The sequence below is a fragment of the Pelophylax lessonae genome (assembly GCF_965119305.1).
Source record: "Pelophylax lessonae genome assembly, chromosome: 12".
Lineage (NCBI taxonomy): Eukaryota > Metazoa > Chordata > Amphibia > Anura > Ranidae > Pelophylax > Pelophylax lessonae.
In genome coordinates this window covers 96,163,579-96,298,949 of record NC_138779.1, presented here as the reverse complement: position 1 = coordinate 96,298,949, position 135,371 = coordinate 96,163,579, and the positions used below count along the sequence as shown (strand labels likewise).

General features: G+C 44.6%; 2 protein-coding genes across 2 annotated transcripts; one reads left to right on the top strand and one right to left on the bottom strand.

Annotated features, from left to right (window-relative positions):
• Window positions 1-43,279: 43,279 nt before the first annotated feature.
• PPP1R15A (protein phosphatase 1 regulatory subunit 15A) lies at window positions 43,280-51,870 on the top strand. The gene is made up of 3 exons (XM_082274396.1): window positions 43,280-43,541; window positions 48,098-49,286; window positions 51,478-51,870. Exons 2-3 carry the CDS (start codon window positions 48,114-48,116, stop codon window positions 51,694-51,696), a joined length of 1,392 nt encoding a protein of 463 aa, XP_082130522.1. The 5' UTR covers window positions 43,280-43,541; window positions 48,098-48,113; the 3' UTR covers window positions 51,697-51,870.
• A 19,396-nt stretch (window positions 51,871-71,266) lies between these two features.
• On the bottom strand, window positions 71,267-132,920 carry NUCB1 (nucleobindin 1). The gene is made up of 13 exons (XM_082273826.1): window positions 132,789-132,920; window positions 111,815-111,932; window positions 109,302-109,409; window positions 107,587-107,719; window positions 102,402-102,505; window positions 100,556-100,741; window positions 97,213-97,303; window positions 90,479-90,537; window positions 86,023-86,115; window positions 84,496-84,585; window positions 77,595-77,765; window positions 74,103-74,247; window positions 71,267-72,045 (listed from the first exon to the last, which is right to left on the bottom strand). Exons 2-13 carry the CDS (start codon window positions 111,926-111,928, stop codon window positions 71,927-71,929), a joined length of 1,413 nt encoding a protein of 470 aa, XP_082129952.1. The 5' UTR covers window positions 111,929-111,932; window positions 132,789-132,920; the 3' UTR covers window positions 71,267-71,926.
• Window positions 132,921-135,371: the final 2,451 nt, after the last annotated feature.

The following is a 135,371-nucleotide window of genomic DNA, read 5'->3' as shown; positions in this document are numbered from 1 at the left end:
CATTGTACATCTGTGACTCGTGTTGGAACTGGAACTCACTATATATGACCTGATTATCTGCAAGGTAGATGAAACCAATAGATCAATAATGCTTACGTGTAGAGGCACTTTAAAGTGAAAAGGAAAGTATAACCTGTAGAAATGGTTGACTTTTTCAATGTATCTGGAAAAGCAAACATTATGCCTTCATTTAAACAGTACCTAAAGATAAAGTTGATATACAGTGCCTTGAAAAAGTATTCATACCCCCCTGAAATTTTCCACATTTTGTCATGTTACAACCAAAAACAAAAATGTATTTATTTTTTTTAAAGGTTTTTTTTTATAGTTTAACATAAAAAAACAGAGCAAAACAATTGCCATCTAAACCAAAGTGATGGTGTTAATGTTGGCTGCACAAAGCACTGTCATAGGGTAGTACATGTTATACAATCCATAAAATATCCCATCCCAACCGATAGTCGGGTTAGGCAGGATCAGCTGCACAGTATATCTGGGCAATAAGTATCAGCAAATAGCAAAATAAATAGAAAAGGTAATACAACATAACTACCACACATACAACCATAACCCATACACACATAGTGCTCTCTTCAGGTCCAGCTAGAGGACATATATATGACCAATTTAGATTGAGAAGAGACCAGATCTGCCATTTGGAAGACCAAATTGTCTTGCCAAGGTTGCCATATTTTAGTACATTTTTTGGAACAGGGACGTCCCATGTAAATAAGTTTATACAAAGATAGTGCCTGGTTTATCAAGCTGTAAATATATGACAATGTGGGTGGATCCATCCAATGACACAAAAGCGCCTTTTTGGCATAGAAAAATATTAAACAAAACATATTACGGTTACAGGTAAGTGGAACATAATTATCTAGTAGCCCAAGTAGACAAACCTTTGGAGTTTTTGGAGCTTGCAGATCAAAATTAGTTAGCAGCATATTAAATAATTCAGCCCAGAAAGAAGATATTCGGAAATGGGACCAAAACATATGTAAAACATTAGAAGACACTTCCCCCACATCGTGGACAGCAGGCTTAACGTAAATTTAGGATTTTATTTGATAGTCCAACACAAAGTGGCACATAATTGTGAAGTGGAAGGAAAATTATAAACTTTTTACAAATAAATATGTGAAAAGTGTGGCGTGCATTTGTATTCTTTGTAGAACCACCTTTCACTTTAATTACAGCTGACAGTCTTTTTGGGTATGTCTCTACCAGCTTTGCACATCTAGAGAATTACATTTTTGCCCATTCTTCTTTGAAAAATAGCTCAAGCTCTGTCAGATTGGATGGAGAGCGTCTGTGAACAACAATTTTGCCAGTGCCACAGATTCTCAATTTGATTTAGGTCTGTACTTTGACTGGGCCATTCTAACACATGAATATGTTTTGATCTAAACCATTCCATTGTAGCTCTGGCTGTATGTTTAGGGTTGTTGTCCTGCTGGAAGATAAACCTCCGTCCCAGTCTCAAGTCTTTTGCAGACTCTAACAGGTTTTCTTCTAAGATTGCCCTGTACAGGGGCGTAACTACAGGGGTTGCAGGGGTTGCAATTGCTACCGGGCCCCATGCTCCAGGGGGCCCGGTAGCAAACCAGTGGGTGAACTTCCAGGATCTCAAAGGTCACACTTGCGACCGGGCCCTGGCATTGCACCACTGTGGGGAGGCCCCAAGATTGCAGGAAGGGGGCCCACTGCAGAACTTGTGAAAGGATCATGCTGCGGGACCATAATAAAAGGCCATGCAACGGGAGTAAAGAGCCCCAGGATTAGTGGGAAGAGCCCCGGGCTTGAAGGGAAGGGCCCCGGCCAGGGGTCCGGGGGGCCCTTCATGGTTTCTTGCATCGGGGCCCTGAAGGTTCTAGTTACGCCTCTGGCCCTGTATTTGGCTCCATCCATCTTCCCATCAACTCTGACTAGCTTCCCTGTCCCTGCTGAAGAAATGCATCCCCACAACATCATGCTGCCACCACCATGTTTCACGGTAGGGATGGTGGGCTCAGGGTCATGTGCAGTGTTAGTTTTCCTCCACACAGTGTTTTGCTTTTAGGCCAGAAAGTTCAATTTTGGTCTCATTTGACCAGAGCTCCTTCTTCCACATGTTTGCTGTGTCCCCCACATGGCTTCTCACAAACTGCAGACAAACTGGACTTTTTATAGCTTTCTATCAACAATGTAGTTCTTCTTGCCACTCTTCCATAAAGGCCAGATTTGTGGTGTGCACGACTAATAGCTGTCTTGTGGACAGATTCTCCCACCTGAGCTGTGGATCTCTGCAGCTCCTCCAAAGTTACCATGGGCCTCTTGGCTGCTTCTCTGATGAATACTCTCCTTGCCCGGCCTGTCAGTTTAGGTGGACGGCCATGTCTTGGTAGGTTTGCAGTTGTGCCATACTTCTTCCATTTGTGGATAATGGATGGAACGTTGCTCCATGAGATGTTCAAAGCTTGGGATATTTTTTTACAACCTAACCCTGCTTTAAACTTCTCCACAGCTTTATCACTGATCTGTCTGGTGTGTTCCTTGGCCTTCATGATGCTGTTTGTTAACTAAGGTTCTTTAACAAACTTCTGAGGGCTTCACAGAACAGCTGTATTTATACTGGGATTCAATTACACACAGGTGGACTCTATTTACTAATTAGGTGGCAGTTGGTTCCGCATGATTTTAGTTAGGAGTATCAGAGTAAAGGGGGGCTGAATACAAATGTAGCCACACTTTTTAGATATTTATTTATAAAAAAAACTTTGAAAACCATTTATCATTTTTCTTCCACTTCACAATTATGTTTCACGTTGTGTTGGTCTATCACAATAAGATCCCAATACAAATACACGTTCAACTTTTGCGCAAAACAATCAGTATACGCTTATTGGAATTTTTGTTACCAAAAATATGTAGCAGAATACATATTGGCCTAAATTGATGAAGAAATTTGATTTTTTTTTGCATGTTTTTTATTGGATGTGTTTTGTAGTAGAAAGTAAATTGTCAGCCTTTTTTTGTTTAAAGTGAAAAAACTAAAAAACGCAGAAATTATCAAATACCACCAATTCTATTCATAGGGAAAAAAGAACGTACATTTTATTTAGGTACAGCGTCGCACAACCGCGCAGCTGTATGTTAACCACTTGCCGACCGCCGCACGACTATCTACGTCGGCGGTCAGCCCCTCACAGGCAAACTAACGTAGGGCTACGTTGCTTGCTTGTGAGGGTCTAGGGAGCGAGCGCGCGCCCCCGGGGGCGCGCTCCCGCTCCCGCGTGGTCACGGACCCCCCCGCGCGTGTGACCAGCGGACCCGATGTCCGCCGGTCACTCGGCGATCGGCGGGGGAGAGGGAGAATGTCAGGCAGCTTGTGTAAACAAACTGCCTGTCATTGTCCTCGCTGCAAAGACACTGATAAAACGGATCTGGTATGTAGATCCGTTGATCAGTGTCCTTACAGCTAGAGCCACAGCCAATCACAGTAGAAACCACGCCCCTAGGGACACACACAGCCCCTCCCTTCCAAATAAAGTTAACCCCTTCACTACCAGTGTATTTTTACAGTAACAGTGCATATGTATAGCACTGATTACTGTAGAAATGTCACTGGTAACCCCAAAAGTGTCAAAAATGTCAGTCAAGGGTCCGATCTGTCCGCCGCAATGTCGCAGTACCGCAAAAAAAATCGCAGATCGCCGCCATTACGCGTTAAAAAAAAAAACAACAAAAATGACAAAAATCTTTCCCTTTGTTAGTAAACGCGATAACTTTTGCGCAAACCAATCAAAATACGCTTTTTGCGATTTTTTTTACCAAACATAGGTAGCATAAAACAAATTGGCCGAAAATTTTTAAAAATTTTGATTTTTACATTTTTTTTGGGGGGAATTTCATATAAAAAAATGTGAAAAATATTGCTATTTTTGCAAAATTGACGCTCTTTTTTTGTTTATAGCGCGTGATCAAAAAATCGCACAGGTGATCAAATACCACCAAAATAAAGGTCTGTTTGCGGGAAAAAAAGGACGTCAAATTCGTTTAGGTACAGCGTCGCACGACCGCGCAATTGTGCGTTAAATTCACGCAGTGCCGAATCGCAAAATACCCCCTGGTCGGAATGGGGGTAAAATCTTCCGGGGCTTAAGTGGTTAAAGTAATGCAGTGCCATATCACAAAAAATGGCCTGGTCATGAAGGGGGTAAATCTTACAGAGGTCAAGTGGTTAATCATACACCTGACTCTAATTCTTCAGTGTGTACAAGTGTACAAAGTGTACAAAGTGTGCAAGTGTATGAATTTGGGTCACGTGACGCTGTGATTGCAGGCAGCAGACAGTGATTCACCAAAATTGGAAGTGAGGACCCGGAAAACCAGCAGAGATTGATTGGTGGATCTATCTGGTGATCCAGGAAGGTAGATCACTGCAGTGGAAGAGATCAGTTCCTTGAGCTCTCTGGTGATTAAGCTTGTTTTGACCAAGTGGTCTTTCCGTAAGGGCTCTTTCACACGGTCCGCCTCCGCAGGCGGATCCGTGTTGCTCAGCGGGGATCGATCCGCGATCCCCGCTGAGCCGGCGGATGACAGCTCCATCTCCGCTTGCAGAGCGGAGAGGGAGGTGTCTCAGCCCCCGCTGCTCTCTATGGAGGATCGGAGGAGAGCGGACCGCTTGTCCGCTCTCATCAGATCCACTCCGCTCCGATTACTGAACGGATGGAAAAATAGGGTTTCGATCCGTCCAGATTTCAGCACAGGATCGGATGCGGATGGCAGCGGGTGTCAGCGGAGGTGTCTCCGCTGACACCCGCTGCCCCATAGAGCTGCATGGAGGATCCGATCAGATCCGCCTAAAAAACTGACAGGCGGATCTGATCGGACCGCCCGTGTGAAAGAGCCCTTAGGGGAGCAGTGATTTCTGTCCTATCTTTACAATTTTCTCAAGGATTGTTACATATCGCTGGATGAATGATTACAAACAACATTTTGCGGATTGAATATAATGCATGTGAACTTTTGAGCACATTTTTTTTTGGTATTTTGTTTTTTTTTTTCTCCTTTTTTTAACGTTTTTCTATCTTTTTTTTATTGTATGTCACACCACCCTTATTGAATGTTTCATCATATTATGGGGGATTGCACAATTGAGTATTTATGTGAACTTATTTTTTAAGCACATATAGGGTTTGTTTATGAACAAACGCACTGTTGCTTTTGTTTTATATTGCTGTATTGTAGTGTAAGAGGTCACTATTACAACAGCTGCCGTTGTTCTACTTTTTTACTATTCTTCTTTTTCTGCTTTTTGGTCATCAGGACTGAGATTAAAATTACTTTTATTATTTTCTGCACATGGCAGCACATAAGTATTCACACTTTTCACAAGTGTATGAATTGTTGCTGGTTTGAAGCCAAAGGGTAGATACATCAAATACTGATTTGATTTAGATTTTTCTCCTGTTCGTTCACTTTGCATTTTGTAAATTGATAAAAAAAAAAAGAAAAAATAATTAAAATATATATTTTTTGAAAGCATTCTTACTTTACAGCATTTCTTCACACCTGCCCAAAACCTTTGCCTGGTGTTGTACAGTAAGTTTATTGGAAACTGGTTAACTGCTTTTTGGAGTTGCATTTTGTGCTGCATTAGTGACCAGTGGCAGTGTAAATTAAACCCTTGATGCTGCTTTTTAAAGGGGTTATTAAACAGTGGCACTGGCCAATATTGCAGCATGAAGAGATTGCTGGTTAGGGTTAAGAGGTTTAGAGGCTACCAATGAAAGGGAGTTTAAATAGCATAAAATCACTGACCAACTATGCAGGGGTTATTATTGCATAAACTGGCACCAATGATGGGGTTATAATTGCATAAACTGGCACCAATGAATGGGGTTATTATTGCGTACACTGGCACCAATGAATGGGGTTATCATTGTGTACACTGGCACTAATTACAGGGGTTATTATTGCATAAACTGACACTGATGCTGGGAGTTTTGTATTGTGGAAACTGACACCAATGCTGGGGGTTTCTATTGCATAAATTAACACTGATGCTGAGGGTTATTACAGCGAAAACTGGTACTGAAGATGGGGGTTGTTATTGCTGCTACTGACACCAATGTGAGAGTTATTATTGTGTAAAATGACACCAATGCTGGGGGTTATTATTGCGTAAACTGACACTGATGCTGAGGATTATTATTGCGTAAACCTGCACTGATGCTGGTGGTTATTCTTGCTGTTACTGACATCGGTGATGGGGATAATTATTGCATAAACTGGCACTGATGCTGGGGGTTGTTAGTGCATAAACTGGCATGTCTGCTGGGGGTTAATATTGCTGCTACTGACACCAATGCTGCATGTTATTTTTGCATTTACTGACACCAATGCTAGGGGATATTATTATGGAAATCGACACCAATGCTGGTGAATATTATTGGAGAAATTGGTATCAAAGATGGGATTTATTGAACTGAATTTTGGAAACAGGTATTGGGGGAAAATGTAGAATTCTAGTTGCTGCCTGTATACTGAAAATGTAATACTTTGCAGTTTACCAGTTTTAGATGTGATGCCAGCATTAGCTTTCTTGTTTCATTCTTTTTTCCCTTGTTTTAAACCTGGTGACCTGGCCAGTAAATCTTTTATTTTTCATCTTCCTTTAACAAACCAACTTGTCCAGCAAACGTGGCAGTTAGGGGGTTGAGACAACAAAATTACCAATGACATGGGGGTTTACAATGGTCAGCTTTTATTCATTTATGTAGAACATTCATCCCAGTGCTGTAACTAATTAAAAAGTGTTAGCTGGAGTTCAGCTTTAATTTGTTAGCCAAGTGCATCTAAATCTGCTAGACTAACACTACCCTCTCCCCAGATTGATAGTGCTGCTGTTCAGAGGTGGCTACATTGCTCCTCTATTCCAGATTGGAGCCACCGATGATAGGAAATGTGTTATTGGCCAGATCACCTGGTAAAAATAAAGGAAAAAAAGAAAATGAAAGCAGTCACCACATCTAAGAACTGATAAGTTACAACATATTACATTTTTGTTATTGGGTTTACTACCGCTTTAAACTCTTTACTTCATTGATCTGGAGCTAACATGCAAGTAATAGTTAATCTGCATACTTGTTCCAGACTAGTAACTCAGAAAGCAATGATGCTTTGTATCAGCACTGAAGGCCAGGCAACTAGCATTTTTGCGAGGGAGAGATCAGCAATGACAGAACACATTTTTTACTGAGCATATGTTTGCTGTGAGGGTAAGGTTCCAGCTATCACGGCATGTAAACAGAAAAGCATATCACTCTGTCAATAGAAACAACATTCCACACCTACTAAGGAAAATGCAATAACACTATTTAGTCAAACAACATTTTTTTCTGTGTAACTCTTTGCTCTATAAATGTTTGCAGTAGGTACAGCTGCATCCCTGACTCTGACCACGTAACACTGATAACAGTTGTATTAACCTGTACATAGGGGTAGACTTTGGACCTGAACTGGAGAACACAAACTCCACCCACAAACACTGCAGAGTTATAAAAACAAGGCATTGCCCATAGTGTCTATTCTCTAAGGAAAGATTTCCGCCTTAATGCCATTGATCACTTTTAAGAGGGCGTTTGATGGGCAGTAAGGAGGTGGTATATCGCCTCCTCACCCCCCGTTTTAATCCCTAAAAGCTTGTTCAGTTGCATTGCATGTGGTTGTGGCATAGCCCCATTCACTTGGAAGGGTCACATTCAGCGGGCAGTTCGGCACCATGAATGCGACAAAGAAGGGGCACAATTAGGTGGTGGTAAAACACAGCTCAACCAGCTCTCAAAATTTCCACTCGGCTGCTTGCATTCGGCGAGTTTAAAAAGATTGAGGGCGAGTGTGGGGCTGCCTCGGAGGGGGGAGAACGCTGCCGGCAAGCAGGGTTAAATGGGAGCCGTTCTTCAAGCGATCGGCCAGGGGAAGAGAGAGGGCAGCAAGAGGAGAGCTGCCAGTTATCACAAAGAGCGGGGATCGCACTCTGTGACAGCTTTGATTTGAATCGCCCCGGTGTTCCCGGTGCTCGCAGTCACACAAAGTCCTGCTTCCTGGATCAGCCCCTATTAAAGACAGAGCACTGGTCCAATGCCTGGACATGTGATGTTTGTCATAGGAGCCGATCCAGGAGGGGGGAGTTTGTATGACTGTAAACGCCGGGAACACTGGCGATTCAAATCAAAGCTGTCACAGCGGGCGATCCCTGCTCTGAGTGATGATCCGGCCGGCTCTCCTCTTTCTCTCCTTTCTCTTCCCCTGCACTAGTCAAGCTGCACTGATGGGCACTGGTGAGGCTGCACTGATGGGCATTGATAAGCTGCACTTATAATGCTACACTTATGGGCACTGATAGGCTGCCTTCATGGGCACTGATAGACTACATTCATGGGCACTGATAAAGTTGTTGTTAATATTTATTTTTGTAACTTAATTCTGCATAAAACATTTAACAGTGTCATGTCATGAGATAATTTATGAGGGCGTGTTTAGGGATGGAATTAGGGGCAGGCCAGGGTAGGGGTTGGGTGGGGCAAATGGTGGCGAGTAACCCTTAAGGCCTGGCTAGTAGAAATTTTGAGCCCTGGCTCAACCATGTGTTTTTACTGCCCCCCAACTGCAAGTAATTAAGCCCTTAGTGTGTCTGTTGATTTTTCTTACCTTTGGCTGACTCAATTAGCAGTTGTTTATATTTTAAATCAATAGCATTCGGTCAGGAAGCAGCTGACATTTTCCCTGAATAGGTTTCAGAAAAAAAGCTGTTGGCTTATTGTTTAATATAGGTGTAGCACTACCCCTGCATGGGCTGCTGGTAACTGGCTCCCCTATTCCTGCACAACCAGGCAACACGCTTTTTCCACTTGCATCCGTACACAAGAAATCAGTCCCTGGGCTTGTTTTTTGTCATTCTTATTAGGGATAACAACGTGGATGGGGTAGAGGGGTTATGGGATGCCCAACTAGACTTAAAACAACAATTTTGGGAAACTTCCTTCCTCTGGACAAAGTAAAGATCCTGGAATGTTCTCCTTCCTAAACACCCTCAGTAATTTAGGATCAGTATCAAAAGTTCCTTGAGGACTAGAAGCTTTCGGCTCCCTTTTGCAAATTAGCACAAAAAGTTGCAAACAGCATGCAGGGGTATCTCCTTTCTGCTGTAAGACTTCTCCAAGCTTCATTGCCTGCAGGTACTGTCAGCCCTCCTGGCTGCTTCTCTACCAGCCCACCTGGCTGCTCTTAAGATCTCCCAGAACAAGGCATAAAAGAGTTAAGCACAGCGTTTGCTATATGTGGCAGTCTCTCCCCTTGTGAATCCCTGGGTGTGCTGATGTACTCACTCTATTCTCCTTGCTACCTTCTGCTCTTAGGCAAGATTCCTTCTCAAACTAGACACTGAAAGGATTCTTCCAAGCCAACCTGAGCCCAGCCTAGAGGCAAAGCCCCTCTATACCTCTATACCTAGGGGACCTGCCACCTCAGCACTCCATCTTCCACTCCTCCCCTGCTGGCTAGGCACTCTGCCAGGACATTTTGCCAGGGGATTGGTCACACTCCCCTAAGTATGTAGATCAGGACCTCCTGGCCTCCGCCCACAAACTTCCAGAAACTTCTTCAGGCTTCTAGATCCAGGAGGGAGGTACCAGAGATCTGCATCCGTAGAACCATCCAGCCAGACCTGCAGTGACATGACCCAAGTTCAGACTCACATTGCTTACTATGAGTCCTAAGCATAAATGTACCTACTAGCACTAGTAGCAAGCTAGCTCACCCCCCTTAAAAACAGCCATGTCCCAATTGGCGGAAAAATAATACAAATTTGGCTCCTGCGCAGAGGAGCAAGGGCATCTCATAGGAAAAGCAGTAGGGGAAAAGGGAACAAACTTGGAAAGAGCTATGTACAAATAAATATGCAATAGAAAAAATAGAGTATGTACATTTTGACGTATATATACAGCAGCAAATATATAGATGCACAGCAAGCTAACTACAGCTCCCTGCAGCTAGCAAACATCAACCAAGGAAACATATGTACTAGCAATATAAAAATTACCAATAGGCATTTCCCAAATGGAGCAGCTCCCCCTAAACGGAAGCCCTCCCAGCAGAAACTTTCAATTTCCAGAAGCAAATACTTGAAAAAGTCGAACACTTGAGCAGGAGGAAAGCCGTCCACGATGAACCTGCAGAAAACAGGGAGGAAAAACAACCCTCACACTAACTAAACTATCTATACATTCTGCCAACAGGGGTTTTAGGATCCTGCACACAGAAAGAACAACATTTTTTTTTTTTACAGCAAGTATCTGAAGAAGTGTAACGCTCCTGCGTTTCATGTATGGTGTGGATTTTCAGCTGCAGAAATATTCCACTTCAGTAGTCATGTAAGAGAGATGCTGAGATACCATTCCCAACCTCAATGACTCATCATGTGTGGAAGGTCTTAATTCAGCTAGTAAATACACACACTCAACAAGCTGGTTCCTAGAGTGACTTTATGTATGTAGTAACACAGTGATGAAGATTTAAGAGACAGGTTGAGTGGAGGTGGTAGGTGACAGACACTTGAAGGTAAGACAGTAGCAGATGGATGCAGGTAGGTTTAGCAATCATGTATGGTAGCAGATGACAGAGTAGCAGGTGGACATACAAGAGTGATCAACCCAGTGCAGGAATAAGTAACAGTAGTCTTAAGAGCTAGCAATCTAGATATGCAGATGTGATAAATAGTCTTTACTATGCAGAGCTAGATAGTGTAAGCTTAGTATAAGTTTATAGAGGGTTCCCCTGCGGGGTACTTAGCACTAATAGCAATACAGCCGAAGGTTGGTTCAGGAGGAGCGGATGATCCAGAAGCGGGATGCAGGGATCAGCGCAGCGAGGTTCCGTCAGCGAGGTATGCTTGCAAGCACGAAAGCTTCAAGCCAAGTTAGCATCCAGGTAAGGGTGTTTGAACGAACACATGTGAGTGAGAACCGGCGCTTTAAATAGCCATCTAGTCCGGCGCTGAGTGATGACAGCTTCAGTCTTAAAGGTGTATGCGCACCTTTCCAAAAGAGAATGGTGGGGCGCATACACTTGTGAAAAGAGTAATTTAGGGTACCAAAGGTACCGGAACATTACAATACCCCCCCTTTAAGGCCGGCTCCTGAAGGCCTCTGGAGCTGGTTTGTCTGGGTATCTCGCATGAAAATTGCGGATTAATCTAGGGGCATGTATTTCAGAGGTGTTTAGCCAGGTGTCGTCTTGGGGCCCATAGTTCTTCCATCTAACCAAGTACTGAAGTCTTCTTCTGTAGATACGAGAATCCAGAATCTCTTTTATCTCGTATTCTTCTCCACCTTCAACTTGTACAGGAGGCGGAGGTGGAATATTAGGCCTTATTCCTTGGTCCGGAACATGGGGCTTCAGTAGCGACACATGGAAAATGGGATGGATTTTTAGGTCTATTGGCAATGTAAGCTGTACTGCAGCTTTTCCAATAAGTTTTTTGATTGGGAAAGGTCCCAAGAACAGAGGTCCAAGCTTTTTGCTAGGGATCTTCAGTCTTAAATTTTTTGTTGAGAGCCAAACGAGGTCCCCGATAGTGTACTGTGGAGAAGGTCTTCTGCGAAGATCATAGTACTTCTTTTGTTGACTGTGAGCGTGTGCAATGGTAGTATTTAATAAACCCAGAGAATCCTTTATTTGGGTAAGATAGTCTGAGGCTACTGGGTTGTTTGAAGGAAGGATGCGTGGTGGAAGAATAGAGGGATGAAACCCATAGTTCAAGTAGAACGGACTCTGCTTGGTTGTACTGTGGGTTGCGTTGTTGTAGGCAAATTCTGCCAGAGGGAGAAGATCCACCCAATCATCCTGTTGGTAAGAAGTGTAACAATGTAAATACTGCTCGATGCATTGGTTGACTCTTTCAGTCTGTCTGTTGGTCTGCGGATGGTAAGGAGAAGTGAGCTTCCGCTCGATCCGTAGTATGTGACATAGTTCTTGCCAGAACTTAGAAATAAATTGGGATCCACGGTCAGACAGGAGAGTTTTTGGGATACCATGTAATCTAAAGACATGTTTCATCAGGAGTTCTGCCGTTTGTTTGGACGAAGGTAGTCTGCGAATAGCAATGAAATGTGCCATCTTTGTCAGATGGTCCACTGACACCAAGATGGTATTAAATCCTTTGGAAAGAGGCAATTCTACGATGAAGTCCAAGGACAAAACTTCCCATGGAGTTTGGGGTATTGGTAGACTGCATAGTAGACCGGATGGTCTCGTAGTGTCAATTTTGGACCTGGAACAGACATTGCATGAAGAGACAAATTTTTGTATAGATGTTTTCATGTCAGGCCACCAGAATTGCCGGGAAATCAAATTAAGAGTCTTTGTCATACCCTTATGTCCTGCCATAGGCACATCATGAGATAATTCCAAGATCTTGGTGCGTAGGGTAGGTGGTATGTAAAGTTTGTCGTTGTAGTAGAGGAAGCCTTCTGCATCAGTATTTAGTTGTGGTGAGGGTGAATCCAAACTTATACCATGCAAAACCTCTTCCTTCAAGGAACGGACAACTCCAATAATGCGTTTGTGAGGTATTATAGGAACGGAAGGGATTTCAAAGTAGTTTTCTTCAGTTAGTCGTGATAGTGCATTCGCCTTTTTGTTCTTATCTGCAGGTGTGTAAGTCACTAGGAAGTTAAACCTTAGAAAGAATAGTGACCATCGTACCTGTCGGTGCGAGAGAGTTTTGCTAGTCTGAAGATATTGGAGGTTTTTATGCTCCGTGTATATTATTATTGGTAATTGGGTGCCTTCGAGTAAATGTCGCCAATTCTCCAGAGCCAATTTTATAGCAAGCAGTTCCTTTTCACCCACGGGGTAATTTATCTCGGGACTGCTTAGGGATTTAGAAAAAAAGGCGACTGGATGAAGTGGTGAAGTGTGGGTTGGTCGTTGAGAGAGTATTGCTCCTACTGCCATGTTTGACGCATCTACCTCCAGAATGTATTGGAGGGATGGGTCTGGATGGCGTAATATGGGAGCGGAAGTAAACCTTGTCTTTAACAAGTGAAAAGCTTTATTGGCTTCTTCTGACCATTTGAATGTTTTTTTTATGCTAGTGAGCTGTGTGAGGGGTCTCACAATAGCAGAAAAGTTTTTAATGAACTTCCTGTAGAAATTTGAAAATCCCAGGAATCGCTGTAGCGCCTTGCGTGTGGTTGGTGTAGGCCAATCCTGAATGCAGGATATCTTACTCATGTCCATCTTGATTCCTGTTTTGGATATGATGTAGCCTAGAAAGAGTACCTCATCTTTATGAAACAAGCATTTCTTCAGTTTCACATAAAGGTTATGTGCAAGCAATCTCGATAGTACAAGTCTTACATGTCTTATGTGTTCAGACAGGGATCGTGAATATATAAGTATATCGTCCAGATATACCACAACACAGACATCTAGTAAGTCTTTAAAAATATCGTTTATAAATCGTTGGAAAACTGCAGGGGCGTTGCATAGCCCGAATGGCATCACAAGATATTCGAACAATCCGTATCTGGTTCTGAATGCAGTCTTCCACTCGTCTCCATCACGGATTCGAATGAAATTGTATGCTCCTTTCAGGTCCAATTTTGAAAAATAGGTAGCTCCACGCACCTGCTCAATGAGCTCAGGGATAAGCGGTAGAGGATAGCGATCTTTTATTGTGATAGCATTCAATTTCCTGTAGTCGATGATAGGTCTGAGACTTGAGTCCTTATTGCGAAAAAAAAAGAGTCCTGCTGCTGTGGAAGAAGTGGAAGGTCTAATAAAACCTTTTTCCAAATTCTCATCCAAATAGGTTTTGAGATGGGAAAGTTCATCCTGTGAAAGAGGATAAACATGACCGAACGGCAATTTGCTATTTGGGAGTAGATCAATGCTACAATCATAGTCTCGATGGGGAGGTAGTGCTTGAGCATTTTTCTCAAGAAAAACCTCAGAAAGATCCTGATAACATAGTGGTGCAATCTCATCTGTCACCATAGACAGAATCTTCCCGGAAGACGGGAGGTTACAGGTATCCTCGCAATAGCAAGAGAGGAAGGCCAAGGACCGTTCCTTCCAATCTATGGTTGGTTGGTGTGTGTGTAACCAGGGAAGTCCCAACACAATGGGAAAGTGGGGTGAAGATATTAAATCGAAGTTAGTAGTCTCCCTATGAGACTCGTTAATAGTGACTAGAAGTGCTTGTGTCTGATCGGTGATTGGACCAGAGGATAACGGAACACCGGTAATAAGACTTACTGAGACAGGTTTAAGTTTAGAAATAATAGGAATTTTATTTGAAGCAGCAAAACATATATCAATATAATTTCCACAAGATCCTGTGTCAATCATGGCCTTAGTAGTAATCCAGTTCTGGTCCCACTGTAATGTCAAACAAACAAAAATGTAAGTGTTAGTGAATGAAGTTGTCAATCCCCCTAGGAGGACATGTGAACACTCACCCTTCTTTTTGTTGACTAGGGGACAGACATTTATCTTGTGATCCGGGGATGCACAGTACAAGCAGAGATTTTCATATCGTCTTTTGGCTTTTTCCATAGTTGATAGCGGTGGGCGTATGGTTCCTACCTCCATAGGAACGGGGTTAACGGCCGGAATCCGAGAGGAAACGGATAATGGCATTCCCATTTTCTCAGCCTTTCTTTCTCGTAGTCTTCTATCTATGGTAATACTGAGTTGTATTAATGCTTCCAGGGTTTTTGGTAGATCCGCTCGAGCGAGTTCGTCCTTAACGGCTTCTGATAGGCCAAGCCTAAATTGAGTTTTCAGAGATGCATCATTCCATTCTGAATCAAGGGTCCATCTCTTGAATTCCGCGACAAAGTCTTCTACAGGCCTCCCTCCTTGTTTCAAGGATCTTAATTGAAGATCGGCAGTACTCTGCCTATTGGGGTCATCATATAGGCTAGTGAGTTCTGCTAGGAACAAGGCATAGGAGTTGAGAAGCTGATCGTTTTTCTCAAAAAGAGAGTCTGCCCAGGCTCGAGGATCGCCTGTTAGGTAAGAAATAATAGTACAAACCTTAATGTGATCAGTAAGGTAGGTACGAGGTTTTAGCAAAAAAAAGTAACTCACATGCGTTTTTAAATTCGTGAAATTTTTTGCGATCGCCTGTAAATACCAAAGGGGGATTTATCTTGGGTTCAGGGGACTGAGCAGAGGTAAGTTGTGTCAGTCTAATTACCTGCTGCGACAGAGCCTGATTGTCTTCTTTTAATTCAGCAAGTGCGTGTATTAACGCAGTTACTTGCTGTTTTAATTGTGTCACCTGAGTGGTTATTTCTGCTGAATCCATTTGTGGGTTCGTTCAATCTGTAACGCTCCTGCGTTTCATGTATGGTGTGGATTTTCAGCTGCAGAAATATTCCACTTCAGTAGTCATGTAAGAGAGATGCTGAGATACCATTCCCAACCTCAATGACTCATCATGTGTGGAAGGTCTTAATTCAGCTAGTAAATACACACACTCAACAAGCTGGTTCCTAGAGTGACTTTATGTATGTAGTAACACAGTGATGAAGATTTAAGAGACAGGTTGAGTGGAGGTGGTAGGTGACAGACACTTGAAGGTAAGACAGTAGCAGATGGATGCAGGTAGGTTTAGCAATCATGTATGGTAGCAGATGACAGAGTAGCAGGTGGACATACAAGAGTGATCAACCCAGTGCAGGAATAAGTAGCAGTAGTCTTAAGAGCTAGCAATCTAGATATGCAGATGTGATAAATAGTCTTTACTATGCAGAGCTAGATAGTGTAAGCTTAGTATACGTTTATAGAGGGTTCTCCTGCGGGGTACTTAGCACTAATAGCAATACAGCCGAAGGTTGGTTCAGGAGGAGCGGATGATCCAGAAGCGGGATGCAGGGATCAGCGCAGCGAGGTTCCGTCAGCGAGGTATGTTCGCAAGCACGAAAGCTTCAAGCCAAGTTAGCATCCAGGTAAGGGTGTTTGAACGAACACATGTGAGTGAGAACCGGCGCTTTAAATAGCCATCTAGTCCGGCGCTGAGTGATGACAGCTTCAGTCTTAAAGGTGTATGCGCACCTTTCCAAAAGAGAATGGTGGGGCGCATACACTTGTGAAAAGAGTAATTTAGGGTACCAAAGGTACCGGAACATTACAAGAAGGAGTCCTTCCATAACATCAGTCTCTTAAGCAGCATCTTAGGCCTTACTACCAAGTCTTCTCCCTGGATCACAGATCTGAAAGGGCTGGGTGGCACTGGTCCAGCCTAGTCCATTCACAAACACAGGGGTAGTAGGTTACCAAAACAACAGCTGCCTTCCCTCTCTCTTCAGACTGGAATCCAGCGTCAGCCTCTTTCTTACCAACACATCTTGGGATTTGGCAGTCTGATGATCTTTCAGAACACATGTCTGTGGTGATCCACAGTTTCTATGCCATGTTCTGGGCTTGTGTCCTGCCCCAGGATTTGACGGTCCCGCCTGGACCTGATGTTGGACATGGTCTAGTTGCTGTCCATCTGTGCATAGTAATGGTTGCTCCACTTCTGCTGCCCATTCTGCCTGTTCAGGGGTAACAGTCTTCTTCACCCGTTCTGCCTCCCCCTGAGGTGGTCCTGCGTGTAGATTTCCAGCTACCTGAGCGTCCCCCCAGTCCCATTCTTCCTCTTACTTACTCCCTGGGAACCACTTAGTCTCTGCTTCTAGAGGCCCAAACTCTGCCTCTTGTCTGGGAGACCCCCAGTTATTTTCACAATTAATGTCACTGCCCACTGACTTACCTGAGGACAAGCTTCACGATCTGGCTCCTTTCAGGTGGGGCTGACAGGGTGTACAGGTACAGTCAGCTTTTCTAGGATGTCTGCATGTTCCTGCTGGGCAGCACTGGTGGGCACCTACCCTTGAACAATGCCCCCTGCCGAGCTGCATGCTGCGGCAGACTCCCAACTTTTGCCATGGGTGTCGATCGTCTTCAATGGGCAGTCTCTGTCCTGGGACTCAACCCCACTCTCTGGCTTCACAGGGGAATCTCTGTCCTGGGGCTCAACCCTGCTTTTTGCATTCATCCTCCTCTTTCCGACTAACTGGGACATCTCCTTTATCAGCTGTTCTGTGCATAGGCCTGATTGAAGATTCACACTGTACGTGCCAGCTCGCTGGGTGTCAGCCTCGTCAGCGGTTCCCCACAGTGCACACACTTGATCCATGCACTGACCATGGCGATGGGCCTCCTGCAGCCAGGACATATCAGACACACCCTCTCTGTCCCTTTAGTTAGCCCGAGGGTGAACCCCCCTTATTGCTCTAGATGTACTCTGTTATGCACAAGAGTCATCTCCTGCATTTCAGGCAGCCAAGACAACATTGAGTATATGGGTGCACCGTCCTCCATTTTGCTCCTCTTTCCCACTCGCTAGGAGTACTGGGTTTCCTCTAGTATGCAGACACACTGGCGCCAGAACCACTGTTCTGCCAGACTTCTCCTGGCTTTAACTATTGCATAGCCACATGGAAATGTGCCAACTAAGATGCAGATTTTATAAGCGTTGAACATAAGAATAGTTTTGTGACATTGCCAGGACTTGTCTGGACATGACACTTGATCCCAACCAGGTAGCAAAAGTAATAAACTTATTGGCGGCAGATCGCGGTGGTCACTATGGTCAATGGTGTACACAGAAACGTAATTAGCACTAAAAGCAGGACAATCAGTAACCCTAGCCACTGTTGGACAGCTTGATGACACTTGAACTGTGGATAAGTGAAGGCCCGGCATGGTTGCTATGGGCAAAAACATAGAAATGGCCCTTTTAGCAGAATAAAACAATTCTGATTGATGGAACCATGAAACTGGGGGGCATGGCAGGGGATGTGTCCTTTGCTTACACACTTTGTGCTACAGGATGTCTGTTTTCCCCATCTAAGAAAGTTGGGCGGTATGCTTTATCATATTGTTGTGATGTGATGTATGTACTGTCTATCTATCAAAAAGCAAACTTTGTGTTTATTTTAGTAAAAATTTAGATTTTCTGATTACAACAGATTTACTATCTTAAGCACACTTGCAGTGTTTTCTGGATGGCATAAACACTTCACTAACTGATTATGTATAGTTGGGTCAGCAAATGTAAAAGCTCGGCCTTGTCATTATATTTATTGTCTGTTGCTGTTTACTTACTCAAAATCCTCAAAAGATCTCATTTCGCGTCTGTATGTAATATAATACCTCTGGATTGTTCCCCTCCCATCTGCACTTAGTGGCCATTAAAAACCTTAGTATTAATGTTCTCCATGACTAGGTAACTGCATTATCTAGCAGGGAATTCATGTCTCTGGGGTATAGCTGTCGGAATACACAATGGAGCCCTAGCTAGACAAATGCAATTCACTTCAATCTACTGCAATACAGTCAAATGATGCAAACGCAGAGTAACAATTGTTTAAATGTTGGAAAGAAATAGCCTTTCAGGTGTGACATATGTACAGTCCCAAAACACCAAAGAGAACAATGCAATAGAGTGAAAATACATTCAAATCTGTACCAATTCTCACACAAGTTTTTGTATATCAAAACATTTTATTTTGAGGATAGAAAATCATTTCCAAGTGTTCACGATTTCCCCCCAAAAAATTGCTTGATTCCCCCATCAACACAGTTAGTATTAATGGGGGAATCCCTCCTGAGGAGCTACTGTATTGTGTTTATTGCTAGCAGCTATAGCCACTGGCAATAGTCGTATCCTAAAAATCGGACATGCTGGTTGTACCCATGTCAACTTGGGCACAATCAGCCTGCCCATACATGATTGAATCTTGGCCAGTCCCTGCTGAACTGGGCAAGATTCGAACCGTCTGTGGCCAGCTTGAGAAGATGGTTTAGGGGGAAGTGGAAGTTCAAAGGATTGTTGGACAATTAGTACATGCAGTGTTTTTTGTTTTTTTTTTAAGACTGTTTTATTGGTTTTGCAGATAGTAAACAAACCACACATTTAGGCATAGCTCCCAACTGTCCCTGATTTCGAGGGACTGTCCCTGATTTAAAACAAAGTCTCTCTGTCCCTCTTTCCTCCTCGTGTGTGTGCGGTTTGGTCTGATCTATATATATGTATATAAATGCACTATTTATTTTTCAAAAAGTGTTTCCCACTGCTAAACTATTTATCCAATTTCTAAATTGCTGCATTAGTAAATTTCAAAAGCAGGTATAAAGTAATAGTAGGGGTAAAAAAAAAAAGCACTTGTGGTTTTAACTAATCATTTTTTTTTAACAGGGGCATGGCAGGGTGTTTCCTACGCCTACATACTTTTGCTAAAAGATGTCCTTCGTTCCCAATTCAAAAAGTTGGGCGGTATGATTTAGGGACCGGGGCCCCGGGAGGGCATGTGGATGAAAGCAACTTTTAAAAATTGGTGGAAGTCCGCTTTATGAGAGAGCATTAATTATGATACCTGTCTATACTGCAACAGCCAGCTTTCAACTGTTTAGTTTTTTTGCAGCTAAAAATAATCTGGTAGTTTTTTGGCACAGTTCAGTATAAAAAGTAAGTTCACAAAAAAGTTTCCCTGTACACCCACTGATCATTAAGGGCTTATTCACAAGGGGCTTATCTATGTATATCACATGCAAAAGCCGTGTTTAACCACATGGGGATATACAGGTGCTCCGTGCATCCCCGTGCAGCTAGTCCCATTGAGCAGCTGCACAGACACAGCCACTGCTCCCAATTTGACATCATTGTGGGTAAAGGTCCAAGGCCCCAAACGCAGACAGTTTTGCAATGGGAGGGATAGACTGATGATGTCATGCTCTCAGGCTCGGCCAATCAGAGAAAGCTTTGTATTCATTCACAGATTACAAAGCTGCCTATGAATGACTGAGCGCCGCTCAGCCAGGCTCTGTTTTGTTGCGAGTGTGAGACGAGAAGTCTTTGTCTCACAGCTGAACCCAGCACTGAGTACTGTATGTGGCTGAAGTTACATGCAGTACATACAGTGCTTAGAGACACTGCAGCACTTAGTGAAGGAAATAGTTCATTTGGACCAGCTTGGTCCAAACAAACTATTCAAAGTGACAGGAAACATGGACATCAGCTTTAATGTCACTTAAAGCGGTTGTAAAGGGTGAAAGTAAAATACCTTCTGTGTGCAGCCCCAAAATGCTTACCGGAGCCCCATCTCATTCCAGCCATGTGCACCAAAGCATCGGCTCCCCTGGATCTCTCCATCCTAATTGGCTGAGACACAGCCATTGGCTCCTGCTGTTGTCAATCACAGGCAGTGAGGAGGGAGCAGGGGGCTGGTCTATGTGGACAAGTGGCTTTCTATGGGGAGCACTCGGCAAAAATGAGGGGCCAGGAGCACCGGTGGGGGACCCTAGAGAAGGAGGATTGGTGCTGCTCAGCAGGTAAGTATGACATGTTTGTTAATTTTCTTTTTAAATAAACACAAGCCTTTAATATTCCTTTAACTGTATCTTCAGTTTATTTTTTTTTAAAAATCTTAAAAAACACACACACAGCATTTTTAGCCGTGGCCATCTTGAGGAAGGGCAGATGATTCGTGTAGCATTTACTTCCTGGAGTCCATCTGCCCTTAGCTCATGCATGCAAACAGGAGGGTGTGCTTAGCTGGGAAAGCCCTTCTTTCAAATAAAAAAAAAAAAAAGGCCTATGAAGATACTTAGGATGTATGGGATAATTTTGGCTTAGTCCAGAAACTAGAAAGCAACTGAAGAAACGTAACAAAAAAAAGTTTAACACAAGTAAATATAATATACTTTCCTATCTATTTAATAATGCCAGCAGTAAAAGGATTAAAAACATGCCTCCCAAATTTCAGAGATGGAGGACACACCTCCTGCCATTCCCCCATTAAAGGAAAATTGACCAAAAAAATGATTGCTTAAACCCAAAAGTGCTTTTTTACCACTACTATTCCTTTATACTGGCTTTTGAAATTTACAAATGCAGCAATTTAGATATTGGTTGAAAGGTTTAGCACCTGGGAAATACTTTTTGATAGATAAATAGTGCATTTTATATACAACTATATTGATCAGACCAAAATAAGGAACAAATGAGGAGGAAAAAGGGACAGAGGGACTTTGTTCTGAATGAGGGACAGTCCCTCAAAATCAAAATCAGGGACAGTTGGGAGCTACAGTATGTTAAACTAGTTCATGTTGATTGAGAAAGTGAAGTTCTGCTTGACCAATGTAGAATAGATGTCACCCCCAAACTCTTAGGCTGCTTAAAGCCAAAGGCTCCACCCCCATGCCATAAACCTTTCCCTTTACCTAAATAATTGAGACCACACCGTGCTTGGAGTTAATTGGCCACAGCAGCCATTTTATTAACCCTTTTACCTTAAAATTAACATAAGGAGAAAAAACATTCCTTACAAACATAAAACAATCAGTCATTAGGCCTGTTGGTCTTTGAGGCTCCTCCAAATAATTCCAAATCCTGCACTGCGGGACCTGTGCCCTGATAGGCCTCCAGCCGCGTCACCGGCTCGGAGACAAACCACTCCCCGCAGTGCCACCATTTTGAATTCCATTTAAACTGACATTAAATGGAATGCACCATAGGGACCCATACCAACGATGAGTCCCAACCATACCCTTATCCTAAACTGTTCACCTCCCCCGCCAGCAAAGACCAACAAAACGCCCAGCTGCCATGACAATATACAATTCCCCCAGAAAGGACAGAAAGCACAAAAGACATGAATCAAAATCAACCATAACAGTCCCAGAAATTAGGGAGGGTGGGTGGGAAGCTTCTTCTTCCTTCGTCCGTTGAACTTCCACTGACCTCCAATCTGAGGGGCCACCCCTCCTAACTGTACCTCAACCCCTCCCAAACCTGATACACCAATCCCTGAATACCCCCCAACTCAAAACAATTTAATTTAACTCACACCTGCCCTGTCTCCCCTCTTCACATGGTCATGTCTGCCCTGCGCTATTTTTTTTTTTTTTTTTTCGCTTCGGGCCTTGCTTGACCAATGTAGAATAGATGTCACCCCCAAACTCTTAGGCTGCTTAAAGCCAAAGGCTCCACCCCCATGCCATAAACCTTTCCCTTTACCTAAATAATTGAGACCACACCGTGCTTGGAGTTAATTGGCCACAGCAGCCATTTTATTAACCCTTTTACCTTAAAATTAACATAAGGAGAAAAAACATTCCTTACAAACATAAAACAATCAGTCATTAGGCCTGTTGGTCTTTGAGGCTCCTCCAAATAATTCCAAATCCTGCACTGCGGGACCTGTGCCCTGATAGGCCTCCAGCCGCGTCACCGGCTCGGAGACAAACCACTCCCCGCAGTGCCACCATTTTGAATTCCATTTAAACTGACATTAAATGGAATGCACCATAGGGACCCATACCAACGATGAGTCCCAACCATACCCTTATCCTAAACTGTTCACCTCCCCCGCCAGCAAAGACCAACAAAACGCCACCAGCACCCAAGGGTGACACCTTACCCTTGCGTGCCCCTCCAAACCCTCAAGGCTCGCTGGATCCCATCCTGTAATCCCAGGGCCCATAAATCTATACCCACCGCATTGAGGTGGACTCCATCATCCCGCAGATACCGCCATGTGTCCACTTCCAACTCCAGGTGGCGAACCACCAACCCCCCATTCCGACACACAAAGCGCCCCACTTCCTTGTTCAACTTAATCCGAGCCTTATTAAGGCGCGCGACCGACCTGGCCATGCGCCAGGACGTGCGGGCCACCATATCCGACCAAACTACAAGCAGCGCCGGAAAAGCCGTGCGCAGCCTAAGGAAATCCAACTTTATGTCCCTGATCAAGGCCCGCGCGGACCTGGCCCCCAAATCGTTGCCCCCGGCATGCAGCACCAAAACATCTGGCTGCCTGTCCAACCGGGCGAAACGATGCACTTCGGGAAGGACCCTGCCCCAAGTAAGCCCCGGCACCCCCAGCCACCTGACACAAGCCTCGTGCCGAGAAAAACTAAGTTGTCTACCATTAGGACGCACATCAGCTCTCCGGGCCCCCCAGAAAACATACGAGTGTCCCACGATCCAAACAAGGCAGGGTTCCAAACCTACAAGAAAAGGGGACAAAAGGAAAAGAAAACCAACCAATAATCAGATAACCAGCCGGGCCCACACCCCCCCAGCGACAAAAAACCACCCCCCGTACATACCCTACACCAACAGCTGTGGACGAACGTACAACAAGAACCTCCTAGACTCCCAGCGCCCAATGCGTTTGACCGCATCGTCGTTCAATCCCCAGCGTGCAGCCTCAGTGGCCGCCCCGATCCGAAAGGAATGAGATGCAAACCTACTGGCATCCAAACCCAAAGAGCCCACACACCTTCTGAACACCGATCCAAATTGAAAACGAGATAACGACGACCCGTCCGCATGCATTAAAAATGAACCGGGCCGCGAAGGGCGGATTGCCCAGTAATCCCGAACCGCCCCTACCGGGCACAGCGGTGAAGACGGCACCGCGAACAACCGGACACGGACCCCCTTGCCACCCTGGTCCGTTTTGGACCGTCGAAGGAGGATAGTAACCCCCTCCCGACCGACAGAGACATCCTGACCCAATAGGCCCCCCGGCACCGTCCGGGAGGAGCTGACCAATTCCCCAATCCGGAAAGCCCCGAAAAAAGCGAGAGAAAAGGCCGCCTTAAACAACACCACCTCGTAACTCGAGGCGCAGTGCTCCCCCAATTGCCGGCAGACGTCCTGCAAAAGAGCGAAGGACACCGGGCGCCTAGTGTCCCTCCTCCGATAAGCCCTGGAATAGCCCCGTAACGCTTGTCTCACCACGAAGTCCTTCGTGTAATCCTGACAACCCAGAAATTTAAACAGAAAGGCCAAGCCGGACAACTTGCGAGCCACAGCGGAAGCCGACGCGCCCCTCTCAAAATGATCAGAGACAAAAGAAAGTAACACCCACCTGACCTCCGGACCCAGAGGATCCACCGATGCCACCCGCAACACCTCCAGCCACTCCAACCATACCTTGCAATAAGCCGACCACGTGGACTCGCTCACCGACTTCCTGATCCATCCAGCGAGGACCCCAAGGCAATCCCCCATAGCCACTCCGGACACGTGACTCCGCGTTGCTCCGCTGCCGGTGCCAACTCCCGGAACCTGTCCCACTGAAAACGAGACAGCGCGTCAGCAATATCATTCTTAACCCCCGGAATGTGCACAGCGTACAGGAAAACATTCAACCGTATACACCGCAAAACCAAATACCTGAGGAGGCGCACCACCGGCTGAGACGAAGCCGACGCGCGGTTGATCACCTGAACCACCCCGAGATTGTCGCAATGGAGGCGAACCTTCAGGTTCCTGAACTCCGCCCCCCAAATCTCCAGGGCCACCACCACCGGGAACAGTTCCAGCAACACCAAGTTGCTGACCAGCCCCGCTGCCTGCCATGCCCCCGACCAAGGGGCGGCGCTCCACGCCCCCCGGTGAAAAGCCCCGTACCCCGCCGAACCAGCAGCATCGGTAAACAGTTCCAAATCAAAGTTGCTGATCGGCCCGGCCATCCACAAGGATCTACCATTGTATGTGGCCAAAAACCGTGCCACAGACGCAAGTCATCCCTGTGTTCCCTGTTGAGCCTGACGAAGTGAGTGGGCAACTTCACCCCCGAAGTCGCCGCCGACAGCCGTCGGCAGAAAACCCGGCCCATGGGCATAATGCGGCAGGCAAAATTCAATTTACCCAGCAACGACTGCAAGCTGCGCAACTGAATCTTGCGCAAACCCAGCACCCCTTCAATTTCAGCTCTCAAAGCCCCCAATTTATCCTCCGGTAGGCGACACTCCATGGCCTCCGAATCCACGACAATGCCCAGGAAGCTGAGCACCGTGGTCGGGCCTTCCGTCTTGTCGGGGGCCAACGGAATGCCGAAGCTCCCGGCCACATGCTGCAACGTGGCAAGCAGGATCGCGCACCCGTTGGAAGAGGGCGGGCCCACACACAGAAAGTCGTCCAAATAGTGGATCACCGAATTCACCCCGGAAACCTCCCGAACCACCCACTCCACAAAGGAACTGAAGGTCTCAAACAGCGCGCACGATATGGAGCAGCCCATAGGAAGGCAGCGATCCACATAATACGCCCCTTGCCACCGGCAGCCCAGCAATCGAAAACTGTCCGGGTGAACCGGGAGCAACCTGAACGCCGCCTCAATGTCCGATTTGGCCATCAAGGCCCCCCGCCCATAATGTCGCACCCAGGCCACCGCGGCGTCAAAGGAAATGTAAGACACCGTACAGGCATCCGGGTCGATGGCGTCATTCACAGACCCACCCTTTGGGAAGGAGAGGTGGTGAATGAGGCGAAACTTGTTGGGTTCCTTCTTGGGAACCACCCCCAACGGCGAAACCACCAAGTCACGCACCGGCACCTCCGAAAACGGGCCCGCCATGCGACCGAGAGCCACTTCCTTGTGCAACTTATCCGACACCACCAAAGGGTGGCGCAATGCCGAGCGCAAATTCCTCGCCACCGGCGGCACCGAGGCCAAAGAGCAAGGGATACGAAAACCCACCGCAAAACCCTCCCCCAGAAGTCGGGCAGCCGCCCTATCGGGGTACCTATCTAGAAAAGGCCGCAGCCTTTCCACCCTCACCGGCGTCGTCCCCTTTGTGCGAAGGCTCTCCGGACCGCCCTTTTCCGGACTTAAAACACCGAGCCAAGGAATGGGAACCTCCGCAACCGGAGCAATCATGTTTGAAGCGACATGTGCCACCGAACTTACAGGAACCCTCATTAAATTGCCAGCAGAAACCCCTCCTCTTTGCGGCCGGCTGTCCCGGGGTCGCAGAACCACCGGCCCCCCCTGGAAAAAACTGATTCGGAGCCTTCGCAGACGACATGAGCCGCATCCACAGGCTGATGTCCTTGTGGTCCCACCGCAAGGACGGCCTAACCGCCTTCCGCTGCCGGAACTGTTCGTCGTACCGCAGCCAGGCCGACCCCCCGTAAACCCGATAGGCTTCCCCTACAGCGTCCATGTAGCAGAACAGGGCCGAGCAGTTTTCCGGCGCCTTTTCCCCTATGACGCCCGCCAGAATGGCAAAGGCCTGCAGCCAATTGGCGAAGGTCCGAGGGATAAGCCGATAGCGTCGCGCCTCCTCGTCCTCCTTCTTGCGCTCCTCCGGTTTAACCCTGTCCAGGTGAAACTTCTCGAGGGGCAACAGCGTGAAGATTTCCACGTACTCACCCTTCCAGATCTTCTCCCGGACTTCCTGCTTCAAATGTGCCCCCAATGGGCCCTCAAAACAAACATATACCTCACCTTTCGCTGAATCGTCCAGGCGAACAGCGTCCGCCTTCCCCTCCTTCGCCGTCCCGGTCTTGTCCCCCGCCGCCCCGGCCGTCACTGCCACCACTGCCGGCGCACCAACAACCTGGGGAGGGGCCCCAGCCCCCCCCGCAACTAGCCCCGTGGAAGACGGCCCCGCCAGCCCCGGGGCCCCCCCCGGCTCCGTGCCCGAGCCCCCCGCCGGAGGCACCCAAGCCGCCGCTGGAGACAAGCGGCCCCCATCCCCCGGGGGCAAACGCCCCAAGAGGTCCCGTAGATCCAGGAGGAAGCCCCTCAAACCCCCATCATCACCCCCTTCCGGGGTCCCCGCCCCCACTGGCCGGGACACCCCCACCCCCCGAGCCCCTCCAGCACTCCCACCCCCCACATCAAACAAGCCCCGCAAATCAGACAAAGCCAGAGAAGGAATTGTGACCTCACCTGTCTGCCCAGGGGGGGCGCCCCCAGCCGCCGATCCAGCCTCCCTCGTCGCCGACCGACCACCGACATCCTCTTCCACATCCGATCCGGACACCTCGCCTTCCGAACGATCGTCCCCGGGCACCGCCGACATCCGTCCACCAGGTGTCGCACTCCCGCCATCTGCAGAGCCGAGCGACAGGCGTCCACGCCCCCGTACTCCAGCTCCGCCCGACGGAGACCTCTGTGAACCAGCCGAACTTCCGATGACCCGGCCACGTGACTTGCCCCGCCGCGTCATCTCTCTGCGCCCAGCCGAGGCCGACTCCGAGTCCCGCCGATCACTGCTGCCACCGGCCGCCATGAAGCCGCTCCCACGCCGAGGCACCCCTCCGACCGGAGCATCGCCAGTAGGGGAGCCCGCCAGTCCAGCAGCACCCCGGCGAGAGGGACGGGGAGAGACCGAAGGCCGCCTCCCCCCACTACCCCCAGAGCTCCGTCCATGCAGAGGATTCCTCCCAGAGGCGCGCACGGCCGCAGCAGGAGTACGCTTAGCCGGCGGCCCTGAAGGGTCCCTGGCGGGGCTCCTAGGATGACGCTGAGCTCGAGGGGAAGGGTCCGGTGAAAAACGCTCCGGCGGCCGTGACCGCCGAGCCCGTGGGACCGCAAGCCCCTCCGAATCCTGTGCAGAGTCCTGAACCCCCATCAACGTGGAGACCTGGGACCGGAGCCACTCAGTCCCCTTCACCGCAGCAGCGGCCTTGATTTGCTCCAGCAAAACGTCCAAATCCGCCATCACAGACCAGGGAAGCTGAGGTGAGATGCTCTGCAGTGAAAAAAGGTGGGTGACCAAGCTTCTTCTTCCTTCGTCCGTTGAACTTCCACTGACCTCCAATCTGAGGGGCCACCCCTCCTAACTGTACCTCAACCCCTCCCAAACCTGATACACCAATCCCTGAATACCCCCCAACTCAAAACAATTTAATTTAACTCACACCTGCCCTGTCTCCCCTCTTCACATGGTCATGTCTGCCCTGCGCTATTTTTTTTTTTTTTTTTTCGCTTCGGGCCTTGCTTTATTTCCTGAGTTCACCACAACAGTAATCTCTAGATCATGGATCTTTAAAACTAAAGCCCTCCAGCTGTTGTGGAACTACATGTCCCATGAGACATTGTAAAACTCTGACATTCACAGACATGACCAGGCATGATGGGCATGGTAGTTCCTGAACAACTGGAGGGCCATAGTTTGGAGACCCCTGATCTAGATGCTGGAAAAGTATTTCCCCACTTAAACTATTCCTGTAGGTAGGAGAACAAAACACTGTTATGGGTATGGAAGACTTGGCTTCAGTCATGGCAGATACAGACAATGTTTATTCTGGTGCAGAACAGGAACAGAACATTTTCTAATAAAGTTTTGTACATTGGGTGCTAAGGAGCCTTGGCAAAAAGGAACACGCTCCAAGCACTCCTTTTGGCACTGCAAACTGAATCACTTGGGTGCTTTTACCACTGGATGAACACAGTCACACTATACTTGAAGAAATCTATATACACTATATATACTGTGGTGGCTGGTCATACGGGGCGCCCCCCCCCCCTATCCATGCATCCAGCCCCTAATCTACATGTGGGGCGCCAGATGCATGGAGTTCAATGGGGCGTTTTTGTTTTTTTTTTAGCCACGTGATTAGAGCCAGAGGTTAAAAAAAGGGTAGGTTCGGGGCGCAGAGCAGTGCGCCCCAAGCACACCCATTTGTGTGACAATAGCGAATGAAAATTCGCTATTGTCACACGGATCCTCCTCCTTGTCAATCAGGAAGCGGGTTTTGAGACCCGTTTCCCGATTGGCCAAAATGAGAAGCCATGCCATTGGGCATGGAGGAGGAGGGAGGAGACGCAGAAGATGGGGAAGAAGCTGAAGGGTGAGTCAGCAGGGGGGGTCCTGTCTGTCCTCTCTGTCCTCTCCTCTCCTGTCTCCCCTGTCTCCCTGTGATCGGGGGGGGGGGGGGGGGTGGTATGGTGTGCGGCCTGGTGTGGTCTGGGGGGGTATGGTGCAGTCGGTCTGCCGCCCCTTCCCTTGGCCCTTGGTGCACCAGCCGCCACTGTATATATATATATATATATATATATATATGATGTGGTTTGCTAACTATATTCTGACTGCATTTACCAGCATGCCAGTACTTATAACTATATATTATAATACTCTGTGATTAAGTCACATGCAAGAGAGAAAGAGAAAAAGTCCCTGGCCTGTATGTTGTTGAACTCTTTTGACTCTTTTTATATTCTTTTGACAGGTCCTCTTTACTCCTGTATAGCCTATGCCTTGGTTCCTGCTAGTCTCTAGAATGCGGAACTTCTTGTCAGCTAAATAACTCTATAACTTCTGAACTACCGGATTTGTTACCTGACACTCTGCACAGCAATGTCTGTATACACATGCCGTCTAAGAACAATTCACTGAACAGCTATCTCAGTAAACTTTGTCACATTTTTTTTTTTTTTTTGAGCACGTGAAGCTGGATTATGACAGTCCACGTGCCAGTACTTTTGTAAAAAAGTGGACCCATTCCAAAGTCAAGTGTTCATTACTACATCAATAGTGTTACGTTTAAAGAGTTTGCATGTTCTCCCTGTGCCTGCCTGAGTTTCCTTCAAGTCCTCCAGTTTCCTCCCACATTCCAAAGACATGCTGGTAGTTTAATTGGCTCCTCTCTAAATTGGCCCTAGTAGGTGTACTTTACATATAAATTAAGGTGACCAGATTTTTAAAATGAAATCCGGGGACATAGTTTTTTTTTTTTTTTTTTTGGCAAATGGCACAGGACTGCATAATATACAGAGCACTGGGCACAGGACTGCATAATATACAGAGCACTGGGCACAGGACTGCATAATACAGAGAACACTGAGCGCAGGACTGCATAATACACAGAGTACCGGGTACAGAACTGCATAATACACAGAGTGCTGGGCACAGGACTGCATAATATACATAGCACTGGGCACAGGACTGCATAATACACAGAACACTGGCAACAGGACTGCATACTACACAGAGTACTGGGTACAGAACTGCATAATACTGAGAGCGCTGGGTACAGAACTGCACAATACACAGAGCGCTGGGCACAGGACTGCATTATTCACAGAGCGCTGGGCACAGGACTACATAATACACAAAGTGCTGGGCACAGGGCAACATAAAACACAGAGCACTGGGCACAGGACAACATAATCCACAGAGCGCTGGGCACAGGACAACATAATACACAGAGTGCTGGGCACAGGACAACATAATACACAGAGCGCTGGGCACAGGACTGCATAATACACAGAGCGCTGGGCACAGGACTGCATAATACACAGAGCACTGGGCACAGGACTGCATAATACACAGAGCGCTGGGTACAGGACTGCATAATACACAGAGCACTGGGCACAGGACTACATAATACACAGAGCGCTGGGTACAGGACTGCATAATACACAGAGCGCTGGGCACAGGACTGCATAATACACAGAGCGCTGGGTACAGGACTACATAATACACGGAGCTCTGGGCACACCAGGCTGTTTCTCAGCCAGCCTGTCTACGTTAATCTGGCCCCGAATCCAGTGACAAAACAAGAGACAGACTTGGTCCTCAGTCCGGGGACTGTCCCCAGAAACTGGGGATGTCTGGTCACCCTAATATAAATGTGAATCAGGGACCTTAGATTGTAAGCTTCATGAGTGCAGGGACTGATGTGAATGTACAGATTGCTCATCAGCCAATCACATGGCAGCAACTCAATGAATTTAGGCATCTAGACGTGGTGAAGACAACCTCCTGAAGTTCAAACAGGGCATCAGAATGGGGAAGAAAGGGGATTTAGGTGATGTTGCATGGTTGTTGGTGCCAGGTAGACTCATCTGGGTATTTCAAAAATTGCTGATCTACTGGGATTTTCAGGCACAACCATCTCTAGGGTTTACATCTGTGATCAGCTGTGTCCGAAATGCATTTAGTGATAAAGTGCATTTAGATGCCTTTACATGCATTTAGGCATGTTCAGCATTTTTTCTACTCTTCAGCTCCTCCTCTGAAGTGCCTGTGATGTTTTTTTTTTTCTACTGTTAAATGCTCCTCTTCTATGCTGTAAACACCTACAGTATGTGTACATGGACACATTAGGCTTACATAGAGGGGCTTTTACAGGCTGAAAAACAAACAGCAAACACCTGAAAATCAGCGTTTTTTAGGCTCAGTGTGCCTGAGCGCTCAATGTGTACGTGTGATTGGTGTGGTTGGTGTGCATGTGATTAGTTCAATGAAAAAGGTCAGTAAAATAACATTGCACATTGCTGTATAGAGTAGACATTGTCCTCAGACAAGCCAGAATGGTGTTGTGTATAAAGCCCCGTACACACACGCAGATCGTCGTCATACAAATGTTCGTCTTTTCTCCCCGGGATGTCGGTGTCTGTTGAAAAGTGCAAAGACAGCACAAGGACAGCACAAGAATTTTGTCCGCAGACTTCAGCTGACTGCAGAAGTGATGTCATGTAATGGTTAACTTTCCCTGTGTTTTTTATTTTCTGAGCATGCCCAGTCTTGCAAATCTGCGGTCTGTCGGCTGATTTCTGTACTGACAGGCAAACAATCGTCCGTTCTGGTGTCTGCAGACAAAAATTTTCATGTTTGCAAGAAAGACTCTTGTCCGCGGATTGTGTGCAGACATCTGTCGGAGGCACCATACTAACACGCATACAATCGGCAGATCTTTCGTCCGCCGACGTTTGTATGACGACGATCTGCGTGTGTGTACGGGGCTTAAGGAGGAAAGAGTGCTAGGGTTCTGTCTGCGCTCACCCGCCCCTGCACACCTATCAAATAGAATTAGTGGATGGCCATTAAAATGAAAAAAAAAAGCTGAAGTGCTCAACACGCTTAGCCTTTAGGTGCGTTAAGATGCGTTTAGCAGCGTCAAGCATTTTTTCTGCTAAAACTCTGCTGCTACTGGATGCGCTGGCAGTGGATTTTTTTTTTTTTTTCTGCCTCTAAACTCTTGTGCCACTAAATGCTGCTATAAGCTTATGTGTGCATGGACACAGTTGTGCAATCAGCAGGCCTGTCTTAACCAAAACCAGGCCTAAATTGCTAACACACACAGTGACCTGGCGTCGCCTTCCTACATAATATATATATATGTAGTGTGACAAGTTGGGGAATTTGTAGCTCATTGGTAGGGCCAAACAGTGAGTTTACGCCACGCTCGAAATATGTTTCTGGGCTATTTGTGCCCATTTTTTTTTAACCACTTGCTGATATACTGCGGAAGGCTGGCTTGGCTGCGCGAATCACCATACCCATACATCGCTCCTTGGGAGGGGAAGCTGATCTGCGGGGCCGGCAGCCGCGATTGCCGTTGGGCACCCGCGATCACTCCCCAAGAAGACAGAACTGTGGTCTGCCGTTGTAAACACGGCAGACTGTTGTTCTGTCAGTTATCCTCACAGGGCTCCTGTGTTCCTCCTATTTAGGAACACAGGTCCCTGTGCTGATCGAATAAGCCTATCCCCCTCACAGTTAGAAAACACCCCCTAGGCTCACATTTAATACTTTGATCGCCCCTGGGTTAACCCTGACAGTGTCATTATTACAGTAACAGTGCCTATTTTTAGCACCTATTACTGTAGTAATGTCACTGGTCCCCCCAAAAGTGTCAAAAATGTCAGCTAGGGGTCCAATCTGTCCGCCGCAATGTTGCAGTCCCGCTATAAATTGCCACCACTACTAGTAAAAATAAAAATAAAGAAATAAATAAAAATGACATAAATCTTTTCTCTAGTTTGTAGACGTGATAACTTTTGCGCAAACCAATCAAAATACGCTTATTGGGATTTTTTTTACCAAAAATTTGAAGCAGAATACAATTTGTTCTAAAATGATGAAAAAATTTGATTTTTACATTTTTTTTTTGGGAATGATATATAGCGGAAAGTGAAAAATATTGTTTTTTTTTTACAGAACAGTTTTTTTGTTTAAAGCGCAAAAAATAAAAATCACACAGGTGATCAAATGCCACCAAAAGAAAGCTCTATTTGTGGGGAAAAAAAGGACATTAATTGTATTTGTTAAAGTGTCACACGACTGCGCAATTGTCCGTTAAAATAACGTAGCGCAAAATCGCAAAAAATGGTCATTGAGGGGGTAAAACCATCCGGTCCAGAAGTTAAAACAAAGCAAAAAGTTCACACTTGAATAGTTTCCCACACAGGGAGTTCTCACCATCAATACAACAAAACATAGAATGCAGCCTTGTTGCTCTCTTTGCAGCTTCACTGCTCAGGCCTCCTGCCTTGGTCCTCCAGGCCGTCAAGCACACAGTCCCAGTGCTTGTGCACCAAACACTGTACCTTTTGTCAGCTTGACTGTTTCTCCTGCAGTTCTGAGCTGCTACATTGTCACAGGCTCGGGCCTTTGTCTGTCCTGACCTGGACAGTTTGATGCGATGTGCATCTCACAGCTCCCTTTACACACTGATCCCCTTGGGAGGGTTGGGGCCACTGACCTCTAACTCTGGCTCTAACATGAATGCAGCACACACCTGCATCTTTAGTGTGCTTGCTTCCCAGAAAACCTGGTCCAGACCCCCATTTTATACCCTGCCACAATATGTGTATATTAAAAGTCCACCTCCTTTTTCTTCCACCTCAATTTGAGTCCATAAAAAAATATTAAAACGTGCACCAGTGAATATTCTAAAACTGTGGTTTTCAACTCCTGTCCTCAGGACCCAATAACAGGCCAGGTTTGCAAGATACCTGAAATACATCACAGGTAATATCATTTGCTGTTCAGTGGATTGCAGTATTCTAGTCTGCATCTCCCCAAGGTAATACTTAAAATCTGGCCTGTTAGTGGGTTCTGAGGACAGGAGTTGAGAACCACTGTTCTAAAGGAATCACAACCACGAGTGCTTCTTCCCCCTTCCAAACAGACTGCTGACCTATTGAAAATTATATCAATATGTGTTTTGCCCTTTTCCCCTTAAGGTTAGACTTTGGCTTCAAATACCTATCCAAGGTGGTCGACTTCCGGTTCCTGTCAGCGTAATGACGTCATCTGGACACGCACTTAACGCGTTTCGTCGTGCAAACATGACTGCTTCAGAAGGCTTCTTCTGAAGGATCAGTGAATGGCAAGTTTCTCACGAAAGCAAAAAACGTTATGTAAGTTTTATGTTTTCAAAGTTACCTTTTTATTGTTGTATATTTCTAAATTTTCTTCAAACATTCCTTAATTTTAATGGGGTCTTTCTTGGATATATCATTAAAGAATAAAAGTGTGCTGCACTCTGGTGATCTTTGATCTCTTCCATGTTTTGTTTTGTTTTTTTTCCCATAAGAAACTTTATAAGTTCTTCCCCAAAATCATTAATCAAGATACAGGAATGGCAGTAGGAGCTTTTACATTGTCTAGGGTAGTTTTTCACTCCCACTTGATACATTTTGGCCTATTACAGGAGGATGTGCTTTTGTAGGATTTTGTGTTTTCTTTCTTCTTCAGGCGCTTTAAAGCTGGATATATACGTTCAGTTTTTTTTGTTCAACCAGCAGGTTGAACATAAAAAAAACGGACTAATCCCTGAATCCACACAAACGATGTGGGATGCAGGGATCTCTCCCACTAAGCTACTGTATTCTGACAGAGGGACTCCCTGCCTGCCAGAATGCACAAGATCAGCCCAGCCCTGCAGCCATTGGCCTAGAACAGTGATGGCGAGCCTTGACACTCCAGATGTTTTGGAACTACATTTCCCATGATGCTCATGTACTCTGTAGTGTAGTTGAGCATCATGGGAAATGTAGTTACAAAACATCTGGGGTGCCAAGGTTCGCCATCACTGGCCTAGAAGGACTTCGGAACATTGGAGAGGAGGTAAGTATAGGGCAATTTGTTCCGCTTTAAATTATTTTAGCTGTTGCTCGATGGTTTTGTGCTTGCCAGTTTCTGACTCTCCCTTTTGTCTTTTTTTCAGGCCCCCCATTTCTAGTTCAGCTGCTGCTGGGAAAAACTGTCATCTACCTATTGGTTCTGAACTTCTCAGTAGAATACCTCTCAGCCAATCATGGTTCAGCTGGATCTTCAATCAAGTAGAGCTGTCCACACTCCCCCCCCAGGGGCAGCTATTTTTTATAGGTGATATTATAACTAGGGTTCAACCGATTAACGGCAAGGCCGATATATATCGAGGGCCGATATTGACTTTTGCCGATATATATGTATCGGCCCCGGAACTGGCCGATATTGCCGATATTCCAAATATTGCTCATGTAAGGGTAAAATTATGTCACATAGCATAATTCCGTTTACAAATGTTATTGAATATGCCACTCACATATGTACAAATTAAAGATATGAGCAATTAAGTGATGTCATGACTGGCGCCAGATTAAAAAAAATGACAGCATTCAAAACAGCCAAACTTGGCGTTTTGAATGCTTTTAGGTGCAGAGGAGGGGTTTGGGGTCTTTTAGACCCCCAAATCCCTCCACAAGAGTACCTGTCAAGAGATAAAAATAAAAATATATTTTTTTTTAATGTACGAATATATCGGCCCATATCGGCTGATACCGATATGCATTGGCTAAAATATCGGTATCGGCAACGAAAAATCAATATCAGTCGATCACTTATTATAACCCACATTTGTGGGTGGACAGTGTGCTTAACCACTTGCCTACAGTGCACTTTCACCCCCTTCCTGCCCAGACCGATTTTCAGCTTTCAGCGCTCTCACATTTTGACTGAGAATTACTCAGTCATGCAACACTGTACCCATACAAAAATTGTGTCCTTTTTTTCACACAAATAGAGCTTTCTTTTGATGGTATTTGATCAATACTGGGTTTTTTATTTTTTGTGCTATAAATAAAAAAAGACTGAAAATATTGTGAAAAAACGCATTTTTCTTTGTTTCTGTCATAAAATTTTGCAAATTAGTAATTTTTCTTCACAAATTTTGGCCAAAATTTATACTGCTACTTATCTTTGGTAAAAATAACCCAAGTAAGTGTATATTATTTGGTCTTTGTGAAAGTTATAGAGTCCACAAGCTATGGTGCGAATCATTGAAAATTGATCACACTTGATCACACCTGATGTACTGAAGGCCTATCTCATTTCTTGAGACACTAAAAAGTCAGGAAAGTACAAATACCCCCCAAATGACCCCTTTTTGGAAAGTAGACATTCCAAGGTATTTAATAAGGGGCATGGTGAGTTTTTTGAAGTTGTAATTTTTTCCCACAATGCTTTGCAAAATGAAGATTTTTATTTTTTTTTTTTATTTTTTTTTACAAATTGCCGTATTAACAGGTTATTTCTCTCACACAGCACATGTATACTTGCAACTACACCCCAAAACACATTCTACTACTCCTCCTGAGTATGGCGATACCACATGTGTGAGACTTTTTCACAGCCTGGCCACATACAGAGGCCTAACATTCAAGTAGCCCCGTCCGGCATTCTAGGAGCACAAATTACACATATAATTTCCTGACAACCTATCGCACTTTTGAAGGCCCTGGAGCACCAGGACAATGGAAACCCCCATAAAATGACCCCATTTTAGAAAGCAAACAGCCCAACGTATAATTTTTGAGGCATAATGAGTCTTTTGAATATGTCATTTTTTTCCACAAGTTTTTGGAAAATGTGGAAAGAAAATGAAAACATTTTTTTTTACACAAAGCTGTCCATTTATGCAATATTTCTAACACATAGCAAAAATTGCACCCCAAAATACATTCTGCTATTCCTCCTGAGTATGGCGATACCACATGTGTAACACTTTTTCACAGCCTGGCCACATACATAGGCCTAACATCCAAGTAGCGCTTTACACAAAGTTGTCCATTTATCCACTTTAAGACTGGGCCTATTTTTGACACTTGGTGTTTACAAGCTAAAATCATTTTTTTTTGCTAGAAAACTACTTGGAACCCCCAAACATTATATATTTTTTTTTAGCAGAGACCCTAGAGAATAAAATGGAGATCGTTGCAATATTTTTTATCACACCATATTTGCGCAGCAGTCTTCCAAATGCGGTTTTTTTGAAAAAAAATTCACTTTTTTGAACTAAAACATAAGAAAACAGTAAATTTAGCACAACTTTTTCCATAATGTGAAAGATAATGTTACGCCGAGTAATTAGATACCCAACATGTCATGCTTCAAAATTGCGCATGCTCACAGAATGGCGCCAAACATTGGTACTTAAAAATCCCCATAGGCAACATTTTAAAAATTTCTGCAGGTTACTAGCTTAGAGTTATAGAGGAGGTCTAGGGCTCAAATTATTGCTCTCGCTCTAACGATCGCGGCGATACCTCACATGTATGGTTTGAACACCGTTTACATATGTGGGCGGGACTTGCGTATGCGTTTGCTTCTGCGCGCGAGCTAACGGGGACAGGGCGCTTTAATTTTTTTTTTTTTTTTTTTTTCCTATTTATTTTATTTATTATTTTTTTATTTTTACACAGTTTAAAAAAAAAAATGTTTTGATCATTTTTATTCCTATTACAAGGAATGTAAACATCCCTTGTAATAGAAATAGCCATGACAGGTCCTCTTTATTGTGAGATCTGGGGTCAAAAAGACCTCACACCTCACAACTACACTAAAAAAGCAAAAAAAAAAAAAAAATTGTTGAAAGAGGAAAAAAAAAAAAGCAAAAAAAAAAAGCGGCCCTTTAAACCGGTTGCTAGGCAACGACTTTTGACGTAGCTCCGGTCCTCCAAGACCATAGAGTTGAGTGAGGGCCATCTTGCCCTCACTCGACTTCCTGTCTCTGAGGATCCGGGACCGGATAGTTTTCCCCGCTGCCGGCGGGTCCGGTAAGCTGGGAAAACGTCTGGGACGCGGCAGGAGGGGGGGGGGCACCTCTTCCCCTGCACCGTAAGGGTAATTCCGCGGTGAATCCGCCACTGGGACCACCCTTATCTGAAAGCCGACCGCCCGTCGTTTCAAAAAATACCGGGGTTATGGGGGCTATCTGCTGCCATAACCCCAGTATTTAGCTTTTAATGGCCAACGCATATAGTCGTTAGGCGGTCAGTAAGTGATTGCATGTATATGGCAAACAGGTGACGATGACTGATGGGGTGACAGGTGACGATGACTGATGGGGTGACAGGTGACGATGACTGATGGGGTGACAGGTGATGATGATTGATGAGGTGAATGGTGATGATGATTGATGAGGTGACAGGTGACGATGATTGATGAGGTGACAAGTGACGATGATTGATGGGGTGACAGATGACAATCACTGACGGGGTGACATGTGACGATGATTGATGGGGTGACAAGTGACGATCACTGATGGGGTGTCAAGTGACGATGATTGATAGGGTGACAGGTGACGATGACTGATGGGGTGACAGGTGACGATGACTGATGGGGTGACAGGTGACGGTGATTGATGGGGTGACAGGTGACGGGCGATGGTCACTGATGGGTGACAGGTGACGGGCGATGGTGCACGGCGGTACTGATGGCAGTCTCTGGTGACCGGTGAACTTTAGGCTATGTTCACATGTGAGCGTAGCGATCACGGGCAGAATCACTGCGATTCTGCCCGTGATCCAGAAATCATTGCAAATCGCGGGACGCCTGTGCGTTGCCCGTGATTTGCAATAGCACCCCAAACGCTGTGCGATGTTGCAGCGATTTCCGCCTGCCGAATCGAGGTAACATCACGCAAACAGCGCATGACGCCCCAAAGAGACTCTTGTACCTTTTTTGGGCGTCATGCGATGTTTGCGCAATGTTACCGTGATTCGGCAGGCGGAAATGGCGGCAACATCGCACAGCGTTTGGGGTGCTATTGCAAATCACGGGCAGCGCACAGGCGTCCCGCCATTTGCAATGATTTCTGGATCGCGGGCAGAATCGCGGTTATTCTGCCTGCGATCGCTACTCTCACATGTGAACGTTATGGGTGTCAATTTCTGGGCACTGATGAGGTGACTGTTGGGTGACAGGGGACATTGGGGGGGGGGGGGGGCTGAGGACTGTGTGTGGGGACCTTTATTAGTGTGATTTTTACTTTTTACAGGGGTACAGAGCAGTAACTCAATGTTTCTAGCTCTTCTCCCCTCATACTGGAAACTGTATGAGGGGAGAAGAGCTAGTAACACTGAGTTACTGCTCTTTGTTTACATTTTGTGATCGGCTGTGAATGGATTCACAGCCGATCACATAGTAAACACTGTCAGTGACTGTTTACTACCGCCGGTGACAGCTGTGTTCCTACGGAACACAGTGCCACCGACATGACCGCGCTGCGCGCTCCCGATCGCGCATGCGCGGTCATCTCCCGGGCGCCTCCATTGTGATCGGCTGTGTCATTGGAACACAGCCGATCACGTGGGAAACAGCCATGCCTATTGGCTGTTTCCCCCTGTCGGTGATCGGCTGTGTCCCGGGGAAACGCCGACACCGGCAGTGCACGGCGGCGCGCCCGCGATCGCGCGCCTGCCCTGCTTGAATGGGCGGACGTCATATGACGGCCGCCCAGGATAATAGCCGCACCGTCCCGCCGTCATATGACGGCGGGCGGGCGGTAAGTGGTTAAAGAGGTTGTAAACCCCACATATTTTTTTTTCAACCTGCAAGAGAAACACATAATGAGCTAGTATGCATCGCATACTAGCTCATTATGAAATACTTACCTTAGAACGAGCCCCCGCCGTGCCGCCCGCTTACCTCTATGAAGGGCGACATATCCAGTCGCCCGTCTTCTGGGATTCCGGCCATCTGATTGGCCGGAGCCGCAGTGACGTCACTCCCGCGCACACGGGCCTCTGAAGGAACGGCACCAGCGGCCGTTCCTTCAGAGCGCATGCGCCAGTGACGTCACTGGATGCATGTAAGGTAAATATCCCCTAAACGGTGCATGTTTAGGAGATATTTACAGTACCTATAGGTAAGCCTTATCATAGGCTTACCTATAGGTAAAAGTGTCAGAGGAGGGTTTACTTCCTCTTTAAGTAGAGATCCTAGACTAATTCAGTTATAGTGGAACTTTATTATACCAACATGATGCAAGATTTTTATTGCAGAAGTGACATACTATGCCTCTTCTGCATTAAAGTTTCTTACCTGCCTGACCGCCCCTGTATGCAAACTGATTATGCGCAGCTCAGTGTGCGACTTCAGAAGTGCCGAGATAAATGAACTCTCGCGCATACAGTACACTGGAGTGATGTCAACTCGACCCAACCAATGAACGGTCGGTACTTGGAAGCTGAATGGCTGAAGATGTCAGCAGCCGGTGGGGAGCTCTTGGACACCTCAGCACTGGATTGAAGGTAACCATAGTTGCGCTTTGGAGCATAAGGCCACATCACCTAAGCGTTTTCTGCACAGCACGTCTTTTGCCTAGGCCTTTTCACTAAGTCTGGCCAATTTTTGCTACAGGGCCACAAGGCCTAGCCAATGCACCTACACTGGCAGTATTTAATTTGTTTTTCTCCCATGTTTTGTCACTTTGCATGTTTGTCTGTGCTTCTTTCACCTGGATGGAGGGTGTGGGTCCCTGAGGTCTAGGGGAGGATGTGTGGCCTTCAGTTTCCTTCCTCCCTGAATTGGGGGGTCTCTCTTCAAGAGAGCCCCTCACCTAGTACTCTTTGGTTGGCTTCAACTAATCATGGGGAGAGGGGTCAGCCAGGCCTTTTGGCTAGGTGGACCAAGTTGAGCCTTGCCCATGTCAGGAGCAGACATCCCAAGGCTCACAGACACCCACAAGTGCCATGCGATCTCCTGGCTGCTGCCGGAGACTTAGGATGTCTGAAGTCAGTGACAGAGCTGCTGCTTCCTGTATAGTTCTGACTGTCACAGGCGGAGTGATATGAAATGCACTCCGCCTATGACAGGAGCCATACAGGAAGCAGCAGCTCTGCTCTCTACTGCAGCCGCTGCTTCCACACATCACCCACCTGTCAGGCAATTACTGTATAAGGATTCTTCTGTCAGAGGGTGCACTTCCTTTAGTTTATTTTAGAGGTGACAAGGTTATTTTAAAATGTGTTTATGTTACAGTAAAGAATCTATGTGCCAGCTACAATGTTTATCAAATTTCTGGTCTTATATTTTTATTTTTCAACCCCGTCCCATCACCCATATAAATTAACATTTTCTCACATGTTCCTTGTGCCAAGGGGTGATACTTAAAACCTTTTTAAATTTGCAGCTAAGTAATCCTCATTAAGCAGTCCTGTGCCCAGCGCTCTGTGTGTTTTGCAGTCATGTACCCAGTGATCTGTGTATTAAGCAGTCCTGTGTTCAGCGCTCTCTGTGTTATGTAGTCCTGTGCCCAGTGCTCTGTGTATTATATAGTCCTGTGCCCAGCATTCTGTGTATTAAGCAGTCCTGTGTCCAGCGCTCTCTGTGTTATGTAGTCCTGTGCCCAGTGCTCTGTGTATTATATAGTCCTGTGCCCAGCATTCTGTGTATTATGCAGTCCTGTGCCCAGCGCTCTGTGTACTAGCAGTCCTGTGCCCAGCGCACTGCGTATTATGCAGTCCTGTGCCCAGCGTTCTGTGTATTATGCAGTCCTGTGCCCAGCGCTCTGTGTGTTATGCACTCCTGTGCCCAGCGCTCTGTGTGTTATGCAGTCCTGTGCCCAGCGCTCTGTGTATTATGCAGTCCTGTGCCCAGCGCTCTGTGTATTATGCAGTTCTGTACCCAGCGCTCTGTGTATTAAGCAGTACTGTGCCCAGCACTCTGTGTGTTATGCAGTCCTGTGCCCAGCACTCTGTGTGTTATGCAGTCCTGTGCCCAGAGCTCTGTGTGTTATGCAGTTCTGTACCCAACGCTCTGTGTATTATGCAGTCTTGTGCCCAGCGCTCTGTGTATTATGCACTCCTGTGCCCATCGCTCTGTGTATTATGCAGTCCTGTGCCCAGAGCTGTGTGTTATGCAGTCTTGTGCCCAGCGCTCTGTGTATTATGCATTCCTGTGCCCAGCGCTCTGTGTATTATGTAGTCCTGTGCCCAGCGCTCTGTGTATTATGTAGTCCTGTGCCCAGCGCTCTGTGTATTATGCAGTTCTGTACCCAGAGCTCTGTGTGTTATGCAGTCCTGTGCCCAACGCTCTGTGTATTAAGCAGTCCTGTGCCCAGCGCTCTGTGTATTATGCAGTCCTGTGCCCAGCGCTCTGTGTGTTATGCAGTCCTGTGCCCAGCGCTCTGTGTATTATGCAGTCCTGTGCCCAGTGCTCTGTGTATTATGCAGTCCTGTGCCCAGCGCTCTGTGTGTTATGCAGTCCTGTGCCCAGCGCTCTGTGTATTATGCAGTCCTGTGCCCAGCGCTCTGTGTATTATGCAGTCCTGTACCCAGCACTCTGTGTATTAAGCAATCCTGTGCCCAGCGCTCTGTGTATTATGCAGTTCTGTACCCAGAGCTCTGTGTGTTATGCAGTCCTGTGCCCAGCGCTCAGTGTATTATGCAGTCCTGTGCCCAGCACTCTGTGTGTTATGCAGTCCTGTGCCCAATGCTCTGTGTATTATGCAGTTCTGTACCCAGAGCTCTGTGTATTATGCAGTCCTGTGCCCAGCACTCTGTGTGTTATGCAGTCCTGTGCCCAGCGCTCTGTGTGTTATGCAGTCCTGTGCCCAGCACTCTGTGTGTTATGCAGTCCTGTGCCCAGCACTCTGTGTGTTATGCAGTCCTGTGCCCAATGCTCTGTGTGTTATGCAGTTCTGTACCCAGAGCTCTGTGTATTATGCAGTCCTGTGCCCAGCACTCTGTGTGTTATGCAGTCCTGTGCCCAGTGCTCTGTGTGTTATGCAGTCCTGTGCCCAGTTCTCTGTGTATTATGCAGTCCTGTGCCCAGCACTCTGTGTGTTATGCAGTCCTGTGCCCAGCGCTCTGTGTATTATGCAGTCCTGTGCCCAGCGCTCTGTGTATTATGCAGTCCTGTGCCCAGTGCTCTGTGTATTATGCAGTCCTGTGCCCAGAGCTCTGTGTATTATGCAATCCTGTGCCCAGAGCTCTGTGTATTATGCAGTTCTGTGCCATTTGCCAATAAAAAAAAAAAGATATGTCCCCGGATTTCAATTTAAAAATCTGGTCACCTTAGTTTATAGGAAATGTTTGGTGACACCTGTATTGTGAAAATAAAACTTCAGTGTTATCCCAGGGAATACCATTTCCTTTCCCCCCTCCCCCTCCGCACACAATGCACTATCTGTAACCATGGAAATTTCCTGTCATTTCCAGCTGCACTCTCGTTACGTCACGATTCTCAGCATCAGCGTGTGATCTCTCCCGGCCTGCCCCGCCCTTCGTCCCTCCCTGATTCTATTTTCAGAGCCAACGTCTGGAACGTCACGTACTTTCCGTCAAACCACGCCTCCTTTCTCTATTCGAGCATTCCAGACTGACGTCATTACGGCGGAGCCTTTATATACACCGCAGGCGAACGTTCTCCATTTTTCCACCTTACAACAGACACAGAGAGACAAAACCGAGTGAACGGCCAGATGACCAGGAATGGCTTATAGCGCTTTACTAGAAGAGGCACCGCGGTTCTGCTCAATGCTTTGTGTGCTCTACCAGAGGAAAGTCAGGAGAGTTCGTGTCCCCGACCTCGGCTATCACCGCGTTATCGACGAACCCCCCGCCCAGGAGAGAACTACTAACGTCTGCTGGAGCGCCTTCGTCACAGGCTGACCCCTGCTACTGAAGGTAGGTGACTGAGTCCATGAGGCACTACTATACCCAGCATGCTTTGCTGGTCACAGACTGGGGACTTCTCAGTCACTAGTGGGCAGCAGAGGCCGCCTCATCTTCTGATATGGGCCTTGCTGGGCCACCCACACCTGCCAGAACAGTTTGTTCCTGAAACGTTTGTATTTTACAGTGTTGCCTGTGATCCCCCTCCACACACAATGGTCTGGGGGGGAATGGGAAATGGCAGGGGCTGATGGGGGATGGACAGCCTGTTTTTGTTTTGTTTAAAGCAAGCAAGGGCTAACCCCCCTGCCAGGGTATTCACCTGTCTGTCCCTGTCATCTAGGGAACCACTTCCTGTCCCAGAGACACAACAGGAAGTCCCCTAAAGTCAGGGAGTTGTCCCTGGAACATGTAGAAGATTTCCTCTTACCTGTTCTGGGGACAGATCTATCCTGGTGGATTTCGTTATCTTTCTCTCTCTGTGACCATGATCACCAGTGCAGAGAGTTGGGAATCCCCCCAGCAGGGACCCTGTGATAAAACCTTGGTGGAAGGTCTAACCCATCACCCCATACTATAAACCTTCATGTTAGCTGGCAGCCAGTGAGGGGTGTGGAGTTTTCGCAGTGTAGTTTGGCTCTTACTGGTTACACTGAGATCTGTACACCACACACTACAATCTGATTGGACGATTTCCTTTAGAACTACACTACATTGATATGTAGCATAAAGCTGGCCATAGGTGGATTGAAGTCTGGCCAGCCTGTGCTGAATTTCACTCAAACTATTTCCATTCCAAAGAATCTGATCTGATTGAATTCTCTCGCACTGACCTGTTGGGAATTTTTTTCCTTGGCTCAGCACGAATCTGTGTATTCTGACCGCATAGGAGTCCCATCTGTCAGAATACAATAACACATGGGAGAGGATTTCTATATCTACCTCACTTTAGTGGATGTGGGAATCCATTCTCTCCTTTTTTTATTTTTATTTTTCTTCCTACAATGAGTTTCCTGGCTGATGACTGATCAGTTGGTCACACATTGTAGAGCCTGCCTAACTAGGATAGATTAGGGACGTCCTCCTATTACATGGTCTTGGTAGGTATAAAGTTTTCTAAAGATGGCACAGATGGGATGGGTTGACATATATGGGTGTTTATGGTCCTCTACCATTGTGGGGTTATAAATACATATAATTGACTGTCACCCATTGTGGGGTTATAAATACATATAATTGCCTGTCACCCATGTCATGTGCTATCCACGTGTGTAATCAGCATCTGTTGAGTAGAATATCTTGACTGTGAATGAGCTTCTCCAGTTCTTTTTTGTGGCACATCCAACCTTGCCGATCTATTTCCGTTTCAACCCCATTTATGATCTGTTGAGGTTAGCATTTGTTCCATAGTCCATTGATGCTGAATGCACGTCCGCTCTGTACATTCCACTGAGGTCATGTGGCAGAGCTGCCGAGGGAGGTGCAGGAAGCAGAATGGACTCTGTATTAATCAGCACCTCATGAGTAATCTTCTAGTACAACCCTCACTGATGTATCCGTGGTAACAAAGCAGATGTAGATTTTAAAGGCTCTATAAAAAGGAATCGTGTGTTGGATTGTATAATGTAGTGATCGCAGTATTCCTAATGAGGCAGCATTATTTTTGATGCAGGTCCATATGTATGCTGATGTCTCTCTAAAACCAGTTGAGGAGGAGGTATTTTTTAGAGTTTTTTTCTTTTCCAAAATCCTGTTCATTGTATTACAGCATCGTGTCTTATTTAGAGCAGAATGTATGATAAATGAGTGTGATCCTCTAGTGCAGGGGTATTGAATTAAAATGTATCGAGGTCCGGTCAGTAAAATTTTCTTGTAGCAGAGGTCCGAATATCATGTCGGAACCCGTGGTGTCTTTTCGCATGTGCCAAACAGCATTTCAGTTCTGTGCGATTTTGGAAAAAAAAGGTCAAGGACTTCTTTCTCTATGTTTCTCGTGGGTAGTTCAGCCTGCGATGTGTGCGCCACATGCACAGATCTGAATCCCTCAGTCCCCACTGCTCATCACAGTCCCCTCCGCGCCTTCACATTAAGATCTCCTCTTGATGAGGGTCCTCAGGTTCCCCTTTACATCACCCCCCTCCACTCCTTTCACAGTAATGTTCTCACACTTCCTTGTCATCGACCCTCCCCCCCTTGACAGTACTATCCTCTGCCCCTATTTACATCACCCCCCCCCCCCACATTACTGTTCTCTGTCCCCACAATCCCCCCCCCCCCCCCCCACAATCCAATCCTGAGCTACCCCGCATTACTGTCCTCAGCCCCTTTCACATTACTCTGCTTATTGTCCCCCACATTACATTTCTTAGCCCACCCACATTACAGTCCTCAGCCTCCCCCAATTTATTGCCCTCCACTCTCTCCACATTACAATCATCAGTCCCCCCCACATTACAGTCCTCAGCCTCCCCCAATTTAATGTCCCCCCCTACACACACACACACAAACACACACTACAGTCCTCAGCCTCCCCAAATTAATATCCCCCCCCCCCGCACACACACACATTACAGTCCTCAGCCTCCCCCAATTTCCCAATTTAATGCCCCCCCCCCCCCACACACACACACATTACAGTCCTCAGTCCCCCACTTTATTTTCCTCCGCTCTCTCCACATTACAGTCCTCAGCCTCCCCAATTTAATGTCCTCAGGGCCCACCGAACATCACAGTCTTCAGGGCTCCACTTTAATGTCCTTAGCTCCCCCCCCCCCCCACTATGATGTCCTCAGCCCACCACATCACAGTCCTCAGCCTCCCCACTTGAATGTCCTAACCTTCCCCCCACACCCCACATTAAAATCCTCTGTCGTCCACTGTAATGTCCTCAACATACACACACCACAGCTCTTCCACTTCGCTGTCCTCAAATACACACATCACTGTCCTCAGCACACACATTCCTCATTTACAGCTTTTCAAACTAGTGTCCTCACTCCCTGGGACTTCACCCCCTCCCTTACTGTCTTACCTTGCCTACACAGATCGAAGGTTGGAGGGAGGCACAGGCACAGCATATTTGGATGGAGGGGGGCGTTGCAAGATCGTGATTGGTTGCTAGGACTGCCCTTCATCCTAGCAGCCAATCCCTGCTTGTGAAACTCGGGCAGCTCCGCCCTCCATCCAGAACTGTCCTGCCTTCTGCTGTCTGCTCTGTGAGCAATGGATTACAGAGCGACGGCAGGGGAAGAAAAGGCTGCTAAATAGCGGTACCGCGGCGGTCCGAATGGAAACATGACGCGGGCCACATGTGGCCCGCGGTCCGCCATTTAGTGATCACCGCTCTAGTGGGTGGTAATTGGCTCCTCCTGCTCAGGGGGCGCTCGTGTGGGGATCTTTTCCTGCTTGTTGGAATTTCTTGCTGCATTCCTTCCCGAAAAAAAAAGTGTGTGTATATATAATTTTTCTTTTGCTGAAAAAAATAAAATCTCTAATGTCTGTCCTATCCCAGATCACTGCTGTTTACTGTACTAATCAGTTTCATGCAGAAAATTAATTATACACAGCATTCATTTTCAGGCCCTACAATTGAGATCCAGCTCTCATAGTTAATGGATCCTGCCGTTGCCGCCCCCCCCCCCCCTTCTCTCCCATCCATTCACAAAACCCCTTCTATTCTATTGACAAAATACAAAAAAAATTTTATTTTGTGCATTCCAGTTAGATTTATTAGCCTGAAGTCACATCTGGGCCATTTGACATGTCAAATTGCAGCCTATTGCCAGCAATGGCACCGCCCATGTTGGTGCGATGCAGACTTTGCGGCGCTGCACCGATTTCCAAAAGTAGTTCCTGCACTACTTTTCTGGGGCAAATTCAATAGACATCTGTACATGAACCTGCACAGATGTTGTTCAAATTTCCCCGAACTTGCAATAAAAAGGGTTTTAAATCAGCTGAAATCGCACGATTGCAAACCCGCCTCCAGTGTGAACGAGGGCTTAGGGTAGATGGGCTTTTGTTTTGCTTCAAGCAGGAGTTGCATTCCCACAGAAGGGTTGAAGAGGGACAAACTAACACCTCTGTGAATTCTGAATAATAACAGAAGCTGATGTCAGATTGATGGCATCAACACAAGCCCCTTATTTTGCTGGGAATTTCCCCACTGTTTCAAGAGTGGGTGTTTTTTTTTTTTTTTTTTTTTTTTTTACACTTCATGATGTGCCCATAGATAATTCATAAACAAGCACATTAAGCAACTGATGATTAGTGAATAGATGTTGTTGACTGTTTGTTTACTAGTTACATAAATAGTTGTGAAACCAGTTTAGGTGTCCTAAGAAGCCTCTTGAAATTTTTATAGTAGGAGTTTAAATATTCAGATAGGTGTTGCCTACTTTGTTTTATTACTAGTCCTATAGGTTCTCACTGACAATTTACACCTGAATTATAAATCTGTATTCACCTGGGTGGATAATTTGTGATGTTTGAAGAAAACATGTTGAGCAGAATCTTTACAGCTGATTTTCATTACTGACCTCCACATTTTCTATTTTGTTTCCTGGCAGGACATAAGTGAACAAGATGAGTCTCAACTACCTTTGTTTTGGCTCATACTGGAGGAATCTTACCTCTCCGATGACCCATTGGCATCGAGGAACTGCTGTCCAAATCGACACCATGAAAGACCATCCGGAAATGCAGGTGGTCATTGGTCAGCTGGGAACAGATATGGTGGTGTTAACAATGGCTGCCAGAATAACACAGTCCATTTTCACTCTGTCCAGAAATCTTCTGCATAGAAGGCCATTGGGTTGGAAGATCATTCCTGGAGATTGGAAGAGTAAAGCTTTTCAAGCTGTACTGTGGATGTGCTGGAATATCCTAGATCTTTTATTAGCTGTGGAGGTGACGAATGTGTTGGTTTACAAGAACGTGTCTAAACATTCAACACGTACAGAACAGTCCATGAACACAATCTCTATAAAGTGTCACTGGGGCTGTAAAGCTGAGTTAAATGAACAGAATATGGTTCCAGAAAAGGAGCTGCCCAGTCCCAGAATGGAGATTCTTCAGGGAAATGCTTACATGGAAGAGGATTGTGACCACAAAGTGTTTTCTGATATGGACGTCATGGTTAGCAAAGAGACACTTCTACCATCGTGCACAAACCCCTTCATTTTGTCAATGATCTGTATACCATCAGAGGATGGGGAGTCCTTGCCCCCATCCGACCAGTCCGATCTTAGCGACGGTGAGTCTGATGGTGATTGCTTGCTTCCATGTGAAGAAACCAGCCTCAGCGAGTCTGATTCGGAGTGTGAAGATGAAGAGACTGAAAAAGATTCTTCCATTGAGGATACATCAGTGGACAGTGGCATGCAAGAGTCATGGACTCCAAAATCCAAGGAAGAAATGGATGGGAGTGAAGAAGAAAGTGACTGGTCAGATGAAGAGAATGACTCGTGGGATGAAGCAAGTGATACAGACTGCAGTAGGGATGATGATTTGTGGTCTTCCTTCTGTCGGAATGATGACCCATATAATCCGCTTTCTTTTGCCAAGCCCACCAGAAACCCTAAAAGTCCCTCCATTGCAGAGCATGAGGGATGTCAAACTTTGAAATGTACTATGAAGCCACAGGCCAAGAAGCCAGTCCTTTCAAGTTCTAAATGCTCTTACAAGTGTGCCAGCCAGAAGGAGGAGTCTGAATGCTTTCAAGAAGTAAAGCAAACTGGAAACCCAGGGGTTAAGAAGGTAAATATGCAGATCTAGAATACATTTGGTGGTAGATATGGGCGGGCATTCTTTAGTGTTGAAAAAAATAACCTAGACATGTATTCTGGTAGAGATTAATACAGATCATAATAGTTCATGCTGTTTAAGGGCCCTTTCACACGGGCGCTCCGCTTGTCCGCAAATCATCCTATTTTTTTGCGGATGATTTGCGGACATAATGTAAGTCTATGGCATTGTGGATGTCAGCGGAATACCATCCGCTGACATCCGATTTTTCTTCCTGTCAGTTCTGTTCCGTTTTTTGGAACTGAACAGAACCCTATTTTTGTTCCGTTCAAAAAACGGAAAGGAAGGAAAATCGGATGTCAGCGGTGTCATCCGCTGACATCCGCAAACCCCCATAGACTTACATTATGTCCGCATATCATCCGCAAACGGATGGGATGATATGCGGGCATACGGAGCGGATGACAGAAATGTCATCCGCTCCGTGGAAAAGAAAAAAAAAAAGGACCGCAGCGGAGCTCTCGCACGGAGCGGCCGTGTGAAAGAGCCCTAAGAGTAAAGTTGGTAGGCTACAGTAACGACTGGTAACAGCAACAAGTTACTGGTAAATAGTGACTAGTTGTATTTGTTTTTAAATGTTGGTTTCTTTAGACAATGGTCCAGTTTTATTGAAATAAGGGCTGGTTTTGGGTTTGAGTTAATGAATTTCTACTTCTGTTGTATTGCATCATAGTAAAATTCCTGTGTGTTTAATAGTAACATGTCGAGATAAAAATATGGGGGCTGCAATTGCTATTTGATTTTTACTGTCCAAGTTTCCCAACTGTCACTTATCTGTCCTTCATATTTTGAATGTGTACCCTCTTTGCTGCTGTGTGCTTGTTTTAGGTCAGCACCTTCATTCCACAGCATCTATTTAAATGTCTGGTTCTGGCCCTAATGTGATAACCATCTTGTTTAGCCTTGTAAAGTATAACACAAATGTGGTGGTCTCCTCTGGGGATGGATTTTTAAGGCAATAGAAGAAATGAAAAAAGAAATTGCAAAACAATATATAAAAAAAAATATATGAAAATGTATTAATACAATAATGATTCAAATGTGCCAAATAGGAACAAATTGATGTAACCTAATCCTACTCCCATGGCCAAAAGCGGAAGGGACTAATGGCCATGGGAGTAGGATTAGGTTACATCAATTTGTTCCTATTTGGCACATTTGAATCATTATTGTATTAATACATTTTCATATATTTTTTTTTTATATATATTTTGCATTTTCTTTCATTTCTTCTATTGCCTTAAAATCCCTCCCCAGAGGAGAATAACACATTTGTGTTATACTTTACAATGCTATATGGGATGATGGCAATCTGGTGTCACTTATCATCTGGGAACAATATATTTGCAAAATATTAGCCTTAGCTGCAGTCTTTTCTTGTACAATTTACAAATCTCATTATTAAATGCTTGGATAGATGCAATGTACAGAATTCCCCTTTGACCCCACATCTGGCAGCTTCTCTTAGCGCAGACTAAAATTGCACACCATTGCATAAGGTCTCTTGAGGGCCCTGATGCCATCTTCTGAAACTGTCAGGTGATTTGTTGGAGTACAACCCTCCCTGAGAAAGAATGGGAAGTCTGGTTGCTATGGCTGAGTCAGTCTACTCCCAGTCGCTCAATAGCTGTGTCATCACTTCATGCAATCCTTTTGTAATGTTACTGGAACGCCTTTAATTGTTACCTTGCTATTTTTGGTTTACAACCATTTTATTTGTTACCTTATTCAGAGACTTCAGCTTTGTCCTCTTTTTATAGATTTACATAATTGGATCTTTGTGTAATTAGGCAAAGTGAGCAACTAGTGACCAATCTTGGAGCAGTATGCATTCTTCCATCAGAAATCCTGCAATATTCTAAATATCTAAACATGGAAGGATACAATTTGTATATTAATAGTTTGGTTAATTTGGCAACACATTGCAATGTAGAAACCCATAGCAACAGCTTGGATTTCAGCTTACTAAGCAAATATAGAAAGATGCTGTAAACAAGAAAACTGTCATAAAGCACTTGTTTACTCTAATAGATCTTGCTTTTGGTCGCTGTGATGCAGTAAAAAAGGGTAGTCAGGCTGTTCTATATATACTCTGAACTACATTCCATAATTACACTAATTTTAATATTACAACTTCTTCCAGGTGCGTTTTTCATCCAATATCACTGTGCATTGTATGGTCACATGGAACTACGCTTACAGAATGGCTCGCAAAGGACCATGGGAAGAGTATGCTCGAGATCGCAGTCGCTTCCAGAAACGTATTGCTGAGACTGAGGCTGCCATTGGCTTCTGCCTACAATCTGGTCACAGGGAGAAGATCTGGGCTGCAAGACGCTGTAAAGAAGATCTTAGTTGCTGAAAGTACTTTATGGACTCTTAATATTCCAGACCATGAAAGCAGTATCAAATGTTTCTGCCTAGGATCTTGTACCCAGCAACTGTGACTCAATACTTTTTGCACTGAGTAAAAGTATAGCTGTACTCAACTAGATCACTACTGCACTTATCTGACAGTGTTTACTTATTGTATTTTATGCACTACATTTTTAGTGCATTAGTTTGATTTTTGGTAACATTCTAGAACTAGTTTGGTTAATATTTTGAGCCACAATTCTGTGCCAATAACTTCCATGGCTATGAAAGGGAGTTCCTATTGTGTTAACATGAGGTTATCTGTCTCCGGTCACTGAATTTCAGTCTTGGCAGAAAACTGAAACCTCAACAAAACCTATGCAGAGTTTTAATTTTTTTTGGTTTTTATTTTTTTCTTGGGGCTCCATGTCTAAATGCATGATTGTTTTTCTACCTCAGCTTGTTTTTTTCTGCAGCTTTATGCAAATGCTGAGATGTTACAAACACTACATACGTACTGAAAGCATTTGCATGTTATGTCCCTTTGTGTTTTGACACCATTTTGTATAGGACTTCTTATTGAATGGGCTAGCAAAACACCACTGTGTACAACATCGTGCAGGACCTATTTTCATGTAAGAATTTAAAGTACAACTAAAGGCAAAACTTCTTTTTTTTTTTTTTTTTTTTTTTTTTTTTTTTATGCTTGGTAGAAGGGAGAGGGATTGGAACACCTGTCAGTTTGTATTGCTGTCTGTGCCTCTGTTAGGGTGAATTCCCCTCTTTGTCCTGTTTATCATTATCATTCAAAGTAAAAATAATCCTAATTTTTGGGTTGTCCTGAGAAAAGTAACAGAGGGGACATCTTCCAATAGGAACACTTGTTCTGGTGAGCTGGGGTGCCCAAGAAATTCCTTTGATTTGCAGGGATATCCTCTCACTTCCTCCCACTTTGACTATGGGATAGAAAATAAAAAATCTCCCCAGTAGGACACAGATGGCAAAAATAAACTGACAAGGGGTTCTAACCTTCCCTTACTCTATCAAAAAGGAAAGAAAAACATTTTTCCTGTAATATGTTGGGATCGATTTTAGTTTGGATTACAACGCACATATAAAATGCATTACCATAATGCACTTTTACTGCCTGTGTTATGGTATTAAAGAGCCCTTAGCACTAAAAAGTAAACCAATGACTTGTGTGCTTTACTATGCTGTCTAGAGGTAAAAATCAAACTTCTAGTTAAAACTTGCATATTTACTTCTACTGGTTGTGGAAGGTCCTTTTTTATACTTGTACAAACTTGTCTAATGTTTTGAAGTTTTATTTATTTGCATTTGTAAATAAACATTTTAGTTTTGTAATGTACAAAGGTGTTTTATTTTTTTTTTTAAATAAACTTAAAAAGTGACATATTGTAGTTCTTGAATCCAGCTCAGTGTAAAGAGAAAATAAATCATCAGAGAAAAAATATAACCAATGCCAAAGAGCCCAAAAGCAATTCAAAGTAAATCTGAAGCCAAAATCTTGTTGGGATTAGAGTAAGGGAACTGTAAAAAACCCTAGGGGTTCTGACTTCTGTATCCCAAAATCACCTTTCGCTTCCTGTCCCATAGATTTTACAGGAAGTGAAATTCTGCCAAAGTAAGGGCAAACCCCCTTTTTGGACATTGTCACAAGTGTCCCTATTGAAAGTTTATGGCCTAGTAGACATGTTTCTCACTGGTGACATTGGGACACTTACTTTTGGCTGATAAAGATCTCCAATGAAAATGCTCAAGGGTTCTGAGGTTTTCCAGTGATTCTACAATATAATAAGGGGTGGCAAGACATGTTGGCGGGCCAGGACTCCAGCGGCAAGTCACCATTTCTTCAATCCTGAAGGAGGTTCTACAGCAGATTATGGGAAGGTGAACTCCAGTAAGTACAAAGATATATGTTTAAAACAGGATTTTTGTACTCCACAACACAATGTATTCTTCCAAGGCTCCACTCAAGTCACCCCACCCCAACATTTGTGTTAAGATTCATGCTCTCAAGACAGCTTGCTGCATAACAGCCATGCTTAGTAGTGTGGGCAGTTGCCTTGAGCTGGTCTAGTTTGTTGACCAGTTCTCTTGTTAGGCAGTGGTTTAACCTGAAGTTAAATGACTCCCTCAAATTACAAGACAGGACTTCTATGCTTGCTGAAAAAAAAGTGTGTCCAGTGAGGGACACAGGAAATAATTTTGTCTTTGGGAAAGCAAGCCAGTTGTAGGATGGGTAACACAACAAACAATGCCAACGAGCCCAAGAAAACAAGACTACTGCCTGTTGCTCAGTGCTGTCTTAAAGTAGAACTTAACTATACCTGCAAAAGGGACTTCATTTTCTGATTTAAGTAAGAGATTAAAAATGAATGCCTATACTGATTAAAATCCAGTAATACTGTCTCACTCTGAACTTGCTCAGTTACTCTCTCTTTTTTAGTTTGTAGATGGCAATCTTCTGAGTGGAATTAGGCCCCTTTATCCTTTTTACAGCAGAGGAGGCTGTTTCTGTTTTATCTGCAACTGCCATGGTGCTGCACATCAGTTATGAAACCAGCCATTTGACAGTTTGGTTGAATATACAAGCAAATGTGCTAGCAATTCCAGAAATGTAACTGTTTTTTTTTTTTAAGCCATTAAATTGATGGGTTTAGTTCCACAGCAAAATGGCAGCCTAGAGCAAAGCTGAAGGCAATTTACAGCACACACACATTTTGGTAGCATAATTAATGTGGAATATATGTTTTGTCTTTTTCTATAGATCATTATTTTTTATTAAGTTATGGGTAAAGTTCTGCTTTAACCACTTACGGACCTGGCCTATTTCTGACATTTGTTTACAAGTTAAATCAGTATTTCTTTTGTTCATTGATACAGCTCCTGATCTTCATAACCATTTGGTTATACTGACCCCCTACAGGAGTAGGACACTAGGCAGAAAAAGAATCTGGCTAAGCCTATGGGCAGTCCCAGGGGGTATACTCCCTCTCTCTGCTGTAGGTACTCAGCCTTACTCCTGACTAGGCAGAAAAAAAAAAACTTTCCTTGCTGGGATCTCTGGTCCTGGCAATTTTTTTCTTTGTAGATCTCACAGGAAAAATCACTTCTATCTAAAATCAAGTGCTCGACTGGGCGATGGGCTTGATAATCTAGATCCAGTGGTCATCCCAGTCTGGCGAGCGAGCGTGCGCAGACATCAGCAAGCGCTAGGCTCCACTGGATGGGGGGCTGGCCTGCAAGTAACACTCCTCGCGAGGTCTTATACGAATGGGTCTCGGCCCCAGTCAGAGCGTTCCTCCTGGCCGACAGCACTCCCATTTCGATGGAGAGGGGTTCTGTCTGGAGCGGTGCCTACCCGGTTCTTGGTATGGTGAGTAGCTGACCCCCCCCCTCTCCCCATAGAGGGTTTTGGATGGGGGGGATGTGGGCCCCTCCTTGGGACAGTAAGACCCTGGGTCCCCCTCCTTCCCGTCAGGCATCCCCCTTTTTTTTTTTTTTCTGTCCCCCTCCACAAAATTTGGTAAAGGTGTGCACCGATGACCAAGTCGCTGCCTTACAAACTTGTACAACAGAGGCCTGCTGGCGAAAAGCCCAAGAGGCACTCAGCGCTCAAGTAGAATGCGTCTAAACACAGAAAGGAGGAACCTGACCCTTGATTGAATAAGCCTGAACAACCGTCAGCCTAATCCATCTCAAAATGGTCGCAGCGGACGCAGCCAAACCTTTGCGAGAACCGTGCGGAAGGACTGAGTAACCGCCAGATAAACCCTTATCGCCCGAACCACATCCAGAGAGTGCAAGGCAACTTCTTTGTAATGTTTAGGCTTAGGGCATAAGGAAGGCAACACAAGGTCTGCAGATGAAAATCCAACACCACCTTCGGAAGAAAGGACAGATTAGGTCGGAGGGTCACTTTATCCCTGTGGACCACCAAATAAAACGAATGACAGGACAACGCCGCCAACTCAGAGACTGCGGGCAGAAGTGATAGCCACTAAGAAGGCAACCGTCTGTGACAAAAAGCAGAGAAATCTCCCTAATCTCAAAAGGAGGCTTTTGAATAATAGGCAAAACCAGATTAAGATCCCACGGTAGTATTGGGGATCTCCACGGAGAAGCCAGGTGACGCACCCCCTGAATAAAAGTGCGAATCAAACTATGAGTAGCTAACGGACGTTGGAAGTAAATAGCCAAGGCCGACACCTGGCCCTTAAAAGTGCCCAACACCAAGCGCTGCTCAACCCCTTTTTGTAAAAGGCCAAAACCCTAGCTGCTATAGAGAACAAGCGAGGGTGCAGCTGCAGCGATTCACACCACGATTCCACGTACGATGATAGATCTTCCTAGATGTCGACTTCCTGGCCTTCAAAAGGGTAGGACTCACCGAATCAGAGAGCCATCTATCCCGCAACACCTAGCTTTCAACAGCCAAGCCGTTAAAGCCAGCGACTGTAAAGCAGGATGGAAGATCGGTCCTTGAGATAGCAGATCTTCCCGCAGAGGAAGACGCCATGGATGATACACAACCATTTTTACCAGTTCTGCGTACCAGGACTGCCGAGGCCAGTCTGGTGCCTTCTATCGCCACCCGGCGAAGAAACCTTGGCAGGAGAATGAGTGGAGGGAAGGTATAGATCAGGCGATTCTGACTCCAAGGAGCCACCAGAGCGTCTTTGGCATTGGCCAGAAGATCCCGAGACCTGGCCACAAACCTCTGAACGTTCCTGTTGAGGCGAGATGCAAACAGATCCACCTTCGGAGTCCCCCACTGGGCACACAGAGGAGATGAAACACCTCCGGATGAAGGGACCATTCCCCTTGATCAAACACCTGACCGCCTGACAATTCTCCACACCTGGGATGTGGACTGCGGAGAGAGCCAGAATATTGTGTTCTGCCCACACCAGAATCTCAGCCACCAGGGCACTCCTGGTGCCCCCTTGGTGATTGATGTAAACCACGGCTGTGGCATTGTCCAACTGAACCCGAAACGGAGAGCCGCGTAGCCGAGTCACCCAGTGAAGCAGGCAGAGCTTGATTGCTCTCAGTTCCAGAATATTGATCGGCAAGGAAGACTCTTCCGTCGCCCAAGTTCCCTGGGCACAGAGCTTCCCCAGCACTCCACCCCAGCCTGACAAGCTGGCATTCGTGGTGACCACCATCTAAAACACCGGCAGGAAGGACTTGCCTTGGCACAGGACAGGTGACTGAAGCCACCAAGAGAGCCGACTTTGTGAGATGGCTCAACCAAATCTTCAGGTCCAAGGATCGAGGATCTCTGTTCCATTTTGCCAGAATCTCTTTCTGCAACTGTCTCGTGTGAGACTGAGCAAACGGGACCGCTTCGAAGGTCAAGACCATCAGACCCAGGGCCCTCATGCAAGCCCACAATGAGGACTAATCGGTCTCCAGCAGCAAATCGTACTGCCCTTTGCAACTTCTGAAGCTTATCCAAGGGAAGGAAGAGCCTCGCCAGAGCAGAGTTGAGGATTAGCCCCAGATAAGCGATCCACATGGACATTGTCAAGGCAGATTTATGGAAATTGATCATCCACCCAAATTCCTGAGTCCAGGATTGGACGCACTTTGCCCTCCTTTCTGGGCAGCGTGAACAGGTTTGAATAGAAACCTTGAAAGTGTTCCTGCGGAGGAAACAGCACAATCACCCCTTGAGCCAGGAGATCTCGCACAGCTTCCCGCAGATCCTTCAAACGCTCTGGAGACCGGTGCAGATTCGACTGAAAGAACCTGTCCCCTGGCCGGGACCAGAATTAGATCGTGTAGCAAATCAGTTTGCGAACCCAATCGTCCTGAATGACGGAAGTCCAGGGTTCCTGAAAGAAGCGCAGATGTCCCCCCACCCCTGAGATGGGCGAGGGCGCCCCATCATGAACTTGTCTACAGCATCGGACTGACCAGCCTTGGTCACACAGGAACACCAGAGCCTGGATCACCTGGTCCAACAGTTCCGGAGGAACAGTCTCGGAGTCCAAAGACTCCCGCAAACCCCTAATCCATTCCGTCATCGTCTGTGAGACTAACAGACACAAAAAACGGTTTCAAAATGGAACCCACCAGCACGTGAAGAAAAGGGATTCCACCCACCTGTCCACTGGATCCGTAAAAACCAGGGAATCCTCCACAGGCACAAGGGTAGATTTGTTTATTCTGGAAACTGGATTGTTCACCTTAGGTGGCACCATCCAACGGTTGGAGACCTTTTCAACAAAAGGGTACCGGCGTTTAAAGCGTTTTGGCACCACTAACACGTGCTTAATGCGCCACCATTGGTCATTTACAATATGGTAAATAGTGTCGGGACAAGGGAAAACCCTGTCAGCTTCTGGAGACTTCTGAGAGCCAAAAGCCACCTGTGTTCCTGCAGGCGTGGGCTCAGCCAATTTTAAAGGATCCCATGCTGAAATAATCAGGGCTTCCACTAATGAGCGTTCCCGCGCTGCAGCTGAAGATGACAGGTCCTCTTCTCCATCTGACTGCGAGGACGGCGACCCCTCAGGTAGGGGGGCATCTGGGGTGACCCCATCAGCCTCTGAATCGGAGGACACCACCATAGATGGAGAAAACAGCGGCCATTTTCGGCTATCAACCTTTTTCATGACTAAATCAACTTTAGTCACCAGGCTTTCCAGGGCTGCTGAAATCACGGCCAGCGACTACAATCCGGACTGTCCTGGAGTCTCACAGAGTGGGTGTGAGAGTGATTGCACAGTTTGGGACTCCATATTGCAATTTGCAAAAACGGAGTACTACCGCTTTAAGAGCGCCGATCGTGGTATCCACCCCCGATCGCAGCGTTCTGCAGGAAACCCCTTTAAACTAAACTGACAGCAGAAAGTGCAGGAATATGCCCGCAGGGACCCAAAGTACTGTACCACCTCAGATAAACCGTCCTCCTGATTCTTCCAGCAGCATGGAGATAGATAGATGCCCATACATATCAATAGGAGGCTACAGGGAAAATGGCTGCCCCATAAAAGTCTATGGGGAAAAATTCACACTGCCCACACTTAAGATGGTGGAGCCCACAACGAACCACGCGACCAGGGACCGACACATGAAGGCCTCAGGAATCCCAACAGGTACTATGTCACTCCTCCCCACACAGCCACCGCAGGGACAGGGAAGGGGGGAGGGGGGAGGTTAGGACACACAGACCGGGCACCAGGCAAGCCAGAGGGATCTTTTGGGAGGCACAAATCCCATTTTCCCTAGGAGAGGGCCCACATCCCCCCTGGGGCACATTTACTCACCATACCATGGAACGGATGGGCTCTACTCTGGGCAGACTGCTTCCCACCCGAACTGGGGGAGCTGCCAGCCGAGGGGTACGCTGAAATTTAGGGCGTTCCAGGTCATCAGGTCCCGGCGAGGCATCCGCTCGCAGGCTCGTCCCCATCCGGAAAAGGGGCACCGTTGTGGCTAGGCCTAGGTCAAGACTATAACCTGCTCACGCTCGTAGGCCAGACTGGGGGGACCATAAGGATCTAGATTATCCAGTGCGAAGCCCCAGCCAGCATCATTGCTTGTAGATCATCAGGAAAATTCTTCCCTGAACACTAGCTAGTGAGTAAAGAGAAATAAAAAGAAAATATTCTCAAATGAGTAAAAAAAAAAAAAACTGAGACCGGAGTCCCAGCAGGAAACCTAGGTCCTACTCCTCTAGGCAGGAACAAATTGATGTGCTGGGCTGTGGCAGTAGTGGTTATGCCTGGAGGGACAGCCCCGTGGGCGTGTATATGTTAAAAGTTTTGTACTAATGTACTGCCAAGACTACTCCTGCAGGTGACAGCAAAACCAACTCAGCTCATGGAGATGAGGCTGCGTCTGTCGATGGACGATAGAGAATATGAACCAAAATGGTCTGAGAAAAACAAAAATTGGACAAGGAGAAACTACCCTGAGAGGAGGATCACCCAACGCCCCCTCAAGGGAGGTAAAGGGGTTACATTTCTGACTGATGTCCAAGGGCCTGAAGACAAAGAATTAGGCTGGTTAACTTTGCCCAGTGGTGAGAGTTTCCAATGCTAAAACCTGACAAAGTCAGATCCAGGTGTTCGGCCCTTTAGGAAAATGCTAACTATAAGGATTCATTAAGCGATCTTCACAGGATGCCAGCAGCATCCCACAATGGAGATGTCAGGAAAGAGCACTAGGCCAAAAACACAGGAGTCAATGCTCTGAGAAGTAGCAGGTGTGTATGAGCAGTACTGAGGATCCAGGTCCTTATCTGGGTAGGGTACAGTCACAGTAAGCCCCAGTCATTCTAGTTGGTCAGGGGTATCTGTGCAGAAGGGGGGGTTCTGAGGGGTACAGATTTGACAGTAAGGAGATTGCCCTGAGGAAGATAATATTGGCTTAGATGGGGCACAGCACCAGAGCCCAAGCTGACACATGAGCTGGAGCAGGGGGCCCAGGGGCAAGAGAAACTCAGAATGGGGAAGGTGCATCAATTTGTGCAGTAGCACAGTAGAGATTGAAGCGGCAACTAAAGGCAAGTGTTAGTCTAAAGGGGCACACTCTATACCTGGATGCCACAAAAACTCCCCAAGAACCCACCAGAGTTCACAATCAGCCCATACTTGTAAAAAAATAAAAATGGAGGTGCAATTTAATGCAGGCGGCTATTTGGAGGGCCTAGATGGCCTCCAACTTCTAACCCTACCTTAGAAGGGGTCTACCTCCTTTTTAAGGGATCTTACACATTCAACCACGGTCTGCCAGATTAAGGACAGCCACTACAGAACAGGGGGCTAAACCTGTCTTGGATTTAAGAAAAATTAAGTAAAATCCTTAAAAGGTTTGGAAGTTTCCTGTTAATGGGGGGTGGGGTCACTGGAGAATTCATAGTTGGTATAGACCACCAACTAACAAATTTCCTCTCAAAAGGGAAACTGTTCCAACACACCTTCAGATGAGGTCCAGGACCCATCAAGGGTGTTTCCATTATGCAGAGGAATATCTGGAATAGCAGGTGTAGCGGAAAGGTATTTGCAGCTATAGGAGCTCTGAAAGACCCAAACTGGGGGGCAGCAGGCTTATCCTCGAAATGCAGGGTAGTATGCACTGCATCAATAGTCTAGAAAAAAACTGAATTTTTGAAAAATGTTACCGTAAAATTCCTTTCTCTGAGTCCTCTGACAGTCACCACCCACTCATTCAGTCTTCACCAATGGGTATTGACCTCTTATCCATAGGAGCAAGCTAGGCTTAAGACTTGTATAAAACAAAGTAATTTACATAGACACACCTATGGGGGCTGTCCCACTGGTCCAATACCCCCCTGCTATCAGCCATCCAAACTCAGTTTGGTAGCAAGCAGTTAAAGTCCAAAATACCCCAATAGAGGGGCGGGGGCGGCGACTGTCAGAGGACTCAGAGAAAGGAATTTTACGATACGCTTTTACAAAAATTCAGTTTTCTCTTAACGTCCTCTGACAGTCGTTGCCCACTCATTCAGTCTTCATCAATGGGATGTCCCAAAGCAGTGTAGACATGAGGAGTGGGAAAACGTAACCGCACACAGGCAACGCAGTACCCACGTCAGATAAAGGAACCTTACGTGAACAGAAAGATATCCTACTGGGCAACAGAAAGCTCAACTGGAGCAACAACCCAGGAAAGCAAATAAACAAGGGGGGGAACAACCCCAACAGCCAGGGACCCGCAAAACCAGGGTCCCCTTAAGGCACTGCCGCACACAGAACTTTGCGGCCAAAGGAGGCATCTGCCAATGCCAGAACATCAAGTTTGTAGAACTTTGAAAAGGTGTGCACTGACGACCAAGTCGCAGCCTTGCACACCTGGGCCACCGAAGCCTGATGCCGGAAGGCCCAGGACGCAATCACCGCTCTGGTAGAGTGCGCCTTGACAGGGAAGGGCGGTGCCCGTTCTTTAATCTAATAGGCCTGTACAATCGTCTGCCTGATCCATTTTGAAATGGTCGCCGCAGACACAGCCATACCTTTCCGAGGTCCCTCAGGAAGGACAAAAAGAGAATCCGACTTCTGAAAGGATTCAGTGGACGACAGGTAAACCCTGATCGCCCTGGCAACATCCAAGGAATGTAAGGCAAACTCCTTAGGATGTTTAGGATTCGCACAAAGCGAAGGCAAAACAATGTCCTCATTGAGGTGAAAATCAGAAACCACCTTTGGAAGGAAGGACTGATTGGGTCGCAAGACCACCTTATCCCTATGAACCACCAGGTAAGGGGAGCGGAAAGATAAAGCCGCCAATTCCGACACTCTGCGTGCAGAAGTGATCGCCACTAGAAAAGCAACCTTTTTAGACAGCAGAGGCAAAGAGATTTCCCTGATGTTTTCAAAGGGAGGACATTGCAAAACGGACAGAACCAAGTTCAAGTCCCAAGGAGGTAGAGGCGCCCTCTGAGGAGGGGCCAAGTGACGCACACCTTGAATAAAGGTGCGAATCAAGGAGTTAGACGCCAAGGGGCGCTGAAAAAGGATGGCCAGTGCAGACAGCTGGCCCTCAATCGTGGTCAACGCCAGGCGCTGATCCACACCAGTTTGAAGGAAGGCCAACACCCTCGCCACCGAGTAGGCACGAGGAGGGAAGCCTCTGGATTCACACCAGGCAAAATAAGCCTTCCAGGTACGGTAATAGATCTTACCAGACGAGGCTTTCCTAGCCTTGAACAAAGTAGGAATGACCTCAGATGAGAGACCCCTGTCTCTCAGGACCTGGCTTTCAACAGCCATGCCATTAAAGCCAGCGACTGTAAAGCAGGATGGAAGATCGGTCCCTGAGACAGTAGATTGTCTCGTAACGGTAGCCGCCAAGGAGGCTCAACGGCCAGTTGAATGATGTCCGCGTACCAGGACCGGCGTGGCCAGTCCGGGGCCACCAGAATCACCAACTTCGGTTCCGATACCAACCTGCGCAGGAACCTGGACAACAACTGAATCGGGGGAAAGGCATAAACAGATGATACCTGTGCCAAGGCGTCTCCCAGAGGATCGCGCGTCCTTGCCACGAACCTTCCCACCTTGTTGTTTAGCCGGGACGCAAACAGATGCACATCTGGGATCCCCATTTCGCATCCACAGCATCTGAAACACCTCCGGGTGCAGGGACCATTCCCCCTGGTCAAGGGTCTGGCGGCTCAGATAATCGGCCTGCCAATTCTCCACACCCGGAATGTGAACTGCCAAAATCGCCAGGACGTGAGTCTCGGCCCAAGACAGAGTACTGGTCACTTCCTGGGCCACCTGGGCACTCCTGGTGCCCCCTGGTGATTGATGTAAGCCACCGCAGTGGCGTTGTCCGTCTGCACCCGTACGGGGCGGCCCTGAAGACGATCCGACCAATGGAGCAGGCACAGCCTGATCGCTCGAAATTCCAAGATGTTTATCGGTAGGGAGGATTCCTCCACCGCCCTGGGCAGACAGGTTGCCCAGAGCGCCACCCCAGCCCGACAGACTGGCATCCGTTGTATCACCATCCACAGCAACGGCCGGAAGGATTTCCCCTCTGCTACGGCCGGGGACTTGGGCCACCACAGAAGATCCATTCTGATTTGGCGACTCAGAGACACCCTCAGGTCCAAGGACTGAGGGAGCCTGTCCCATCTGGCCAGTATCTCCGCCTGGAGAGACCGTGTGTGAAACTGTGAAAACGGTATGGCCTCGAAGGCCGACACCATCAATCCCAGGCAACGCATACAGGTCCTGAGTGACAAGGACTCGTTGTCCCTGAGGGACCTCACCTCGTCCCGCATTGTCCGGAGCTTGTCCTCCGGCTGAAACACCTTCGCCTGGGCAGAGTCCAGGACCATCCCCAAATACGGGAGATGAACCATCCAAACTCCTGGAGCATCTGAACCGTAGTGGACAGATCGCGCAGCAGGCTCTGACTGGCACTCGATCTTAACAGGAGATCGTCCAGATATCCCAAGACCGCGATGCCCTGTGCCCGTAACAGGCCCAGAACAGGAGCCAGCACTTTGGTAAACACCCTTGGAGCCGAAGCGAGACCGAAAGGTAACGCCACAGACTGATAGTGGTCCTCTGCGATTGCGAATCGGAGGTACCTCGAATATGGGGATGTGTAAATACGCATCCTTTAGGTCGATGGAAGCCAGGAATTCTCCCAGGCTCAAGGAAGCCACCACCGAACGTAGGGATTCCATGTGGAATTTTTGAACGCGCACGAAGCGGTTCAGAGCTTTCAAGTCCAGAATTGGACGCACCTTGCCCTCCTTTCTGGGCACAGTGAACAGATTTGAATAAAACTCCCGAAATCTGTCCCCATGAGGCACCGGGACGATAACCCCCTGGGCGAGGAGATCCTGCACCGCCCGATGAAGATCGTGCAACCGATCTGGGGTCAAATGAAGATTTGAGGGAAAGAATCTGTCCGCCAGCCGCAAAAGGAATTCGATCTTGTAGCCCGATCGAATGATTTCCTGAACCCACCTGTCCGGAATCCGGAGCAGCCAAGGTTGGAGGAAACCGTGCACCCCCACCCCTGAAACGCACCTTTGGCTTGCCCGCCCAGGGCTTTCTCTGGCCACCCCGGCCCTTGAAGGGTTTCCCCTTGTCCTGCGCCTTGAAGGCACGAAAGGACCCCTGATTTGGTTTAAAGGAAGGGCCTCGCTTACCGCAGAAAAACTTACCCCTAGGATTCTGGGGCAGCAGAGTGCTCTTGCCCCCAGTGACACCTTTAACCAATTCATCCAGGGATTCCCCCAAAAAGACGATTCCCCGCATAAGGGATGTCAGACACCGTCTTCCTGGAAGTTTGGTCAGCCGACCAGCTTTTTAACCAAATCAAGCGACGGTTAAGTACCACGACCCCCGACAGGTGAGCTGCCAACAGGGCCTCAACCAAGGCCGCATCACACAGATACATGACTCCTTGGTGAATCTGGTCCACCGTCTCCAAGGTAGTAGGGGGGGGCAGAATCAGTCACGAGGGTGCGCCTGAGCACCTTAGCCTAATCTGCCACAGCCTGAGCCACCATGACGGAGGCGAAAATAGGTTTCAGCATGGAACCCGCCACCATATAGGAATGGCAGGCAAGGGATTCCAGCCTCCTATCCGTAGGGTCCCGGAACACCAGAGAATCCTCGGTGGGTACCAGAGTGGCCCTGTTCAATCTGGACACAGTGTGATCCACTTTAGGAGCCACATACCAGCGCGTATCCATAGGAGATGCAAAGGGATAACGGACTTGAAACTGTTTAGGCACCACAAAATTGCGCTTCAAATTGCGCCATTGTTCATTCACAGTTTCGTGGAACTCAGCGGGGCAAGGGAACACCTGCGCCGCCTTATGGGATCTGCGGGTACCAAAAGAGGACCGCTTGCCCGGAGGATTGGGCTCATCCTCTAAATGTAGTGTATCCTTAATAGCAGTAATCAGCGCAGACATAGCTGCTCGTTCTTCGCCGTCCCGGGGGGGGGGGGGAATCATTCCCCTCCTCCCCCTCCCCCTCCCCTTCAGACTGAGAAGAACGAGACCCCTCAAGGGGCACACTGTCTACGGCAACCATATCAGAATCGGAATCAGATGAAAGAGAAAGCCTAGGCCTCTTCTTAGTATCTCATTGAGCCATCAAAAAATCCACTTTGGACGCTAAAGTCGCAAGTGCAGTGGTCAGAGCAGGCAGAGCAGAAGATCCAGAGGAACCTGAATCATCCACTAAGGCTGGGGGAAATTTGCTGTCCTGTGACTCCATAAGGAAAAAAAATTTTTTTCTTTTCAAGGTACTGGCCCTTTAAGCGCACAGCGATCCCACCGCAGTACATCGCTATGAAGGACAATGCAAGCAGACCCCGCAAGTAGGAATGAGCTGACAGCCAGAGATATTCCCCACAAAAAACAGCAAGACAGACCCCACAAGTGTTACCACATGCCTGCCGATCTCTACTGCAGAGAAAGAGGAAGTGATGTCACCGCATGAGGCTGAACTAGGAAAACAGGCTAAGGAAAAATGGTTGCCCATAGAAAGTAATGGGAGGCTCTGGGAAAATGGCCGCCGACATGTGCACAGAAGAACACATTGCCACACAAAAGATGGCGCTATAAGGCGCCAAAACACACTACATTCATTGCTGCAGAAGAGCCCACAGTAAAGCCAGCAGCATGCCCACACCTAAAATGGCGGACCGGCGGTTTTTCAAGCCGCAGCGGTCGCCACACATGTCTGCACCTCCAACCACATACATAGTCACTCAGGAGAGGGACCCCCACAAACCCCCCACATAGAGTTCAAGCTGCGATAGAACCCCCGCAGGGACCGGGAGTAAGGGAGCCCCAAAACACACAGACATGAGGGGATACCACAGACACATCAGACTGCCAGCCCCAGACAGAGGCCCCACACAGAGTGTACTTACCGTACCCGATGGCGTGGGTGCCTCTCATCGACGGGAAGCCTCCCACCCCAGGTGGTGGGGGTGCCGTCAGCCAAAAACGCAGGACGCTAGCAACGCACGGAACCGTGGGTGAGACGTCCAAGCGAGGTGGCCACCTCGCAGGCTTTCATCCCTGAGGACAGGGATAGGTCGTTTGCGAGGCCAGGGTGTACGCATAGCCTGCTAAACGCTCGATGGCGGACTGGGACTCCATAAGGCCCTCTGTCCTGGAACACCAGGACGACCAGTGCGACTCCCAGCTCTGCAACGCCTTCGTCATCCGAAGAATCGACTAACTAAATGCTGAGAAATAAACAGCTAGTAGTGTAAGAAAACACATTTGAGAAAATAAAATCATAAAAACAGAAGAAAAGGCTGAGACCGTAGCCCCAGCACAGGGAGAGCCTATCTTACTCCTAACTAGGCAGAAGACAAACTGAGTTGGGATGGCTGATAGCAGGGGGGTATTGGACCAGTGGGACAGCCCCCATAGGTGTGTCTATGTAAATTACTTTGTTTTTAACAAGTCTTATGCCTAGCTTGCTCCTATGGATAAGAGGTCAATACCCATTGGTGAAGACTGAATGAGTGGGCGGCGACTGTCAAGAGGGCGTAAGAGAAACCCCTTTTAATTCTGTGAAACTGAAGTTCCACATGGTCCTTTGCAAATCAGGTGCAGCAAAGAGATGGTGCTTCCTCAACACAATAGCGGGAAATAGTGTGGAGTGCGCACAAAACACCCAGTGGATGACAACAGCGTTAAATATCTCAGCATTTACTCTTTCTACAGTACAAGCAGCCAGACGTGGGGGACTTGAGTCACATGACTTGACCTAAGTCACCAGTTTGAGGACTTGAGACTTGTTTGACTAAAATTAATAAAAGACTCGACTTGACTTTGACTTGGTATTCATGACTTGAGACTGGACTTTGACTTGAGACATATGACTCGAAATTACTTTACTTTAAGTTATTAAATATTTGCATTTTCTCAAGATGTGTTAAAGCAAAATAATGTGCCTGTTATGTTTGACACCACAGTCACTTAAAACACCTCAGTGTGTTCTGATTTTTAGGACACTGGCTGTTTAACCACTTTAAGACCGGAAGATTTTCCTGCTTAATGACAAGGCCTCTTTTTTCAACTTGGCACTGCGAATTTAACTGACAATTGCGTGGTCATGCTATGCTGTACCCAAACGAAATTTACGTCCTTTTTTCCCCACAAACAGAGCTTTCTTTTGGTGGTATTTGATCACCTCTGCATTTTTATTTTTTGCAACATTAATAAAAAAAAGAGCGAAAATTTTGCGAAAAATTGACATTTTCTATTTTGACAGTTAACAAATATCCAATATATTCAATTTTTGTCATATATTTAGGCCAAAATGTATTTAGCTACATGTCTTTGACAAAAAAAAAATTCTCAATGAGCGTATTTTTAACCACTTTAACCACACAGGACCGGAATATTTTACCCCCTGCCTGACTAGGCCATATTTTGCGAATCGGCACTGCGTTATTTTAAACGGACAATTGCGTGGTCGTGCGATGTTGTACCCAAATGAAATTTAGGTCATTTTTCCCCCCACAAATAGAGCTTTCTTTTGGTGGTTATTTGATCACCTGTGCGATTTTTAATTTTTGAAAAAAAGAGCGACAATTTTGAAAAAAAAAAAAAACAACAATATTTTTCACATTCTGATATACAACATTCCCCCCAAAAAAAATTACAAATCAAAAAATTTAACATATTAGGCCAATTTGTTTTCTGCTACATATTTTTGGTAAAAAAAAAGAAAAAAAAAATTGCAATAAGCGTATTTTGATTGGTTTGAGCAAAAGTTACTAACTACAGGAAAGATGTGTCATTTTTATGTTTTTTTTTACTAGTAATGGCAGCGATCTGCGATTTTTTTTTTTTTTTTGCGGGATTGCGGCGGACAGATCGGACCCCTAACTGACATTTTTGACACTTTTGGGGGGACCAGTGACATTACTACAGTAATCAGTGCTAAAAATATACACCGTTACTGAAATAATGACACTGGCAGGGAAGGGGTTAATCAAGGGGTTAAATGCTTACTGACGTGTGTGAGGGAAGGGGGTTCTGTGACAGAGATCGCAGGGTCAGCTATGTCCCTGCCTGTCACAGAGAAGATCCGCCCGCTTTGTTTACGCAAGCGGGCGGATCTTCTCACACTCCCCGATGATCGGGGAAGAGAGACAATGATCGCCGTCTCTCCTCCCCTGGCCCGACTCCTGCTGTGTCTAAACACAGTGTGAGCGAGCCTCCAGCGGCACGCATGCGCCGCGGTGACAGCAGGGAATCCAGTGACGAAGGTCTACATCGCTAGACCCAGGTAGCAGTAGCAGCAACGTGAGCAGTCCTAAAGTGGTTAACAATGGAAATAAATACTTAACATGTTTTTAGTGACTGTGGTGTTGAAACATGACTGGACAAAGGATTTTGAGCTGTTTGGGCATTCAAAGTGTTTCTTTAACCACTTAAGCCCCGGAGGATTTTCCTGCTAAACGACCAGGGGGTATTTTGCGATTCGGCACTGCGTGACTTTAACGGACAATTGCGCGGTCGTGCGACGCTGTACCTAAACGAATTTGACGTCCTTTTTTCCCACAAACAGAGCTTTCTTTTGGGGGTATAATCACCCGTGCGATTTTTACTTTTTGCGCTATAAACAAAAAAAGAGCGTACATTTTGCAAAAATAACATTTTTCACATTTTTTTATATGAAATTCCCCCAAAACAAAATGTAAAAATCAAAATTTTTTAACATTTTCGGCCAATTTTTTTTTATGCTACATATGTTTGGTAAAAAAAAAAAAAAATCGCAAAAAGCGTATTTTGATTGGTTTGCGCAAAAGTTATCGCGTTTACTAACAAAGGGAAAGATTTTTGTCATTTTTGTTGTTTTTTTTCTTTAACGCGTAATGGCGGCGATCTGCGATTTTTTTTGCGGTACTGCGACATTGCGGCGGACAGATCGGACCCTTGACTGACATTTTTGACACTTTTGGGGTTACCAGTGACATTTCTACAGTAATCAGTGCTATACATATGCACTGTTACTGTAAAAAATACACTGGTAGTGAAGGGGTTAACTTTATTTGGGAGGGAGGGGCTGTGTGTATCCCTAGGGGCGTGCTTTCTACTGCGATTGGCTGTGGCTTGAGCTGTAAGGACACTGATCAACGGATCTACATACTAGATCCGAGTGATCAGTGTTTTTACAGAGAGGAGAATGACAGGTGGCTTGTTTACACAAGCTGCCTGACATTCTCCCTCTCCCCCGCCGATCGCCGAGTGACCGGCGGACATCGGGTCCGCTGGTCACACACGCGGGGGGGGTCCGTGACCGCGCGGGAGCGCGCCTCCGCGGGCGCGTGCTCGCTCCCCAGAGCCTCACAGGCGAGCGACGTAGACCTACGTCACTCTGCCTGTGAGGGGCTGACTGCCGCAGTAAATATACTGTGAGCAGTCGGCAAGCGGTTAATATGCCAAGAAAAAAACACTTTTGTTAATGTTGAAAACAAAACAAAACCTTTCCTGACCACTGACTATTAACTGATTTAAAAAGGTGAAAATTGGGGTAGATCAGTATTTTGACTTGACCAAAATAAAGGACTTGACTTGCTTGCTTTAAGCCACAGTAACTTGGGACTTGCTTGAGACTTGCACATGTGTGACACCCATGTTTGCAAGCAGCTGTAGAAGACAATATGAAAGGTGCCCAGTGGTCCTGGAGCTTCAGCCTAAATGACCTTACTTAACAGAGAATCTTCAGAGACAGGGAAAGTGCTGTGGTAATGCTGCAGCTCTTGACTTGAGTTCTGGAAAGTGGCTTTGTACAGACCAGCACAAGTACCAATGTAGTGATCAATCTCAACTGAAGTGAATAAAGAAACCATAAAAAAAAAAAAAAAAAAAAAAAAAAAAAACACTGCAGGGCTGCCTACCGTTTTTGGTTTGCCAACGTCTAATCCTCATGTAGGTAGCAGTTGACAAAAAAGAAAAAAATTGATTACACTCCAGCGGGAAGAACTTTATATCTCTCAAATCATTAAAACTATTAAAAATAAAACTTTACACCTCTCAACTAGTTCTAGGGCAATGTTAAACATGCTTTACCCTGTCAACACACATTACTATTCAGCACACAGTAAATGGTACAGATGGTTTCAAAATTATATTTATTAGGTGAAAAAGAAATCTTTAAAATTACATCTGAAATAAAATTGTTTCCATTACATTTCTTGTTTCGACATCATGTTGATGGACAGCAACTCCAAGTAGCCCAGACTCTCCAGTGCCTGAAACGTACTGCTAGCATCGGATTATGTTCTGGATCATTTTAACAGACCTTCAAGTCCTATGTTGCACTTCCCCATTTCAGGGGACTCTGGCAGCAGGGAAGGCAGTACAGGCGGGGTATGATGCCTCATCTGCAGTGAACCTGTTACTAGTATGGGCAAACTACAGATTTGCTTTGAATATCATTGTATCGGCAGGGCCTAACATTACTTGCAGGTGAAATAAGATTGTCACCCAGGCCATCAAGGTATCCTGTCACCTTGGTACTTAGACAAAAATGGATCAGGGACAGCTTTGGTTTAGAATTATCTTTTAATTTTAACTGGAAAATACCAATCTGCTTGTTACATCTGGGGTAGTAAGGTGCAATGCAATGCCGATTCCTGAACAACTCTTTACGCTTATGATACACAGCCCTTTGTGGCAGCTCAATTGCATTACTAAAATTGCTAGCAATTAATCACTAAGAGTAGACTTGGGTAACCACTGAACGCTTACACCAGCAGCATGTGGGATCAATGGTGCCTGTGTAGCTTACACCATAGGGAGCCATCTGTTTGAAATAAGCAGTGATCGATCAATACTAGTAATTGTTACCAATTTTCACAGCAAGACTGTGCTCCTCAAAGTATAGTGGTTAGCATAAGTCTAAGCCCTAGTTTGTACCAAACGTCAAAAAAAGAAAAAAACGGTTGTAGGTGAAATTCCAGGTCTCACGTGTACTTTCACTTTCTTGTAACATCTGGTAATGCATTCTATGTAAAATGCAATAATGCTCTGAGACACACATGGAATCGAAATATTTAAAAGCACTAAATGCAGCTTACAAGGTTGCCGCTTGGTAAGGAAAACTCTGATAAAAAGGTATTCATCTAAACTGGTAATCTCATATAACATCCCAGGCTATCTGTCTAAATCAGAACACAATTTGGTTACTGCTTCACTAATTACTTCTGTCATTCAGGCACTGCCATTGGCAAACATTTCACTCAAGTGCAGAATTGTCAATAAAACTTTAAAAAAGGAAAAAAAAAAAAAAGGGGGGGGGGTAATATTTCTATGGGTTCCAGGTGCAGTTACAGCCAGACAGAACATTATACATTTCCTATGGAAGATGCTACATACACCAAATTTTGACACAAAGAGTTATTGATCTTCATGATCATTCCAAACTGCATGAACAACATCCCGGTGGAAGGTCAGAGCTAAATAAGCAGCCCAGAGGATAACAAAGCATTTTCTGGGTTTAAACCTGCCCAATTCCCCACAGTTTTTATAATTTTTTTTTTTATTTGTAAGTTTGTTTTTTGAAAACAAGAAGCCTGATTCCCAATGTGAGAGATTTTCCCAGAGGGCGATTGCACATCCCTTGACTGATGACCTTCAGAGGGGATACATAAGGGGAGAAGCTAAGATAGAGGTCAACGCTATTTGCTTCCCTGATGCATTCTCCATCCTGGGGGTCTCTGGACTTTTATTGCTGGTTTTGTACATGAGTCTCCTGGGGAGTCTCGGGTGCTTTGTCGACTGGCAGTGGTGCTTCTCCTGGTGGTGCTTGGTGAGTGTCTGAGCCTTGCTGTGCTCCTGGATTGGCTGGAAAAAAAAAAAAAAACAGCTCACTGTTAACGTGGTGGGCATTATGGGATCTACAAAAGTTATACATAAAGTATCAAAATAGAGGAATGGAAATGGCTGAACTTTTGGGGCACTCCAATGATACAAAATATTTCCATAAAAATACATAATTTGTACAATTAAGCAGCCTGTAAAACTGTATCTACCTAAGTGGTAGGATAGAAATATTTCTCTGTAAGTCTTTAACAATATTGTAACCTTAAGACTCCATGCATACTAGCTTAAAAAAAACTCTTCTAGCAGCAGCATTTTTTTAAAAACTAATGTTATCCTAGGTGTCCATGCACACTATTTTAGTCTGGAAGAATTTCTGAAGATTAAGAAATTGATTGCCAATTTGTTTTATCACCACTTCTACAGTAGTGACCACACACACTCTTGAAGTGGAAGATGACTTTCCAAGAATTGTGTTGAGTTCAATGCTGCCCACCTGACACCATGTATCATAATTTGATGAGAAACTAAAACTGGTTGTATTCAAATTCTACATTTGAGCCAACAGAACTGGTGATCAAGCAATTATTGGGTTAAATGCTTAACCCCTTGGAGCCGGCGCCTGCCGACCCCTTAAGGGGTTTAGAATGCCAGGAGGCGGGGCCTATGGTCATGTGTCTGTCACATGATCAGAAACCTTCCGATTGCAAGCGGTGATCAGTAGCCACCTGTAAGCCACCAGTAATTGTGGCAGGAGCACGCTCTCAGCACAGCTCTATTTGCACTAATGCATGCAAATATGCAGCCCCTCAGGGACAAGGCCCACCTTCTGAAAGGCCGCATATTGGCTTGCGCTCGGCACCAAGAGGTTACCTGTACAAATAAAGAATGATTAATTTTTATGAAAACTATTTTGTATAAGGCTCCATTTACATTAGCACGTCTCCAAAGTCGCATGATTTCCAGTATGACTTTGTAGCGCGACTTTTGTTGCAGTTTTGATCCGACTTTACATTCTCTGGCCCAAAAGCGCATCAAAAGTCGCACCAAAGTAGTGCAGGCAACTTTTCAAAAATCCCTACAACTTTAAGTCACACCTATCTGAATCGGTGCCACTGCGAAACAACTGGCTGCGTCATAAGTTCAAATGCCAAATCACATGAATGGGCTCTTAGTGGAGTGCCTCAAAAATCTAACCAATTCTTTCCTCTATTTTAATTCTGTTAATATAAATAAGGATGTGACACATAATTGGAGCCAAATATTTCTATTGATGCTTAGTTTTTGACAGAGCAGCCCCGATCCTCTTCTTCTTGGGTCCCCCGCCAGTGCTCCTGGCTCCTCCCCTTGACCAGTACCTCCAATAGCAAGCTGCTTGCTATGGGGGCACTGTTGCATGCTCGCTCTCAAGCCCCACTCTATGCACCTATAAGACACATAGAGCTGTGGCTTGGCCACGCCCCTGCTCTCTCATTGGCTCACTGTGATTGACAGACAGCAGTGGGACCCAATGGCTCCTGCTGCTGTCTCAGCCAATGAGGAGAGAGACCCGGGACAGCCGAGGCTTCCGTGCACAATGCAGGACCGAGAGGGGACTCTCGTGAGTATTAGGGGGGCTGTGGGTGGAGCAATACCTTCATGCATAAAAAGGTTAAAACTTTCAGCCTTTACAACAACTTTAAATGTAGTATGTTAATAATATCATGCTATCATAATAAACAGGACGAGTAAAACTGCAAAAATATCAGTACAATAATTTTTGGGTAGAGCCGGAAGGATTAAAACTTATGTCAAACTTAAGCAAGATTTCCCCCAATTTCCTGTCCTATTGACACCAGCCTGCAAAGTAAGGGAATATGGTCAACAGGTAGACAGCAATTTAAACCCCTACTTATTAACAGAAAAAAACTGTTATTACTATTTCCCTGCTAGAGACCTGACTTCCTGTTCTATTGGTACAACAGGAAGCAAGAGGAAATGGGGTGAGTTTGCAGGAAGTTGTGCATTGGGAGAAGCAGACTAAAAAGACTGCAAATGTATTTGAATTAATTAGTGGATTTTTTTCCCCGTATAAACTTTACCTTTTTCACCGTCTACTTCTTCTACGTGTGCCTGAAACTTGAGTTCTCCATTGGGGCCAACAGCCTGTGCTGCAACTGCTCCAACAGCTTGTGCTGCAACTGCTCCAACTTGCTGAGCCTTATGCTGTTCCATCTGAACGACCGCCTGGCAAATAGTAAGAAGCAGGTTAATATCTTTGGAATATGTGTTAAAAAATGTAAGCAAAATTGCCACCTACATGCGTACTGAAACAACAAAGATGGCAGATGTCTGAAATTTATATTTTTTTCTCTTGCTCTTTGTACTGAGTGAGAAAGCTACGCAAAGAAACTAACACTACTGGGAAAAAAAAAGTGCTCTGTGCAAAAAACAGAAATCAAGTATTGACACATTCTGCTGAAACAGCCAATCATATCATTTGTATTAGATATCTGTAAAAGACTACATTACTGTATAAAAACTGCAAAATACCTTAAAGAGAAAAAATAAATAAAAAAACTTTTTAGTGGTCCCAGGCTCATCACTCTTGATGAGGATAGGGGGGGCATGTTCATGGCTGAAAAACCTAGCCAGGTGCCACCATCAATTTAGGCAGGAATGAGTAGGGGCGTGTCACAGGCTTCTATGGGATTACAAGCATGCCATGCGTCAGCACAACGTCCTGTAGGATTCAGAGAAGGAAAGCAAATTGACCACAATTGCATGGATATAATTAGTGTGGTCAGAAACAGACAGGAGACCCTTTTCTTCTTAAGGGGAGAAGCAGGATCACCAGGTGCCTACTGCACCTTGCACTACTTCTACAAATCTAAATGGATCATACCATTTACTGTAAAAGGTAAAATATAATTTAGGGCTATTTCACATGGGGAGCAGCTCTTGCTGCCTGTCTGAAAAGCAATCTACAGAGGATCGCTTTTCAGATGGTGGTTGTCATAACCACCTTGCTGCCTGTTTTAACCATGAAAAGCCTGCGCCACAGTGCCACAACCTAATTCATTGCACACGGTTGCAGTGTGACCCCATTTACAAGAATTGTTTGCGATTGATGGCAGTACTGCCTGCCAAACCAAACAAGCGGTATATCTTTTGCTGTGGCATGTACTGCATTATTCTCACTGTTGCCACTGATAATTGCTTCTTTGCTCTCGGGAAGGTATCATCTTCTTGAAGAATTTTTAGCATCCAGTGTGCAGGGCGCCTGGTCCCCAACTGTGCAATGTGGCTCCTTCCAGCAGCCACTACATTACTCTTTTCCCTCGTGAAGAGAAGACCCCAAAGCCTCCTCCCAAAAATGTTGAATGCTGATAATTTTTTAAGGCAGTTTTAGCTCTTCAAGAGAGTGAATAATTGCACAGCAAGCAGCGGGTCAGTTATTAACCAGTTCCCACCCAGGCCAAAAAAAAATAAAAGGAAGTATGGCAGGGTTTAAGTCTGCCGGAGCTGAAAGTGTCGCTTCCAGCCTCCCAGGGTCATAGAGATGGCTGGGGACCATCCGGTTCTTGGTCAGCTCTGTGGAGTCTGGCGGCACTGCTGGAAATCAGGCTTCTGGAGAGAGCCCGGAGAGGCACCAATAAGGCAATGAGAGGGGGAAGACTTCCACCCTCCCGCTGCCTGTAACCGCAATCCAGCGTCTAATCAGCCGCTAGGGCGGCTTTGACATTGTAGGGAATCGGTAGCTAAAAAAAAAAAAAAAAAAAAAAAAAGGAACAGGATGATGCCTATAGCTTCAGGCATCATCGCCACTCAAAGTCCACAACATCATATGATGTCATGCAGGTGGGAAGTGGTTAATTCTTTTAGTTGCAGTAAACTTTTTTTTTTTTTACTATTCAGTAATCCAGTCACTTCAAAGCTGAAGTTTAGGTATGCATATTTTTGCATTCTTGAGTGGCCCAACTTGGACCGATGTCCATATACATGCATCATACCTGGAATATCCCCCAAGCTGGAAATCACTGTACTATGCACCGCTACAAGAGTTATACAAAAAAATGTGCAGCAATCTAACAAAGAAAAAAATAAAAAATCTTTTTCCAATCGATGAATCCCTCATATAGCAAACACAAACTATGAAAAATGCTTTTTTGAAACGTAACTACTTTATAAAAAATAAGTGTGTGTGCTGAAATATACTGTATAAAAGTCTATCCAAAAGGCTTGTAGTTGAGCATCACGGGAAATGTAGTTCCAAAACATCCGGGGTGCCAAGGTTCGCCATCACTGGGCTACAACATACTATTAGTAGTGTTTGATAGCTTATAAAAGGATCCATGTGCTTCTGGATGTTTTGAAATAGTTAGGCCCCTTTTTGTGGGGACCTCCATGGGATGTTGATTAGGGCCCGGAGATGCTGGGGCTTTTACCTGACGCTCCCAGCTCGGCAGAGACCATAACATCTTTCCTTTCCTCTTTTTATGCTTGGCACAGCCTTTTACTTCCTTGATCATCTTTGATAGTAGGCAGTTGAATAATTTGTAGCTAAGAACTTGCATGTAACACACATGTACTATTATCACATTGTTAGGTTTCTCTATTAATAGAACGTTTTAACATTTATATCTCCATCTGTAATACTCCTGAAGAAATGTTTGACCAGAAATGTGTCGGGTAGATTGGAGGAATCGAGATGTACAGGCACTCAATTCATCCAGATGATTATTCAGATTGAGCCATGAACTTTTTACTCTCATTTGTTTGTATATATTTTTCCATGTTCTTTTCATTTTGTTACAATAAACTTACTGGATTTTACAATGAATTAATAAATATACGCTTTTATTGAAAATGACGTTTGGTTGCCTTCAAAGTCCCGTTCACCAATGGGGTGGTTGCTTTTCACATCTTTTAAATCACTGCGCAGTGACTTTATATTATTTTTGACCGCTACTAGAGTAATAGCTCCTAGCTTCTGGGTCCTGCGCTTAGCAGCTGCCCTGTTGTTTATTTTCTTAATAGATGCAAAGCGTTCTCCAATTGGACAGGGAGGGTAAGTCCATCTTCACCTCATCCAATCAGACTGCTTTGTATTCATTGAGAAAATGCAAAGTGTTCTTTGAATAGTGTCCGTACTGCGTGAGCAACATCCTAAGTTCATCAAGCAGCAGGGCAGCCAGGACTCAGAAGCTAACAGCGATCACTGTAGTAGCAGAGAATACTACAGCGATTTCAAGCTTCCAGGTATATCTGCATACTTACATTGGTCTAAGCTGGACTAATGTAACTATGCAAAACTATGCATACCTAAACTTCAGCTTTAATGATTTTCAGTTCTGAACTCTATATCTTCTACAGGAAACACGAGGGCTATTTAATGGTTAAGCCCTTATTTAGAATCAGCTGTGCCGACACAACCTAGCTGATCAGGTAGGTAGGTAATGTAACAGATAACTGTTCTGCAATATCGCAACATTTCTATAAACATCTCATCAAGGGCAGCTAAATTCACACAAGACTCTATATAACAGCTTCAGTGCAAATAAAGTCCTTCACAGGTGCCAGGTATAGTTTACCTGCTGATATTCTTTTCTCTGAGCATCCAGCTCTATCTTCCTCTGCTGAAGATCCTCGTGTTCTCTGCGTAGTTCCTCTGCTCGTTGGCTTAAAGCAGTTTCCTGAGCAACCAACTCCTGCTCAAATCGCCGCAATTCGTCTTCACTGTAAATTTGGGTTTCCTCCACAGTCTGAATGAAAAGTGATAAAACACAATAATGACCATTTTTATCACCATTAGGTATTTTCACGTACATGTCCTGTTATGTCTCAACAGTGACAACAATTTTTATATTAAATACTTATTTATGGGGGGGGGGGGGGGGCTGATAAAGGCCAAAGCACAGAGCTCGTGCTAGGAATGCCAACAGACCCTATCCCACACATGTAAAGCAGGAGCTAACCTGAAATCCCTGGCGGTATGAGGCTGGCCGGTGGTGGTGGTTAAGGGACTCTGTCACTTGTGACAATGAGGACGGCACCAGGGAGGAGAGCTGAATCGGCGAACCCCGGGCGGCCGTGAGTGAAAGAGACTGGAGCCTCGTGGGATGGAGCGAGAGGATGGCCTGCTGACGTGAGATGCCGAGACCAAATGACTGGGGGAAGACTTGGGAATCTCCAGCAGGTCTCGATGGTACTCGGCTGTCCCCAGTTGGACTCGGCAGAAGTCACTGACCTCCCGAGGCTGAACGCCTGAGGATACGGCAGGGAGTACAGCGGGAGATGCTGGAGGGGAGAGGTCCGCCATCCGCAAAATAACAACACGCTTTCTATTGCAAAGGGAGGAGAAGGATATCTACTTAAAGCAGTACTCCTTTGTTTAGCAGCAGTGGTGAGTCACTCTCCACTTACTTCACTGACGCTATTATATATAAACTGTGGCTTTACTGGGGGCAAGTTTTCTCTACCCTTTTGAAAGGGAAAATACGTCTACCCAACACCCTCATTCATATACCTAAAGAAGCTCATAGGTGGAAATAGATGATGAGGGGGTAAACCAGTTAAAGGAGGCAGGACTGCAAAGTCACCAGAAATAGCCCTGGGACAATAAAAAAATGAATGACCCATGAGGGGAATAACGAGAAACCGACTACTGAAAAAACACTTTGGCCCGGGGGGGGGGAAACAAGGAGCAGAAACTAACAAAAATGGCTAGAACAAGACAGCACTTGAGAAGAGAGTGCTCAACCAATCAAAAGTAAATCTAGAGACTGAAAGTGACAGAGGCAGGACTCACGGAAGAACATGCTTTTAAAACCCAGGTTCTGACAAAAATAGAAATGGTGGATAGATTCTCAAAATTAGAGCTATTACTGAAAACCGATATGGCGATACTCTATAAAGATCTGGGCCAGATTTTGAAACAAGTGGAAGATACAGAAAAAGGACTGGATTCTCATACTCAAGAGATAAGGGAATGAAGCATTACAAGTTGAACACAGGGACATGGCTTACAAAATAGAAGACCAGGAAAACCACAACAGAAGGAAAAAAACACACCACAAGGAGAAGATGTGATAGAAGTAATGAAAAATGATTTTCAACCCACTGTTAGGCAGACCAGTGTCAGAGGTCTTGAAGATAGAAAGAGTTCATAGGATCAGAAAGCCACAAAGTGTAGCAAAGGATGACCCCAGAGACGTTATTACAGTGAGGTTCCACTATGTTGAGGAAAAAGCACAGATAAGGAAAAGTCTAAGGGGTGCATCTCCAATAAAACATGAAGACACAATCCTACAGATATTCTCTGATCTATGACCTAAAACATTGGAAAGAAGAAGGAACTTAAAACCTCTTTTGGAACAGATGTTTAAATATGCTATACAATACAATTGGGGTTCCCAGCTTGCCTGGTAGGCCAGAAGGAGGAATGCTCAGCTAAACTGAGATTTTTGGAAAAATTGCAGGTCTTTTGAAAAAAAAAAAAAAAAAAAAAAAAAAAAGCTTGAGTTCCCTTTACCAGACATCCCTGGATGGTCCTACAACAGGAGAGAAGAGCCACAGCTGGAAGAAGAGCAATGGCAACTAGTACCCAAGAAGAGTTTGAAAATAAAGAGACTATAGATGGTTTTTTTAAGAAAGTAGAATGAAGTAGACTGACACCACAATAGGCCAAGAAAGAGTAAAAGGGGAGAGTAGGAATAGAAAAGTAATATTATGTAGTAAGAGGGATGGGTTTTTTGAATACCTGGTGGGCTCTGGGCACTACCTTCCCAAAAGGAAGGTGGAGGTAGACCCAGCAAGAGCATTAGACAGAGCACCACCCCAGTTGGAAGAGTAGACAGGTAGGGAAGACTCAAAATGAAGGAAGCAACTGTCTACCTAAAGACCAGAGATAGGTCAGAAAATTCAGTACCCCAAATATCAGTATTGGAGAAGGGTGGGGGGAGGTGGAGGGGTAGAGAGGGAGGGAGGGCAAGGGAAAATAATTTATTTTGCCAAAAGGTGATGAAATCCCTATTTCTCCAACCCCCTTTTTGTCTTTGTCCCTGCACTCTGGCCCTCCTCTCCTCAATTCAACAGAGTACCTCAGCTCCTGGGTCCGCCAGGAGAGAAGAAACAATGAGAGGCGAGCAGAGAGAGAAAGACAAGATGAAAACATTACATTTTTTTAACCTATAACGTACGAACATTAAACACTCCAGCAAAGAGAGATAAGGTGTTAAAAGAAATGAAACAATACTCTTCAAATGTAGCTTTCTTACAAGAGACACATATCTCCCATGATGTAAATGTAAGACTGTACTCAAAATATTTCCTAATATGATATTATGGAGATTCCACAAAGAAAAGAGCAAAAGGGGTAGCGATAGGTTTTGCAAAGGAGGTAAAGCTTTATTTGGAAGAAAGGATGGTAGACCCAGATGGCGATATATGGTTTTGAGGGTTAGATTGCAAGAGGTGGAATGTACCCTGGCAAATATATATTGCCCAAATAAAAACCCGACAGGGTATCTGAGGGAAGTAATGGTAAAGATAGTCGATTTAAAAAAAAGGTAAACTGATTTTGGCGGTTGATTTTAATTTCTGAATGGATCGAAGGGTAGATTAGTACATCAGATGCACTGGGGACGGTAAATCGCCAATTTAGGCTTGTGAAGAAAAAATTATATCAATCCCAGATAGTAGACGCGTGGAGAGTACAACATCCAGGGGTAAAGGACTAAACGTTCTATTCCTCAGTGCATCTATTCCTCTAGACTTGACTATATTATGGCAGACCACAGATGGCTAGACTCATTATAAAAAAACAATTGTAGAAATAATATCCTTGTCAGATCACGGCCCCGGAACAATGAAGATGAAAATAGGAGATTAACTTAATAGAATTAGCACCTGGAGGTTGAATGAGAAACTGATACAAGATAAAGAGGTTAAAGGTAGAAAAAAAAAAAAAAAGTCACAGCAATATTTTGAGCTTAATGAAACCCCAGGGATTTCCGAGGCCACGATTAGGGAAGCAAATAAAGCTTATATTAGGGGTATTTTGATCATGATTGCAGCTAAAAAGGAGAGGGAAAGGATAAGTAGTATAAAAGCATTAATAACAGAAATATATGAGTTAGAGCAATTACATAATAGGACAGTAGACTTAGAGAACTGAAAGATTTAATGGAAAAGGAAACAAGAAAGGTATTCAATAGAGTGGCCAAAGATAGATACCAATGGGGTAACAAATCTGGGAAATCGTTAGCAAAAAATATAAAAAAAAAAATCAGTGGGTTTTATAGGAAAGATGAAAAATAATAAGGGGGAGATGATATACTTGACATAAAAAATAGCAAATGTATTTCAAAAGGTTTTATAGCTCCCTATACTCGGTGAGACAAAAAGGGTCACAGGAATCAGAATTTAAAAGAACGCAAATAATACAAGAATACATTAAAGAAGCAAACCTTTCTAGAGTACCAGCTGAAAAATTGCAAATATTAGAGGATGTTTATTATGTATTTGGTCTGACCAGACTTCTGAGGTTGAGCACCCCACCCCCCCCCCTCCCCCCACACACAGCCGTACTCTATCAGTGTCCACTATCAAGTAGATATAGGAGGAGTCCCTTGAAGTGCATTAGCACATCTCTCCTAGCAAGGAGTGTTGTCTCCAAGGGTTAGAGAGGCTGGATTCATCCTTTTTTATGGCTAGTGTAGGACCCACTGACAATGGGGTACTTTGACGTAGTGGTGGGCTTGAGCACGATATGGCCATATGGTGGGACCAAATCCCCATTTTTATTTATGGATTGTCTTCATATTTGGTAGTAATTTCTTTTGCATGTGTGCGCTATTCTTTTTTAATAGATATAAATACAGTAGAGAGGAACTAGAAATTTTTAGCTAGGTGGTATACAACGCTGGTTAAAGCACAAAAATATCAGCCAGAGAAATCTTCAATGTGTTGGAGAGATTGTAATTTACTATAGTCATATATGGTGGGAGTGCCCAAAGAAGCAGGATTACTGGCAGAATATAAGGCAATATATAAAGGAACGTATGGACAAAGGGGTAATACCAAAAAAGTGTCTAGACCCTGAATGTTCTACGATGAAGGAATGGTTTAAAAGAATAGATTATATTCATAAAATGGAACATCTGAGAAGCAGCAGAGAAGACCAGACAGAAAAATGTCATTGTATGGGAAAGATGGGGGAACAGAATACAAGGGGGAAGAGGAGAGAAAGGAATTAAATAGTAGAGCAAACTATGGGAAAATCCGGAGAGGGGAATTAAGAGGGTTATATGTGAAAGTGTAATTAAAAAATATATATAATATTTATAAACCTTTTTGTACATGGAAAAATAAAAGGAAAAGTAAATTTAAAAAAAATACTATGCAGTAAAAGAACGAAGAGAAGGCAGCGAGAAAACCCTCACTAAGAAGGATGAAAATTGCTCAAAAAATATTACACAAACAAAAAGTCAATGAAAAAATGTAAACAAACCGAAAGTAAAAAAAAAAAAAAATGAGTAAAATTAAAAAAAAACATAACACTTGTGATTTAAGCATCAAAGAGGAAAAGAAGTCACTGGAAATAAACAGCCCAAGTTCCACACGGATCCAATTGTCCGTCATAAGTCACAACATAGCATATGTACGAGTCCAGTGGGGGCCACATAGTGTGCTAAAGAAGCTGACAAAAGAGGAACCAAATAATTGAAATGATAAAAGAAAATGAGTGACTTTATTGCATTATAAAAATGAATGTTCACTCACATAAAAACATATGATCAACCGTGTGTGCAGAGAACCTGGAATGGCGGCTCGGTGGATCTTCTGGATGGGAAGAGCGAGCAGGTGTACAGGCCTGAGTAGCAGGGGGATCTGTATGCAAGAAACCGTCAGCAGCTGCCAGAGCCATGAGAGGATCTGCCAGGACCTGAGGCAATATAGGGAGGCTCAAAATCTCACTAAACCACAAAAGGCTGCACTGAGAGATGGACCGTAGTGCAGCCTTCCGTGGTTTAGTAAGAGTTGGCGCTCCTCTCATGATTCTGGTTGCTGCTGACAGTTTCTTGCACACAGATCCCAGTGTCACTCCCAGCCTATACACTTGCTCTTTCTCCCCGGCCAGGAGATCCACCGAGTCATCAATCCGGGTTCCTCTCTGCACACACGGATGATCATATGTTTTAATGGGAGTGGACATTCATTTTTAAAATACAATAAAAGTGACTTTTTCTTTTATTATTTTAATTATTTGGTTCCTTTTATGGTTCCTCTTTAGAGCACCATCCTCTCTGCGCACACGGATGAGCATAGGCTTAAATAGCAGAGGACACACACACACACACACACACACACACGATTACCAAACTTATTGGGATGCCTGCCTTTACACACACACATGAACTTTAATGGCATCCCAGTCTTAGTCCGTAGGGTTCGATATTGAGTTGGCCCATCCTTTGCAGCTTTAACAGCTTCAACTCTTCTGGGAAGGCTGCCCACAAGGTTTAGGAGTGTGTCTATGGGAATGTTTGACCATTCTTCCAGAAGTGCATTTGTGGTGTCAGTTACTGATGTAGACAAGAAGGCCTGGCTCCCAGTCTCCACTCTAATGCATCCCAATGGTGTTCTATCGGGTTGAGGTCATGCCAGTCAAGTTCTCCACCTAAGCCTGTCTTTATGGACCTTACTTTTTGCACTGGTCCAAATCATTTGGTGGAGGGGGAGGGATTATGGTGTGGGGTTGTTTCTTAGGGATTGGGTTTGGCCCCTTATTTCCTGTAAAGTGAATTCTTAATGTGTCAGCATACCAAGACATTTTGGACAATTTCATGCTCCCAACTTTGTGGGAAATGTTTCGGGAAGGCTCCTTCCTGTTCCAACATGACTGTGCAATGCAATCACAATGGACTTTAGGGTTATGTTTTTTTAATTTCGATCACGGTTTGACATTTTATTTTTCCCTTTGGTTTGTTTACATTTATTCATTGACTTTTTGTTTCCTTATTTTTTTGGCTATTTTCATCCTTTATTAGTGAAGGTTTTTGCACCATCTTCCTATCATATTTTTAGTACCTATACTAGCTTCCAATAGCCAATTGTACATCTGCAACAATCTTACTAGACATCACCTGATATGGTAGTGGCGCTGTGTATGCTTTTTTCTTTTGTTTATGCAGTGCCACCAGGAATAAATCATAGCCTTCCAGAAGTGACAATACAGTCTGTATTGTTATGCTGGTTTCAAACAGTCCGTGTAACTGATTTTAAAAGTATTCCAAATCATGTCAATTTTGAGAAATATTACTTTACACCTTAGAGCTTGATTACCTCTAAGGACTGCCGCCTCTTGCAATTACATGTGCACAGACCATAGAGGTTTAGCAATGTACAATTATATAACATACAGGATGACCTCATGACTATATATATATGGGGTGCACGGAACTTTCCCTTCCATAGTGTCCAATTTCTTACCTGCCAGCCATCAGGGTTATTGAAGTCCTTACTCTCTGTGGATTTTAGGAACTCCTCCAGTGTTACCAGGCGATCTTGGTTTGTATCCACCTGAAAGAAGACATTGATAATCTGTCAATTTAATCATGCTTAGAATCAAAGTGAAAGGAGTTGTAAAGGCAGAAGGTTTTGCAGTAAGATCTCAATCTCTATCCAGCTATGTCCACGAGTCCCTCGGTCGTCCGGGACTCTCCCTCTTGATTGACTGAGACACAGCAGCAGTGCCATTGGCTCCTGCTGCTGTCAAGTCAGTTTACCAATCAGGAGAAAGAGGGGGCAGGGCCGAAAGACAGCTCAGTGTCTGAATGGACAAGCAGAGCTGCAGCATGGCTCGGGTGCCCCCATAGCAAGCTGCTTGCTGTGGGGGCACTCAACAGGAGGGAGGGGCCAGGAGCTTCAGCCAGGGACCCGAGAAGAGAAGGATACCATGTTTGTTATTTACCCCAAAAAAAAAAAAAACACACAAGAGACTTTACAATCCCTTGAAGTCCTAACCAAGAAGCATGGTTTCATGTACCAACAGGGCGCTATCTACAACCGGCAGGGGTGAATGGTCTCATGTCCCCTGTACAGTGCCGCAGTATCTTTTTGCATCACATATAAGCTATTGTGTGAATTGCTGATCTGCTACTCAATGAGAGAAATATACACAGCCAACATGAACTGGCATCCTTCACTCTTCATGAATGTGCGATTGCCTACAATTCAAATGAAAGGTATATACAAAATGTTTCTGTATAGATCACAGAAAAAAGGGAGGTTAATTAGTCAGCAGTAACGTAGCAGGCTCTTAATGTGGTGAACATAGACATTTATTGAAAAAAATCTTGGGTATAATAACAACTGTGCAAGGTAAAAAGTTGGTAGATACAATCAGTGCATTAACAAGAAACAAGACAAACAATTCACAATCAAATGAAAGGTAACCTGGAGTGCACTTCTCCACGTCTACCACATGTTGTATTAGGGCACTAATCCTGTGCATGTTCAGATAAAATGGTGGATACCAAATTAACTGCAGCATGTTGTTATCATCATCAACTGCACATGGAGGCTCCAATATTGTTGGCTGTATATAAAGCACGATAACGAACCACTTTGCCGCAGTACGGTCAACCTGACCGGTCGGCAAGTGGTTAATGGACAAGAAAAGGAAGAGTATTTTTTTTTTAATTTGAACGAATAACAAAATACTTTCAGTGACATTAAACAGACCAAATGGAAGCAAAAAAGAAGTTCCTTTTTAGAATTTATATAGGTTTCAATAGGAGAATTGCCCAAATATTTGTAATGGAAGACCTCTGATCATATGCAATTGAAAATAGTGAAGTAGGATAAAACACAGAAATCCGATGCAGATATTTTACTGCTCAAAACACTAACAGAAAAAAAAAGCCCATAAATGGCTCAATCTGGGAGCAACCACGTTAAACTGAAATATTTATTTATGGTTAAGCCTAGCCTTAAAAGATCAGGAAAGGGGTTTACATTTTTCATGACGTGCTCCCGCATGCGCAGTCTCTCCTCTTCCATCTCCACCATGTCATCTTCTTCATTCTTTGGATCATAGACCTTCTCCAGCTATGTAAAAAGAAAATAAAAGTGCCATATACAATGGTTTAATCCTGGAGCTTTGCAAGATATATTACAGTAAAAAGACATTATTATACACGACACTCAACACAATGTTTAAAAAAACTCATTGGCTGAGAATCCGAATGTTTTTTTAAACAAAATTTGGTTATGGTCGCAAAGAAAGGTTTTAGGCTTTGAAGGTGCCTCAGAAGGAAAACCTGCATTTCACGTTAACAGAGTGGGTTAAGAAGAGGGTTATTACATTTTTTAGGCCTTCAGAAATACAGAATGTACACACAACTTTATGCAGCATTATGTTCACTGGCTCAGAATAATCCTCTTTGAACCCAAATACAGAAATAACCACACACTCTGGCAAGTGAATGGGAAGTTACACAAGGAAAAAAAATAAAAAAATGAAAAAAATAAATAAAACCCACTGGAAATGGTGTCAAAATCCAAATTTCATCCAAATCAGCTTGCAAGTTGTAATTCAGTATCAGGACAAAATTTTAGGGCGTTACATAACAAACATGATTAAACAAAGGAATACGCCATATTATGGAGTACAGTACAGGACATAGGCTTGAAATTCATAAACCATGGTACATAGGCTGGTACCTTCAATTGATTGGACACCCTCAAAGATTTTGAGGACACACCCAGTAGGCACCCCCTTCAACACTATTGTACTCTGAGTCCTAAGTTTTGTAGCAAGTAATGCACAGTAAAGGCCTGTACACACAATCAGAAAATCGTACAAAAAATACTGCTTTCGAAGCAAATCGTACGAAAATCTGATCGTTCGTACACCACTTTCATTCAAACTTTTCCGAAGGGACAAACATGAAAATTCTTCTCGTACGATACCAGATTGTATCATATTTTGGGCCAAAAATTGTACAAACACACAACACATCACTTCTGAATTTTTATTCGGTCGTACGAGAATTTTCATAGTTTTTCTAGTTCTTAGAATGTGGAAGGTCTCAAAGCAATGAATAGGAAGGGTGCTTAACAATAAGGCCTCTTTCACACGGGCGTTCCGTATGTCCGTATATATCCCCATCCGTTTGCGGGTGATATACGGACATAATGCATGTCAATGGGATTGCGGATGTCAGGGGATGACCATCCGCTGACGTGCGATTTGCGTCTTTTCAGTTCTGTTCCGTTTTTTGAAACGGAACAGAACCCTATTTTTCTTCCGTTTAAAAAACGGAAAGGACGCAAAATCGGATGTCAACGGTGTCATCCGCAATCCCATAGACATACATTATCTCCGTATATCATCCGCAAACGGATGGGATGATATGCGGACATACGGACCGTATGACACAAGTGTCATCCGTGTTCGTAAAAAAAAAAAAAAAAGTGCCGGAGCGGACCGTATTGCGAAAGTGAAAGAGGCCTAAGGCAAACAGAACTGTGCCAACATGCCAAACAATAACAAGGGTCAACAGGCCTAGCTCAGAGTGCTGCTGTATCCACAGAAGATTGGACATTCACCTGGAAGAACTTCAAGATATGAACAGAAGACCATTAGACTATTTTGTCATTGTGGAGAATGAGGAATGGCTCCTTACAAGAGAGAACCACTCAGAGAGACATTACAACAGATGTTATAGACACCAAGAAGGTTTCTTTGCAGAAGAAATCAACCAAAGGACATTCCCTGTTGGGTTCAAAGGGTGATTTCTTCAGGGCACAGCAAAACAAATGAAGGTCCCAAGGAGGCACCGGGTGCTGTTGACCTAAGAAAACACCTTGAATAAAGGTCTTGGGAATAGGAGAGGAAAATGAAGCCAGAGTTTTTTTCAAAAAAGAATGAATGAACAAGGCTGAAACCTGCCCCTTAAAGAGTACACAAAGTGAGGGGAAAAAAAGGTATTTGATCCCCTGCCTATTCCCCTTGGTCCAGGCAGAGGGGACAAAGATATTTTGCCTTCCAGTGGTCCACTCCTGGTATGTGGACAGCAGGGGTTAATAGACAGAATTTTTCTATGAGATAAGGCTTGCTTCCTTCAAGGCTCTACACCTCCTGGTGCCCCCTTAGTGATTGATGGAGGACACATCCATGGCATAGCAAAATATTAAACAAGCAAAAAATGGGGGGAGCAAACCCTGAACATGTATATCTAAAGCCGGTGCAGCTATGGACCAAGCAACATGTATATTAAAAAAGAATAGCGCAACCATGCAAAAGAAATGACTATCAAATATGGAGACAATCCATGAATAAAAATGGGGATTTAGTTCCACCATATGGCCATATCGTGCTCAAGCCCACTACTGCATCAAAGTACCCCATTATCAGTGGGTCCTACACTATCCATAAAAAAGGGGTGAATCCAGTCTCTCTTACCCTTGGAGACAACACTCCTTGCTGGGAAGGTGTGCTAAAAAATGGGGGGATAGTCATTTCTTTTGCATGGTTGCGCTATTCTTTTTTAATATACATGTTGCTTGGTCCATAGCTGCACCGGCTTTAGATATACATGTTCAGGGTTTGCTCCCCCCATTTTTTGCTTGTTTATTATGTATTCGGTCTGACCAGACTTCTGAGGTTGAGCATCCCATCCCCCACACACACACCTGTACTCTATTGGTGTCCTCTATCAAGTAGATATAGGAGGAGTCCCCTGCAGTGCATTAGCACACCTTCCCAGCAAGGAGTGTTGTCTCCAAGGGTAAGAGAGACTGGATTCACCCCTTTTTTATGGATAGTGTAGGACCCACTGATAATGGGGTACTTTGATGCAGTAGTGGGCTTGAGCACGATATGGCCATATGGTGGAACTAAATCCCCATTTTTATTCATGGATTGTCTCCATATTTGATAGTCATTTCTTTTGCATGGTTGCGCTATTCTTTTTTAATATAGCAAAATATTGTGTTTGAGAGGCCTAAATGGAATTGGATGAATGCAACCGCCTCGATGGAGACCACAATGAGGTCCAGAACTCTCATGGGTAATCTCATAGCAGTCTTCTTCAGCAGGGGTGCCCAGGCACCCTCGTGTGCCTTCAGGTTTCTTCAGGGGTGCCTTGGCAAAATGCCTAAAAATTGCCCAAAAATTGTAGCAAGCGTGTGGATGAAGCCTGCCTATTCTCAAAGCCACAGGTTTTCATGGTGCACCATTACAACCTTGTCGATCCTAAAGACCAATGGAATCATCAGTTGATATGGAGGATGTCAGTCACCTGCACAGCATCCTTGTTTGACCCTCCCCTGCCCCTCTCCATCAGCGTTGGGGGTAACATTAGCTGAGTGATGGAGAAAAACCGAGGGAGAAGAGAAACATTGGAACACTAGTCAGTACCAGTTTTTAAGTGTGTATTGGGTGTCCTACTTGTGTGGATGTTGCTACAATATGTAAAACTATTAGAATACTTTTTACATTTTAGAATGGGGTGCCTCGAGACTGTCCATATTTTTTTAAAGGGTGCCTGGACTGAAAAAAGGTTGAGAAACACAGTATTAGAAGACAATGAACAGTTAAATTAAGAGTTGATTGCAGAGTAAAGTAAAATAATAAACTAGTGAAGTTAGAGTGATTTATCCATAAAAAAGAGAAGAGGTCCATAGCCTTAGGACAATAGCAAAAAAAAAAAAAAAAAAAAAAAAACCTCACAGGCTCACAAAGTTGGGTAGGGTTATAAGGGATGCTCAGGGGGCTCATCTCTAAAAGCTTTGCTAGTGTTCAGTCATCTGAGAGTACCAGACCATAACCCAAGGTCTAGGAATATCAAGCCTATGTTCTGTACGATTATTGGCATAATGAGTTTTGAAATCATATACAATATTAACCAAAAATTCACTATATCATTCAAAACAAAATAAGGATGTATCATTTAAAAAAATTCTGATCTTTTGGCTGTCATACATGGGCAGCTTGTCCTGTACAGCATAAAATCTGTTTTTGGGTGCAAGGGAAGCACAGGTGCAGCAAACAACCCCCCTGCCAGCAGTCTGAAAATCAAACGCAAGTATCACTCAGAACGTCAAGTTACGTATCCGAGCCTGCCATTGATTTTGACAGGTTGCTGGCAGTGGGCTGTATGCTGTACTTTTCCCTTGTACCCAAGGACACTAGGATTTTATGCTGTATTGGCCAAACAATGTATTTTGTCAATAAAGCACAACCAGACCCGAGGAAAAACAATTCATGAATGTGACTAAATCTATTTCTTTGTACTACCAAGCAATATTTTTGAGCAAAAGACTGTTCATAATTGCACTTTTTTTACATACATAAAAAGTCAGGTAAGTGTGCAGGTCTCTTCAGGAGGTCACAAATCAATATGAGAACTAGTTTTATAAGGAAATCTGCATTTTCAGGGTAATATAAGCACAGAACTGAATGTACCTCCTTTGTAAAGAGAGCCTCTAGTTCTTGTTCATCCAGAATGCCATCTCCATTAGTATCTGTCAAATAAACATACAGAGCAATGATTGATAACAGCCATGTCTTACCAATTCTAAAATGCATTCCATTTTTTTTTTTTTTTTTAGACCCCCCCCCCCTTTAGTTTTACATGGTGATCCGCTCAGTAATTCTATTACTTTTCAACATTTAAGCGGTCTAGCAAAAGTGGCAGTTAGAGTGTTGAGACAAACAATCACTGAGAGGGGTGCGTCCAATGGTCAGCTTTTATTCATTTATATAAAATCTTTATCTTATGTAGCACCCTCCTAGGTAGGCGCTAAGTAAAGGCATTGTTTTGCCCCATCTGCTTATCAGGGGAGCCCGATCAGTAGTTTTGCCTGTTACATGTATCCATGTGTGATTCACTTGGTCTGAGGGCGTGTCCCCACTGTATCCAATATGGGAGCCTGTTGGACAGTGGAAGAAACCCAGCCAGTGACACACAGGCTTTTGTAACTATCGCAGTGGGTTGGCACAAGCAGTGGTGCATCCTGGGATATGTTATAAAAGCCAAGGGCACATGTGACAGGGGGTCTTTGGGCAAGAAGCCGGGTCCCGGGAGGAGGGTGACGTTGGGCCCTCCTCCTGTCAGCAAGGAAGGTGGTCACAGGCAGTCGGCCTAGTGAACAGGAGTGTGATGCTGAGCCAGGTGGTCCAGGATAGGGACAGTGGAGCTGAAGGCAGAGTGACCCAGGGAAAAACAGTGTCCGTGAGTACTGGGAAGCTTGCCAGGGGTCTGCCCAGGAAGGGGACCACTCCAGTAGAGAGTCAGTGGACAGGGGCTAGCCCACACCGCAAGTAGAGAAAATGGGGTGCCAAGGTAGGATCCTGAATGTTCAACACAAAAGGATCACATTTATTATCTTCACTGCAGTATTAAGGTGAAGCAGCGGCCTTGCCGCATTCTACAGTTAGTGTCCTCAACATTTGTGCATAGTTCAAGTTGGAGTATCCCAATCATCCGTTCTCCCATCCAAGTTCAAATAAAATACAAAAAACCAAATCCCCTGGACTGTTTCCTGACTGAGCCAAGGAATTAAAATGCTAAGAATTTACAAGTAGTTGCTAAGGGTAACCCAGGGGAATCCGTTCTCAGCAACTCCCAAGGGGGGCAGTGCTACACTCAAAAGGAGAAAAAAAATAAATAAATTGTTCCTGTAACTGTTAAAAAATGTGTTAGCTGGAGTTTGGCTGTAAACTTGTTGGTCAAGTTCATCTAAATCTGCAAGCTCATCTAACACTACCCTCAGACTGACAATGCTGCTGTCCAAAAGGTGTCTCTATTGCTCCTCCAGTGAAATGGAGACAACCTAAGCAGGAAGTGTGTTACTAGCCAGATCACTAGGTGACTACTAATGCAGCCACCACATTTGAAGATCAATAAGCTGCAATATGTTCAGTTTTTGCTTTTGAGTTCAACCACTTGACGACCAGCGATCTACCGACTTTGAGTCGTTATACCAGGATGATGCCTCCAGCGGCTCTCTCGGGCTATCTCATCTCACCAAAGAACCCAAGGGGGCATCCGGCAGCTGACCATAGAGCTATTGGAGACCAGCAAGACTACCATCATCTCTATGGTCTAAGAGAATCTCTATGGTCTAAGCAATGAGCCATTTCATCACTTCTCGTTTCGCAGTTGTAAACATTGCCTCAGTTGTTTGAAAAAAGCATCAGACCATACTGGTCTTTGTATGAGCCAAAGCTTTTAGGGGCAGAGGAAAAAAAAATGTAATGCGCCCCTGTCCCCCCATGCTCATGCGCATTCACTAAGGCATTTGTTTTAAAAACATTTTAACATCCCAACCACAGTCATGAGCAGCTCCTTGTACAATTCTGGCATCTGCGGACGTGAATGAAGGCTGGAGTAACGTCATCTTGGCCCTAGGCCAAACAAACTGACCAAACCAGTACTAAAAGAAGATGTAAGCGGCCAGCAGACTTGCAGCCTTTCCAGTGTCACGACAGTGAGCATATCACTATCAGCTGCCACATGAGGGCGCACTTTGAAGGCACAAGGCAAGTTAATAAAGAAATTAAAGTGAAACTAAACAATATGCTTATTTTCCAAAAATGATCCATATGCTTTTTATTAGCACTGTAATCTCTTTCTCATTAAATAGTTTTTTGCATTCTTTCTGCCTCCATGTAATGTCCTTTGTGAGCTCCTGAACCTCTCCTTTCTCCTCTCACTTCCATTTGTGTGGAACTAGCAGTGTATGTTCATTGTGGTCATGTGCACTGCTCTAAGCTAGGGATGCACCAATCCGATATTCGGATCGGATATCGGCACCGATATGGCCATTATAGGGGGATCGGTAACATTGACCGATCCACTGGCCGATCCGGTTTTTTGCTTAGTAACAGCTCAGCCATCCCTTACTTGGTGCAGTAGTAGTATGGGATGGGAGCCGCTACTTCCTGTATAGTCCCGGCTCACAGGCGGAGTGATATCAGATGACGTCACACGCCACATTCCACCCACACAGTGAACCTAGTCCATGTCTGTTGCATTACGGCGGAGCACTATCTCGGCAGTTGGGAGTACACTTCCGGTTTGAACGGGAAGCGCGACGGCCACACGGGAGGATGTTTGAAAGTGATGACGCGGTATGCATTTGACCCAAATCAGCAGCAGCACCGGGTCGCTTTGTGAACTTCTCACATCTACGTGTATCAACATAGGAGATAGAGGAGCATCAGCAGGTAGTGGCGGACCACCATCAGCGTCAAGAGAGCCCGGTAAGACCGTTCCCCTCTGTGCATAGAGGGATGCCAATGCTAGGACTGTCTGAAATCCAGTATAGAGACACTCTAAGCCTGTATATGACCCACTGTGGTTCAGCTAAGCCTGCCTCTCTCCTTACACACGACCCTGGGTAGCTCATACACCGCCTGTATCCATCACTTCCTCAGCTGGCCACCCCTCCCCTCCCCCACATACCTGAGGGACGAACATCATTTTCAACTGCCTTTGAAGATAACCCCTTGCATCTTGGAGTTCCCCATTTCACGTTCTGATCTAAAGGGAGTTCTCGCCTTCAATAAGGGCTTCGCCAATAGTGTTTTATCCAGTATTATTCAGTTCTGGTTCAACATTGCATCACAGCCCCTGCAATGGAGGCTTGAAGGACAATCCTTTATTTCCACTGCCCCCAGACAAGCTTCAATATTCCTGGGTAGATTACTGTAATGGCTTTGTTCTTTAAAATTAACGAGGACTCATGCAAAGTATGAGATTCATGTTCATGGTGAACACCTTTTCTGCATTTTTTGATAGTACACCTCATCAGATGCCACTGGATATATTTTTTACAATATATGGCATGCCTGCAGCCATCCAATGTGTAGCAAGTAGTGGTTATAGTCATCATTTTGACGAACCACTCTCATTCATTGGATGGTATGCAAATCTGGTTCATGGGTCTGGGTGGGATTTTTGGCGTGTGTGTCTGTGTTTTTTGGTTGTCTGTCCGGGTCCTCATTGGTCTCAATCATCTGCCATATATATGGTCCATGATTCATATTTTTTGCATTGTAATTCACTTTTATCCACCAATAAAGATTTTTTCAAATTTCTAAATTTTAACAGTTGGCATCTGAGATCTGGCAGAGCTGGAAACTCAAGTGTGACCACCTTACTGCCAGAGGGGGAATCTATACCAACCTAGAATGTCAGATTTAAGTGCCCGACTCTTTAAAAATGTGAATAGACTGGAATGTCAGATTTGAACAGTTTTTTTTTTTTTTTTTTTTTTTAAAGAGTCACTTAAAAGTGTTTAGGGTCACTATCATGTTGCCACCCATGTAACATGTGCAACAGCAAAAAAGTAGGCTTTAATGCCCACACACTGCACATTTGCGTCACTGGGTGGCCGAGGTTTCTGTGCGGAGAGCGTGCTTGTCAGAGACAGCGCTGTCCCCACTAAGGCTCCGTTCACAACTGGGCAATTTGAACTGCGGGAGGAATCGCTGAAATTCTGTCGACTATTCCAAATCGCGGGACGCGTTTGCGATGCCATTACTTCTTAAGGAGGTTGTAAACCGCCAAAAAAATAAAAACCTTAAAAGATAAAAGTCATAATGAGCTAGTATGCATTGCATACTAGCTCATCATGAAATGCTCGCCTTAGAAACCAGCGATCAGCTCTATGGTCAGCCGCCGGCTGCACGCTCAGGTTCTCTGGTGAGGCCGAGCACAGCAACGCCTGCTCATCGCTGACAAGGCCGGCATGTTCACCCGTCTTCCATGAGGGTTCATGTACATCTGATTGGCCAGGGCCATGATGACATCACTCCCGCGCATGCATGCGGGAGCCACCGTTCACGGCACAGGGCTCTGAAGGAACGGCACAAGCGGCCGTTCCTTCAAGCGCACGCGCCAGTGATGTCTCTGGCTGCATGCAAAGTAAATATCTCCTAAACGGTGCATGTTAAGGAGATATTTACAGTGCCTATAGGTAAGCCTCATCATAGGCTTACCTATAGGTACAAGTTACAGGGGAAGCTTTACTTGCTCTTTAATGGCACCTCAATCCCGCAGCGGAGCCTAAGGATCAGTAGCCAGCAGGACCGACTCCCAATTAGGCGACCACTATAACAGCTAATCACAGTGGGCACTTGATCACAGATCCTTCCAGCCCCCAGGCATTCAGAACCTTATAAAATGAGTGCCAGGGCAGATGGGAGGGGGTTAATGGCTAACTTCAGCTTTAGTAACGTGTTCTATTTATATTTCCAGTTTAACATGTTGCTAAGCAACCCCAATCCCCAGAGCGCCCCTACCAGTTAAAGTGTGCAATGGTGGGTGCTTTTCAGTCTCCTGCAAAGAAAAATAAATTGACTTATTTTCCCCTATAAAAACATGTGCAGTTTTTTTTTTTAAAGATGAACTTAGCCTTTAAAGTGGATGTAAACCCCATTCATAAAATTTGAATTGGGCTCATATACCTGTAGTGTTTACTTATCTCTATACAAAGCTAGGTCCAGTGTCTTTCTGCTGTTTCGTTGCTCTGTTATCAGCATGATAACTTCTGACAAGTTCTCCATCAACCAAGATAAAACCAGGTTGAAATTTGTGTCGTGGGAGGTCTGTAAATAGATTAGCAGAGAGCTCGTCTTGTCACAGCACAGCTCTGCACATTCATTCCTTCCTCTACCTATGTGGAGGGTGTGTGTCTTTCCTCCAATCAGCTGTCTCCTAGTGTATGTCAAGAATCCACTCCTACTGCTGACTGAGGAAGTAAAAAAAAAAAAAAAAAAAAAAAAAAAAAAAAAAAAATTGAATATAGCAAGCTGAAGACAAGCAGATATTCAAGAAAAACGAAAAACTTATGTAGGGAGATTTGTTTCAACCCTGTGTATCATCTGAGGCTGTTCACTTCACTAGGTATATGCGAGAAGTTACATCCACTTTAAATAAAGCAACCAGTCTCCAAAAAAAATCACCCTCTGATGGTAGACATGAGCAGCTGACTCAACAGCTAGAGGAAACCCACACAGAAGATAGGCTGCAGTATAAAATACCCACTTGCTGACTCCACTATAGCATTTTTTCTGCCACAGGGCAGCAGCTGTGCGCCGGATCACGTATATATACGTGATCCAGGTCTTCCGGGTAGCATAAGCCAATCAGCAGGTATCGCAGACTCGATGTCTGTCGGCATCCGCCGATCATTCGGTACAGAGGCAGAACGGCGATCTGCCAATGTAAACAAGGCAGATTGCCATTCTGTCAGTAGGGAAGGCATGGATCCTGTGTTCCTGCAAAGCAGGGAAAATGATTCATGTCTTCCCCTAGTAAAAGCACCTCCCACACTATACAAAAACACTGGCTAGGTGCACAGTTAACCCTTTGATCGCCTTGGATGTTAACCCCTTTCCAGCCAGTGTCATTAGTACAGTGACAGTGCATATTTTTAGCACTGATCATTGTATCAGTGTCACTGGTTTCCAAAAAAGTGTCAGTTAGCTGTCTGATTTTTCCGCTGCAATATCCCAGTCCCGCTATAAGTCGCTGGTCGCCGTCATTACTAGTAAAAATAAATAAAAATTCCATAAAAATATAACATAGTTTGTAGACGCTTTAGCACAAACCAATCAATATACGCTTATTGGGATTGTTTTTACCAAAAATATGTAGCAGAATACATATTGGCCTACATTGAGGAACAAATTCGATTTTTTTACATTTTTTTTTTTATTGGATGGGATTTATAGGAGAAAGTAAAACATTTTTTTTTTTTCCAAAATTGTTGGACTTTTTTGTTTATAAAAAAATGTAGAGGTGATAAAAAACCACCAAAAGAAAGCTCAATTTGTAGGGAAAAATGGACATCAATTTTATTTGGGTACAATGTCGCACAAACGTCAGTTAAAGTAACGCAGTGCCGTATCACAAAATATGGCCCGGTACACTGATACGGCTACTAGCACTAAACTGCATTTTCTGAAACTTTAGCAACCAGCTGTAATGAATCCTAATAGTGTTAAAGGCAACTCGTAGGGGAGTAAAAAAAGAAAAGGACTGTTTAACCAATTAGCCACTGTGATTCTAGTGCCAGAAATTCTATGGGCCATCTGTGCACAAATTCTGGTAAAAGTCAAATTTTTTTTTTTTTTTTTTAACTATTCACAGAGCTCCCATTACTTTAACCCAAACATTGCTGTCTTACCGTGTAATTTGAAGAAAGTTTTGGGGTTGAAATCATTAGGATCCAGGCCATCAGTCTCCTCCCAGACCTCTTTCAGTTGATCCTTGCTCCCCTAGTTATGGAAATAATAAAGATTACAGATAAAGAGGTTTCCTGTCATACTGTGGCAAGATATTTATTGCAGCTCTTCTGAATTATCATTTGCCATAATAAAAGACAAGAAATCACGGGAGATAAAATTTTCAGCTGAAACAAACCTGTGCTTCCACTGCTGACCTTCTGAGAACACTAGATATTCGAAACTCCTGACTTTATTGCATTGTGAGTTATTTAACTGGAACAAGCATGCAGCCAGTGAAGTCAAAACTCCTAACCTGCACCCCTGACTACAGATACATGCAGCCTGGTCCCACAATTTCTCTCCTTAAAGATGTTGGTACTTAAAGCATAATATATGGAAATTTGTGACACCTAGGCAGTTAAAGAACACACCTCAGATGTAATTTAGGCTGGGAATTTCAAAATGGGGTCACAATGGGGATTTCAAAGTCAATTTCCTTTGCTCCACTGTTCCCTGGTTTAATTAATTTTTGTGGAGTTGGTCAATAGTAAATTGCTTTAAAACTGAACTCTGGGGAAGAAAACTATTACCCATGAGTCCCCCTCCCCACTGCAAGGGTAAACTGCTCATCGGCCCAGGGGATGATAACGTAGACAATGCTTACCTTATTCCCTGCAGGCTCCCTCCTTTTTATGTGACAGGTCTTCTGAAGCCTCCTTTCTTCATTGCCTGACCAGTAGCAGCTCTCGGATGTCATTGCCCAAATTCCAGAGTGTTAGGGAGCAGAGAGGAGCAGCAAGGAATAGGGCAAGTTTATCACCCTATTTATCATCCCCTGGACAAAAGGAGTACCCACTGCAAGGGGAACAGTTATTTTTCATCCCAGAGTTATGCGTTGAAGTGAAAGTTATGGTTTGGAGGTTGTTTTGGGGGTTTTGACGGTTGGGGGCGGGTGTTAGCTTTTCAGTCACCCCGACACCATGGTTGATATGGTGTTAGGATGATTGGAACACATTTTTAAAATTACATTGTAATATATAATGAAATACTTCATCTCACCATAATGCAGAATCACGGTTTCCAGGTGCAGCATGTCACTGTAGCCTGCCACCGCAGCCACTAGATGTAGTGGGTCACTATAGCCTGCCACAGTAGCCACCAGTTGCAGCATTTCACTATAGCCTGCCACTGCAGCCACCAGATGCAGCGTGTCACTGTAGTCTGCCACCACTGTAGCCATCAGATGCAGCAGGTCCCTGTAGCCTGCCACCGCAGCCACCAGATGCAGTGGGTCACCATAGCCTGCCACAGTAGCCACCAGATGCAGCATGTTACTATAGCCTACCACCATCGCAGCCACCAGATGCAGCGTCACACTAGTCTGCTACCATTGCAGCATGTTATTGCAGCCACCAGATGCAGTGGGTCACTATAGCCTGCCACAGTAGCCACCAGATGCAGCATGTAACTATAGCCTACCCCCATCGCAGCCACCCGATGCAGCGTGACACTGTAGTCTGCCACCCCTGCAGCTAACAGATGTAGCCTGTCAAATGTAGCCTGCCACCAACGTATCTACCAGCTGCAAGGTGTCAATGTAGCCTGCCTCCACCGCAGCATGTCACTGTAGCCTGCCACCATTGCAGCTACCAGATGCAGCGTGTCACTGTAGCCTGCCACCACCGCAGCCACTAGATGCAGCTTGTCACTGTTGCCTGCCACCACTGCATCGTGTCACTGTAGCCTGCCACCGCAGCTACCAGATGCAGCATGTCACTGTAGCCCGCAACCACAGCCACCAGATGCAGTGGGTCACTATATCCTGTCACAGTAGCCACCAGATGCAGCATGCGACTATAGCCTGCCACCATCCCAGCCACCAGATGCAGCATCACTATAGCCTGTCACCAACGCATCTACCAGCTGCAGCGTGTCAATGTAGCCTGCCTCAAACGCAGGATGTCACCGTAGCCTGCCACCACTGCAACTACCAGATGCAGCCTGTCACTGTAGCCTGCCACTACCGCATTGTGTCACTGTAGCCTGTCACCACTGCAGCTACCAGATGTAGCGTGTCACTGTAGCCTGTCACAGAGGCCACCAGATGCAGCGTGTCAGTGTAGCCTTCCACCACTGCAGCCACTAGTGGCACTTTTCCACTGCAAGTACCGGCTCGGCTCTACTCGGCCCTGCTTGGCCCGGTTTGCTTTTCCACTGCTGGTACCGCATGGTACGGTGTAGGAACGGTTCGGTACGGTACGGTTTGCTTTTCCACTAAAGTAGTACTAAAATTAAGTGGGTGGGATAACAACGATTCTCTGACCAATCAGTGGCTAGTAGTGACTGCATGCAAATGATTGTGGGATATGGTACCGGGTATGGTACCTCTTGGAACCACAATCGAGGTGGTACTGTTTTTGAGAGCCGTACTGTTCGGTTCAATGCAGTGGAAAAGCGCCGCCGTACTGTACCGAACCGTTCCTACACCATACCATGCGGTACCAGCAGTGGAAAAGCACAAAAGCGAGCCGAACCGTTCGGTTCCATGCAGTGGAAAAGCGCCATTAATGTAGCTTGTCACTATAGCCTGCCACCACCGCATCGTGTTACTGTAGCTTGCCACCGCAGCCACCAGATGCAGCGTGTCACTGTAGCCCACAACTGCAGCCACCAGATGCAGTGTTACTAACAGTAAAGCCTCTCTCCAGCGCTACAGCCTCGCAAGGATCCGGCAGGAGCAGGAAAACAGCACATGTGCATTTGATTACAAGGTTCTGCTCCTATGAGATTGGAGAACCTCATGGAAGCGGAGCCAACAGCAGTGATCAGGGCAGTGATGCTCTGGTCCCTGCTCACCTCCTTAAGTGCAGCTTGCGATGCCTGGCTTCAAGCAGGGCACAGACCTGTACTGGTCCATGGCCTGGGGGTTGGGAACCCCTGGTATACAGGTTTTCCCAAAGTAGATGCTAAGAACCACCCCGTCATTCAACTTTCATATGTCAAAGCCTCGTTGGAGAGTAGAAGCTCGGACAACTGACAGGTAGAGTTTAATCACAATTTGGATACGGCCAGGACTTAGGATCCAGGGTCCTCCACAGGTACCAAGGAACTCATTTGAAGAGAAGCGTAGGTACTTGCAAACTGTAAAAAGGTATCTCCACTTCACCTGTAATGCTTGGTTATACATCATCATGCTTGGTTTTATTATATTGGAGGAAGAGACAAGTACACTTTAGCTGTCAAAAGTGGTTTCTACAAACAAAGCTGATAACCGAGGAATAGGCTATGCTCTGGCACACTTACAGGTACATTCACTTTGGGATGTTCCCTGTGCTTTTTCTTCATCTCCTCAAAGTGAGCCTCTTCCATCTTTCTTTTGTCTTCATCTAGGGACTTGAGATATTCCCTCCTCTCGTGTTCCTTCAGCATCTCATAGCGTTTGAACTCTTCGTGTCGAGCAGCATCATAGTTTTCAAGATCCTTTGTAGCCTAAGCAAAATCAAAAAAGGTTTAATTAACTTCTGTGAATATGTCAAGATTATCGTGAGGGATTTTAGCATAAGGAATGGTGCAACCAGACAAGTTATGATGCGATGGGCTTGAAGACCCCCAATATTGAAAACAATCCTGCAGCTCACAAGAGTTCCTTTACAAAAGCTGAAAAGGCTAAATGTTGTGCCAGCTGTATTTTGTCTGTGCTTAAAAGCAGAGCTCCAGTCCCCATGATTTTTTTATATGATGTCCCATCATTTTAGCACTTCTTATTGAAGAGCAATATAGTTTTACTAATGGTTTGCTTCTTCTTTAAAATCAATAAAATCTAACCTGATCTCAGAAGCAGGCAAAGGCAATCAAACTTGTGGGCATCGGAAGCCTGCTTATCTATTTCCAGGATTCGGTGCAGCTGGCTACCCAGCATGCACCTCCTGATCTCACACCTGTGCAAGAATGATACTGCGTGACATAGCTTCTTCATGACAGATAGCAATGGCAGCATCGGCAGAAGTCCCTGCCCTGTTGTTATGCCAACCTGTCAGAGGACAACCCAGTCATCTCTGGTCTTCAAACAATGCGAGATTTCAGTATTAGGCGATTCCCAAGGATTCCTGGGATAAATGACGCCGATATCCCAGGAGTCCAAGGGAATCGCCTTAGGACGACATTTCCTGGGCGACCAGGCCAGAAGTGCTGCAGAAAGACATCAAAATAAGGTATTTAGAAATAAAATAAAAAAAGTAGGCATTTAGAAACGCACTGCGGATGGGCATGTGGATGCAAGCACAATGTAAAAAGGGGTGGAACTCCACTTTAAGGCATTTTAGGCCAGAATGGGTCAGCCATTAATGCTGCTTAAGAACTGGGAATGACTGCTCACTGCCAGTTGCTTTTTAGGCTCCATGTACACTGGACGTTGTTAAAAGTCCCTTTGAATGCTGGAATTTTTAGGACGTTTGAAACGTCCGTTCGGTGGCGTTTGTACCCGCGTTTAGCGGGCATTTGCGTTTAGAAGCGTTCCTAGAGGTCAAAAAAATTATTCCCCTTTAAAATGGAAAAACGCGAATGCTAAACGCGGGTCATCGCGTTCGGACGCGTTTGTGCGTTTGAAACGCCGGGAAACACACGTTCGAACGCAAATAATTGCGTTCTAAAAACAGTCCCTGAACGCAACTGCCTGCAAATGACTGTAAACGACCTGGTGTACATGGACAGATAAGATAAAATGTAGATGGGTTCAGGGGCTTCTGAAAAAAACGCCCAACTGCTCCTAAACGGCCATTTCCAGCGTCCCGTGTACATGGAGCCTTAGCAGATAATATCGCTCCTTCACCCAAGAACCATACTGATTTTTAAAAAGTGTAGAACATAAACATTCACACAAATTTGTTCTAAAGAAAACACAAAAAAAAAAAAAAAAAAAAAAACCCTGTTACTGAGCACTATGGCATTTATTATTCTAACCTTGTAACCTTTGTATCTAGCAAATCCTTTTAAATATCACTGTAACATTGAACGCCATGTTCTTTGCTCTGTGCGGAATAAACAAACATTTTGAAAAAAAAAAAAAAAAAAACCTCCAGTTACACCATCGTCAGGAAATCAGTGTGCTGTAACAAAAACCGGGAACATCCCAATACTAGGTCATACTTACAGCCTGGATCAGTAATTCCAAATCCCGGGGCTCAAATGTGTGCTGGTTCTGAGGGTCCAAGTGCTCAAACTGCTTCAATAAAGCAAGGTGATCAATCTGAACATCTACAGAACACAAAAGCAGAAATATTATTAAAGTAAACATAATAAAATGCTGCAAGATGTATCATCTTGTGTGTCACATATAGTGCTAGTTCTGGAGCAGGAAAACTAAACTTGCAGCACAGGAGTTGATGAATGGCAGCTTCCATTAGAATCTAAGCGCACTAATGTTAGGCTGTAGTGTAGTTAGTATTGATCACAATTTACAGATAACCTACTTGACAAAGGGAAGACCAGAACACCTAGATTAAAGATTATGTATTAGTATATGTTTTTACTAGATGGTAAATATGGAAATCATGTACAGCATGTATAGGTCTATAGCCACTGTTCATTTCATTTTTGTCCTTTGCAAAATGTTTGGCCAATTACTGAATTGTTCAGATTTGGACGGATTCATTAATGCTATTATTACAACCTATTCATATATTTTTCAGATCCCCTTCACATTTTTCAATGTTATGTTGCAGCCTGATACTACAGTTGTTTAAATTCATTTTTTCTTCTCAATAATCCACACTTCGTACCCCATAATGACAAAGTGAAAACAGAAATTTAGAAGAGTCTGAATTTGCACTAGAGTCCGCCCTCTTAGGTCACAGGTCACTCAGTTTATAGTGGACATTTTTGACCTCCCGAACATATGAAGTCCCTTGGTCGGGCTTCTGTGAATTATCGAGGGGGAGCTTATGAAAAACAGTATGCGAACCCTTCTAAGATTGTTATTTTTTATGTCCCCAAATTAATTGCAATGCACTGGATTAGGACGGAGTACCTTACGTTATCGGCTTGGAAGTCTCTGGTCAATTCTAATGTCACCCTATATAGAATGATTTACGAGGGGCTAGGGGATGCCCTAAGAATTTGGGCCAAATGGGTGGAATCCATGGAGACAGTGGCTGACAGCCCTTAAGGAGGGGGAGAGGTAGCATGACACCTTGGAAGATTTATATGGTAGTTTGTGAGATGCTGCATGTCTGCTTACAACCTGATATGCATACTTAGATGACATCATTAAATGTTGTATAATATAGGGTGGGAAGAAGTGGCACACTCCCAAACAATTTGGGTAATTTACCCCTATGATCTTCGTTTTGTTATAATAAACAAAAATAAAAGCTTTATGTACACATGCGGTATTGCTGACAATTATATGAAAACCTGTCATGTGCTGGAAAAACAATGTTATACTTGACCTTTTGCATACATATGCTCTGTAAACTGCTTTTTCCTTGTTCTGTGCATATGGAAATACATTTTTTTTTTTTTTTAATAAAAGGAGGATGTCTGAATTTATTAAAAAGAAAAAAACTGAAATACCACATGTACTAGTGAATGTAAACCCCATTCATGAAATTTGACCTGGGCACGTATATATTTGTAGTGTTTACTTCTCTCTCTCCAAAGCCCTAAGTCCTGTATCTTTCTGCTGCTCCATTCCTCTGTTATCAGCATGATAATTTCTGACAAGTTCTCCCACAGAGGAGATAAAAAAGCAGCTGGAAATTTGTGTCGGGTGGGTGCATAGAGATAGATTAGCAGATAGCTGGTCTATTCACAGCACAGCTCTGCATGTTTCTTCCTTCCTCTGCCTATGTGGAGGGAGGGTGTGTGTGCCTTTCTTCCAATCAGCTGTCCCACAGCTGAGACTCCACTAGGGCTGAAACAACTAATCGACAAAATCGATAATTACAATCGTTGTCAACGATTGTCATTATCGATTAGTTGATCCTTCGATTAGTTGTGCTGTGTTCTGGACTTTCCCTGCCTGTCAGCGAGCTCCGTCTCCTCTGTGAAGCTGCCGGCTGCATTCACTGTCTCTCACAGCTCGGCACTTCCGTGACCTCCCCCTCCCTCCTCCCACCTCCTTTCCTCGTGACCTCCCCCTCCCTCCTCCCTCCTCCTTTCCTCTCTACCTTTCCTCTCCGCCTTCTTGCTGACATCAGTGAGGGAGTCAGTGAGTCAGATCGAGGGAGAAAAGAGGAGAGAAGCAGCACGTGAGTGCCGAGCTTAGTGTTAGTGTCCTGTCCATGCAATGCAGCCCGCCAAACAATAGAATAAAAGCTTATCCAGATAAAAGAGTTAATATTCCTTATAAAGTACAATATTATAATAGAAAAATAAGTGATTAAAAACGTCCATATAGCACATATAGGTGGTCTTTCTATGCTCCCCATTTCATATCTGGGATGTTTTTTTTCACTTATTTTTCTATTATAATATTGCACTTTATAAGAGGAATATTAACTCTTTAATCTAGATAAGCGTTTATTATATTTACAGTATATAGGAGCTTAATTAAAAAAAAAAAAAAAAAAAGTTTTGGTATAAAAGTACTGGGAGCATTATGTGCCCTGCAAATGTTACTTGATTTTATTCCCAAACAGTGCCCCATCACTGTTGTTGCCGTGGGGGGGGGGGGGGGGGGGGAGAACTGTGGTGCCCCATCACTGGTGTTGCTGGGGGGGGGGGGGGGGGACAGTGCCCCATCACTGGTGTTGCCGTGGGGGGGGGGGGGGGGAGGGGAACCGTGCCCCATCACTGGTGTTGCCAGAAGTTTCTTGAACAGGTATAGTCCAAGTACATCTTTTTTTCAGAATGTTTGTTGTTTTTGTACTGATTTCGAAAATTTTGCATAGTTGTGTAAAGTTAATTGTAAAGTTTACGTTTTTGTTTCTGCAGTTTGTGTGTGAGTGCCGTTTCACGCACTGCATCCGCACATCTGGCAGTTCACACTGCCATATGCGATATGCAGGGGGTGTCAATTAAAAGTTAACGACACCCCCAATTGCGATCGCATATCGCAGTGCGATCTGCAAGTTCGCACAGAATCGGATCGCACAAGTGTGAACCACTGTGCGATCCGATTCTGATGTGGCTCAAAAAAAGCCTCATGTGCGAGTTTGCTGCTGCGGATGCGCTCCGAATTCAGCCATACAAAGTGTATGGCTGAACTCGCCTCCGCACATGAGATAGCATGTAATTTAGGAGCAGTGCGCTCCGAATTACATTCAATCTCCGCAATCGCACAAGTGTGAACCGGCACTAACACTGTTTGTTCATTATTATTTTAAATAAATGAAAAAAAAGGCATATTGAGTTTTTTATGATTTTATCCGATTAATCGAAAAAATAATTGGCAACTAATCGATTATTAAAATAATCGTTAGTTGCAGCCCTAGACTCCACACCTAGTGCTGGAACAGGAAGAAAAAATTCTAACACAATGTTCACTTTCTAAATAGTGTAGAAAGCTGAAGACAGCAGATATACAAATAAAAAAAAAAAAAAAAAAAAAAAACTTATGTAGGTAGATTTGTTTCATCTCTGTGTATCATCTGAGGCTGTTCATTTAATTGGGTAAATGTGAGGGTTTACAACCACTTAAAAGTATTCAGACCCTTTACTCAGTACTTTGTTGAAGCACCTTTGGCAGCAATTAAAGCCTCAAGTCTTTTTGGGTAGAAAGGGACAAGCTTTGCACACCTGAATTGGGAGATTTTCTACCATTCTTTGCAAAGCCTCCCAAGCTCAGTCAGGTTGGATGGGGACTAACGGTGGACAGACATTTTCAGGTCTCTCCAGAGATGTTTAATAGGGTTCAAGTCGGGACTCTGGCTAGGCCACTTTAGGACATTTACAGAGTTGTCCCTGAGCCACTCCGGTGTTGTCTTGGCTGTGTGCTTAGAATCATTTTCATGTTAGAAGGTGAGCCTTCAGCCCAGTGGAACAGGTTTTCATTGAGGATTTCTCTGTAATTCAGCTTTCCCTCAACCCTGACTAGTCTCCCCTGTCCCTGCTGTTGAAAAACACCCCCACAGCATGCTGCTGTCACCACCATGCTTTACTGTTGGGATGGTATTGGGCAGGAGATCAGCAGTGCCTAGCTTCCTTCAGACATAATGAGGCCAAACAGTTCAATCTTGGTTTCATCAGACCAGAGAATCTGAAAGTCCTTCAGGTGCTTTTTTTTTTATTACAAACTCCATGTGGGCTTTTATGTGTTTCACACTAAGAGGCCTCTATCTAGCTACTCTGCCATAAAGCCCAGATCAGTAGAATTCTGCAGTGATGGTTGTCCGTCTGGAACTTTGTCCTATCTCCACACAGGATCTTTGGAGCTCAGAGTGAGCATTGGGTTCTTGGTCACCTCCCTTACTAAGGCTCTTCTCCCCCCGAATGCTCATTTTAGCGGGGCGACCAGCCCTGGTTGTGCCAACATCTTCCATTTGAGAATTATAGAGGCCACTGTGCTCTTGGGAACATTCAATGCAGCAGAAATGATTTTGTAGCCTTCCCCAAACCAGAGCCTTGCAATAATCCTGTGTCTGGGCTCTACAGGCTCTTCCTTTGACCTCATGGCTTTTGCTCTCATACAGTATGCGTTGTCAGCTGTGAGGCCTTTTATAGAGAGACGTTTGCCTTTCCAAATCATGTCCAATAATTTACCACAGATGGACTCCAATCAAGGTGTAAAAACATCTCAGCAACGGTCAAGAGAAATGGAAGGCACCTGAGCTAAATTTCAGGTGTTGCTGCAAAGGGTCTGCATACTTATACCAATGTAATATTTTTAGTTTTTCCTTTTTCATGCATTTTCAAAAATTTCAAAAATTTGGTTTTCACTTTGTCAACCGAGAACTGCGTGTAGACTAAGGAGTAAAAAAATAAATTTAAACAACTGTAGTATCAGGCTGCAACATAACATTGAAGGGGTCTGAATATTTTATGAATTCCCTGTATACACATTAGCTCACTCAAGTCTATGGCGCAATGCTTTTTAAGCCCTCATCCTAAGTAAAGTATACATTTGTTCTGACACACAGGCCTCCTTTTATGTAGTAGATTTTTTTTTTTTGGGGGGGGGGGGGGGGGGCAGGGTCCGGAATTTAGGTTGTTTCATGTACAACCATGGCTACTTCAAAAAGAGGGTGTGCGAGTAGCCAGTACAAACCAGTCAAATGTTGGTATTTTGAGTATACCAAGAGTTTAGTTTTTTGGTTTCTGCCGGCTCTGTTCTTCAAAATTGCCTTGTGCAGTAAGCATCTATCAGCTAGACACAATGAGCTTGTGTCTCTACTTACTTTCCTCCATGGTAGCATCCATCTTAGCTTTAATTAGCATGCGGAGCCTTGAGACTTCCTGCCGTTTGAGCTCGTCCAGTCTGGTCCTCACATGGTGACTTACAAAGTCCAGTTCCTTGCTGAGTTTTCCACTCTGAGAAGAAGAGTGGACAACATAGCCATTAACGTGAATTCATAGCGCTTCTGCAAATAATTTTTCTTTCTTAAAAGTATTATGAACCAAAAACTAAAATATATAAAAAAAAAAAAAAAAAAAAAAAAAAAAAGGTGATAAACTTTGCGACATACTGCATAGCAATATTATGGGTTTTCCTTCAGAGCCCACAAGGTAAGGGGGGTTCTTGTCCTATTTTTACATGGTTAGCTATGCAGCTTTGCTTTACTCCAAGTCTGTACTTTCCTCCTGCCAACTGAACAGGTAGGGAACTCCCACTGTAACCCAGACTTTAACTTTCAGCTAGTGGACTGCAATGGAGTTTGAATGAGCTGCGTATCCACTGCAGGTTCCCGCATCGCATGGAACTCGCATGGCAGTTCACACTGCCATATGCGAATCGCTGGGGGTGTCAATACAAAGTTAATGACATCCCCAGATCAGCTTGCATATCGCACTGTGAACTGACAGTTCGCATTGGTGTGAACCACCATGCGATCCGATTCTGCTGCGGACCCACAAAAGGGTCCTATGCGAGTTCAGTCCAATTCAGATGCAATGTCTGTCATCGCAGAAGTGTGAACTGGCACTAAAACTAGTACAGTATATAAAATTGCATGAATTTATTTTTTTCTCATTTCACAGGTCTGTGCTCCAGCAGATTGTAAAGATGAGTAGTGGCAGGAATTACAGTAAAACCTTGGTTTGAGAGTAACTTGGTTTAAGAGCGCTTTGCAAGACAAGCAAAATTTCCACATAAATTTTGACTTGATATACAAGCGATGTCTTGATATACAAGTAGCCTCAAGTCACAGCTGAGTATAAAAGAGAAGAGAGGCGCCTCTAAGTGTAGCAATATGGTTACATTTAATGAAGGTTCACCATTTAGCAACTCACATGGTTGATGATTAGAACAGGCACATCTAAGGATGCAGGCATCAGGGGTAAAGCTGTCCACATAGCACCATCCTCCGCACCACCATCTACGTCATCCATTCCATGCTGCCCCTCGCTTTCAGACTTAGATGTGCCTGTTTTATTCATCAACCAGGTGAGTTGCTAAATGTTGTACCTTCATTAAATGGAACCATATTGCTACACTTAGAGGCGCCTCTCTTCTCTTTGATACCCTGTAGCTCCTGCTGGATTTTGCTTCCAATCCCCTTGTGGAAGCGGCTATTTGTGGGTGGACATTTTATGGTTACACAACCTATAACATTGCTATAATCTTTTTATATGGACTATAAATTGAAGTATTTATGAATAAATGGTTGTGGAACGAATCATCTGAGTTTCCATTATTTCTTATGGGGAAATTCGCTTTGATATAAGAGTGCTTTGGATTACAAGCATGCTTCCGGAACGAATTATGCTCGCAATCCAAGGTTTTACTGTAAATCCAATCTCAAGAGATTACATTATCTTTAGCTGTTACGGTTAAAATGTACTTTGCTCCTCCACCAGGCCAACAAAATCAACAAACAGTATTGCAAATATTAGCTAAGCCCCGACAGTCTGGAAGTGTACCGTACAGATGGCTGGCTCTGTTACACAATCTTACCTTAATGTCTTCTGCGTTGGCGGTTTGAAGCTTTTCACGGAAATGGTTGTCGGTCTCCAGGACATCAATTACCTCTCTCAGATAGCGATCATAGTACAGGCCAGTGTCCTGTGACAAGAGCAAGATGTACGTTGGAAGAGAATACCTGCTGCTAATGGCGTCATCAGCCATTGTATAAAAAAATAAATAAATTCACTCAAAATTAAAAATTGCATCTTGTATTGCCTACAGAGAATGCAGCCTGCCTGCTCAGTCATTCTTTTATTATCTTTCTCCATTCCTGGTAAAATCCTGCGTGGTGTGTTCACTGAATTTTCAGCAGAGAAAACAAAAAAATGGATTTGAGAAGACCCAAAACAGATACAGCACAAGGAATATGTGTACAGCAAGCTTCCAAGTGCTTTCATGAAACCTTTAAATCTTCATTAAAAAGTAGAACTCCAGCATGAACCCCAACTAGTCTTAAAATGGTCTCCTCTGACCTTCTAACACCTGTGCTGAATAACCTGTGTAAAAAGGTTTTTAACTTATGCAGGCCATAGACCGTAACTACGGGTTGCAGGAAAGCAAATCACTCGATTCCCCCTTTAAACAGTCTGTGTTGATGGAGGAATCCCTCCCGTAAAGCCATTGAGATCTGGCAGGGTGAGCCATCCCCACTGGAAGAAACAGTGATTATTGCTAGCGGCTATAGCTACTGACGGTAATTGCATAAAAAAATCAGACATGCTGGTTGTACCTAAATTAATTGATCAATCAACTTGGGTACAATCAGCCTGCCCATACATGGTTCAAATCTCAGCCGGTCCCTGCTGAACCGGCCAAGATTTGAACCCTCAATGGCCGGCTTTATCTATTTTTAGTCTGCTACAGTCCAGTCACATGATCTCCCGTGTCAGTGAGCGGCGACAGCAAAGGAGAAGAGAGAGTGCTCTACAACAGCTGGGAATGCCTGGCCGTGGTGTCCCCCATATGATCATGTGACCAGACCAGAGCGAGCAGCCTGAAAATAGTTAATTACATGCAATTTTTTTCTTTACATAGGTTAGTCAGTATAGACATTAGGAGAGGAGACATTTTTAAGACTTGACAGGTTTATGCTGGAATTCTACTTTAAGCTCCAGTTGGGAGAATTTAAACACAGATCATAATGGTAGTGCTGGTAGACCCCTTAAAAAAGCTGCTAGCAGGATCAGGAGGTTTAACATGCTTTATCACTACCAGAGGTGGCAGCCAACACTCACCATTATGGTCTTGGTTTATCTTTCCCATAATGGAGCAGAAAGTTACTTTAAGACCTCATTTATACAGGAGGAGTAAAAACAGGCAATGAAGAAGCGGTTTTAACAGGCCCCTGAGTAGCCACCTAAAACAGAACATGCAGCTAGAGGAAGTTCTACACATGCCCACGGCCATTACGCTTTGCTTCACGCCCACAATAAAATGTCAAGTTTGCCAGATAGCAAAAAAGAAAAGGCATTCAGGCAGGGGTTGGCAGTATCGCCTCTTGAATGCCTGGAAGCCACTGATCTACTGCCCTCTGAAAAGAGATACGCTGCAGATCGCTTTTTAGAAATAAATTCTCAGCAGAGATATATATATCCATCCACATTCTGCATGTATATGGGCATTTTAAAGTATAAGTTCACCTGTTGTAACATGTTACACTGATATTCAGGGTGCAAAATGTGACAGATGCAGTGGCCCCCGCTCCCCCGATTCCCCATTCTGACAACTAGCAGGGGATCTTCTCTCCCCCGAACCCCAGCTGTCGCAAAACAAACGCAGCCGTGTGGGAAAACTACAAGGCTGTAGGCTCGTAGTTCTCAATGAACTACCACTACGCTGTTGTAGTTCATTAGATCTCCCTATCAAAGAGTAACTGACTGGCGGTATGGGAGGTATGGCTAGACAGATCCATAGACAGTCTGCAGGACCGTGGCATTACACCCACGATTTGCTGGGGGGGTGCAACGCTTTACAGGTTCATTACAAAATATATTATATATATATATTTTTTTTTTTTAAATGCATCTTTTTTTACCTGCAAAAAAACGAGCATTTATTTTTTTATTTTTTGTAAAGATGAGCTTATCCTTTAAAAGAAAACTTGTAATGAGATTTACACTCACTAGCTGTCAGAAAGTGATGGGAAATCCATCATTGGACTAGGAGGCGAGGGGAAATATTTTAATGGAGACATTCGTTTCGGTAACAACTGTCAAAGAAGGGATTTCCCTTCCACTTCCTGTTATGTCTGAGACAGAATTGGAAGAGACAACTCCCAAATATGAAACAAACAGCAAAAAACATTTTTTATATGTATATTTTTTATTATGCTGAGGATCAAAACTGAAAAAGGTTCTAAAGTACTTCCAAGCCAAAGTTCCTTAAAACTTTGGATAGTGTGGAATTTTTGTTTTTTTATTCCCTTTATATTCTCCTTGCCTTCAGCTGGAATACATTCGTTGCTAAGGTGCACAGAGTCCACGTTGACTGCGGAAAGTACTTACTGCGGATTCAGCAGGACGCTGCTGCTCCTCTTCTTGTTTTGGTGGTGTTCTTTCAATTGGCACAGCAAAGCTGAGTCCCAGGATGGGAAACAGCAAAAGATACTGGATCTTCATTGCACTGTAATTAGAAAAATGTATATAAATAAAATGTATATCTTCTATGGAAAAATGTCATGCCTAAAAGCCAAAATGCCAGTAAAAGAAAAATTGCTCCTTGGCAGAGGGGCAAAGTTGTAGGCTGAGGTTTTAAAGAGAAGTCAGGCTTCCAATGCATCAAGCTGTTTACAGATACACTGAAAAGCATTCCACCTCCGCCAAATAAAGCAGAGCCACACTACATGCGAGACCAAAACACTATTTTAATACATTTTTTATATTCAACGAAAAAACTCCACCATCCATCCATGTCTCCTATGTCTTATTTTGCTGAGAAATCACTCAGAAAACCACCCCCCCTGGCATTTCTGGCTGTGGTCATTTTGAATAAGGGCAGATGATTCATGTACCATTTACTTCCTGGAATCCACATGCCCTTAGCTCAGACATGAGGGTGTGCTTAGCTGAGAAAGCCCCTCCTCCCCTCCTAAAGACTCCTGGGATGAAGGACATCACTTGCCAGGGCCAGAAACCAGGAAGTAACTGAAGAAATGTAGAAAAAAAATAGTAAATATAATATGCCTTCCTATCTATTTATTAAAATCCATCAGAATAGGCGACCCGTCAGATTAGAAATGGAAGTGAGGCTCTGTCAGCTGAATACTTGGCCATCTTGAGTAAGGGCAGACGATTCATGTATCATTTACTTTCTGGAATCCATTTGCCCTTTGCGCAGGGATAGGCTGAGCTGAGAACCCTCCCTCCCCTCCTGAAGACTCCTGGGATGTATGACATAATTTGCCTAGGCCTAGAAACCAGGAAGTAACTAAAGACATGTAAAAAAACAGTTTAAACACAAATTATGATATACATTCCTATCTACCGTATTTACTATGCTAGCAGCATGAGGATTAAAAATAGTTCATGTTGATTGAGAGAGTGAAGTTCCACTTTAAGTTGGGACACCGACGCGCAGCCAAGGTCAGGCAGCAGGATTTCAATTTTAAGCAGTGTACGGGATTCTTTACTGTTTGAGCAGTACCAATGTGTGGATTTTTTTTTTTTTTTTTTTTATTGTTCTGGCATTTTTATTTTTATAGACTAATGGCCCGTACACACGATCCGAAAATCGGACGAAAATTAACGCTTGTGAAAGGATCGGACGATAATCGGATCGTTAGTACACAGCTTACGAGAGGCGATCACGACAGTTCGCCCGATATTATCCGGTCGTGCAAGCATACAAATTTTGATCGTATTATAACACATCGTACGATAATCGTATTATCAGTATATTGTTCGTCCGAAAAAAATGGTGAGCAGTAGACAGCGCATGAGCAGTAGACATCATTTTCCCCTCACACGCTACAGTGTGGTTACGCATACCGGAAGCTTTTGAATCATCGTCCGAGAAAATTTGTATCGTAAGCAACCTCTCCCAATTGCGAATATAATTGAGAGTTCCTAGCAACCAAACAAAAACTGACGGAGAGTCGTCCGATTTTCGGATCGTGTGTACTGGGCATAAGATAAACAGAAGAAAAAATATGGTCTCCTTTTACAGGAAAAAAAAAAAAAAAACAGTTTTTTAATTACCACAAAAGGAAAGATCTGTCTCAGAAATTATATAAATTAATTTGAGTATAGAGCTGCATGATGGAGAACTGTCAAATGTCACAGTGCTAGAAAATGAAAAATGGCCTGGTAATGAAGGGGCATTACAGGCTAATACTCAAGTAGGTGAAGAGGACCAGTGAGGAAAGAAAGTTAAAATCTGCCATTGCTCACTTTTTTTTTTTTGTTTGGACCGCCCCTGCTGTTCCTTCAGAGCCGTGTACTGTGAACAGCATGCGTGGGAGTGAGGTCATCGCGGCTCCGGCCAAATCAGACAGCCAGAGAACGCGAACCTGAAAGGAAGACGGGTGAACATGTGAGCCGTCTCAGCGGGAAGTGGGCACCGCTGGAAGGGCTTCGTTCTAAGGCAAGTATTTAATAATGAGCTAGTATGCAATGTATACATACTAGCTCATTATGCCTTTGTCTTACAGGTTATTTTTTTTTTTTTTTTAGGGAGGTTTACAACCTCTTTAAAGTGGAACTAAAATCTGCACCACTTCCCTCTCTTTGGGTGGTCCAAGGTAACTAGCCAGCATCTTCTACCTAGAGATGAATCGAAATATTGGCCACCAAGAATTATCTGCCAAAAATAGGGTTATTGGTGTTTTTGAGAAAAAAGTTGCTGATAATGGTAATAATTTAGGTGGTCTTGTAAACACCAGACTAACCCATTTATACCTTGTCTGGTGTTTACAAGACTACCTAAATGTATATCATTCTAATCAATGGGACACCATAGATGAATATAATACAATTGATGACAATCGCGGCTGTATAGCGTTTTTAGTATGACCGCCCACTGCATGAATCATGGGAAACCAGACGATCGTGCAGTGTTGTCTTATGGGAGTAGGACCTGAGTATGGGCAAACAAGGCAGGCTGTAGGACCTTTTCAGCGGTCCGGTGTGGGCGGAAGTGCTCGCTGTAATGAAGTGGCCCAATTTACATACGAGGGCGGGCCTTTAGATCCTCATCAAAACCGTCAGCAGACACTCCTATATAATCGGACGCCGTGCCGTAAGGTTCACGCCCTTTGATAAAGTCGGAAATTACGAAACGCGTCAGGGCATGAACCTCACGGCGACCGGAAGTGCACGGGGGACACGAGCGGCAGTTTTGGAGATCCGAGACACCAGCGTGGAGAGGGTGAGCAGGATCGACACAGCATACCACGGTACCCGTAGCACTGATACTGAAGGCATATTGTTTTATTGCGTTTGTGAGTACATATGTATTGGGTTTTTCTGAATAAATATCTGATGGGTGAAACAATATCACACTAGTGCGGTTCCTTCTTTCCCCTTATGTTTACCATCTGAGCTATTGCCGGAAGGAAAAGGGAGACACGTGATCACCCGGGATTGAAATCCAGTAATAGCAGCAGTAATCGTTCCTGAGTGGGATTTGTGATACCACAGCCTGTTTGCCTGTCCTATGCAAATAGGAGGGCCACAGCTTCTGGTGAGTTGCCAGTCCCCCCATTATCACATCGGTGGAGGTGTAGAGCAGTGGTGACCCCAACACTTGGTGGTGATTCTCACTTGGTGGATTGGACTATTACTGAGGAATTAACCCTTTGTTTTGAATTTTTGCATTGAATTTTTTTGCATTGAAGTTTTTGCACAAAAAATTTTTTTGCATTCATGGACGTTTAAGGACTGTATTAAGATTTGGCTGGTTTTTATGCTACGTCATTTCTCCTCAATTGTACCTGCGCTACTTATACTTTTGTATATGTTTCAAGGGACGATATATATTTGAGTATACTTTTACACACTTCCTTTTAAAGTAGCTGCGGTATTGTCTGACTTGTTTTGAGGTTACTTGAGCGCAGGGGATATATTGTATCACCAGTAGAGGGCAGATTTGTGCTATATATATATATATATATATATATATATATATATATATATATATATATATATATATATATATATATATATATATATATATATATATATATATATATATATATATATATATATATATATATATATATATATATATCTTTTTCCTATTTTTCTTCTGTTTAAAAAAACGGAACGGACGAAAAAACGGATGTCAGCGGTGACATTCGCAATCCCATTGACATACATTATCTCCGTTTATCATCCGCAAACAGATGGGGTGATAAACGGACATACGGAACGGACACTCCAGAGTGTCATCCGTGTAAAAAAAAAGTGCCTGAGCAGAGGAAAATACGGTCCGCCCCGTGTGAAAGGACCCTATAGAATTTAAAAAAGGTAGGCATTTTTCTTGAGCTTTTCTTGCGCTAAAAAAAGGTGCTGATAATTTCATAATATTAATTAAAAAGTCAAATAGAATACAGTTATATATAAAAAAAATATTTATATATTTTTTAAAAACTAATTTTCGGTTTCGGCCAAGTGCATCCTAAATTTTCAGTTGGTTGCACCTCTACTTCTACATGCCAGGCTGCAGCCATCTTCATTGGCCAGCCTGGGGTGACGTCACTCCCGTGTAAGCACAGGAGTTCAGTCTTCCCGACACACAGAATCTGTGTTGGAATGTACATGGAGCTACGCATTATAAAGGAGACGCACAGAGAAGTAGGTTTATTTTATTGCAGCAGAGACATTGCATGTTTCTTCTGCAATAAAGACCCTGCCAGCCCACAGCTTTTTTTAACTGGAGACTTTACTTCCACTTTAACTGTCACCCTGCATGATTGTTCCAGCTCAGCGAGATGGAGGTGGTGAATCCAGGTTCAGGTTGAAGGCCCAAGGGCCTGCTTACTCTGTAATGGTCATTCCCGTACATCTCTCCATACAGGGCACCTTTAGGCCATACTCAGGGCTTGACAAATTTGCCTGAAATCTAGGAGCCAGCTAAAAAAGTTAGGAGCCAGTTTTTTTTTTTTAAACCAAGCTTTATTTCCAAAAAAAATAACTAACATACTGTATTTACACATAAAGACGACTAGAACCCCACTCACCTCTATAGCGCAATCGGATGGAAACAGACTGTCTGTCTCTTTCCATCCATAATTTAAAAAAAAAAAAAAAAAAAAGAAATTTTTTTTTAATAATTTAAAAAATAAATAAATAATAATAATAATAATAATAATAATAATAACAATAACAATAACAATAACCACACTCCCTGTCCACTTACCTTTAACCAAAGGTAAGTGGACAGGGAGATGAAGCCTGCAAAAACTTCCCTCTCATCTCCTCTTGGGAAGGAGATGGACAGGTATTGAGGACAGGCAGGGGAAACGGCTCATTAGTGACTGCTTGTCAAACTCCCGGCCACCACAAGACGGCGCCAGTTCCCCGTTCTCTCACTAAAGAAGACCGAAAATCCGCGGCCTCAATTATCGGATGGCGTGGCAGTCCGTGCACTCGGTGAGTGGGTGGGGGGCGCAAAAGGGACAGGACACCTCCTGCAGTGCACCCCAGGCGCCAGGTCGCTAATTCTAGTCGCCAATGCGACCTGGCTCCCGGGGTTTGTCGAGCCCTGGCCATGCTGAATAACTTTATACTGAACAACTCTTTTCTAAATCTTTTAGACAAGCCTAAGTATAGTTCTGGCACAGGAGCTTCATGTACAACCCTAGAAAAAGGATGATTAAGGTTTTTCATGGCAATGTCATTTAAATAAAGGATTCAGAGAAAGAGTGCACTCACCGCAGTGACTGGATAATGCCAGAGGCAAGAAAACAAGTTCTCCCATGTTTTTACACAAGAAATTTTCTTCACCGAAAGCCCGGTTCTGTATACTGTACAAAGCATGATTTACAATTTAACTAATAAAAGCCTTCTTTATATGGAACACTCTTCCTTAATATGACAAATACTTTCCTGATCAGACGAGGGTGCGTCAGGCCATGCACCTAGAGCCACCGAGGTAAAATAGAACCTTTATTAGGATTTCAATAAAACGTATATCAAGAACTGTGTATGTATTTTCATTTGTAGGGAGCGGCTGAAAAGTGACTCCAAAATATCATGATGGTAAATCAATATGCAGTCAACTAAAAATTATTAAAGGGAAACTCCAGTCAAAAATGACATTTTTCCTATTAATAATATGTTAAATATCTTGATCTTTTATATTATTCATTTTCTTGCTGGCTGCTTGTGTGGTTTAGAAAGTCTTATCTATGCTAGAAATCAGCTTCTTCCTGTTCTTCACCGACAACGCTATCTCCCTTTATTTGAATTTGTTAGCGGTCTTTCACTTCCTAAAATTTGTCGGTCTTTCTTAAGGCCGTACACAGGATAAGAAAATCTGTAGGGAAAATTCGTCCGACGACCGATCTGCCTATTTTCGGATTGTTAGTATGGTGCTTTCGACAGCCAACTCAAGACTTTTCAGCTGACAAAATCTTGATCTGCAGGCTATAAAATTTTTGTCGTCCGTAATACAACGTCCGATTTTCGTCTCATTAGTACAGATTTCGACGGAAAAAAAATCTTAGGAGCAAGACCAAGCATGCTCAGAGAGAAAACACATACAAAGCAATCCAACACATGACATCACTTCTGAAGTAGAATTCTGTCATACGGGAAAATTCGTATGAAAATAAACTTCACTTTCCACATCAGACTAGCATGCCACAAAAAACGGACGACAGATCGTTCGATAATCTGATCGTGTGTACGGGGCTTTACACAGGCATGCCTAGACCCGCCCAGCCCCACCCCCATCCCTCCTATCCTTCCCAAAACATGATCTCCTGTCTTCATAGCCTCGCTTAGGCTCCATTCATACCTGAGCGTATCATTTTTAGGTATTTTTTGGGGTGTTTTCAGGCGTTTTTTGCAGGGGTTTGGAGGAAGGCATTGACATGTAACAAAAACGCTTGTAATCTGCCAAAAAAAAAAGCTAATGTACTTTTTGAGCTTTTTTTTTCAGGTGACAAAACGCTCATATGTGAACAGGGGCCATTGAAATTAATGGGATTTTGCTCGTTGGGCGTTCTTCAGAGATGAGCGTTTTAAGAGGTGAAAAACGATCAGGTGTTTACAGAGCTTTAGGCTAGCAGCTTCTCATGAGAGCGAGATCATGTGACCAATGCAATATAAGAAATAAGGTAGAAAGGAACATTTTTGAAAGTTTAGAAGGATACAGATCAATTTCTATTGCGACTGAGTGCAGCTTTGATCCAACTTTACACTCTCTGAATCAGACACATCAAAAGTGGCATCGAAGTAGTACAAGTACCTTTTCAAAGTCGCTAATTTTCAAAGTCGCATAGATAGGAACGGGTGCCATCGAAATCAATGGGCTATGACTTTTCATGCGACTGTGTGTCCAAAGTCGCATGACAAGTCACACCAGTGGAAAAGCAGCTTCAGTCTACATTTTCACTATTGTGATTTAGAGTGTGACTTTGATCCAACTTTTCACTCTCTGGATCAAAGTTGCATCAAAGTAATGCAGGTACCTTTTCAAAGTTGCTGATTTTCAAAGTCGCATAGACGGGAATGGGTGCCATTGAAATCAATAGGCTGCAACTTGTCATGTGACTGTGTTCAAAGTCGCATGACAAGTCACTAGTGGAAACAGAGCTTTAGTCTACGTTTCCACTATTGTGATTTTGAGTGCGACTTTGATGTGACTTTCTTCCAACTTTACACTCTGGATCAAAGTCACATCAAAATAGTGCAGATACCTTTTCAAGGTCGTTAATTTTTAAAATTTTCAAACTGTCAGTTTTTCAGGCGGATCTGAACAGATGCCTCATGCATCTCTATGGGGCATCGGATGTCATTGAAGGCATGTTTGCTGACATCCGATCCGTCAAATCTGGACGGATGGAAACCCTATTTTCCATCCGTCCAGCGGATCAGATGGGATCGAATAAGAACGGACAGACCGATTCCCCCATAGAGAACAGCGGGGACCTGACAGCTCTGTCTCTGCACACAGCGCGGAGACACAGCTGCCATCCGCCTGCTCAGTGTGGGGATCGGCGGATAGATCCCCCGCTGAGAAAAACGGAGTCCGCCGACGGACTCTACAGTGTGAAAGGGGCCTAAAGGTAAAAGTACTGGGACAGGGAAGGGGAAGAGATGTTGAATATTTGGGTATGTTTGTTCTTTAGTGTTGCCAGCATAGGGCCCTTATGCCGGTCTCTGCAATTCTCTCATGCTTTACGAGTGCCAGTCTTTGGCCAGCATCTTGATTGGTTAACAAAGGATGATGTCAAGCCTGCGCATGTGCAGTTCAGTCATAACAATCAAGTGGCCACTGCCCCCACCTAGAACTGGTCTGCACATGGAAGGGCGACGCATGTCAAACAAAGCCAAAGAAATTTCCAAGCTCAACTTACCGACCAGCCTGCGACCAACCAAACTGACCCAACAATAGGTGTTAAAAACAGGGGTTTAGTCTGTACACATTTGTAAATACATGTGTAAGCTACAGGCCCTGTCAAGGCACCCCGTTTTCTCTAGTCCTAGCTCTAACTTCTAAGAGTCTCCACAATGGAGGCACATACATTTTATTGGATAGGCAAAGGGCAGGTTCAATCCCCCCTGCACACAAGGCACTGTGCTGGAATATAAAATGAACTAGAAATTTGCAGGTAAGTGTACATTTTAAAGCGGAACTAAACCCTCCTATCCTAGGAAGCGGCCATCTTGACCTCTGTTTGATCTGCAGTTGATGCAAATGTGATCAGTTATGACATCAGCCATTTGATGGATTGACAGTTCAGTAGAGAGCACAAGCAAACGTGACAGTTGGCAATCACGGCATGTCTTCAATGTAACCGTTTTTCAAAACTGTTAAATCTAAGGGTTTAGTTCTGCTTTAAAGAAAGACTAGGAGCAGGCAGATAGGTTTATTTATTTTATTGCAGAAGGCACATTGTAGGTCTCTTCTACAATAAAAAGCCTGCCTGCTCGCAGTTTCTACATCTAACATTTTAGTTCTGCTTTAAGTTTTTCTCCATTAACAGTTTTACTTTCAAAAGGTTTTGTAATTCTAAACCGTCCCTCTTGTGACACCCACCTCCACCAGTCAGGGGGGATCACCCTGACACCTTCTGCTTTAACATTACTGGGCCAGCTCAGCAGGCAGAAGTGATGATGATTCCTTATCTAATCAGCAAGCTGGATGGGGACACAACAAAACAAGCTTCATTGCTGAACCAGAACATTAATCTTACAGGCAGACCAGTAAAACCATCAGACCAGCCAGACAGAACAATACTAGGATATACACAGCTCAAAAAAAAAAAAAAAAAAAAAAAATTTAAATACTTTTTAATCAGAGTAGCGCATCAAGTCAATTAAACTCCTAGGAATATTGATCTGGTCAGTTTAGTAGCAGAGGGAGTTATTAATCAGTTTCATCTACTTTGGTGTTAATGAAATTAACAGGTGCACTAGATGGGCAACAATGAGACGTCCTCCAAAACAGGAAAGGTTTTACAGTTGGGAGGCCACTAACATTTTTTCCCCTACACCAGGGGTGTCAAACTCAATTTAATCGCGGGCCGCATCAGCATTATGATTGCCCTCAAAAGGGCCGGTTGTATCTGTAAGACTGGATGTCAAGAGCATCCCCTACCCTTACATAAGACGTCAAGAGCCTCTCCACCATCAAAAGTTGAGTCCCCCACCCTCCCTTACATCACAGTGCACCTCCCTTACCTTGTGGTGCTGCTGGGAAGAAGCTGTAGGCATTGCTGGAAAGCAGTTAGTATAAGGTCTGGAGGAGGACTGGAGCTCTCCTGCAGCTACAGGAGAGGTGCGAGGGCTACATAAAATGGCCTGGAGGACCGGATTCGGCCCGCGGGCCTTGTGTTTGACACCTGTGCCCTACACCTACCTTTCCGACTGTTTTTCACTAGTTTTGCGTTTGGCTAGGGTCAGTGTCACTACTGGTAGAATGAGGCCATACCTGGACCCTATAGAGGTTGCTCAGGCAGTCCAACTCCTCCAGGATGGCACATCAATATGTGCCATTGCCAGAAGGTTTGCTGTGTCTCCCAGCACAGTGTCAAAAGCATGGCCTGAGACCCCAATGTCCTTTAGTGGGCCCTGTGCTCACTGCACGGCACCATGGAGCTTGATTGGCATTTGCCATTGAAACCAGAATTGGCAGGTCCACCACTGGCACCCTGTGCTTTTCACAGATGGGAGCAGGTTCACCCTGAGCACACGTGACAGATGTGAAAGGGTCTGGAGAAGTCGCAGAGAACGTTATGCTGCCTGTAACATCATTCAGCATGACTGGTTTGGTGGTGGGTCAGTGATGGTCTGGGGAGGCATATCCGTGGTGGGACACACAGACCTCTACAGGCTAGACAATGGCACTCTGACTGCCATTAGGTGTCGGGATGAAATCCTTGGACCCATTGTCAGACCCTACTCTAGTGCAGTGGCTCCTGGGTTCCTCCTGGTGCACTACAATGCCCTGCCTCATATGGTGAGAGTATGCAGCCAGTTCCTGGATGATGAAGGAATTGATGCCATTGAATGGCCCCCACGCTCATCTGACCTAAATCCAATAGAACCCCTCTGGGACATTATGTTTCGGTCCATCCAACGTCACCAGGTTGCACCTCAGTCTGTTCAGAAGCTCAGTGATGCCCCGGTCCAGAACACAATCTGTCTTCTCATTAGGAGCATGCCCCAAAGTTGTCACGTGGGGGCCATAAAACTACTGAGTAACATTTTGAGTTGCTGCAATGAAATTTCAGCAAAATGGAATAGCCTGCTGCATAATTTTTTCACTTTGATTTTCGGGGGTGTCTTTGAATTTAGTCCTCTGTCTGTAGGTTAATAATTTTCATTTCCATCAAACAATGTGGCATCCTTTCCTTCCTAACACATTACCCAGTCCATATCAGTATAGATATCCAGCATGAGATTTTTCCCCATTGAGATCTGATGTGTTTAAAAGTGTTCCTTTAATTTTTTTTGAGCAATGTATAAACCAGTAATCATATGTATTTTCAGCTGCATTCTTTAAAACGTATCTAAAATCTAAACCCAAAAACAAAATTGTCATATTGCAGCTTCTAAACCCTTAGATGTGGTTGCATTGGTTTTCTAGGGGGACAAAGCTCACTTGCTGTACTGTGTCCTTGAGGAAGCAGTGTTGTCACACTAGGACAGGTTTAGGATTGCAGAACATCTCCCCCTCGCCTCATCTTTATAACATGAAAGGTGTTCTGTAAACCAAGAACAAGGCAGAGTGTACAGGGAGTCATCAGCTGGTACACATGATTTCAGGCAGGATCAACAAGTCATACACACTCACCGGCCACTTTATTAGGTACACCTTGCTAGTACTGGGCTGGACTCCCTTTTGCCTTCAGAACTGCCTTCATTTTTCATAGCATTGATTCAACAAGGTGTTTGAAACATTCCTCAGAGATTTTGGTCCATAGTGACATGATGGCCTCACGCAGCGGCTGCACATCCATGATGCGAATCTCCTGTTCCACCACATCCCAAAGGTTCTCTATTGGATGAGATCTGGTGACGGTGGAGGCCATTGGAGTACAGTGAACTCACTGTCCTGTTCAAGAAACCAGTTTGAGATGATTTGATTTTGATTATCCTGCTGGAAGGAGCCATCAGAAGATGGGTACACAGTCAAAAGGGGATGGACATGGTGAGCAACAATACTCAGGTAGGCCGTGGCATTTAAATGATGCTCAATTGATGCTAAGGGGCCCAAAGCGTTCCAAGAAAATATCCCCCACACAAATTACACCACCACCAGTCTGAACCGTTGATACAAGGCAGGATAGATCAATGCGTTCATGTTACGCCAAGTTCTGACCCTACCATCTGAATGCCGCAGCTTAAATCGAGACTCATCAGACCAGGTAATGTTTTTCCAATCTTCTATTGTCCAATTTTGGTAAACCTGTGCGAAGTGTAGTTTCAGTTTCCTGTTCTTAGCCGAGAGGGGGCTTCCAATCATTTATTGGATGGGTCCTTAAACACAAGACTGGTATGGTGGTCACTTAACCGCTTGCCGACCGCCGCACGACTATTTACTGCGGCGGTCAGCCCCTCACAGGCAGAGCGACGTAGTACTACGTCGCTAGCCTGTAAGGGTCTAGGGAGCGAGCGCCGCCGGAGGCACGCTCCCGCGCAGTCACGGTCGCGCGCGTGTAACCTGGTCACTCGGCGATCGTCGGTGCAGAGGGATAAAGGCAGGCGGCTGATGTAAACAAGCCGCCTGTCATTCTCCCCTGTGTAGAAACAGTGATCATACGGTTCTACTATGTAGAACCGTTGATCACTGTTCCTACACCTCAAGCCACAGCCAATCACAGTTAGAATCACCCCCCTAGGGACACACATAACCCCTCCCTCTCAAAAAAAAAAAGTTAACCCCTTCACTGCCAGTGTCATTTTACAGTAACAGTGCATATGTATAGCACTGATTACTGTAGTAATGTCACTGGTAACCCCAAAAGTGTCAAAAATGTCAGTCAAGGGTCCGATCTGTCCGCCGCAATGTCGCAGCACTGCAAAGAAAAAAAAAAAAAAAAAAAAAAAAAAAAATCGCAGATCGCCGCCATTACGCGTTAAAAAAAAAAAACAACAAAAATGACAAAAAATCTTTCCCTTAGTTGTGCCCCATACACACATGCAGATTATCTGAAGACTTTTGTCTGCAGACTTACCAAAACCATATAATATGGAGGTCAAACCTAAACACTTTCAATTTGTATGCAATCCGGCAGGCCCTTGCACTACATAGAAAAGGCAAATCTGAAGACAAAAGTCTTCAGATAATCTGCACGTGTGTATGGGGCATTAGTAAACGCGATAACTTTTGTGCAAACCAATCAAAATACGCTTTTTACGATTTTTTTTACCAAACATATGTAGCATAAAACAAATCGGCCCGAAAATGTTAAAAAATTTTTGATTTTTACATTTTTTTCGGGGGGGAATTTCATATAAAAAAATTTGAAAAATATTGTTATTTTTGCAAAATTTACGCTCTTTTTTTGTTTATAGCGCATGATCAAAAAAAATAAATAAATCGCACAGGTGATCAAATACCACCAAAAGAAAGCTTAGTTTGTGGGATAAAAAGGACGTGAAATTAGTTTAGGTACAGCATCACACGACCGCGCAATTGTCCATTAAATTCATGCAATGCCGAATCGCAAAATAGGCCCTGGTCAGGAAGGGGATAAAATCTTCCAGGGCTTAAGTAGTTAAGATGGGACACTGCCAGATCCACAGAGGATACAGACTACTTTTTAACAAAGTCCTCTTCAGTTACAAGACATTTTCACCCACACAACTGCCGCTCACTGGATATTTTCTCTTTTTCAGACCATTCTCTGTAAACCCAAGAGGTGGTTGAGCATGAAAATCTCAGTAGATCAGCAGTTTTTTAAATACTCAGACCAGCCCATGTGACACCAACAACCATGCCACATTTAAAGTTACCTAAATCCCCTTTCTTACCCATTCTGATGCTTGGTTTGAACTTCAGCAAGTCGTCTTCACCATGGCTAGATGCCTAAATACATTGAGTTGCTGCCATGCGATTGGCTGGTTAGCAATTTGTGTTTCCAAGCAATTGAACAAGTGTACCTAATAAAGTGGCCAGTGAGTGTATAACAAAGCACTTTCAATGTTATAATGTAACAGACAAAAAGAGAACACCTAAGAAAAGCTCCTTGTTAGGATTTACATACACTTTAAGAAGAATGTAACATGTCCTGCCAGCTCAATCCTCCCAGAACTCACTGTACACAACGTGGCCGGAGGCACCTAAAAGGTGCAATACCTTCTTCCCTCTTTTCAATAAGGAAGGACTGGCTCTGTGACAAGCAGATCTAACAATTCCTGGTAAATCTTTATGTATATGATTGAGCCCTTTCCCTTTCTGACAGATCAATTCTCAACTGAGCCACAAATCAGGGTGAGTTGGGCAACTTTAAAGGGTCAGGCCACTAAAAACCAAAAAACACGCTAGGTTGGTGTAGATCCCCTCTGGCAGTAAGGTGGTCACACTTGTGTTTCCAGCTCTGCCAGACCTCAGATGTCATTAAGAAGGCGTCACACTCTCCCTGCTGGATTACATTACAGATGGTGGAGAGAGCACAGCTGGAGTCCTTAGAAGATACTAATGTGTAATTCAATCTGCTAATGTCTATTTTTTTTTTTATATATATATATATATATATATATATATATAAATAAAAGGAAGGATTAAAAAGGTACACTAAACTCTGAAAAAAAACAGAAGACAAAGAAAGACACAGTAAGAAACAAGTTCTTAAAAAACTATTCACACGGTCCACATTCCGTTGCGGACCGTGCTCTGCTCAGCGGGGATCGATCCGCCGATCCCCGCTGAGCCGGCGGATGACAGCTCCGTCTCCGCACACAGTGCAGAGAGGGAGTTGTCAGAGCCCCGCTGCTCTCTATGGGGAATCGGATGAGAGCGGACCGCTTGTCCGCTCTCATCTGATCCGATCCCCAGGACGGATGGAAAATAGGGTTTCCATCTGTCCGGATTTCACGGACAGGATCGGATGCGGATGGCAGCGGACATGTCACCGCTGACATCCGCTGCTCCATAGGGCTGAATGGGGCATCCGATCAGATCCGCCTAAAAAACTGACAGGCGGATCTGATCGGAACGCCTGTGTGAAAGAGCCCTTACAGGGCAGTGGCGGATGTGTATGGCTTATATTTTGAGGAAAAGGATACCATTTTCTGCCACTTTAAAAAAGTTTTACTGGCTTTTTTTTTTTTTTTTATTAAAAGATAAAACATCTAATGTCACCACAAATTTAACATCTGATTGTCAGGCAGAAGTTGTCATTGAAGATCAGAGGTCACATTAACATCCTCATTTTGTGTAGCCCATATGACTCATGTCTGTATGCACATCGCCCTTCACAGTTAATAAATACAAAGCTCTTGGCTACAAGTGTGTATCTGAATAATCCAATAATATTAGGGTGACTAAACGTATAAGTACAGATAATGTTTTTCCCAGAGATGGTGTTCTTGAGATGTAAAAATACTAAAGAAAGGCTAAACAGCATCTCAACAGCACAAATGTGGAAGAGAAGGGAGTTCACCTCACACTATCTAAACCAACAAGGAGTACAATGATGAGGCCAAATAACTCAATTTTAGTCTCATCTTACATAGTTACATAGTTAGTGAGGTTGAAAAAAAAGACACCAGTTCAACCTATGATGTGTGTGTGTGTTTGCTGTTAACCGTACATTGTATACCCCTGTATGTTGTGGTCTTTAACCACTTCCCGCCCGCCCTATTACAAAATGACGGCGGGAATGTGGTTGTGTTATCCTGACCGGACGTCACATGACGGCGGCAGGATAACACAGCTCTGGGCGCCCCCCGGAGGCTCTTTACCATGTGATCAGCCGTGTCCTGGTCACATAGTAAAACAGGAACAGCCGTTGATCAGCTTTCCTTAGTTCGTGCCTGACAGGCACGAGTAAAGGAGCGCCGATCGGCGGCTCCCCTGACAGGGGGGGGGGGGGGGGGTCGGCACTGGTAATCAGATCATGACCGGACGTCACATGACGGCGGCAGGATAACACAGCTCTGGGCGCCCCCCGGAGGCTCTTTACCATGTGATCAGCCGTGTCCTGGTCACATAGTAAAACAGGAACAGCCGTTGATCAGCTTTCCTTAGTTCGTGCCTGACAGGCACGAGTAAAGGAGCGCCGATCGGCGGCTCCCCTGACAGGGGGGGGGGGTCGGCACTGGTAATCAGATCATTGATTACCAGTGCAGACCCTCGGGGGGGGGGGGGGGATGCCACTAGATCCACCAGGGATGCCCACCATGACCCCAGGGATGCCCACTACGGCCACCAGGGATGCCCACTACGGCCACCAGGGATGGCAATCAGGGCTCAGGGAGCCCCCCATTGCCCTCCCCATCAGTGCTGCCCACCAGTGTCCTCCCTATCAGTGCTGCCCACAAGTGCCCATCATTGCCATCCTTTAGTGTCGCCCACCAGTGCCCATTATTGCCCACCAGTGCCACCTATCAGTGCCCATCAGTGCCGCCCGTCAGTGCCGACCAGTGCCGCTCCATCAGTGCCCGTCAGTGCCGCCCCATCAGTGCCGCCCCATCAGTGCCGCCCCATCAGTGCAGGAAAAAACGTATTTATTTACAAAATTGTATAACATAAACAAAACAAAATTTTTTTTTTTTTCAAACTTTTCGGTCTTTTTTTATTTGTTTAGCAAAAAGGAAAAAACCCACAGGTGATCAAATACCACCAAAAGAAAGCTCTATTTGTGGGGGGAAAATGACATAAATTTGGTGTAGGTACAGTGTTGCATGACCGCGCAATTGTCATTCAAAATGCAACAGCGCTAAAAGGGGAAAATTGGCCTGGGCAGGAAGGGAGGGAAGTGCCCTGTATTAAAGTGGTTTAAGGTGTCCATCTAATAGTTTTTTGAAACTATCAATGCTCCCTGCTGATACGACTGCTTGTGGAAGAGAATTCCACATCCTTACTGCTCTGACAGTGAAGAACCCCTTACGCATTTTAAGGTTAAACCGCCTTTCCTCTAGTTTTAGTGAGTGGCCACATGTCTTATTGTATTCACGTGTCTTATCATCTGATCTTAACACCTTTTTCCATGTGGCCTCAGAATCTTCAAAGGTGCATTTAAGGTGGTCATAGGAGACTAAATTTGAATAATTTGGCCTCAACACCAAACGATATGTCTGGTGGAAGTCCAACACAGCTCCCCATCCAAATAACAGCATGCCTACAGCAAAGCATGGAGGTGGTTATATCCTGTTATAGGGGGGGGGGGTGTTTCTCTGCAGCAGGGACTGGAGCACTTGTCAGGATAGAAGGAAAAATGGATGGGATGGATGCCCTCTGCCAGAAAGTTGTCAATTGGAAGAAGGTTTATCTTCCAACATGACAATGACCCACAGCACACAACAAAAATGACCACACAGTGGTTGAAGGAGAAAAAGGTGAATGTCCTTGCCTGTCCTAGTCAGAGCCCAGACTTAAACCCCATTGAAAATCTGTGGAATGACTTGAAGACTACAGTCCACAAACGGTCACCATCAAATGTAAATGAACTTGAGCAGTTCTGCAAAGACAAGTGAGCAAATATTGCAAAGACTAGATGTGCAAAGTTAGTAGAGACTTATCCCAACAGAATAAAGGCTGGAATTATGGCTTCATGTACACCGGACATTTGAAAACCTCCCCTGAACGATGGAACTTGACAGCTAGGAACGGACGGTTAAAAACATCAGTTTTGCCGCGTTTACAAATGCCGCAATTAGCGACATTTGCACTTTTATATTGTAAAATGGTCAGAAATGTATCCCCATTGACAGAGGAGAGTTCAGGGGCTGCTGAAAAAACACCCAACTGCTCCTAAACGTCTGTTTATCACCAGCAGTGTACATGAGGCCTTAAGCAAAAGGTGGTTGAACAAAATACTAACACAAGGGGGTGATCCTTTCTCCAACTCAGTGCTTTCATTTTTGAATTTTTTGTATTTATTTTTTTCCTGACATGTTAATGTTATAAGTTGCACTAGTAAATACAGCTAAATAAAATGAAAACTTTGTCTGTCTTCATTTCAGGCTGCAGAGCAACAAAATGTGATTTAAAAGGGGGGGGGGATTATTTTCTATACCCACTGTAGCTATGCCCACAGGAGGAAAAGTAAACCCTAACTCCAGCTTTTCTATCACTTTAAATACCAGTATGTTTGGGCCGAGCTGGCTGGACCCAGCACCCGCAGGGACACAACCACTGCTCCCAATTTGACATCTGTGGGAGCGTACGACCCCAAATATAGACCGTGTGCATTGGGGGACACACCCAACCCAATTGCCAAACTAGGATCAGCGACTAGGTCCATGCAGCCACTGCATCCCTACTAAAATGAATGGGATGGTCTGTACAGAACACCTGTACGATCCCTATGCAGGAATACGTGGGTGAAGGAGACCTTAGATTTACCAAAATAATGTACTATGAGCCCAAACCTAAAGACCTCCTCCACACAGGAGAAAAAAAAAAATCACTAGGTTTTTACTGATCTGAACATGGGTATATTGTTTAGGGTGGGGCTGATATTGACTTTTTTCTACATCACTTCTGGGTACTAGAGCCTTAACCGGTTGCCGACAGCCGCAAGTACATATACTGCGGTGGTCAGCCCCGGCCAGGCAAAGTGACGTACCGGTACGTCACTAGCCAGGGAGCCAATAGCGGGCGAGTGCGCTCCGCCGGAGGCGCGCTCACGCCCCGGCTCGTTCACGGACACCTCCGTGCCTGTGACCGGCGGACCCGATGTCCGCCGGTCACTCGCGATCGTCCGCTGTGAAGGGAGAAATACAGGAGGCTAATGTAAACAAAGCCGCCTGTCATTCTCCCCTGTGTAAAAGCACTGATCTAACGGTCCTGCTATGTAGGACCGTTGATCTGTGCTGTTACACACACAGCCACATCCCTGCACAGTTAGAAGCACGCCCCTAGGGACACACTTAACCCCTCCTTCTCCAATAAAGTTAACCCTTTCCCTGCCAGTGTGATTTTTACAGTAACAGTGCATATGTATAGCACTGATTACTGTAGTAATGTCACTGGTACCCCCAAAAGTGTCAAAAATGTCAGTCAAGGGTCTGATCTGTCCGCCGCAATGTCGCAGTCCCGCAAAAAAAAAAAAAAAAAAAAAAAAAAAAAAAAAAATCGCAGATCGCCGCCATTACTCGTTAAAAAACAAAAAACAAACAAAAATGACAAAAATCTTTCCCTTAGTTAGTAAATGCAATAACTTTTGCGCAAACCAATCAAAATACGCTTATTGTGATTTTTTTTTACCAAACATAGGTAGCAGAAAACAAATTGGCCAAAAATTTAAAATAAGTTTGATTTGTACATTTTTTTGGGGAATTTCATATTAAAAAAATGTGAAAAATATTGTTATTTTTGCAAAATTGTCGCTCTTTTTTTTTTATTATAGCGCATGAACAAAAAAAAAAAAAAAAAAAAAAAAAAAAAAAAATCGCACAGGTGATCAAATACCACCAAAAGAAAGCTTTATTTGTGGAAAAAAAAGGATGTCAAATTCGCTTGGGTACAGCGTCGTGGTCAGAAAGGCGGCAAAATTTTCCGGGGCTTAAGTGGTTAAAGGCGCCAGATTTAGGAAAAATTAACAGCATTCAAAACAGCCAAACTTGGCGTTTTGAATGCTTTTAGGTGCAGAGGAGGGGTTTTGGGTATTTTAGACCCCCGATCCCTCAATAAAGAGCACCTGTCACTGCCTATTACTGTCACAATGGATGTTTACATTCCTTGTGACAGCAATAAAGGTGATCAAAAACTTTTTTAAAAATATAGTGTAAAAATAAAAACTTTAAAATGTGCAGAATATTGGCACCTAATATCAGCTATCGGCCTGAAGGGTGGCTGGAAAATTGGTACTGAACAATTCACACTGCTGTGTAATGATCAGCAATACAGTGTAAAGTAAATATAACACGATACATAGAGTGCAGTAATGTGGGTGTATATTACAACGCTGGTAATTGGAGAGGGATTAAGGAGATTTTTACGTGTGCCTACACAAGGTCTTTACAGAACATTTTACTCTTTGTGTTATAAGATCCTGAGCCTAAACATCAGTAAATTGTGACATCCATGTGCAACTGGCCAAACAATGCATCCAATTTAACCACGCAGGTCCTCCTTGCACTAAATATATAACTGTAGATCTAAAGGAGATTGTACAATCAGATTGTATAGTGTATGATCCATATTAAGGTATCTACAATCAGGTCATAAGGAGCTTTAGACTGAAAGCTCCTTTGGTCTGGCTCTTCTTTTCCTCCATTTTGTTGTACAATCTGCCCTCTGCACCCTTTCTTGTATTTTCTGTACACCACTACATCATATGTTTGTGCTTTAAAAAGGATAATAAGCAGGGAGGATAAAAATCGATAATGTAAAAAAAAAAAAAAAAAGCGGATTTTTCTTTTTTTATTTACATTTGATTTTTATCAAATTTAGTTTAATAAAATGCTTTTGGAGTAAAAAACTATCTAAAGATAGTTTTCTATTTAAGATATATTAATAATTTATTCAGCATGAAATGGAGCTTAGTTATGTAGTATGAGGCTATATATTCTGCAATATTTACATTTTTGGTGAACTCATTCAATGAATCCAAGCTCTGTAAGCTGAGATAACATGCAGTGCATTGATGCATTCACACAATTTCACAGTAACCATGAGAGAAAACAAAGTTCAGGAATATTCCTCGATCCCATTTTTTTCCAAATCTATGTACATTACAAACTGTATGATTTAATCGGTTCTGATATCACTGTTTTACTAACCTGACAGCTTATTATTCTAAATAGGAAACCTTCATTTTTTTTGCAATTATTAAAGATTCTAACTACCAGCAAGAATGATTCCTTACATTTAAAGAGCACCTGTCATCTCAAATCCTTCATGGCAGCGCCTGTTAGCAGGCATTGACTCATCTGCTGCCGCCACCCGCGACGTCCCTCACCTTGTTGCGTCGCTGCCGCATCACCAGCCATTAAAGTGAATGGGACTGTCGGTGAGTCAACAGCGAGTCAGAGGAGGAGCCACTGTGGGACAGAGAGGACAGTTACTCTTTAAAACTGATTTAAATCAATCCTTTTTACTAGTGATTTAAATGAAATCCACTCTGATAATGATAGAAATCCAGCATGTAAACAGTAAAATGGCCCTGGTGCCCAGCCATCCAAATCCTGGGGTGTCATTCCTCATGTCAGGGACCACTTACTGCTACCTGATTGTGGTCCTCATTTCATATCTCAGTGACACCAGCAATATAGAATTTATGGCACAAACAAACATTTTAACAAGATTGTTTTTCAGGTCCCACTGCCTATGATCAGCCTGTGAGTGGTGACTACAGACTATGTCTGTGGATGGGAACGCAGAGCAATCAGTGAATGACAACCAATCGGCTTCTAGCTTTTATTTTTGAAGCTTAACTGAACATGTTGAAGCTAGAATCTGATTGGTTCCGAGGCACATCTGCTCCAGTTTCAGCAAACCCCCGCCTTCCATGTTCTATACCGATGAATAGAGACAACACATCATCCCCTCCCTGTACAATGGACAGCACAGCCCCATCCTGACACCGATGACGTTGATGTGTCAGAAGCTCAGCCCTGGGCTATGATGGAGATGAAGGTGATCACCATTAATGTTTATGTCCCAGCCATCACCCCACGCCGGGTACACACTCACCTGCCCGGCTCTCGGCAGCTCTCTGTCCTCCTGGCAGGTGAAGTAGTGGCGCCGCCTGGATGGAGCTCTCTAAACCTTCCACGACACCCTTCCGGCTAATGACGTCCCACTACACGACACATGCCCACCAGAAACATGGCGGCGCCGCGCACACTGGTGACGTGTGCACAGCGCTGGGGTGGCTATGGTAACTGGACATGATGTTCTAGCTAGCAGAATACCACTAGCTATCAGATTCTGCAACCGGAAGTTACGGACTACAGCAACTTACTGCGCATGCGTCATGCGTTCCAACATGGCCGCTATGCGTTCCAATAGGATTCCTAATGTGGTGCTGGTGGGAGTTCCTTCTGAGAGTTAGCGGAAAACCCAGCACTGGCTTCTATAGCGATGTGTGCTTCTCCAGTGTACATTGGAGCCTAAGAGCTGCATATATAGGCGATACATTCAGTGCATGGCAGTTATTTATACAGTCAGTACACACAGTTATAAGATGAGGGATGTCATAGAAGAATGGATTTATTTTTATGTTCTTTACATTCACACCTAGCGATGCAGCGTGTTCCATTGCTGCGATTGTCATGCAACAGCATAGGGCAGCACCTTTCCAGTGCCAAGAAAGAAGAGGAAGGGCTGTTCACACTAGAACGCCATGTGGGAAACGCACAATTTGTGCGCATTTCCCACACGGTCCTTGCTATCTGCGTCAGTGCACCGTTAGTGCCGGTTCACACTATAGCGTGTGCGGACTGCTCCTTCATTACATGCGATCGGATGTGCAGTGTGAATTCAGCCATACACTTTGTATGGCTAAATTCGCACCGCATCCGCACAAAAGTCGCACATGACCCTTTTTTTCAGCCGCATCAGGATCGGATCGCACAGTGGTTCACACTTGTGCAATCCAATCCTGTGCGAACTGTCAGATCGCACTGCGATATGCGATCAAACTGGGGGTGTCAACATTTCATTGACACCCTCTGTGTATCGCATATGGCAGTGTGAACTGCAGATGTGCGTTTGCGATGCGGGAACAGGCTGCAAATTCGCAGCCTTCCCACATTGCACAAGTGTGACCGTCACTTAAAGAGGAGCTTCATGCCCCCCCAACCCCCAAAAGTTAAAGGTCAGCACCTACAAAAACTGTAGCTGCTGACTTTTAATATTAGGGAACTTACATGTCCACCTGGCATCCAGCGGCCTCCTCACTCGAGCCGATTCTTTAAAGGTGCTGGCGCCATCCTGATTAACGGAATTCGGCAGTGAAGCCTTGCAGCTTCACAGCCGGTCTCCTACTGCATGGCAAACTGAGCTGGAGGTGAGAGTGGGTACCTGTCCAAACCAGGTACCCCACTCCTATCTCCACCCCAAAAAGGTGCCAAATGGGGGGGGGGGGGGGAGACAAGCGGAGCTTCCCCTTTTGGGTGGAGTTACACTTTAATGACACCCCAAATGCGCTGCATGGTACTAAAGTAAGTTTTTCCAAAAGAAGTGCATGCACTTCTTTTGGTGCGGTGCACTGCGATTTTAACATTTTCAAAATGAATAGGCTGAAATCGCACTGCACAGAACTGCATGTAAATCGTACAGGAGCAGACGCTGCATCCCAACTTTTTTGGAATTTGGGTTGTATGTACAATTATTCATCTTTTCTTATATAAAGCTTGTATTATTTCTATACTGGAGTACATCAATATACCTATGACTAATGTATATGCTGGTTGCAGTAGTTCGTCTGCTCCCAGTTACCTTGCTTAGATTACTGGTTAATTTCCTAGCAAGGGAATTCCCTCTGTTATTTTTTTGGTATTTTTGCTAGAAATATACTAAAATCAGTATTAGTGGATGTAAACATAACTTACAAAATTCCTGCTAAATCTAAAAGATTTAAAGTAGAACTATAGCCATTTTTGATAGAGTAAGTGAGAGTTATAACTCCTGTCAAGTTTTTTTTCGCCATCTGTTCCCATTGCAGAGATTTCTCTTAATTTCTTGTCCCTTAGCCAAAAAGGAAGTGAGAGGAAATCCCTGCAAATCAAAGTGATTGTAAAGTCTTGATTAAAAAAAAAAAAAATATTAAACATGTTATACTTACCTCCTCTGTGCAGTTGGTTTTGCACACAGCAGCCCCGATCCTCCTCTTCTCGGGTCCCTCGTTGCTGCTCTTGGCTCCTCCCTCCTATCAAGTACCCCCACAGAGGGCAGCTTGCTATGGGAGCGCCCGAGCTGATCTGAAGCTCTATGTGTCCATTCAGACACAGAGCTGCTGTTCAGCCCCGCCCTCTCTCTCCTGATTAGCTCACTTACTTTGATTGACAGCCACAGGAGCAAATGACGCCGCGGCTGTATCAAGCCAATCAGGAGGGAGAATCCCGGGATGGTTGAGGGACGCGTGGACATCGCTGGACAGAGAGGGGGCTCAGGTAAGTATTAGGGGTGCTAGGGAGGCTGCTACACACAGAAGGCTTTTTATCTTAATGCATAGAATGCATTAACCACTTCTGGACCGGAAGATTTTCCCCCTTAATGACCAGGTAATTTTTTGCGATTCGGCATTGCGTTATATATGAAATAAAATTGATG

Coding starts and splice junctions, on each gene's coding strand:
- PPP1R15A (XM_082274396.1), top strand. CDS start 48,114: ATGAGTCTCAACTACCTTTGTTTTGGCTCATACTGGAGGAATCTTACC. Junction 49,287..51,477: donor GAAACCCAGGGGTTAAGAAG/GTAAATATGCAG, acceptor AACTTCTTCCAG/GTGCGTTTTTCATCCAATAT.
- NUCB1 (XM_082273826.1), bottom strand. CDS start 111,928: ATGAAGATCCAGTATCTTTTGCTGTTTCCCATCCTGGGACTCAGCTTT. Junction 107,720..109,301: donor CCAACGCAGAAGACATTAAG/GTAAGATTGTGT, acceptor TCTTCTTCTCAG/AGTGGAAAACTCAGCAAGGA. Junction 86,116..90,478: donor AGGCTCTCTTTACAAAGGAG/GTACATTCAGTT, acceptor CTTTTTACATAG/CTGGAGAAGGTCTATGATCC.